Consider the following 125,674-nt stretch of genomic DNA (forward strand, 5'->3'; position numbering starts at 1 on the left):
AACACGATTTAACCCACAAATAAGGAGCGAGCGGGAATAATTTCAGCTGAAAATACAACACGGGCACGGCCAGGCGGGCTCCGACAGGTGCCTCAGGGCTGGCGCGGAGGAGCCACGCGCAGCCTGAGGCGGCCGATCGCTTCTCTTTAAGCTTAATAAGTAAATAAGTAAATAAATAAGTAAGTAAATAAATAAATAAATAAATAAAACCGATAACGTTTAGAGGTAAAAATCCTAGATAAGCGAAGCTGGGGTGCGAACGGGGCGCCCCCTTCCCTGAGGAGAAGCGCGGCGGGAGCGGGGCTGCCTCATGAGGCGAGGACGTGAGGCGGGGAGCCGTTAGCCCTGAGATGCGGGCGGGGAACGAGGCAATCCCTGATCCCGATCCCGGTCCCGGTCCGGGTCCCGGCTCCCCTCGGATCCCCTCACGTCCCCCCGGGCTCCCCTCCTGTCCCGTCCCGTCCCGTCCCCTCAGCACCGCCTCCCGCCGCCCCCGGCTGCGCGCGCACCGCGCCGGCCGCCATCTCCCTCCTCCCTCCTCCTCTCTCCCCCCCCCCCCCCCCCCCGGCTCTCGCGGTGGCTGCCGGGATCGCTGGCGGCTTTGGTTAATGTCCGCCATGTTTGCCATGGCGCAGGGAGCGGAGCGAGCGAGCCCGGCGCGGATCTAGGGCTGCGGGGCGTGCGCTGTGAGCTACGGGCGGCCCCGCGGAGAGCTGTTCCGGGGCGGCGGGACCCTCCATGGTGGTGCGGGCCGGGTGCGGGAGCGGCTGGGAGGCGGCGGCGAGGCCGCGTTGTGGGCCCCCCCCCCCCCTCCTCCTCCCCTCCCCGCCCGCCCGGCCCCGGGGTGTTATTGTGAGGGGGAGACAATGAGCAAACTCTCCTTCCGAGCCCGGGCGCTAGACGCCGCCAAACCGCTGCCCATCTACCGCGGCAAGGACATGCCCGACCTCAACGACTGCGTCTCCATCAACCGGGCTGTGCCGCAGATGCCCACGGGGATGGAGAAGGAGGAGGAATCGGTAAGGGAGCCGCGCAGGGGGGGCACCATTGTTTATCAGCCACCCCCCCCCTCCCCTCACGGGAAATAGGCCATCGGCATTCACCAAGCGCACTACGCACGCTCCCCGCCGCGGCGCTGCACGGGTCCTACGGGGCGCTGCGCAAAGAGCGCAGCGTAAGCCGCTGTCCGGCGCCGTAAGCGGGCCCTGCTCCGCCATCTTCTTTGCGTCCCGACTCGCGAGTGTTTTGATGAGCGGGGGGGAGGCCGCTACGCTAGCGTAGGGAGGAGGAAGGCGCAAGACGCGGCTCTGAATGAGCGGGCGGGCGCACTTGGCGTAGCGTGCCGCCACCGCCGGCTCGCCTCAGGGCCGGGCTGAGGCGAGCCCAAGCGGGCCGGGGCTGCCCGCGCGGCCCCTGTCACAGCACCGGCAGCCGGTGTGAGGAGAAAAACAGCGAGAATAGAGCTTGTTTGAGCGGCACGGCCGAGAACGGGCCCGTCCCGCCGAGGAAAGGCGGTGACAGGCGGCGGGAGGCCCGGCTCTGGTGCTGTGGGGCCCCGCTGGGCAGCCCCCGGCCCTCAGAGCCCCCGGCCCGGAGCGAGTGTGCCCGCAAGGATTTCTTCAATGAAGCCGTGTCTCCGCCTCAGGCAGGGCTCTGCGCCTGTGGATTGGCTTTGCCGAGGTTGCAGCTGTCAAAGGGAGGCTTCGTGCCTCCCCGATTGGTTTTCTCAATCGCCTGCTGATGCTGGAAGGGATCCCCTGGCGGAGCATCCTGCCCGTGTTCCTGCTGTGCACCCGGTGCTGTCACAGCGTGAAACGAGCCCACGGTGCCTCCACGAGTGGCAGCTTCTGCCGGGCTCCGGGAGCGTGTCTAAAAGGAACAACACCGTGGTGATAACGAAGCAGTCTTGGAGGGTCCCTTGCTTTTCTGTCTTTAAAGTATCTCCCGCAGCCCCCTGTTTGCATTTAGTGCTTATAAAACAAGGCTTTTTTTAATAAATCATTGCATTATTTTGATAGCTCACATCTTAAATAAAACCATCTCCATTAACAAGTTAAGCGCAAGCAAGCTACTCTGTGGGCTGCCGGAATGATTGTGAAGTTTAGATTTATAGCGCAGTAAAACTGCTTTAGTGTTGTACTGAAATGTCTCTTTTCTGTAATAATGAGTTGTTTTTTTTTTTTTTTACCATAGTTAGATGTAGCTGTATTTGATACATTATGCAATAGTCTCAGAATGCGATGGTCAGTGAAGCAATATATAAGTACGGTGCTAAATACATTAGCCAAACGAGATTGTAAGTTGTGCTATTAACAGAGAGTGACAGTGTAGTGACAGCTTCAGTCTCGGGGTAGGTTTCTATCCGGTGTCACACAAATAGGTAGGGATCCCTGTTGTGTGTTCTTGTTTTTTTTTTTTTAAGGTAGATTTACGTGTTAGTGGTCCATAAAGCGCTTCTTGGAAAGGCTGTTGTAGATGGCAGTAGGTAAACTATGGAGAAATTCACTTTAGCAATATTTGCTACGAAAAAGGCTGTCTGCGATTCGCTTGATGTGTCCTGAAAGGGACTTTGAGGAGAGGGAGATGTTCACGCATCCGTTTGTGTCATCTCAGTGCCGTAGCTGTCTGAAGGTGTTCTTGCTCTGACTTCTGCCGGGGATGTTTGTTGTGGAAGGTGTTTGAAGCCGTTAGGGCAGCTGCTGACTTAGATTTGCTGCAGAAAGATGCGAAGCTCCCAGCGCGCTGCTGTCCGTGTGTGCCTCCCTGCCAAGCGGTCCTGAAACCAGAAAGCTCGTGTGGTGCGTAGGGCTTGACTGTGATACAGGGCAACTTCCAGGGCTGATGGTAACTGAGAACAAGTAGGGATTTACAAATTCTTCAGGACTTAAAATGGGTTGAGCTTTCTGTCTGACTCGTATTTTTTTCGCAACCCGGTTTCGCTAGTAGAGGTGTAGGGTTTGCTTTGTTGATGTTTTGCAAACCAAAAATACAGCCTCTGATTTGTTTGTTTTTTAAGGCTTTTTTTTTTTTTTTTTTTTTTAATGTACTGCTACTGTCATCTGGAACGTAGACAGGTTTAAAGCTTGGGAGGGATTAATCATTATCACTTGTTTCTAATACTGCTACTGAAGTTGTTTGGACTCTGTAGTCCGAGACAGCGCAACGATATGCACCACTGGTCATGCTGCAAGAAGTGATACTGCCCAGTGCGTGGTGTGAGCATCTTTGTTTGACTTCTCTCTTGATTTGATCAAGACGAATACCCTGGAATTATTTCCATCTACATATCTTAGAGATTTATGTCCACTTCCAGCGTTTACAAATCAGCAGCTCATTTTGCTCACGTGGAGACTCCAGCTGTGAAAGAATTACGCTTCTGGTATGTAGTGTGTTTATGTTAGCAAGCGTTTGTAATTTATCCTAAATTAAACCCGAGTAAGAGAGCGTGTTTTGGTTTATCTCCTGTTAGAGGGAGATTGCAGCTAAGCAATGTGTCCTTCTGTGAGTTTCAGAAACTGAGCTGAGTGTTTCCTAGCGGTTTCCTTCTGCTGAATAGAAATCGTGTGTCGTGGTGCTAATGAACTGTTTTTACTAGAAGGGGGAGAGGTTGCAGAATAGATAAGCCTTTGTTTTGTTTCTTATCATACAACTGTTTTCTTAATTTGAATACATATTACCGGAGAATGCTGTTACCTCTTTTGGGGGAAGAATCATGTTTAATGAGAGAAATTTCCTTCTGAAGCACTTCAGGCTGGATTTAACTTCATGGGAGTTGTTAGGAAGTGGTGGTAATTGCCGATGCTGATACTGGTGGCAGTCACTTAGGATACCTAGATTGCTGGTCAGATAAATCTGAACGCTCACCTCAAAGTTCTTGCCTGAGCACTTGTGTCAGTCGTGGCCGTGCATGAACTGGGTGACAGGGTTGAGGCTGGGGGAAGGCGCGTGGATGGCAAGTTAAGGGCATGGTTTAAGGTTATTAAAACACTGACAGAGTAGGAACAAGATGTGAATTTAATTCTCAGTCCTTGAGTGATCACCTCGGGATGATCTTCACTGGTTGTTAGGTCTTAATGTTCAATTTTGAGTACTTTGAAAGGCTGGAAATAGTTAACTCGAAGAAATTTTGTTTTGCTTTCTGTTCATACTTCTGCCGTCCCTCGGTCAGTTCAGTTTCCATTGTAGCACTGGAAGCTTGAGTTCATCGTCTGGCTTTCAAGGCATTTGGGAGGTAGTGGTGGTTTTGAGCAGCATATTTGTTTCCTTTTTAAGGCAGGAATCATTCATTTTCCCCAAGTCACACTTTCTTGTTTGGCTATTTTTGTTGACACAGAGTAACACGGTGAATATTTTTGCTGATACAATGAACTGAAAGAGTTCCATCAGGAGGATTTGGAAACACCTGTGTGTACACAGAGAAGGTATCACGAACTTTAGGCAGGGCTTACCTGCTTCTTAAATAGGAAGGAAAGCCAAGTTGTGCTCCTGTCTGGGAGATTCACATCTCCTTGTGCATTGAGTTATGCCTAAAGAGTCCGGACTTGTTTCATAGATTATAGGCACTCAGTAATCTTTCCTTGGTGGGCTTTCATGCTGCGTGTGTTCATGTTGTAGAAATCTTACATATTTTATGGATTATGCTTTTTTTTCCTTGGATGTTGTGTCGATAAGAAGGAGTTGTCCACATGCTGCAGCTCATTGTGTGCCTGGAAGTGAGTGCTCTTGTCTGATACCCGTTCTGCTCCTAGGAATCGTGTTAATTGCTTCCATGCTGCCGCTTGCTTTCTGCAGTGAAATCGGAGAGTTTGGAGGTCCTTGTAGCGGTTCTGCTCCTGCTTATGTTTTCCCTTCCACTTCAGGCCCGCTTTCACACCCGCCCTGGGAAACTTGCCTTTTTTATAGCCCATTTGTGTATGCAAGTGTTGCAGGTGCTTGCTTTTATAGCATGAATAAACGGCTTTAACTATAACTTCGTGTAAGTATTTATTTTTTTCTAAATCGTGTGTGTTAAGCGGTAGGTGCCTTAAAACACCCTTAAAAAGCTTCAGTTTCATGATGCTGAAGGTGTTTTTCAGCGGGAGGTCAGGTTCTGTTGCTGGATTTGATGTCAACATCCCTAAGTTCTATGGCAGTGCTTAAAGAAGTGCAGCCAAGTCTTGGTTGAGATGCTGGTCAGAAGCAGGTACCACTGAGGCACTCAGGTCTGGAAAGCACTTGAAGAAATTTAGGTGAACAGTGAGCGTTCATTTTTTTTATTCCCATTTGAGTCAAAATCCTAGCTGTTAGGTTCTCAAGCTGCAGCTGCTGTTCCTTCTATCACATGAATTTATGGGCTGCTTTTTTGTTCATTTCTTAGCTAGCGTACGTGTGCTGGGAAGCAGGCACCGTATGCAGTAGCGTTACATAGCTAAAGGTCGCAGTTGTCTGGCAGCAAGTGTGCATCTCCCCTGATGATGGATCTGGATGAACAAAAATCGGACCTTTGGCCTTCCCAGGCAGGTTTGCAGCTTCAAGACGGAGAACATTATGAGATCTGTCAGCATCTTAACAGAGAAGTTGGCATGGCTCTTCAGAAACAACAGTCAGCACCTCTTGATTTCATTAGCTTATGCAGAAGTTAAAGGATGAATTACACTTTTTGATAATGCTGAATTCCAAACAGTTATGGCTAAGTGGACAGAACCTGTCCTAACTTGAGATTTGGATGCTGGGCGTGCGTTCACAACCTGCGGTTGAACTCTGGAAGTTGCTTACAAGTGAGGGGCTGTGTAAAACAAAGACAACACCAGGACACCGCTGGTTGAAGTAGAAGGTAAATAGAGGAGAGCTGAAGTTCAAACCCAACAAATACTCTGTAAAACAAAAATCCCTCAAGATTTCATGGAAGTTGAAGTACGGGGAACTCAAAGGATTGTGTTTCTGTACAAAGCAAAGGCAGCAGGCTTGAGTTGGGGAAGAAATGGGGTTTGACTTGAATTGAGGGCCTTGTGTGTGGGGGTAGTGTTATTCCAGTGGAAGTTTACTCTCAGGGTGAGCTCAGCACCTTGGTGTATTTATTTACTTTGTTTTTTGTGTGTGTGTGGAGGCTGCTGGGATTACTGAAGTGTGTTTGGTAGTAGGTATCATAAAGCTGTGTTGCAATCTTATTTATGGACTTTCTTTTTTTAAATTCAGTTCTTTGTAAGACTTCTTCCACTGTCTTCAGGTCTTAGGTTTCCCCCCTCCCTGTGATGCCCCTGGCATCACGCAGTGACATTCCTCGTAAGTCCCTATCCCAGCTCCATTCCCCAGCCATTATTTCCATTTTCAGCTGTCATCTTCCATCCCTCCTATGCTTTTTCCTGCAAAACACTCTTGTGGCTAACAGAAACTTCTTTCAGTCCACTGCTTGTACTCCTCAGTGTCCCATCTGGTGATGGTGCATCAGCGTTAACACTAAGTAGGTTGGATTTTGTTAACTTTGGTTGACTGCAGTGGTAATTAAAGTACCTGCTGACGAGTTTTGTCCCCCACCTGAGCTGCGGTGCAGCTGGGTGTAGGTAACTGGTGAGCTGCTAAACTGAGGAGCTTTTCTTTTAATTTACTCAGGGTGTAAACATGTGGCTGAATGTAAAAAATACAAAGATTTTCTCTTAAAACTCAAACTCTGGATCAGTTTATTAGGGTTTATCGCGTTAACACCTGTCAGCTAACCTGTGACAGCTGCTGCTTAGTACAAGCTTAACCTGTGACAAATGTCAAGTAATTTATCTCGGAGGGAGGCTTCAAGATAGGGCTGAGCCGGCCTGCTTGTAGTCCAGAGCGAGTAGGGACAGTCTGCACCTCCCTCCTGTCCTGCTCCCTTGTGTCTGTGTACCGAGCCCCTTCTGGCCGTGGAAGGGCTGTAATTTTCTGGCTGGGGAAGAGGGGAGCGTTGTGTGCTTCTGTGGGAAATGGGATGGGAGGCTTGGGGATGGAGAGCAGGAGTCTCCCGCTCTCGGTGTCATCCAGAGGTTAAATGGGCTCAGCCATATCTTAAAACCACGCTTAATTTAGATAAAGCTGCATTTTGGCTGCAGGCTAGAGTCGGATGCACGGGGTCAGCTAATGCCAGGCCACGAAATCTGCCTTAACTCGTTGGGGCGCCTGATGCTGGTGGAGAACAATGGCACCTGCCCGAAGGAGGAGCGCTCACACCTCCGCTCATTATGCAGGAACTTTCCCTTACAGCAGGGCTCCTCAGGGTGAAGTGCAGCTCCCTTCTGTGTCTCTGTGCTCTGCAACTCCTCCCATGCAGGTAGCAATTTCCCCCTTTCCTTCAGTTTAAGAAAACCTTGGAAAAGAAACACCTCGGGCAACCTCAGTGGTGTTTTTGAACTGCCTGGTGCCAGGTTTCATCTTGCTCCTGCTTGGCAAAACTGAGCAGTAGTTAGCTTTGTACACCTTGTGTCGATTCAGCTTGGTTGAAATGTTCCATTTGAATAATTTAAAGGAGCAAACAATAAATCTGCTTGTATTAATCTTGGTTTTAGTTATTTGTCAGAAGAAAAATCACCTTGGTGGCAACTTAGCATTCAAAAAGTTCTCTAACTCATTTTTCCAACAAAGCTAGTAATTATGCCTTGTTTTTACTTATTTGAAGTTATGTGCCCTTAGCATATTTATCAGATTCTAACTATTCAACTTTTGTAGAGCTAAATACCGCGTTTAGTATTTACATAAACAAAATTTACAGTTAAGCTTCAGGTGTCATGACAGCCATAGCTGGGGAAAAGTAATTATAGAACCCAAATTTCTGTAACAAGTAGAGAAAAAGTGAATCAGAACTAAATTCTCGCACGTAAAAAGGCAGTAAGAAGTGGGGAGGGGAATTTACAAAACTAAAGGTACTATCAGTAAATGTGAAATGATGGCAATCTCACTTGGCACAATTCAGCATTACAACGAAGTATTTTGGAATGTACTATATTGAAGTTCTCTTTCAAATTGATTTTGCAAATTCCTGTTTGTTAATATGCGGTGATTACCTTGTGGTGTTACTGAAAGTGGTAGTTTAATACTGCTCTTATCCTTAGCAGAACTGCCCTAAATGTAAGGGAGAAGGGACAAGTCTGCAGGGAAAACAAAACAAAACACCCTGAGTTTGTATTTTTCCTAATTTCCACCGCTGCAGTTCTAATTGTGATTAATACATTCAAGTCACTAAAATGCCCTTGGTCTTCCAGTACTTGAAATGCTCACTTCAAGAGCAGAAAGAGCAGGCGAGGTGATGCCAGGGACTCGTCTGAAACGAGGTACTTGGCAAGGAAAAATGCCGTTCCCACCGGCAGATGTCTGAGGACAGAACTGGGTTGCTTGCAGCTCGTCGACTCGCTTCTCTGGCGTGCTCCACACCTTGCAGTACGGCTGCTTCAGTAGAATCTTTCTCTGTAAGGTATTTTCTGGTCTGCGTGTCATCTTAAATTGTGAGAAGTTAGGGCTTACACAGCCTGCCTTGTGAGGCTGCTCTCCAGTTTGTTACATGTCAGCTTCCTGACGCTTTTCCACATCAGTAAACTTGTGCTCTCCTCCTTTTATCTGATGTCCCCTGTGGCACAAAGTAATTCAGTTATTTATCTATTTGTAGCCAGCATATTTATAAACCTTTCCCACCCCCTTTTCCCTGGTTGTTTTGTTGTTTACATCTCAATTTATAATTTGGTTATCTTAACCTTCTGCCATTTGTCTTGCTGCGACTCGTGCTTTTTGCCTGACCAGTCTGAGCTGCATAACAAAAGCTGTTTGTACTTTGAAGCATCCTGGTAACCTCCAATTCCCCTGTGCTAAACTTAGATGCAAACAAAATACTGCATGTCTTGTGGTGGTATCCAGTAACTAGGTAAGCAAGGTAAAAGGAGAGGCGCTGCTACTACAAAAAGTTGAGAAATATTAATATATATTTAGAGAAGGTTGAGTTGAAATGGAATCTTATAGTTAATAATTTTAATTCCTACCAATTAATGGGTGTGCAGTTGTGTTTTTAATTTTTTAAACTTTTTTTTTCCTCAGTTGATGTAACTTTAGAACCAATCTCTGGTATCTTTTCTGTTTCCTTGTGTGATGGATTTTGACCATGTTCATCAGCTCTTCAGTGCTTTGGTGAAGAGGTTTGTTTGTAAAACTCTGAAATACAAACTCCCAGGTATCGGTGTTTATCCTTCATTTAAATAAAATTTGTGTTTGTTTATATATAATAGAAATGGATTCCTGGGAATAAAATGTTGCACGCAGATCAGGAGATTAATTACACAGCTTGGCAAGGAGAGAGGTACAGTAAGCAACTTGTTAGATCTGAAAATTCCTAGAAAAGTGCATCCCTAAAGAAGGTGGAATCAGTAGGGTCACTTGGTACCCAAACCCTGCAGGGACACGGCCCCCCAGGAGCTGCTGTCACCTGGGGGAACTTCCCCAGGCTTCCCTCTTGCTGCCACTGCTGCAGCTCTGGGGTGTGGAGCTGGGGGTCTGTGTGTGACCTTGTGGGAAGTAAAGGGGAGAACTTGGTGTGAAATCTGCCTTTGAAATTATTGCAGGTTAACGGCATAAAAACATCGGAGAGAATTTATAGCCAGGTGTTCACCTCTCCGTCTCAGTCTGTCTGACTCGGCACGATGGAGCTACGCTAATAGAAGCAGGCTTTCAAGAAAATAAATTCCTCGGAAGCGATTTGTTAGCAGCCTTTTCTGTTTAAAATTGTACCTGTTACCTGCTGAGTGATGCACATGTGCCTTGCAAGGAGCTGAAGGGAAACTGTGTTGGTTTTTGACTGAATGTTGCACTGTCTGTAACAGTTTTATCCTAAGTGATAACAAAGGCATCTTGGAACAAAATACTGTTTTTTTCAGGAAAAAGATACACTTTTGAAATGCTGTTTATAGTCTCTCTAAAAGGGATTTTAAATTCAGAATTCTTTGAAGTTTCATGCTGACAATTGTATTTTTAATGATTGGAGTTCTGGCGAAGTGGAAATTAATGTAGTTGTAAAATACAGTTCTTGAGGAAGATTTGGTTTGGGTGTTTCCTGACTGGTGACAGTTTTATGGCAGTGGGATATTCACAAATAGGGAACAATCGTTTATATGAATGAGAGACTGTATGTGCTCACGTACCACTGCTGTCCCCCTCAGTCGGGTAATAGCTGGGATGTTTTGGTCATTCCAGGTCCATCATTATATAGAATGATGTAAATTGCATTGTTTGTTTCCTTGTTTTTATTTTTTTCATGTTAAACTTCTATAAAAGTTGAGCTTTTAAATATACTGCCAGGTTAACTAAAGGAACATGAGTGGTTGTGATTTTCTCTGTCCATCTCCCCTCTGTACCTGTCAGTGTTTTGTGAGCCAGGTTTTGTCTGTCTTCTTTGAAGCCATTTTATAGCGCTTAAATTGGCTTCAGTCAGGCTGCCAGAGAGGAAATAAAGCTCTTTTTGGGGGCATTTAATCTCATTTGGGTTTCCTTAATTGAAGTCCCCAGCTCCTGTGTAGACCTGTGAGACCAGGCGTCATCCAAGGAAGTTGGGCGCACTTAGAGCAGGTGGGCCACGAAAAATCTTATCACCTCTCTTAGCAGCCTACATCAGCGTTTTTGAGGTAATAGTCAGGTGATTTGTCTGTAACCAGATGATTTGTCTGTAAAGCATTCGTACCAGAAGGGCTTGTGCTTGGTTTTGGGTGGCACTCGCATTGCTTGTGATGTTACAGTTGCTTGAGAGCTGGAGAAGGGAAGTCAGTGGCAGAAAAGTGTCTTGGTCTCACTTTGGGGAAACAACCGAGTGACTTTGAGTAGCTAAATAATAGAAACTTTACTAGTTTTGGACTTCTGTGAATTTTTGGGGTGGAGTAGTGCAGTTCAACTCGCACTGCTGCCTCCTTCATGGAGGTGTCAGGAGCAGCAGCCTACTGGTAGTACTGCCTTTATTCCCATAGTCATAATTTGGCAGTAAGGAAGACAAATTGGCGTGGGGAAAAGTAGTTCTTGTGATGATTTAAAAAATAAAAGGGGGGTAGGGCCAAAAGAGAGCTCAAGAAGTGGCTCTGTGGGCCCTATCCACATGCAAGTCGGGCAGCCGGGGAGGAGTTCCTGGCCCCCAAGGCAGCTTTGCATTGGGGCATTGGCTCCAGAGCAGCGTGGAATTTTTGTTTGACCACCTCTTGGTACTGCTCTGTAAGAAATAATCTCTTAAGAGGAGGAAACTCCTGACTAGGTTGATTCTGCGTTGTATTTTTTTGGTACTGATCCACTTCTGACTTGTATGCTAATTCACTGAACTTCTTGCTCTTCAGAATAAACGAGAAATGAAGCAATGAGTTTCTGCCGGGGTGAAAACTGCAGTGGGCACAGACAGGGCTCCTGCTGTCCGTGCGGCTCTGTTTCAGCTACCTGCTTTCCCTCCCAGGGCAGAGGGAGGAGAAGGAAAGGAAAGCAGGTCTGCAGGTGTCCTGGCTCTTGGGGGTGTTCCAGCTGCCCCCAGCACCCTCTTTAAGCCTTTCACTGCTCAGATCCACTTCCAGTTATGATGTTAGGGCAGGATGTCAGTTGTACTTCAGGTAATCGGTTGTAATTTTTGTTGCGCTAAATTGACATGCACAGAAATCTCTTTCAAAATAAATAAATAAATAAAAATCCAAACCCAGAAGCTCTTGCTGGTGAGGTAACTCCTCAGCTTCACGACACTCCTGTGTTTTTCCCTGAAGTGCTGCTGACAGATGTCACTTAAACGTCTTGTGGTGGCTGCGACGTCGCGAGATGAGTCTGCACATTTCATACCAGAACTCTTCTGCTCCTGGATCTGTACGTGAACTATAAAAATGCCAGCTGATCTATTTCCTGATTTGAGTATAATGTTGGGCAAACAGCCTGTCTAGGCTTTAGGAAGGTCTTCTCATGCTTTCTTTTCTGCTTTAATTCTGGTTTTGATTGCAGGTGGGAAGGAAGGGGGCTTTGGGCTAGCTTAGAAGTAGCTTATTTGGAGGAGGTACCTGCAGGGAGCTTAAAGGCTAAGGGAAAGAGCAAACAGCTGTTTGGGATCCAAGTGCTTTGGTTTTGCAGCAGCAGAGTAAAAGGGAGGGGTTGTGTTGGTGAATACGGTTCTTGAGGGTGCAAACAATGTCTGGTACTGGTCGCTGTTTCCCTTCCCAGGTGGACCAGTGTTGTGCTTGGAGAGCAGCTGTGTTCTGGCTGTGTGCTGGGCACGGGGATGTTTCTGTTACGTTGACAGCCAGAGAAACAGGCTGAAGTTGTGTGTGATGTTCTCGGTCCTCCTAGAAAGGTTGGGATTTGCTTTTTAAGAAATCAGTGGTTAATGACTCCTTGACAGATGCTGCCACGGGAATTAAAAGGAGCACGTTCTGCTTGCTATCATCACGGTTCTCTCTACTGTTCAGTTACGAGATCCTTTTATCTTGCCTGCTGCACACTGAAGTACAAGTTAAAATATGTTGTGTCTTTCAAAACAATAAGCAAAACAGATGAAAGGATGTCTGGGTGCACCGGTTGCTAAATCCATCATTAAACCTTTAAAAGGCTGTTTGCAGGTTGAACCAAGCCATTTAAGCAGACTGTACAAAAATCTTCCAAGTATGTTACACAGAACTGTTTCGGGAGTTGAAATTTGTTTTCATTAAGTTAATGTTTAATAGATTTATTTTTTTGCTAACTGTGGAAATGACGTACTTGATCTGCTGCCTCTGCAGCCCTGCTGAGTGACAGTGCTGCGTGTCAGGCTCGTTGCGTGAAGGCTGCGTTCTGCTTGGAGATGTTTTGTAGTAGAGTGAGTACTAACACCTATTGTCAGCCCTGCCTTGGGAGCTCTCCCTACACCTACAAGCAGCGTTACGAGAACTGAGAATGATCTGAATTACTCAGCTGTGCTGCTCAGTGGGCTGTGGAGCCACAGCGTGATTTGTTTTGGTTGCTGCCTGCCCTTCTTCACTGCTTTTTAGAAGTGTCTGAGTGTTTGGTGCTGGAGAGGAGTGGGGGCAGCTACACGTCGGTCAGCATTGCTGTGCAGTGCCTGCCCCCATGGAGGAGCAGCTGGTGCTGTGGGTGCTGACAGACTTTAGGGCTGGTCCAGCTGAAACCTGACAAACCTGAGGGCTGGTCCAGCTAAAACTTGATGAGGCTGAGCCAGGCGGGTTCCTGGGGCTGAATCCTGCTGGGCTGAGAAGAAGCCCTGGCAGAAGAGCCAAGAGATGGGCAAGGGACGTGTCCTGAGCTGGGAGCATGGCCACCACAGCAGGAAGTTTGATACTCCTCAGTTTTTCAGGGGTGAGGCTGCTTTTGGAATGATCTTTCACAGGGATGATCTTTCCCGTTACTCTGCTTTCCCCAAGTGTCTCAGAGACGTTGAGAAACTGGAAGAGAGTCTGTCAGCGGGCTGCTGGAGTGACAGTGGCTTGGACTGCTGTCTGGGGAGATGGGGAGGGTGCTCAGGAAAAGTCCTTCTCCTGAGCAGCTGCCTGTGAAGAGGCAGCCCCGGGGACACCCGTGGAAAACAGCGCGGTAATGAAACAAATTCTGGTGTAGCTGAATTACCTGCTCAGTGCTGCGGAGCTTTCCAAGGCGTACTTTAATGGTAGAATGACAGATTGATTCAGTACGTATTAACGCAGGCAAATCACACCAGATATTTGATTGCACTCTTGTCTTAATTCTAATAGCGTTCACTGGGGAGCCCGATAGTTTGATTTAATGTGGCTTCATCTGCTACGGGGAGATTCCCAAAGCTGCTCTTCCAGCCGCTGATTTGTTATGTTCTAATTTTGCAGGAATTGCGTTATTTTCCTTTCTGCAGGATCTCAATATTTAAGAGTGTAATTTATTAAACGCCATTTACATATTTTTAAAGATTTTGCTTTCATTCGGGATGCTTTTTGTAAATAATTTCTGTAGAATTAGAGAGGAAGAACTCCTGTTCTTGAGAGCCCTCGCTGAATGCAAGCCATCGAAGCGCTGGTTCTGCTGCTGGGGGTGCTGGTGCCGTGCTGCTGAGGCAGGCTGGCTGTGGGGAGGGCACCCCAGGAAACCAAAGGAGGAGGAGCAGCGATGTTTGCCTTCTGCTCTGGGATGTTTTCCAGTAGTTCGATGTGTGGGAATGGCTGGAGGATAGCCCGATGCCCCCGGAGTAGGCACAGTAGGGTTGTAAAGGTCAGCGAGAGTCGAGCTTTAGGGCAGATCTCAAGTTGATATCATGCTGTCAGCCATCCCGCCTTCAAATTTGGGAGCTGGAGGTGAGAGTGCTGCTCTATGGGAGGAGAAGGAAACGTCTCCTGGCTCCACGAGAGATTAGGATTAAGATTAGGAACCTGCAGCTTGTTTTGGGTTTGGCTTGCGTGGATGGAGGAGATTTAAGATCTTGTCCTGGTGAAGACTGCCACTCCTCCTCTTCATTGGGCTCACAGAAAGTTACGTGTGCCAGCTGAGCCATTCGGAGCCTTGATATGAGATGTTTTTGTGATGTTTAAATGAGAAAACTGCACCAGAGGGTCTGAAACGTGCACACACTGCTCTGTGCTGCTGCCAACTGCTGGCTCGGGGGGCAGGTAGCTGATGGTGTACTGGGGCTCCTCTTGCTGCCCTGGTCATCTTGGGTTTCTTCAGATGGCACCAAAATGGTACGTGGAGAGCAGCACAAATGGTAACACTGGAGTTGTACTGGTTTTCTTCCAACAAAGATCCTCAAGTATCGATAAAAAAAAAACCTTTGAGAGTCCTAAAAAGTCCTTAAATTCATGCGTTTACTGTGGGCTGCGCCTAACCTGAAAGGATTCTGCAGCAATTCTGGCGTCTGTCCCTTAGCAGTCAAATGAAGTGATGCTTGTTTAGGGAGTCCGTGCTTTGTAAGTGTTACGCTGTGAGGACTCCGTGTCACTCCTAACTGGCTGAACTTCTAAAGGCAGCAGGCAGGTAAGAACTGCTGGGGAAACAGGAATGATTAAATTAGCTATCCTTTTGACTTGAATCTCTTGTTTATAATAACACTTTAAAGAACTTTGTGTGTGTTAACTGATTTTTGCATAAAATCTCTCTATGCCAGTTTTTAATGGGTTTGGTTTATACCAGCCCTAATTCCCTACGAAAGCTGTTGTGTAGTTTGAATGACCTTTTCCTGGTCTGGGAAGAGGAATGTGCTGTTGTCTGAACAAAGGGTTCTTTTCATCCGCTCTGAGTCCTGCCTTATGTTCACGGGAGCTCTGAGGCTCCTGGCTGTTGGGAACCCCCCAGCGATGCGAAGTGATGGAGAACGCGTCTTCTGTCACTGACCTGGCAGCAAGCAGCCTGCTGTCCTCTAAAACGCAGGGGAGACTGAACTCTTCTATCTGGGTTTTGTGCAGACATCAGGAAAGCAGTAGGAGAGTAGGCTGTCTTTGTACGTGCTGCTGTATGCTGAATTTTTTCACAATAAACTATTTTTATCTTGCAGGAACATCATTTGCAACGGGCTATCTCAGCACAACAAGTCTTCAGAGAAAAGAAAGAGAGCATGGTTATCCCAGTTCCTGAAGCAGAGAGCAATGTCAACTATTACAATCGTTTGTATAAAGGAGAGTTTAAGCAACCAAAGCAGTTCATTCACATTCAACGTAAGTTAAAGAATGTTGGTTTTTCCCTTTAATTACAATTAAGTAATCTTTAAACAATCTTGAGGACAACATTGCTACCGTATTCAAAAACTCAGAAGTCCAAGGGGGGTTTAAATATGTAAATTTCCATTTTCTTCTGTAAATTTCTGGAGGAATTTAAGGGTAAAGATGTTTTTTGTCTTCCCTGAAGGTATTATGGGCTCTGTGCTGTTACTGTATATTGCAGTAGCTGGCAAGCTTTGTCTTCAGTCAACTCAAAAGTTACTTCAAAGCCCATTAATTCAGAAGTTCAGTATAAATGGGGATGAACCAAATAGAGGTTTTGTAATGAAATAAACCTGGATTCTACTGATTATAACAAACTTTTTGAAGGTTTGGTTTCAGCTGTGCTAACTGAAATTCAAACTAATCACTACAGCATGCGTGACTTTACTGGATGTGTTATGGGTAGCAGTGTTTTTTTCTCAGTGTTCTGCTAAAACAGTGACTTTCCTTCCTGTAGGGAACTCTGAGCTTGCTTTGTAGGTAAGAGGAAGCATTTTTTTTGGAAATGTGTGGCTCCCTGGGTTTTAGATGATCTGAAGGCCTAGTTAAGTATCCCCAGTGGTCTCTGGAGGTTTAGCTGACAAGTGACAGTGTTTGTATTTCAGTAGCTCAGTTGTTGCTTGGCATGCAAATCATGTTTGTCCTCTGCGGCATGTCATTCTAGGGGCTTGTTTGGGGACGTGGACTTCCCCTAGAGTTCATCTCTGCAGCAAAACCTTCGGTGCAGTTATTGTTGTGGTTTGTTGGTCTTCACACTGAAGCACAAATTCAGTACCGAGTTTTTGTGGAGACTTTCTTAGCACTGATTCATGGTTTTGTTTCGTAGTCATATTGGAAAGACTGCTGACAGGGGTGTGGAAAGCATCATGAACGGGAAGTGTACTCACTGCTGTTGGGTTTTGTGCAAGCAGTAGTGATGTTATCCAGCTTCATCTTCCCAGACAGCAGTGAGCATCCGTTCGGCCCTTTTTTAGGGATCAAAAACAGGAGGCTGTTGATCTCCATGTAGATCTGAGCAGATAAAACACTTCATGTTTGCATGCTTTCTTCCTTTTGGAGATGCAATCTGAACTTGGAGTTAGGCAAAGATACTTAAACCCAAACCCTGCTGTGTATTGAAGATCCTTGCATCATTTCTCAGTAGCATGGTGAAGTCTCCTGTTTTCCCCATGTGTTCACAAAATAAGGAGGCTTTTGGAAATAACATGCTCGAGGTTCTCCCTGGTATACTAGAGATCGTACCGGTAATGTGAGAAGCGAGCTAAAGGAAATGAAGTATTTCTCTTTTTAATAATAGAAGAAAAACCTGCGAAGCGAGGCAGGTTGTCTACACTGACAGAAAGCTGCTAAATAAGGGAAGTGTTTTATTGTTTGGGCGGTGCCAGAAACGCTGTAAATGCTGTTAACAAATCTGTTCAAAAGCGTTATTGTGTCAAACTGTACTTCGTATTGTTAAGATTCACAGCCTTTCTGGACAGAATTACAGGAGGTATTTGAGCTGAAAATAAACATCAGCTAGTGCTTCAGGATAATTTTTCCCACATAGTCTGCTTGCGGTAGGTGTGATACAAAGCTGCTTTATGCTGCAGGAGCTGCTGCGAAATTCTGTTCTAATGCTAAAAACACAAAGAGCAACAACACTTGCTGTTGTGGTGTGACTTATGTAAACTGCCAGACGCCGGCAGGCCACATACCATACACCATACTCGTGGCTATTACGAACAAATAACAAGTAAATCATCTTGCAGCCCATTCGATAGCAGAGGATTTTAGTCTTTACTAGTGTAATGCTTTTATTTGTACCGCTAGCTCAAAGTGGACAAAAGTGAGGCATGAAATTCCTCAACTGGCCTGGATCCTAAGCGTTAGTGGAGCTGGGTGGCACTAGGGCGGGTGGCTTTGAACTGAACATGAAACACAACTCTTGAGCTATTCTAATTATGCCAGTGCGATTGATAATCTTCCCTGGATGTTTGTAGTTTTAGTAGCATGGAGATAGATCTTAAATTGCTGATAAGCAACAGAGAGTAAGTTACTACGCTTGTATCTATCCTAGAATTAAAGCTGAGTGTGTTTTAGAAAACTGGTGCTGCTAATGGCGATAGGAAGAGCAAAAACTATTTTGTTAACGTATGTGAATGTACTTGGGGTGTATGTACATGTGACTAGAAATGCTGTACGGAAAACACATCTGTCATAGTCCAGCGGATCTGACTGGATATGGGTGTGCGAGTTCACATCTTCATGAGCTGCAGGGCTCGTCAGTTGTCTAAATGAAATCCAATAGTGGGCAGGCTTCTGTGTGGGGAAACTTGTGTCACGTTTAGGGTTGGGTTGGATCGGACCCCAGTGTGACAGGAAGGCCCACATGATGATTTGAAGTGGTGTTAAATAGAAGAGAAGACATGCTGACCCTTTTTAAGCTGGCATGCAGTAATTTAACAGATGCATTTGTGGTGACTGTGGTCAGCTCAGGGTTTGAAGTTGGGGCTTGACCTCTACATGGTCATGAAAGCGATCCAGAAAATCCTGGGATACAATCTGTTTGGGCTTACTTTCTGGTAGGCCAGGCTACTCAATCCGCATGTCCTTTCCCCAGATCTTCTCTGTAAGCATAAAACTAAAACCTGGTTGTAAGGGGGATGTGAGAAAACAGAACGGAGGGGGACGCACAGGTGGATGTTTGCGTGTAAATAATATTTTAATAATCTTAAAAAAAAAAAAAAAAAAAAGAGAGAGAGAGAAAGGGGGAGTAATACTACTTATGATAAAGAATTTTTCTACATTTTTAGAGGCTGCTGTAACAGGAGCTGTTCAGCCTGTGGCCATGTCAAGTGGGCATTTGCATGATAGCTGCCTGGCGGAGGTGTTCTGGTGCAGGTGGGCAGCGTTAAAGCCCTGGTGCGGTCAGGTGCCGCAGCCTTGCCGTTGAGAAGGCGTTTTGCTGCTTTGTGAACTACTTTGGATATAATTACCATGACCTGTGCTAACCGACAGCAAACGGTTTGATGCCATCAGAATAAACACAGCCTGCTCTGTTCTGACTGCCAGCACCCTCCTGGTGGAAGCTGTGCTCTCAGCTGGGTCAGCTGGGGGAAGTGAGCTGGCAGAAGGCCTATCTGGTTTTTGGTGGCCGTCTGGATCTATCAGCTCGCTGTCTTGGCTCATCATGGGACTCCTGGTGCCAGCATGAGGAAGGTGGAGCAATGTGTAGCTCGCCGGGGAGGGGAGGCTCGTGGAGGTGCTTGTTTGAGTGGTAACTCACCTAGGTCAGCTTAAAATGACTGTAGAACCACAGCCTTAATTAGTTAAGTAAATTCAATTAGATAATTTTGTGATGTTAAACCCTATTTCACGTAACTTAACTTTAAAGCAAATTCCATTTCCATAGGTTAGTATAAACTCAGTACGTAAGGGAGCTCGTGTAAACAAAAGCAAATCCCTCTGTGAAAGGCACAGCCAGCAGGAGTGGTTACAGTGGCAGAGGGTGTAAGGTGGGGTGGTAGTTTTGCAACAGCAATTAGCAAGCCAGCAAGTTTTGAACATTTATACGAGGTGAGGTTTAGCGATAGGATCACCTTCTGCAGCGCCCCACAGAAACGTGCAGCGTGGAAGAACACAGAAGTGTTGGAGCAGGAAAACTCGATCCATCTAGCCAGCCCCATGAACTACCAGCAGGAAAGGCAGGGAGGTAGAGTGCATGAACCAGGAGGAAGGCTGCATTTCGTGAGACTTGCAGGCTTCCAGCCGGTAGCTGAGGTTTTGTGGCCTGCAGTGAACCAGGAGGTGGAATGCGAGTGTTGTTGCCATTGCTCCAGCACCGTTAACCTGCCCTTCTTCTGCTTGCGGTGCTTCTCATGCTACTCACAAGCCAGAGAGTGTTGCTAGGAGGTATAAAAAGCAGGGCTACTACTGCTCTGACAGCACCTGTGTGCTTTTGTAGAGAAGAATGAGATGGGTTTTATTCAGCCTAACTTGCTTCTGACAAGTGCATACTGGATACCTTTTATCTTCTGAGTCTTGTCACTTTATGTCAAAATATTCTCATGGAGTTGGAATTCAGGGCGTAGAGTTTTTGATTTTTAAGGATTACAGTTTTTTTTCCTGTTTTTTTTTTTTTTCAGCACTTTTTTGAGATGTTATAGATTAAAAAAATAACAACTGCTAATATAGCTGAGGTTTTATCAGCAAATGTCTTATTTAGGAAGTTCAGTTGATTTGATGTGTTATTTAGGAACAGGGTTCAGAGGTTTCTTAACGCAGCTTTACAGAGCTCTGCTTTTAAAGAATGAATAGTCTGGGTCACTTTCTATTTCAAAACTGTGATTTTCTCCCATGGAAGCTACAGGACCCAAATGCTGTAAGCTGTAGCACAAGTCTGATACATGTTCAGAGGGAGAACCGGGTGTCACGTACCCAGGGACAGTGGGACGTGTCCGAACAGAATCTGCACGGCAACTTTATCGAGTTGTAGTATTAATGATTCCCTGTAATACACAACCATACCGCAGTAGTAGTATTAATTTCTTCTTGAAATCTATTTTTAGACCGTGTTTACAGTGTGCGTTGAGCTGGTGAAGCCTTCTGAGTAAGTGTCGTTCTCAGAATTAGTTCAGCGAAGCACCGCCTCTTCTGGGAGGTAGCAGGGCACAGCTGAAAATGGGAAGGGATCGCATCCTAACACTTCTCAGATATATCTGGGAGTGCCTCTCCTCAGTCTCCATGCGAAGCCGAACAGATTGTTTTACACCCTGTCAGTGATAAAAGCTAATACATTGCGTTGGAATACAGACAGAGTGGTCTTGGGCTGGCCTGAGGAAGGAACATCTTGCTTATTTCATTGTAGTTGACTGCCCAGGCCAGGTGCTTTAAATGATTTTTTGCATCATTCTTCTGATTCTGGTGTTTCCTGGGTCCCCTCAGAGTGCACCAGGAAGCTTGGTAGCAGAGTTGTTCTCCGCATTGACACTCGGATACAGCCATCACTTAGGAAGGTAGAGATAAGATAGTGCTTTGATTTGTGGTCCAGTACAAATAGAATATATTTCAACAAGCCTTCACTGCTGTTGGTGCAATAATTATTTGAAGCGTTGAAGTTAGTGTTTCGCCCTTTGTAGTTTTATATGAAACATCAGTTGCACCTAATAAGAGTTGTTGCTGTATAGGATTTTCTCATACTTCACGTAAACAAAATTGCTGCTATGTTATCTGAATGATGATTTCCTTCTGCTTTTCGTAGGACCAGAAACTTTGCCTAAGTATGGAGAATGACTAGGGCAATGTGTAATAAAGCTATGAGCTTTGCTGTAAAGTCAGGAGCGTACTGTTTGAAGAGCGTGGAGAAAGATTCAGGTTCTACGTCTAGAGTTGAGTTGCTTTTGGAGAAAAAGTAACGTGCCTTCCCACAGGATTGGTCTAGCCTTGTTACAGTTGGTTACACAAGCTATTTTTTTTAATTTAGCCTATTAAATATTTTAATAATTTAATTTAGTTGAATTACTTAAAAATGGGCAACTGAAATTGTATTGGAACTTCCATTTAAGTACTTTTCTCTGAGTATGGGATTTGACTGAAAATCATCTTAATTGTTAAGAATCTTACTGTGATATTATGGAGGAGCTGTATTATAACAGCACAAAAAAGCACTTTTGCTTTTGTTGTGCAGGGAGATATTAAAATTTGTATGCCCCTATGGTAATTTTTAGAAGTAAAGCTTTTTTTCCCATCACCCCTTCAAGCTGCATTAAAAGAAAATGAGCTTTCTCTGATTACCCATTGTATAGGAAGCCAAAGACAAGAAGCTTCTGAACACTGTCTTAATTCTTCTATATGGGGACACGTTTTAGTGTAAAGAGAAGTGTCATGGCAGAGGTCTGCTGATTTTATGGATGGCTTTTGATTTCTGGTTGTCAGATGCGTGCTCTTGTATTCACTTATTTTGTGTGTGTGTGTTTTTGTTTCAGCCTTTAATCTGGACAATGAACAGCCAGATTACGATATGGACTCTGAGGATGAAACCTTACTGAACAGACTAAATCGGAAGATGGAAATCAAGCCACTGCAGTTTGAAATAATGATCGACAGACTTGAAAAAGCCAGTTCTAGTCAGGTATCTTGCTGCGCTAAGAAATGGCTCAGCTATTTCTCATGTCTGGTGGGGTGGTTCTGTTTGTTTTTTTTGGTTGGTTGGTTTAGTTTGGTTTTTGTTTTTCAGTTCATTGTATTTCCTGGTAAGTGGGTAAGAATGTTTGTGCAAGTCTGCAGAACTACAGAAATTTCACTGCTGTCTTTATTGGTAACTTAGGAAAATAAGTGGAGAGCAGGAGTATAGGTGAGTGGGTGCATGTGTGGTGGTGGGGCTTGGTATTAAACTTTTTAATTCCTAATTGTAATAAGTTACAAGAAGACAACTTAAAAACCATCTACTTTTACCTGCTTTGGCATGAAAGGAGCTGATAGTGGTTGGTGGGTGTACAGATTTGTCTATAAATGTGTATGAGAATCCAGATTGTTTTCCTTTCACTTGGTACAGTGGGCATTGACTTCAGTTGAAGGTAAGAGACTTAGATGCACAGACAGCGAAGCAAAGGGTTTAAGACTGAGCCCTTGTGGTATAAACTGCAGTGATACAAGAAAGAAAGTTATTCTCCAGGTCAGACTCAAAGGCTGGTTTCCTTGCTGTAGGAACAAGCACGTGGTGCCAGTTATTTTATCAGAAGGGTGCCAGTATTTTAGGCCTAAGTTCCTGAGCTGTTACAGGAGACCATTGTCTGGAGAAGGATCTTGAATTCAGAAAATTGCTCAGAAACTGTACCTGACGGATCAGTTTCTGACATGTAACTTTGAAGTATGTGGAGTTATTTCTCAGGGAGCCAAAGAGTTCTTACACCAGAAAATGTATGTTTAGGGAAACAAATAACAGAAAAGCCCATATGTGCACAGGAAGCATTATAATTGCTCCTTACAATATAGCCTCTCTTTTGAAGGTGTGTAAAGAGAAATCCCTCTCTATATAAGAAATTTTCATGGGACTCCTGTAATTTTTTCTGCTTAACTTGAGAGATTGCAGTGTGTATGTTTAAGCTGCTTCTGCTGTTGGGCTGCAGAAATTTTCAGCTGACTTTGACTAGGTCTTACCTGAGCTCTGTGATACGAATGGTAAGACAAAAACAACTCCTCCAGGTTATTGGAGCTTAAGAAACAAATCAGTTTTTGTCAGTATGCCCAACGTTCCTTCTAGACCTGTATGAAAGGTTCTGAGGGCTGATGATGCTGATCCAGAAAAGCTGGGAACTATGTTAGGAAGACGAGCTGGTGGCTTGGATTTAGATCAGTGTTCTTTTCTCATTTCCTCTCTTTTGCTGGAAATGGATCAAGTTTATTTAGAAAGTGTAGAAGACACGTGAGTGACTTTCTTCTTGCCCCACCCCATCTCAATTGCACTTTCTGAATATTCTCTTTTAGCTTGTAACACTTCAGGAAGCTAAATTGCTGCTAAATGAGGATGACTACCTTATTAAGGCTGTATATGACTACTGGGTAAGAAAGCGTAAGAATTGCAGAGGACCATCTCTCATCCCTCAAATCAAACAAGAAAAGAGGGATGGCTCCACCAACAACGACCCTTATGTTGCCTTTCGGAGGAGAACTGAGAAGATGCAGACAAGAAAGGTAATGTCATTTTAAATTCTGCACTGGTAGGAACCATTTAATTCCTTGCCAGTGTATGGCAGGATCAGTCCTTTGCTATCCACAGTTACTGATTTGATTGTTTGTCTGTATTAATAGTTGCAATGTTGCACCTAAACTTCAAACCTGTTTAAATGATGTAGTCAGTTTCAGTCCATTTCTAATCTGTTTTCTATGTCAATTTACAATTTGTCCATTTTCTAGAAAGCTGAAAGTCAAAGGCTGATTTATAGGTTTGCAGACTACAGTGGAAGAGAGGAAAACTCTTCCATTTACCACCTAGTAAACAATTCAGGTTTTGTATTTGTGGCACTTTGCCATTCATATCAATTCATGCTAAGACTGATGGAAAAGGCTGAGTAATTAAAAATCTGTACATAAGTGCACGCAACCTCACAGTGTATAGAATCAAAGTGGAAAAAGCTTTAGGCACCAAGACCCGAGTTCCTTGTTCTGACAAACTAGCACTGGTTTGGTAGGTAATCTGAGTGGAGAGAGCATGGGGAAAATGAGTGAAGAGTTCCTCTTCAATTTAATCTTGAGAGCTGGTTTTCCTTTGCTTTTCATGGCATCTACCAATGAGGTTATGTGCTATGAAAAGTTTCTTCTGAATGTACTATTGCTTCTCACTTGCAGCAACAGTATGGTGGTGTTTTTTTCAAAAATGTTGCTAGTTATGCCTCACAGGCTTTTCTTTTGATGTGAAATTTTCTTAATCTTTCAATAGAATCGAAAGAATGATGAAGCATCTTACGAGAAGATGTTGAAATTGAGAAGAGAGTTTAGCAGAGCCATAACAATTTTGGAGATGATTAAGAGAAGAGAGAAAACAAAACGCGAGCTATTGCATTTAACATTGGAAGTTGTAGAGAAAAGGTAAACTCTGAAATTGTCTGTATAAAGTCATCTATAATGCTAAGGCCTTAATTTTCATTAATTAAGTTTGAAGATAGCTCTTGTAATTTCTTTCTATATGGATGTTAGCCTTCAGCAAACGTGTGGCTGAAGGCTTATGTTACTCTGTAGAGTTTAGAAGCTAAAACAGAAGGGTTTTATGCAGCCTGTTACTTGTTCTTCAGGCATTTCCCAGTGGAAAAGCACTGTTATATTTTTAATCACGTTTTTTCTTTTTTTTTTTTCTTAATTGAAGGTACCATCTAGGTGATTATGGAGGTGAAATCCTCAATGAAGTGAAACTTAACAGACCTGAAAAAGAGATGAGCACAACTCCATCCACTCTTCATAATGGAAATCATCACAAAGTTCAAGAATGTAAAATTAAGGTAACCTTTCTTCTGCTGCAAGTCCGTTGTTGCCTGTTATTCTGGACATACCCTGCAGATGTATGCATTGGAAGACTGTCTAGCAATCTGTTATGCTTGTTCAATGTTTGTCCTCTTTCTCACCTAAGTTTTAAATGGCCTGCATCACCAAAACAGCAGCTTTGTAGTAGCCACTTTCTCACAGTTCTGTCCATTTCATGCTAAGATGATGTAAGTATGAATGCTTTATGTGGGAATCAGGACTTCAAGACTGCAAAATAGGGGGAATTATTGTTCCTTTTCCCTTTGACAGGAGACTAGAGCACTGAATTTTTCTGGTAGTGTTGTCTCTGAATACTGATTAGCCTTCAGTGCAAAGAGTCTGATGGCTTAACAGCTAGAATGGTCAAGGATTTTAGGAGCTGTTCTGAACTGTGGTAATGCTTGCAGACAGAAGAATATAACTGCTTTATCTTGTTGCAAGCAACAAAAATGTTGCGAGCAACATTGGTTTTAAAACAACTTAATGGAATTTGTAATAGCAGTTGCATTACTACAGGGCCACGTACACTTCTCATTAGGAAGGTATTTATGCTGTGTGGTTTGCAGGTGTAGCAACACAGGAGCTATTCTTCAGTATTTTGTTTGTTTTTTTAAAATTCTCTTGTGGGCAGTGAAACAATTACTTAGCAGTCACCTTTTCCTGCTACAGCGTCATCTTACATTTTAAATATGTAAGAATGTAGTAGATTATATGGGGGTTACAAATTGTTTAATTGTGGTAGGACTTTTTTAGCTTTCTTAGTGCACAGTAAGTAGAGAGCTTTATGTTTAGTATGTATAGAATACATGAGCACACTGGGAATGAAATGAAATACAGGAAGAACCTGCACGGAGACATGCTATATGACATCTGTAGCAAACTACTGGATTCTTAGTGTTACTACTCACTTTTACGAGGTTGTATTAGTTGTAAGCTTGTTTTCACTTGTGTTTGTGTGACTTGATGGCTTTTACTGTATAATCATACTCAAATCAAGATATGTTTTTTGAGAGAGAATCTGAAATGCAAGTTGTTAGGAGTTGAACACCTTTTTGAAGTTTGTATTTAGCACCTGCGACACCCAGTGGTCACTAAATGCGATACAAATCCCTCTCCTTGCTTCTCTTTTGTTCAGCCTTCTGTTTCTCGTCTCCGGTTGTGCAGCTGAGTTCTGTCACTGGAGTTAGTTTTAGTCAGCTATTGAAAAGTGGTAATTTGGGGGAAATTTAAATGCTTTAAAAACTTCAATGGCTTTTACTCTTTAAATGAAAATTTTGGAAGGAAAAGTAATCTATCTTATTTAACAGCTTTGAAGTTTAAAAGCGTTTTTGTTCAAGTGAGCAGTTTAATATTACTCGAGTTGCTTACTTCAGAGGACTTATGTCAGCAGAACCTTAAAAAATAAACAATGTAAAAACTAATAGCATTCCATCTCAGAAAAGATGGAAACAATGCAAGAAACAGGAAACTTAACGTTTCTTGTGAACAGTTTTGAGCAGTTGAGAAAATTCTAAGTGATTGGTGTAGAAAACTGAGGCTTAAGAAAATAATTGGAATACGATTTCCAATTACAATATACTGAGTGTACTTAAAAGAAAAAAAGGAATTTTAACTTAGTCATTTAGCTTGAAAGCTTTCAGTTTATTAATAAACCTTTCTAAAGATAACTTGAGGCAAATTTGGGGGTTTTTCAGACCTTTTCAATAAATTTTGCGATGTGTCTGAAGTGGTCCGCAAAAGCTGCACGTTGAGAGGCTCTGCAAGATGAGCAGTAATGTTTTTCTGAGGCACAAGATGAAGAAACGAGATTAATCACGTCATTTGCTGAACTGTTGTGTGTTCTTCACAAACAGCATCCTCATCATTCATCTCTAAAGGAGGAGGTATCAGATGTTGTCCGTCAAAAGAAGAAGTATCTAAAGAAACCTAAAATAGAGTGTGTGGTAACTCCTCAACAGCCCTCTGCCGAGCCCTTGCCTGTTATCAACAAGAGTGATATTAAACAGTATGACTTCCACAGTTCAGACGAAGATGAGTTCCCGCAGGTAATAATCTGTTAGAAAATTTTAGCCTACAGAAAATGAAAAACTCAGCTACCTGTAATTTGGACAGCATAGTTTGAAATAGCAAATAACTGTTGGATGGTTGATTTATACGTAAGACAGTTGCATTTTTATTTTTTTCCTTTGTGTTCTAAGCTATGTTTCAGAGAAGATTGTATTTATTATATAAATGTCAGTTCATATTATATATACTTGTGGAGTATAAAATATATTTTTACTATATGAGCTAATTAGTTGTATTAAATATTTTATTACATGCCTGTTATATACATATGGCAGTTGGAAGAATGACTTTATTTTCTGGTTTAGGTACCCTCACCAATATCGGAAGCAGAAGAGGAAAATGATCCTGATGGACCTTGTGCTTTCAGGAGAAGAGCAGGATGCCAGTATTATGCTGTAAGCTATCTGCTGTTGGATGTAATGTTGTTTTTTAGCTTTGTACTTTTAATTTCAGTGCTAATATAACAATTCTTCTGTTTCCCACTTTCACTACCAAAGCCTTGACAATTTGGTGAAACTCTGGAAAAAATAGAGTTTTTCACAGAATATTTCTCCTTGTCTATTCCAATTACCTAAAGGTAATACAATGCACTGCCAGCAGCCCAATTAAGCCATTGCCAAAAAGGAACAATTCCTCCCAGCTCCCTCACTTTTCCTCACGCATCTTTTTTTTCTAGCTTCTAAAGCTTGTTAGCTGCTAGTTGTCTCAGTTCTCAGACCTGCTGAGAGATTCTGCTGGGGCACTGAGGAAATCTTGCTGTGGAAGTGGAGAGATCTAACCTGTTAAGGGTTTTCTGTGGAGTTAGGTCAAAACTTCTGTTTTGAAATCATTGCAGGCTTCTCTCTTGTGTAGAATTAATGCTTTCTTCTCCTTACCTTCTGAGTTAACTTTGCCAACAGAAGTCAAGATGACTGAAATCTGATTTTGATTATTTTCTGTTACTTTCCTATTGCTCTTTAGAAACAGGTTAATTAAGTGGCTTAATATTAGGCTGCATTTTTAACTCCTGGAGCCATTTGTTTTGTTTATCTCTTTATGTAAATTGAACCTCTAGCACTTCAGTTGCTGTAAGTTTCATTTGATCATGAAAACTGATTATTTTAAAGAACATTTATTACTGTCGCATAAGGCATTTCAGACAGCAGTTTTTGTTAGTAAAGGTTATGCAGCTTTGAGTTTATTATAAAGAAGATTTTCATGGAGTAATAAAACTACCCTAAGGTAAGTTAATTCAGGATGTACACTGTCAGGATGTCAGGGTCTGGTAATTGAATGCTGTGTATTGAACAAAGACAGTGCAGATCAGCATCTGTTACCCTTGGCAGTGTGGGTTTCACAAGTAAGGCTAAACTGCGAATTTAGGATCCCCTTTTGAAAAATATCTATGCACTTAAGTCCCACGTTGTGTGACTTGGGAATTGTTGTCACTGCTTTGTACAGCTGATGCAGTGGGATCCAGGCGGATGAACAGGGTGCCTGGGTATTTCTTTGGTCACAATAAGTACTAAAAGTATCCTTCTATAGGGTGATACCTAACACTGGACTTGTGTGTCTACTTTTAAGAGGTTTCTGTTGATAATTTTTTCATTATATATGTGTGTATATATATATATTTATAGACAAAAGCTTTTATCCTACTGATCCCTTACTAAAAGACCTAGACAAATTTGTGAAGGGTAGGCCATCAGCTGATTATAAAACATAGTCAAGACGCAGCCTTTTACTCAGGTAATCCGTGGGCTACTTAGAGCCTGAAACTCAAAGGCTGTAACAATGAAAAAAATCGCTTCCTGTCTTTTATACATGACAACAAAATGTCAGATGAGCTGTTAGCAGGTGGAGGTAGTGGGCCAGATGAACCTGTCGGAGTAGGACAGAATCCAGTGGTAACTCCGTGGATGTCTTCAGGGTTTTTAATACCGTGTTGCACCTTCTAAAATAGTTCAGTAACCTAACCACTGAGTGCAAAATTGCTTTTTCTTTATTCTTTACAGCCTCGTTTGGACCAAATTAATTCTCCATATGAAAATTCAGAATTGGCAGAATTGGACAAACTGAGGTTCAGGCATTGCCTTACAACCCTTACAATTCCAAGAAGATGTATAGGATTTGCGAGAAGACGAGTTGGCAGGGGTGGAAGGTACAATTGCATTATTTTTACTTTGTTACCCTTCGAAGGATAAAAGTATTTAGAGAGGATTAAACTAACATCTTTTTTTCCATCTTTTTTTAACCAGGGTTATAATGGACCGAATATCTACAGAACATGATCCTGTCTTGAGGCAGATTGACCCGGAAATGCTGAACAGTTTTTCAAGCTCTTCCCAGACTTTAGACTTTTCTTCTAATTTTTCACGGACCAATGCTTCCAATAAACGTTGTGAAAACAGACTGTCCCTTTCTGAAATACTAAGCAATATCAGATCATGTCGACTGCAGTGTTTTCAGCCAAGGCTACTAAATCTCCAGGACAGTGATAGTGAAGAATGTACCTCAAGGAAACCAGGGCAGACTGTGAATAACAAAAGAGTTTCTGCAGCATCTGTAGCTTTATTGAACACCAGCAAGAATGGCATATCAGGTAGGCAAGGATTTTAATTCTTAAGGGACTGAAATTATTAAATTCAGTGGGTTTTTTGTTTTTGTATTTGGGACTGGAGTGATAACATCTTCACTAGTGATATGTAACTAAAGCCAAGATGCAAGGTAACTATTTTATAGTTCTTAGATTTTTTCTCTTCAAACAGTTCTGTTCCTCCTGCTTTAATTTGAGTTTTAACAGAATCTCGATGAAGTGCTAAACTCCAACATGCAAAGGAGGGATTCTGCTTGTATGTCAGGATTGTTTACATGTGATTGAGACATTTATTGGCCTAAAATTCTTTAGGGACAGAATTATGCTCTTTATGAATGCAAATGAGAAGCAGTGAGGCTTTTTTTTGGGGGGTAGGGCGGGAATACAGCAGCAACAGGGTCATGTTGCTTTTTTTTTTTTTTTAAAAAAAAAAAAAAAAAAAAAAAAAAAACAAAACAAAAAAACAACTTGCTAAACATCTCAAGAAACCAGCAGTGAGTTAGTAAACTTAATAAGCAGGCATGAAAAAGTTGCAAAACTGTGTTTTCTGTTATGTCATAGTAAAAATTTTGACAGTAGAAGCCTCCAGTGATGTAGACAGTCAGAGCATCCAGCATTCTCCACATTCTCCACTATCAGAAAATCAACAAGTGTAGATTAAGAGCGATAGGGGATTTCCTTTTCCCTTAAAGGTGATCTCTTGCTCTCATTGCCAGTCTTTTGCTATTCAGCTTTATGACCTTTTTAACTCTAAATAAGCAAGACAGCAGTTCACATACAAACAGTTTTACATTTAAAGTAAATAAAATCTCTAGTAATATCTTCACAAGAATACAAAATATATGCAATGTTACTCTGATCTTTGTATCCCTTGTTAGTTACCTGGATGTAGAAGCACTTACGTTGGAATTAAAACTACCAGAAGCAAGAAAAAAATGCTTTAAATCTACATTTTTGGTCTTTTTTGCTTCATATACTAGGAATTGTAATTACTTAAAATTGAACATTGTAACTTTTATACTTGTAAAAGTGTGTATGATTCTTTAAAATGCCAAACAATTGGAGATATGCCAAAAGATCTATTACCAAGCATCAGTAAGCATCTGAGTATGTTCCTATCTATTGTGTACTTACAGAACTTGGTGTTGTAAAACAGGGTAATTAGAGGATACAATAGGCTGATTCCGGATCCTGTAATTAACTTCACGTGGACGTAGAATGCTCCATCTCTTTTAAAATCAGTTGGAGGATTTGGGACTTAATCTGTAATAACATACCTTTAGAAACTCATGCGTAGAAATTAAATTTCCTGAAGACAAAAGCAATTTTCTTTACGTGATGGTTTTAAAAGATTGAATGTTAGCTTATTAAATAACATCAGGATAGTACTGACATAAGCACAGAATGCTTATTCCAGCCTAATACTTCTATACTTCATTTATTTTTCAATATAGTCATTGCAACCTTTATGTTGTGTTCTCTCTCATGGAGAGATTTGCACAAGAATAATTTTCTGCTGTATGAAGAGAACGGATATAACGTGCTATGATCATATTTTGTATAATTTCTTTTTGTAAGGAACTTGAAGGGCTGGAGAGTTGCACCTGTAGCAGGAAGGGGCAGTTTTGTGTGATGGGATTATTGATAAGAATCAAGAGATGTGGTGTTAAAGCAAATGCAGAAAATAGAAGGGAATACTATTTGTCAGAGTTAAGGACGTGAAGCGTGGACCATAAGCTGTAAGGAACAACGAAGAATTTGCTGATAGTTCTTTATGTAAGAGGAGCAAGTAATGCTGCAAGATTTCTGTTTGAATGAAAAAAGTATGGTGACATCAAGGTAAGGAAAGTTGCTTAAAAAGATATAGGATAAGTTAATTTTTTCTATAGAATTTTTGATGAAAGTATAATAAGTATCAATAGATGACCAAAGGATTAGCTAGATGTAAACTTAAAAGTTTACATACTTTTCTTTAAGGTTTTGAATGCTGCTGCGGAGACCTCTCTTCCCTGAGGATGGAGTACGCCTAAAAAATGTAGGGTAGTATTTTGAGGTGGAAGCTGATGTATCTGAGTGAAAGAAAAAGGTTGAAGAGATTTGTTAAATATCCATACCTGGCTTTAGTATGTAACAGCTAGAGGATGGATAGCACATAATAAAACAAAAATGAGAACAGCATTTTAGCAGTGTGTTCAGCGCAGGCGGGGGGTGGGAGGGAAGGGCTCTGTTTTGGTAGGGAACTGCGTATACATGGGGGGAAAAAAGCTCTTAATCAGGTAACAGTCTCATCAAGACGAAAGAAGAAAATCGTTGGTGCTACATGGTAAATTAATGACAGAGCTCGTATAATTACTATGATTACTAGCACTCCCATACTATAGGGTTGGAACTGTTAGGGGAAGAACTAAAATGAAAGAATAGAGTAATATGTATTTTAATGATAGAGATAACAGCAAAATATGTTAATGTATAAAACAAAATCTGATGGTTCCAAGCTACTTCATAGAGAAATAACTTGTTTACGTTGTATAATCCTGACAATCTGTCTACAAGACTACATTTGGGTGAGAATAGTGATACCTCAGTAGCTGAAATGCGTTATGCAATTTATGGTTTTGGAAGACCTTTTCCAGATTGAAATTACAAAACAGATCTGGCAATTCTATTAAAAGATCAGATGCCATAAGGTAACAAAACTCTCTAGCAAGGAACTGAGCCACCAAGAGGAGCTACTGTTCTAGATTTGCTCCTTAGTAAATGGCAAATAAATTTTAGAAGGGCTCATCAAAGTGTGGTTGTGCATTAAGTCAGCACAGGTAACCCTGGTGGGTTTATTAAAATAATTCTTTGAGGGATAATTGTTGAAATCAGTTAATTCTATAGGAGATTTACCTGCAAGCGTAAAGCAATGTGTGGAGAAAACAATGGCAGTACTAAAACTGTTTATTTTTAGTTTAGAGAAGACTTGGAGTTGCTTGCTTTGGTTTTCGTTGCACAGGAATATTTAAAGTTAATTGTGCATCATATTTTCACTTAATATTAAATAAAACAACTATTAAAATGGAATTTCCCAAATGCTAGGCACTGTGCAAGCAGCAAAAAAAGACTTGGTATCAGTAGTCTTTTCTTGCAAGTGCCTAATCAGTGCGTGACTAAAGAGCCCCTGTTCCCACACTAATTTTTTTTCTCTTGCTTGTGTTGTAACAACCCCAACTGGGAGAACTGAATTTGAGGAACTCTGAGACAAGGTCACTGAAATCATCTTATCCCTCTGATCAGTTGTGTAAACTTTCTGAAGTCTTGCACGTTATATCTGAAAAGCTAAGCTGGTCTCTTTGCCAAAGCCAATTTTGGAAGAATTCTGTTTAACCTAAAGGGAGAGAAACTGCTGATGGGATGCAGCTGGCTCTTAGGATAGGTGGTGGAGGAAGGAAGCTAGGAGGAACTTGTAGGAACTTACAGATGGCACTACTGACACCGGCAAGCTAAGATTTAACTGGCTGTGTGAATTCTGAGAGTGCAGCTCATCTCATTTATGGAACTGAAGTAAGATAAAGACTTCAGGCAAAGTTTCCAGCAGTTTGCAGGACACCGTGTTGCGTTTGGCTTCCAGGCTGCTTCAGCTGCCCGTTGCAGTGACCCACTCAAATGGTATCTGTTTAGTTACCATGGCCGTACAGAATAAACCAGCATTCTCAGCTGAAGAATTTGGCTTACGGAACAAGCTTTTACCTTTTAGAGGTATTTTTCCCAGAATTAAATACCACGGAGCAGTAATTAGATTACTGAAATACCGCCTTTTCGGGCAGCCTGATGGATGATCTTTGATTAAAGCCTTCAAATCCTAAGAGAATTGATATACTAATCTAAGCTGAAGATGTGAAGGAGGAGGAGAGGAAACTAAAAGACTTAATTTCACATTGACTTTTTATGCTTTTCTGTTGTAGTACTTCGCTACAGCCAGACTGATAAAATAACTATAAAGAAAAATCCTGTTGGCAGTGGAATTGAAGTTCTGGTAAATAGAAGCTTTTAGAAGAAGCGCAGAACCCTTGTGCTTACCTGTGATCTTAAAGGCTACCTTGGGGTACTGTAGGAGTTGGATTTGTTAAAGACCCTTCATTTGTTTGGTTTTTGCAGAAGGAAATGATAGTAAACGTGCTAATGAGCAGCTGCTGTTTTATAACAGCAGAGCTCAGTGTGACCGAATAAACATCTGGTGACAGGTACCGAACCGAGTGGAGTTTAAACATGTCACTGCAGAGGAAGCAATCATTGCATCACTGGGGTCATCTTCCCTGTAACATGGCTTCGTGTCAAACTGAGGAGGCTGAAAACATACGCCTGACCCACAGGCTAGCCTTAAATTGGATGCTGGTTTGCAGTTTGAGGCTGTTTCCTACATTGTCTTTACAATTCATAGCAGAATGGGACTTTGAGTCTCAATAAATGCCCCTTAACCGCAGACGAATAATAGCAAATTGTGGCTAAATGTATTGTAGAGGTCTCTTTGCATGACATATAAGCTGGTTCTGAAATATTTTTAACAAAACAAAAGGCATGTTCTGGAATTTGTTACCTCAGAGCTTAAAAATAGAACTGCCTACATACGTCATGTTCCATAACGCTCTTCTTGGCTCTGTTGCCTTTAGTAACGAAACACATTTTGGGAGCCTGTTGAGAGGGAACCTAGCAGGTTTAGCTGACTGAACTGGGAGTGAAATGCTTGTAATTGGTAAAAATCCTCCTGGGGAACACGCAGCACGATTAACGGGGGGAGGGAATCTTAGAATATGTTGGAATGGATAGTAAAATCCCAATAATCTAATAGGATTAACTGTATGAATCATGGGATTAAGTGCCCTCCTTACATAGTTGAAGCTTGTTTTAATGATGTAGTGGTAGGGAAGAGGTTTCCCTAGTAATTTCTAAATAGCCAGCCTGCACTTTGGCACCTCTTCAGAAGAGAATTTCAGGACAGCCGTACTACAGGAGTGCTGCAGCCAGTAAATGAAAAACCCAGACCCTGTAAGATAGCTCACTTTGGATTTTGTTAGCTCATTGTTTCTTGGTGACATAAACACCTGCATTCTGCAGGAATATCATTTGAGATGAATGGCAGCTTCACTCTTAGGAAAATACAGTTCAAAATGTTGAAGTATAGTTAACAGCAATCTTTGAAAAATTAATTTTTTACTTTTTCCTAGGAAAACTTAGTTCTCAGGTTAGTGCTGGCTGCACAAAACTCAGGTTTAACCATTAAACACTAGGCAGTATTTTGAATTTATCGTATTTGCAATTCTTGGGTGAGTGGATAGGATATTGAAAACCACTGTTCCTGACTGCACCATTCCCTTCCTTACTTGTTGGGAGTCTGGTACCACTGGGGCAGTGCTAACTTGCTTCTTGCAAATAAATTCAGTATGTCACTCAAACTTTTTCAGTGGAGCAAGCTTAATAGGAAAGATAATCCTGTTCAGGTGAAACTTCAGCAAAAAAAATAAGGTGAAATTGGAAGGTCAGACTGGATTTGTTAAGTAAACATTGCTCTGTGCTATTTGCAAACATAGTTTTAGACACGGAGATTAGCTTTGTTGTTGTGTATTGGTTTCCCATCCTTTCAAGTGAGGATCGAAGTGCACTGAACTAGCTGGTACCCAGCCATACAAGTGACCCATGTAAGCTAGCACCTACAGATCATGTTGCTCTTGAAGTACGTGTTGTCGAGTGTTAAGGCTGTGCTTCCTTCATGTAGCACCTCCTGGTATCAGAGGAGAGGGTAAGTTAAGGACTGTAGGAAGGGAGGTTGTACTGGAATAAACTAAAAGTGTTTACTGTGAGAGCTGAGCTTAGTGTACTTCTTCCTCAGCGTGATTTTTAGGGTGTTCTTGTCCTCTGCAAACCAGGACAAGAATTTCTCAAAGCTTTTGCTTCAAGCTGCTGGAGAGACAACTACCAAAGATCAAGGCTGCTTAAAAGCAGAGAAAGCTGTGAATCCTTTTGTTATAAATCGAATCGATGTTAAAAGAACACTATCAACAAGCTTAGTGTGGCCTCCCTTTTACATAGGAAAACATGAAAATCTTTGCAAGCATCTAACATGGTATAAGTTGTTCTCAGCCAGTTGTTACCCAGCACTGGCCCATTCTTACATCTTAGCTGTACTTGTTTTGTGCAGGCATATTTCACACCGGCTTCCCTTTCTTTTCCGCAGTAACAGGGGGTATCACAGAAGAACAATTTCAGACACATCAACAGCAGTTAGTTCAAATGCAGAGGCAACAACTTGCTCAGCTTCAACAGAAACAGCAATCTCAGCATTCCTCGCAACAGACACATCCGAAAGCACAGGTAATGCACCCGAAAAGTTGTCACATGTCACATGCTTCCATCTTCCTTTTGCTTACTGTGGTTTTAATCTCTCTTAAGATAGATATAATTTTATTATAACAAAAACGTAATAAGTTTTGTTATAACTAGATATAACTTCAGTAAATAGGTTAGATTTCAGAAGGAATATAGAACTAGTTTTGGTCAAGATGCTTTTCCAGTTTACTTAATAGTGTCTGGAAGATATTTGTGCCAGCTACAGCACAGACCACCTTTGTTTTCTCTATTTTGAATGAGAGCTTTTTAAACTTCAACCCCAAAACCTGTTGGGGGGGTGTTTTCTTTATCTTTATAGTACAACTGAGCTTTAAAAGTTGAGCAGCAAAGTTTATTTGCTGGTAATTTTGTGTTACAGCAATCCAGATGTAGTATTTTCCTTTGTACTTGCATAGTTTTAAAGAAATAAAAACACCTATTTTCTCATTCCTGCAGGGCTCCAGCACCTCTGACTGTATGTCAAAAACACTTGATTCAGCCAGTGCCCACTTTGCTGCATCTGCAGTGGTTAGTGCACCTGCTCCGAGTCGCAGTGAGGTAACGAAGGAACAAAACACCAGCCACAACAATATTAATGGTGTTGTCCAGCCTTCAGGTGATGATTTCTTAAAACTTATTATCTCATGCAGGGTTGAGAATAGGTCAAACTGGCTTATTTTGTATTTTCAGAATAATGTATTTGAGTTTGTTATAGCAGTAGTAGTAGCAGCTACAGTCTTAAATATTACTTTTAAATAATTTTGTGCAATGGCCTGCAGGTTAGTATGGTAATAACTGTTTGTTTACAATACCAAGGGTAAAATTGTTTTCTTTTGTAGGCTCTATCTCTTAATAATCTGTTACAATAAATACATTACTGCTAGCACTTTAATTACACATTGATAGTTAAAAAAAAAAAAAAGCTTTAAAATAGTTAAATGCTTTTAAAAGAAAGAAGTTGCTATGTTGTCTGGCCATTATTTCACTTCCATATTTAGATGAAATTCTACTAATCAGCTACTTCTAGCAGCTCTTTTGACGTTACCATAAGTTTCAGATGTCATTGTACTTAATACAATTTGGAATTCCTTCCAAATTTAAGCAAAAGTGTATACAGTGGCATTCACTACCTGACTTCAATGCCCCATTTCTGGTCCTCTGTTACCAAAGGAGCAGTGCTGGTCAGGCTGGTGCAGTTGCCATGTTACCAGGAGAGAAATGTTATTTGGAATTTGCCATAACAAATAAAAGGCTTTCGTAATAATTTGTAGTTTTAACAGTTAACGATGTGATCAGTTTTATAGACCTTCTGCCAGGCTGGGTTAATGATGAAATGAAATGAATAGGAGAAAAAAACACAGCTGAATAAAATCAATATACTGGAACAGTTCCAGGAAAGAAAAAAAAGACAACTATGTATAACTTGCTGTAATATATCTCTGAGAGGACAGTGTTTCGAGGGGTATAAGATCAGGCACGTGTACCATGCTGATATCATCTTTATGGCTGATGAAAAACATTGCAAATATGCACATAAAATTAGATTTGTGTTACTGTTCCATAGCTGTAAATGACAGTGATAGAAAATAGCAATTCTAGTTTCATACAGGAAGGTTTAAATTAGGAAACATTAGTTGAAGACAGCGTTTTGCAGGAATAGGGAAAAAACATGCCTTGTTCTACAGCTATCAAAACTGGATCAGTGGATACCAAGAGGAAACTTGAGAACCTTTGGGTTGAATATAAGCTGTGCCTGATTTTTAGCTGGAATTTGAACCCCAAATGTCCTACTGTTCAGTAGTGCAGACAGCATTACTGCATAGTCTGGAAGGGGGCTTCTGTGTTGCCTGGTCCTGTACCCCAAGTTTTGCTTCCTTGAGGGATGTTGGTCCCCAGAACCTCTCTATGTTGCCAGTCAAACAAGGTGGGAAGTGAGGAGGCACTTCAAAGCATCAAAACTTGGTTTCTCTGTTGTTCTCTGTGTTGCCTAGCTGAAGTGTGAGCTGTTTTGATTTACTTTTCTGGGGAATGTTGGTCCTTATGTAAGACACCTAAAATGAGGTACAGAAAGTTCAGCAATACAAAACTTGTGATATTGTCACCTCTTCTACTTTCTGATGTTTTTGTAAATTTTTAGGATTGTTAGTGTAATCTGGGAGTGTCTCTAAAATTTGTATTTTTTTTTTTGAAATCTTGAAAACAACCTACATGCAGAATTCCAGTGACATGTATGCTTAAAACATAACCACTGGGGTTTAATCTTTGACTTTGAATCTATGCAATGGCATATTTTTAATTAATAATGTTTGCTTTGTAACAGGAACCTCTAGAACGTTGTACTCCACCAACATGGCTTTATCATCCAGCCCAGGGATTTCAACCGTACAGCTTGTAAGGACAGTTGGCCACACCACCACAAACCACTTAATTCCAGCATTGTGCACAAGCAGCCCTCAAACTCTTCCCATGAACAATTCTTGCCTGACTAACGCAGTGCACCTCAACAATGTCAGTGTTGTTTCTCCAGTCAATGTGCATATCAATACAAGGACTTCAGCACCATCGCCAACAGCCTTAAAACTTGCCACAGTTGCTGCCAGTATGGACAGAGTGCCAAAGGTAACTCCTAGCAGTGCCATCAGCAGTATAGCAAGGTAAGTGTGTAGCATGCTGGTGAACAATTCTGTCTTACACTTGTGCTACCTGAATAACTCCTGAATAACTCCTCAGATGTGCCCAGCTCCCCACAAGAGCACTAAATAGAATCATTTCCCCCTCTGAGATTCCTCGGGGTAGCTTCAGCCTCACAAAAACATCCAGCTGCTGGCATCTTCAGCACAACTATGACAAACGATAAGAGACAACGCAATGCTGTCTTTTTGCAGATTAATGCCCAGATAGCTTCTGCTGATTTTTGGCACTCTGGTTTTGGTAAACTTCAGTGTGTTTAAATGGCTTCATTTTAACCTTTTTCATTTGTCCCTTCTCATTGCAGCCCCTTCTAGAAGACTCTCAAACTCTGCACATTCTCTCTACAGCTTTATGTAGCTGTATTGTAAGATGCAAACTGGCATATCTATTTTATACGTATATATGTGTGTACACATTTTTATACACAAAATAGAAAATAGATATGAGTCAGCCTGCATCTTGTATTCTTATATATAAAATTCTTTATATAAGAATATATAAAATTCACATTGACTAGCAGCATTATCATTTTGGGATACTTAACTAGGTATTTGACAAGAGTGGCAGGAACTCGCAGTTGGTTAAATTTACTAAAAAGGGCAGTATTTGGACTTTGAATGTCTCTGCTGGATTGTGTGGTCTCAAAGTCAGAACTGTTAATGGATTGATAAATCAGAAAAAGGGCATTAGCAAATGTGGCTTATGGATTATTTCTCGATGCTTCTGGAGACCTTAGAAAGAGCTTCTGACATGCAAAATCACATGTATAATGCACTCACTGAATAGAGTGAGGAAAAGCTATTCTTAAATTAGTAATTGTGCTTTAAAGCATGCCTCTATAGCATTAGTCTGTTTAGCTCTTATTTCCATAAAGTCAGAGGGATATTTCAAGTAGTGTCAGCAAGTGCCTGAAAAAGAACCACCTTGGCTGAATAGGCCTTAGGCTTCTCTACAGGGAACGGTAATAAATTCAGAAAGAAATTAAGATTTCTTGTGCTAGTGCTGAAATGAAACAGGAAAAAAAAAAAGGTTAGAACAATGCCTTGCTCACTAATAGAATAATTGGTAGTTGATACAGAGTCGTATTGGCCTATCTTGACTTTGTTCCTTCAGGAGACATTTTATTACTCTTATCCATAATTTAGGATGGTAATTTACAGTAAAATGCAATGAAGTTGGGTTGTCTTTGTTAATCTCATAGAAGGGACTGCAGTGTTAATGGAAGCTCTTAAATGCCAGCACTTAGTTGTGTGATCTGTTTCTAGTGTACACGTTGGGGTTTGTCCCTGATCCAAGTAATAGCTGTGTAAAAACGCACAAAGCCTGTAAGAAATCATTGAAATTGCCTAAGGAAATATGTTCGTTCTACCTGTAATTATTGAATATTTCTTCTGTTGCAGAGAGAACCATGAACCAGAACGACTGGGTTTAAACGGCATAGCAGAGACAACAGTAGCAATGGAAGTGACATAACCTCAAACCAGTGTCTCAACCTGTGCTAATGGTGTAGTCATTTATATTCCAACTGAATGCAAAATACAGCACTCTGTGGATCACAGAGAACTAAAATGGACCTAAATGGACTATCATTATATCGTGTATTAAGTCGATATATAATGTAAATTTTGTAAAATTGGGAAAATCACTACCTTGTAAAATAGTTTATTTGTATCATCAATATTATTTCTGTTACTTGAATAGTAGATATTCATCATCATGCTTTTGCACTTGAATTTGCAACTGAATGGATTAAAAAAATAATTCTTTAATGGGATCATGAGCATGAAATGGGATCCTGCATCACTTGTTTTAACTATTTATTTTGCCATGTTTACATTTTGTATCTTGTACAAATAAATCCAACTTTGTGTCTAAAAAAAAAAGTTAAAGATTCATAGCTAGGAGACAAAATTCTTGTAATTTTTTTCTAAAGGAAATGTAAAGTTTTCACTTGGTTCATTTTGTTTCACAATTTGACTAGATGGACTTTTTGGTAAATACTTTAGTGGCATTTCACTGTCAAATATGAAGTTCAAGGCAAAATAGTATTTTCTATTACTGTGCAGGGGAAAGGGATGGATCGATACATGCAAATTTAATGTAGTAACTCACTTTTCCATATATTTTGAATGTATATTTCTATTTATAATACCAGTTTATAAAAAATAATTACACAGGAAAAAAAAACTGACTAGGAAAATTATGCATCTAGCACACATGAAATTGTGCAGATATGAGAAAATTTTCAACTGATTACATTTTATCTGAAGACTGCATATTTTAACCGGCTTTAAAACTGTAACACACCACATAAAGGATATTTTACCAGGTATGTATTGCATTATATATCATTGCAATAATTATTGGATGTCTAGATATCGAGCCATCCCAGGTGGTGGGGGGGAGGGAGGGTTGTGGCAAGATTGTCTTTTCAATTTTGGAGAGTTTTCCTGTGGCTACAAGGCAAGTAACGGGTTGGAAAAAGTCTGACTGTAAGCGTTGGACACCTTCGTAGTGTAGTGTTTTAGTGACTTTTTTTATACGGTTCTTGTAAATTAGATACGTGTAGTGGTGTTTCAGAATGTTTGTTTATGCACTAGTTCAGACAACTTTCCCTGTTACTTGTTCTTGATAAGTGAAAACTGCAGGGAAATAAAAATACATATCAAAACATGGACATGTTGCATACGTGTTTATTTCACAAAGTGCAAGCAGTGTAAGCTTTAGGTGATGTGAGAGGTCTCTTGGTGGCTTTGACTGGAGCACGTGCACTTGACTCTCCAAAAGGTTTTGGTTTGTGATTTCTTTCCTGGCTCTTAAAGTATACAGTAGGGGAGGGATGGTCCAGTAGACTTGGAAATGATCAGGACAAGGGACGATTTCTTGTTCTGCCAGATATTATAACCTCAGATATTTTCTTGGTCAAATCATTTGAATTTTCTGCTGTTTGGTTCTCCACCTGTAATTTGAGTCATGTTCCACATTTCTTATAAATCACAGAATCTTGGAGGGAGCCTCAGGACATTGTCTGAGCAGCCCCAAGGTTGGATTACCTTCACAGGGCTTCATCACCAGATAATGGTTGCCAGGGGTCAGATTATTACATTAAGTACTTTTGCTTCTGAAGGAAATGACTTGTAACCACCAGGAGCTGGAAGATTTGTTTCCTGTAAGAAGTACTTTGGCAGAAACAAGCATGCTACGGATCAGTTGCGAGGGACAATGCAAAGTAAAGCTCACAGGTTAATTTTCTGCTAGTTTTTGTAATTTATATTCCTGAAATTCGGAATGAATTGTTACCCCTGTGAAGAGATGACGTAGGCATAGATCTGTGCTCTTTTCTGAGAGCCAACCCTCGTTGGACCGCAGTTAGCGTGGCAGTTTGGTGTTTTGAGTTTTCTTTAAAGTATCTAAAAGAATAACTTGTGCATCTTTATTTTAAAAAAGGAAAACTATGATTTTTACCCTGTGTGTCATGAAGTCAGTATATTTTTCCTTTTAAATGTCATATAGAGAGCTTCTTTTGATTTAAGTTGTTTAAATGTGTTTTGTCTTAGGTTCTGTGAGTTAAAAATGGGCAGTTAAACACTGAGAGCTTGTTGGAAATTCAGATACCTAAAATCAAATATTTTTTTGCATAACTGGTGCTTTTTCTCTTCAACTATCAAGTCCACAAGGAGAGAGGATATTGGATTGTATCTTTGGAGAATACTCGGAGAGACGCATGGTACTTCAGTGGTACTGCCTTGATCAGGCAAAACATAGCAGCAGGACTGGGGTTTTCAGCATGAGGGAGAGGCCTCTGTGCAAGTGTGTGCTTATTCATCGCTTTCTGCATCGTACCGTGATTGGAACTGCCACTGTCTGATCAGGTGCTCACTGTGCACGATCTTCTCATGTCTGTCTCAAATTTTCTGTAGAAGGAGATTCACTTCTGGGCACAACGATTATGCAGTCTGAAGCAGGAATTAAATTTTTGGAAGCAGAACTGTTGCAAGTGTGAGTCAGGAAAGAGTTATTCTCCTTGATACCTTTAAAAAAAACAAACAAACAAAAAAAACTTATTTTGTAACTTAGCCCCAAAACCTTTAATAAAAACGTAAAATCACTTTCTTCTGCAGATTGAAAGCTGTATGCTTAGCAGATCAGAGCTCCTGAGACCTGTAGTAGATGTTCTTTTACAAATGTAGATCATTTTCAACGTAAATTGGACTGATTGCTATGTATCTGTGACTTGATATAGTCTAATCCTCATCTAATTACTTGAAAAACCTTTAGCTGCTGCTTCTAGCTTTTAATAGATTCTGGAAAAGTACGAGGTGGAGAAAAGGATTTCATAAATTCCAAAGGTAAGTGTGCCATATGTTGAATGAGTTTCATTTAAAGTGTTAGGATTGATGTAGCTTTACAGTGAAATAGAACTAAAATAGTCTTAAGAATTCCTAGTAATTAATTGTGGGCCTGAAGTGCTGGAAAAGGAGAGTGATGAACAATATTGGAGTCTGTAGAAATATTTCTTTAGAGGAAAAAAGTCTTCTACATTCTCCTGACATTGGAATACAGAGGGGAATACCAGTAACTGAGTTGTTTGTGTGCACTGTATTAAAAGTGTGTGTTGAAATTATGCCATTCTTTCTGAATCCCCTTACTTGAACATAACACAACTGCAATCTGATTGGAATAGTGGTTTCTGTTTTGTTACGTATTCAGGAACATTGTTCAGGTAAGATTTCTTGAATTGAGTTTATCTGCAGCAATTTATATCGGACTTCAAGTGTAATGTGTGGAGCCGTACTTTAAATTCCAGATTCTATATAAAACCGTTCTTTTTCCTAGTTGTGTTTATCTAATGTGTTTAATCTATAGGTGATCAATTGAGTTCTGACGTGTGCTTAACTGCAGGAATTGTGACTTCTGAATGTGAACTTTCCCTGTATGAAGCCAAGTACTGATTGTTCTAATGGGGGGAGGAAGATGAGCTCAGGTGGGGCTGAACCAGACTTTAATCCATTAATATTTGGCCTCGCTGCTTAGCATTTAAATGCTTAAAGCTGAGAACTTCCAGAAGTCCTGTTTTGTCTCCTGAGCTGTGCTTGTGAGAGCTTTGCAGTTGCTGGATGCACCTCCTGAAGCAAGAAAACTATTCCAAAGCGGCTCCAGGAAAATGGAAGAGTTTTCTGCTGTTCTTCTTCCTTCCCATTGTACCATGGAAGATCTTAGAGCATGATAGTGTTAAAAGTCTGAAAAACTATTACCCCATTTCGTTTCTAATTCTGCTGTAGTACTTCCCCTTTAGTGTATTGTTTAGGTCATATTTCTATTCTATTTTCAGAGCCATCTCTTTTCTTTAATCCTCTACAGTAGGAGATCGTGGGTTATTTGTTTTTGTTTTTTCCCCTGACAAACAGGGTGCTTATTGCAGCCCTCTCCTGTTGTCCTGAGGCTCTGACTTTGAGACTTCTCTTCCTTCCCTGATAGTCCATTTTCCTCTGCTTCCAGCTCGTTTGCAGGGAATAACAGCTTTCCTGTTTCCTTCTTACAGTAATTCTGATTTTTTAAAGCAGAATCCTCAGGGGGTGACTGATTTGTCCTGAAGTGGGCTCAGCATCATGCTCACGGCTAGTCAGCACCGTCTCCATTTCCAGCACCTTTCAGAATTGCTGCTCAGACCTCTCGAAGTGTCCTGGCAGGGATTCCCACCTTCCGAGGTGCTCCTAAAGCAGGTCAGTCATCCAGTGGACTTCCTGGATTTGATTTCATAGAAACAGTTTCAAGTCTCAAAAATCTCAATTCCCTACATCTATTTTTAGGTTTTGCAGTATTCAGACTTCAGATTAGAAAGCTGGAGAACAACCTTCAGAAGTTAAAGCACACCTTCACAGTAAACCCCTGCTCAGAAGAGAAGGAAGGAAGGAAAGACATCTCTAACAGGCAGAGATGTTTCCTGTGGAGCAGCAGACCAGGCAATATAGGTGGGGTTAGCTATTAAGATCAGAGTGTTTGCATTTGAACTGAAGCAAGTGGAGGATAAATGTTTTTCTTCAAATGCAACCAACTCATTATGTTGAAGACCTTAGATACAAACAACAGCAGTCTGCCTCCGAGCCTACTGATCTTTACAAACCTAACAGCTATTTGTAGAGTCCTTAAATGCATTTAGTGGCAGCATTTCTCCTTTTGGTAAGTCACTGACAGTGTGAGAGTAGCATATGTAAGAAATGGGAATACATCTGGGTAAATATTTTGTAAAGCTTTACTTAAATGGCAGGAAGGTGAATGCAAAGTTGCATAGTTGAGAGAATAAATATTGATTTTATCTGTTTGGTAAGAAAGTCCATTGGCTAAGAATATGGTGAGTTTGAAAGGGGCTGCAATACTTACGTTGCTCTGTCCTTTTAAGCAGCGAGCTTACCAAGTACTTAACCTGTGTGTTTATCCTCCTGCTAGTGAACACAGCCGTCTTAAAGCAGTGGCTGTGCACGGTTGAAAAGACATCACTGCCCAAAAGATCCTGTGCAGAAAATGAGATGTTTTGAGCCTTCTGTGGCAGAATTGCTTTTTTCCCCACACCCTTGTTACACTGTTTGTTTTCCAAAGATAGGACAGTTGCTGTGAGTAAGAATGGGAAAATCTGTGAAGTCCCATCTTGTTTCAATCCACTGTGCTCTGATTCAACTGTAATACAACTGTAATTAACACAGGGAGGATAAAATAGATAAATTAGAGAGCAAGGGGTAAATGAAGGAGGGAGACAATTCATACTAAACTATAGCAGATAACGATATGAAACAACATGTAACAGAACAGATGCAGCTTTGCAACTCTGATCAGGCTAGCAAAAAGCAAATGGGGCAGGAGACAGCTGACCAAACTGGCACAAAGACCAGTTCCAGTTGCACGTTCAGACCCTGTGCAGCATCCCACTGCCTTTTGGTGCTTCCCCTGGCAGCACAGCCCTGCTTCAGCAGCCCCAGCTGCCCTGCCCCGGCCCTGGGGACAGGCTGGTGGCAGCAAGCCGAGAATCAGTCGGTGCCAGCCTAGCTCTTGCTTTCCCATCCTCACTGTTAATGCTTTGCTGGCTGCTCCTGAATTAATGTTATTTCATCGAACCTTGCCCTGGGGATGAAGTGATGCTTAAACTCCCAGCAGCCCCCATCTTCCTGATGATAATCTGACTAGACTAGTCGCAGTGGCTTTAAATCAACAGCTTCGGAAATGACACCAGAAGATGGCATCATCTGCCTGTAATGCTGTTTAACTCTTTCTGGACCTCAATGGATAAGTGTGTTTCTTTTTTTTTTTTTCTTCAACTTGTTCTCCCTCGAAATAAAATTAAAGAGTGTGAAGGTTTTGCGTTTTTTGATTGAATTGCCTTTTTTTGGGTGCGCATTGCTTCTTGTAATCAAGGAAAGCAAATCCAATTTTTTCAAGTTCCTGTTCTTTTATTTTGCATGTTTGAGTAACACACAAAAAGTAACTTGGAAGAAATATTATGAGTATTGAATAAACGTGTTGCCATTTTATGCAAAGTGGTAAAAATCAATTTTTTAAGCAAAACCATTTTTACAGATGGGTAAGCACTCTATATAACTGCATAATGTGAATAATTCATTTGAAGATTGAGATTTATGTGTGTACTGAACATACTTAGATATGCACTTTAAGCATATCTTGAGGTGTTTTCCAAACTGGAGACAATGGCTGCTCTTACACTCCCTGCTAGTGTAGCTCAAAGACTTCCAGGTGGAATATCTGTCGACTGGCAGTACTCTTCCAAAATGTGACCTTTCTGTGAAGGTGTGTGAGCTTCAATTATTTACTTGTTTGTTTTTTTTTTTCTTTAACTGATCTAGATATTGCTGTAAGGACTGTGTATTCTGTTCACTTTGCTGCAGGTGTTGTTGGAATGAGAAGTAAGGAAGCAGAAGTTTTAGTTAAGTGAAGGAAAGTCTTGCAGGTAGGGGGCTAAAAGGAACCCCTGTGGCCCCCGATCACCGAAGACATCATTACCTGCCTGACCAAAGGAAATGTCGCTTAAGGGATAATCATCACGGGTGACCAAGTGTTAGTTATGCACATCCCATATATCTTGTTATTAAACTTGTAGCTTGCTTGGACAAATGGTCTGTAGCCCAAAATCTCCTGAGCTATTACCAGGCCTCCTTGCCTTTGGTGATGCACGGGGAAGCAGATTGTTTCTGTACCTCAGTTCCTCCTAGCTGCCTTCTCAGCACTTCTTGGCTCACTCCGTTGCCTGCTCTTCAATCCTTGGCTTATTTATTTATTCGTTCCCTGTAAAACACATGTTCTGGGTTTGTAAGCATTTTTCCTGATGCATATCTAACAGTGTCTTGTGTCTGTGGGACAGTAACCACCCTCAACACTTAAATTTCCTTTTGTTCTGGGGATCCCAGCCCTCTTGGTACCTCCTGCAAGAAATCCTTTGCCACCTCTTTTCCCACAGATGCTTCTCAGCACTGATGAACATCACATTTCATCTTGATGGCTGTTGCTGAGGCACAAGGATCAATGGAATCTACATTAAAACTGCTCTCCCTGCTGATAAGTTACTCCACTGGCCAATACTGATGTCTGTTTGTTGCACTGAGATGTTAAAGACAGCAGAAATTCAACCTTGTTATTCTTTTTCTCCTGAAGCTCTTTCATCTCCCAGCTCCACAGCTCATTCCTGGAGCCCAGAAGCAGTGAAAGTAAGCAATATTCTGTTGGCTCTGCGGATAGGAAATTGTTTTTCCACTTCTGAAATGCCCAGGTGTCTATTCCCTTACTCCCGTGGGACCATCTCCCTGGCAGAATCCACGTTTTGCTGCTGTTCAGTATCTCTGTCACAGGGCTGCCTTCTTTTGGGTTTTCTTACCACCTTGGTCATATTGGTGGGTTATCTACAGAAAAATGAAATTCTGTTTTCTTGTGGTTTTGCCCCCATCCTAGGGGAGGTGATTTGTTACTCCTTCTGGAGATCTCTGCCATCCTGGGACATTTAGTGAACCCTCCCAGCTGAGGTTGGCTTAAGAAATTCTTCAGGAACAGTCAGAACTTGCTGTCAAACAATTTCTAACTCTGCCAAGGTGATTTTAGCCATGGGCTTAATACCTAGCTGAAGAACCTGCCCCACAGTCATAGGAAGGGTTTGTATTCTTTTACTTTTGTGGTGCAGGCAGCAAGAAAATAATCTTGTATCCTGATGCATTGTGGCTCAATAAAGCCAAGCAGAGCACAGCTCCAGTGGTGTTTGTTCTAAGTATACAATCTGAAAAAAGGGCAGAGCTTCAGAAAGGAGGGAAATAAATAGTGATACTGCTTAAGATTGAATGAGTGGAGCATGAATGCTTTTTCACGTCATCCTAGGTCATGTTTTTCGTGATGTAATTTCCCAGTAAACTGTAGATCATACCTCCTATCACTGAAGGCTCTGAGGTAGGAGGGTGTCCAGAACAAACTGGAAGCTCTCAAGCTGCAGGCAGTTCTGGTCATTCCTGAATCGAATTGAAAACCCCTGTGCCTGCTAGGCTGTTCAACTCACAGTAATCTGGTCAAGTAGTAAAAAGAGCAGGTTTGGGACAATACGGTCTTATCTGCAATACAGGCAACGTGATATTATTTCTGACAATATTGCTAAGAAAAGATGGCTCTTCAGTGTCTTCAGTGCATTCTTACTGATGGCAGATTATACCTACTCCAACAGGAAAATAGAGATTTGCCTATCTTGCTTCACAATGAGCTCCTGATAACAGAGGAAAATACGGCTTAATTCATTAATTCTTTTATGACTAAGCTCCTACTTGTTATGACTTACCAATTTGCTATTCAGGGTAAGAGCTTGGAACATAAGGGAAAGAAAAGGACTAAATAATTGGTAATCCATCGGAATAAATCACATATTATAATAATGCCTTATCATGTGCTGCACATGGCTAACTCTCCTTCATGTAATTACTTTTAAGAAGGGCAGGAGAGCCACATACCTCACCTGCTCTTCTATCCACACCAGGTAATGAGGACAACCACCGTGGCTGGAAAAAATGGGGAATCTGTAGCAATACTAAAGAACTGATCCCTGTCAATGTGTTTGAGGGAGGCTAATTCAATGAAAGGGGTCCTCTTTATTCACTGAAATTTTTTGGAGGAATCCAGCTCCACCAGTCACTTGGAGCTGTTAAAGCTGGGGGTATGGCCCCTGCTTTCCCTAAACTAATCTCTTTAAGCAGTTATGCTACCTGTGGGGAGAGAAGGATGGAGGAGGAGACTAAAGGTGGTAGATTAAACTATTTTGGGCAACTTTAGTGCAGTGAAGTGAACTAATCTTGGCCGCCAGCTGAAGGCTGGTACAGAAAGGATGGGAACCGAGGGCAGGCAGCACCAACCCTGAGGGGAAGGAGCAGGCTCCAGGCTTTGCCTTTCCCCGATGCTGATTCACAGGCTGCAGCGTGACAAACTTCTTGGTAATTTACCAAGGTCGGGGCTTTGCTTTCCTTCTGCTTTGTGTCATAGCAAATGAAGGTAACGGGAAGCAGGGCTGGGTGAGCATCCTTTGCCACAAGCCAGAACCCTTCCTGGCTGGAAAAAGAGCAGCCTTATGGTGCTATTTCTTTGTTCCTCTCTCTTAGGGCAGGGAACAACGTTGATTCAGAAAGGAGGACACACATTTAAAAAGGGGACCCTGACAGAAACAAAGCACCCCAAAGCAAAGCAGCTTTAGAGTTAGGAGGACAACGGTTGGGGGGGCAGATTACCGCCCTACCCTTATCGAGGACAAAAGGCTAAACCTCCCCCAAAAGAGGGGGCGGTTGTGGGGGTCGATGGGGGCACTTTTGGGGTCGATTGGGGCCGTTTTGGGGCTCCTGACAGACTACACGTCCCGGCGTGCCCAGCGCTGGGCGGGGCCGCGGGACTGCGGCGCGGCCACAAAGCCCGGGGGGCGCTGAGGGGGCGGCGGCTCCGCGCCCGCCGCTCGCCCGCTGCCCTCAGCCCTCGGCAGCCGCAGCCGAGCCGGGGGGCGAGCGGGGTCCGCGGCCCCCTCATCGGGCTCCTCTCGGTCCCTCTCGGCCCCTTCACGGCCCTTTTGAGGCCGTCGGTAGCGGGGAGGCTGCGGCAGCGGCACCTGCCCGCCGGGGCGCTGCCCCGCCATGGCGGACCCGGCGGAGTGCAGCATCAAGGTGATGTGCCGCTTTCGGCCCCTCAACGAGGCCGAGGTGCTGCGGGGCGACAGGTTCATCCCCAAGTTCAAGGGCGAGGACACGGTGCTCGTCGGGGTGAGTGCGGCACGGCTCGGGGGGGGGTCCCGGGGAGGGGTCTGAGGGGTCCTGAGGGGATCCTGAGGGGTCTTGGTTGCATCCTGAGGGGTCCTGGGGGGGTTCCTGGGGGCTTCTGAGGGATCCTCTGGGGTCCTGGGAGGCTCTCAAGGGGTCCTGGGGGGGTTTTGGGGGGTCTTGGGGGGCTCCTGGGGGTCTCAGTGGGGTTGCAGTGGAGCCTGGCAAGGGGCGACACAAAGCCGGGGGCCGAGGCTTGCCTCGCGCATCGCTGCCTCACGAAGCATTTGGGCACGAAGGCGCTTATCAAAGCAGCCAGTTTGGTGCAAAATTCAAAAAAAAAAAAGCACCGTCTGAAGTAATTATGGGGAAATGAGGGCAAAACGGAGCCGCTTGCGGAATGGCTCCCCGGTCCCTCGCCTCGCGCTGGTGCCTCAGCTCTGGGATCGCCTCCTCCATCCATCCCTACCGCCAGCATCACCCACAGGCTGCCTCCTGGGCTGCTTCAGGAGCCAGCTCATCCTTTTTTTTTCCCCTAAAGCAAGCCCTCATGTGCATCAAAACTAGATTAAAACGCACCCTGGGATCATTAAGGTTGGAAAAGACCCCGATCACTGGGTCCCAGCATGCCGGTGTTCAGCCATCAGCCCCATATCCCTCTGACAACGTCATTTTTTCAGGCAGGAGAACCCGCGATCCCTTTTTTTTTCCCTGCCTGTGCGAAGGCGCAGGTACAAAATGCATCTTTGTGGATATCGTGCTGCTGCCTGGGAGGACGGCAACCGCGATGCTTTGTGATTGTCTTGCGGGCAGGAGGTAGCGCCTTTAGTAAAGGTAAAAAGGAAAAAAAAAAAAAAGCAGCAGCCGGCAATTTCCTGCTGTGGGAGTGTAGAAAAATCCCTAATGAGAAGCCAGAAAGCATGTTTGTTTGTTTGTCTGTGTAAGCACACGTACAGCTTTATTTTTATGGGGGTTCAGGTTGGCAGGAGCAGTCCTGAGGTTGCTTGCCATCTTGAAAATCTGTCCTGGAGCTCGGGGTGCGCCTTTCCCCGCAGCCACAGAGCGAAAGACGGGTCTGGTGGAGGTGTGCATCGCAGTCCTAAAACACGTCCTCAAAGCCCTGCTCCTTTTTCAGCAGGGATCCACCCGGCTGGGGATGTGGGGACGTTTGTAGCTCCCTGCAGTTCTGCCCGTGTCAGCGAAGGTAGAAATTGTTTCGTGTTCTTTGTCATCTTCCTTCGCAGCGCTTGGCTGCCGGGGCTGTGCTGTAACTTGAGCTAGGCTGCAAGCACTGCAGTGTGGCAGCGGCAGGCAGCGCGGGTGGCGTTATCTGCTGCTGATCTGCTGCTGATCTGCTGCCTCGCCGTGACTGCCTCGCGCCGGCAAGAGTGGCGGAGGGAGGGGGAAGGAGTCTTGGGGCCGTGCAGGATCCTACCAGAGCAGACTTCCTTCCAGAAAAGCAGTGTTTGAGTCTCCAGAAGCATCACAGAAAGCAAAAATAACCCGGAACCGAGCGGGTTTGGTTTGTTTGTTTGTTTTCCTATAGCATTGGGAAAACACTGCAATGCAGCTTCTGTTTTTGTTGCGTAAACTATTGGAGAGAAAGGGGTGCTGTTAGAATTAAAACAGGCAAACATAAAACCTCACAGGAGGTCTGTCATCGCATCAGAAAAAAATAAAATCCGAATTACTGAAAGGAAACGTCTATTCTTTTCTGGCATGTGAGCGTGAATACATTTACTTCTTCTTCCTAAAAGATGATCACGGGGAAATGCTTGGTTTCTGAACCTCCCACCATCCTTTCCCATTAGCCTATTTTATGCTTTGAGCAATTTTTTGCAACGAGAATTGAAGATCAGAACTTGAAAACGAGCAGCAATGAAGGAAGTTTAACAGCAGCCCTGAGTTTCTCTTTAACGTCACGGATGAAGCTGCATCTCTGCAAGGCCCGTGGTCGTGGCTTTCAGAGCTCCTCAGCAGGAAAGTCCCGGGGCAGCATCCTAACTGCGTCCAAACCAGTTAAACACGTCGGAGTTGGGATGTGACCCGCTGCTTTACATCCTCACCTCTTTTATCTGCTTCACACGTGCAACAGAGGGAAGCAGGGGCGATCTGAGTAGAGCAGGAAGATGAAAATGCCTTACCTAAGTTGGTCTGTGGCTCAGAAGATAAACAGAAAAAAAAACACCGGTGTGTTTTGATTCTACTTCAAGGTTTTTGATGCAGAAGCCTATGATCTGTATCTGATCTTCTTTATCATGGCAGAGAAAGGCGGCAGTGGCAAATCCATCGCTTGCTGTTGCGGTTAGCTCCACCAGCCTCCCCAGCCTGCCGCTTCGTTTTATGTTCCTGCCGCTCCGCAGCCTCAAGGTGACTTTCTGATCGATCCTGCTGGCTGCCGTACCCAGGAGCGCGTTTTTCCTGCTGCCTTCCTTCTCACAGCCTTGTTGGGCTGTACCCAACGCCGCTTGCAGCCGTCCCTAACCTGCTGCATTTTCTTCTCCCGTGGATAGCTGCACCCGGGACTCTGGGCTCTGTTGCTTCCAGGTCAGGCTATTTCCAGAGAAACAGCACAGGACTTGCAGATCTGGCACCTGGAGTTATTTTTTGGGTGATTTCTCGCAGCACCTTGAGCCTCTCGGTGTCTCAGGAAGAAGAGGAAGCCGATAGATCAGACGAGGTAGCTGGTGGAGGAGTTCTCTGCTGCTTTTTTTTACAGTGTGTTGGCTGGAGAATGAAAACTGCATCTAATTATCAACAAACAAAGTAGGTTTATGTCTTGACACAGCGATGCTTCCACGAAGCACTGAAGCAAGCTCTGTTTGCGTGTTTCTCCTGAAATTTCCTCTGCCTCACCTCTCGAGGGAAGGATGTTTGTTGAATCTTGCCCCCAGGTGCTGGGTTTGGGGAAGATTATTCAACGCAGATAATTGTGGACTTCTTGGATGAAGTTGTAGGCGCTTTTCTGTTTTCTAAATGGTGAGAAATCGGGTGTGAAAATGCCGGGAAGCCTCGTGTCGCTGTCTCCATGCCGTGTTTTTTCCACTGCTGTTGGGATTCGTCTCGGGGAGTGCCCTCCTGGTCTGATACAGGTGGATTTAGCGGTGTTTGGGGCAGACTGGGAGCTTTGTGTCCTGCCTCGTTGGAGATGCTTTCACCTCCAAGCATCCTAAATGGACTCCTTCAGAGCCCCAGAGGCGTGGAGGCGCGGGTGTGGTGTTGCTGATGGGTTCCTGTCCTTCTCTGTCCATGGGAAAGAGCCAGGCCGTCTGTATATATATATTTATATATTTATGGCCTCTTTGGATCTTGACTTCTTATGGGAAGTTCTGGAAATGCATGTGACTGTTGCCAAATTCCCGTTACAATACCGATAATTGCTCCCCTGACAGTCTCGGAAAATGCGCGTTTTCAAACCATGCGTTGGAGCCGAAGTGAAAACAGGAGCGCTGGATCTTCCCCTCCTGAGAAAGGAGTGTTAAGAGATGAGGGCTTAAATATTTAATAGTGGTCCTCTTGGATGTCTGTGCAAAAAAAAAGGGATTCGTTCTTTCAGTGCTTCGCTCCCTGCTGGCTGAAACCTCACGCCACTGCCTCGTGCTCACGGGGCCAGAAGGGTCTCCCGGACACCGTGATCCCAAATCCATCTCCCACTTGCACTCACAACTGAATTGCCCTTGTGGCAGCCCGTGAGGTAAGAACACCTCTCATTTTGGGGGCTGAGAGTTGGTTTTTAAGGTCAGCCTCCAGAGAAACCAAGTCCCTGGTGCCCAGGCGTGGCTGTGGCTGCCAGGTCGTGCTTCCAGCCGGTGCGGGACGTGCGGGGCCCGGGGTCTGAATCGGGGTAACTGGGTTAGGGAATATTTATAGCAGTGCTGCTGGCAGAACTCTGCTTTTTTCAGCAGTTGTAATCTCTTGTCTCAGCTGCACGGCTCTGAATTGCTCGAATCTCTGCATTTAGGCCAGCAGAGAGCTGTGGTAACGCTTAAAGGGCTCTGAGGTTTTGTTACCGCCTCGTTTTTGGGAACAGATCATTGCTGCTAAGGAGAGTTGGGGGTTGAGTTGTGGATAGGTTGCTCTGGAATAGGTGCTTGGTTATTTCCCACTTTATGGTACCTTAAACGATGTAACTTCAAAGGAAAGCAGTTTGGTGACGCAAGCAAACCTAAAAGCCAAGTGCATCTTGCTGTACTGAAGCACAATTTCTTTCTGCTTGAGCAAGATGCCTGCTCCTCCTGGTCACAGGGGATTCCTTCTGTCCCTTGCTTTCTCTGTGTGCAGCCCAGATTTTCCAAGTACTATAAAATAACCATAGCCACGAGCCTCAAACAAAGCCCTTGCCAGCGTCAACAATTTATTTTACCCGTGCCATCTGCGACTGCTGGCTCCCAGGGAGGGAGCAAGGTAGGGCATGGTCTTAAACCTTTGTTTGGTCTGCTGCTCTTCATGTGCTGTGTGGGTTTAGGAGGTTTGGGGACCTCGGGGTTATCAGCTGGATACCCACTGGAGCTGGGGAGGCGGGCACCTCTGTGGCTTCAGTAATAGGGATGTGGTTTTTGGGGAAATGGTGCCAAATGGTGAGCGTAAGGGACTGCAGAGGAGGAGCAACAGCCGCTGTGGGTGCAAAGAAGAGGCTGTATGGGTTGTGGTCCCTGTCCTGACTTGCTGCCACTTGACAGTCCTACATCTTACAGGTTTTGTGTCTTTCTGCTGGAGAATAGGAGCAAGAATCGTGATTTGCATGAGAGGTGTGGGTGCTGGATTTACAGGGCGTGCTTTGGAGGCTGTGGCACCTCCATCTCCGGTGCCACGCTGGGTCCAGAAGCAGCTAAGGAACAAAGTGCCAACGCTGGGGCTGCTCTGATCTCCTTCTGTGCTGTAGGAAGGGGTGTGTGGTTCAGGTGTGCTGTCAGGACGTTTTTAGCCACAGGAAGGGTGACGTGCCAGGAGATGTGTCCCGTGCTTAAAGAGCAATAATTGCAGAAGGTCCAAGCAGCACATTTCAGGATGAAATTAAAATCTTTGTTCCCGTGTGTTAGCCAGCTCGGTGATGTCCTTTTCCTCCACGTTCCCTGGAGCTGATGGAGCTGTTTCGTCTCCACGTAATGAGATGAGATCTATGAGGAAATTAGTGTAATAAGCAACAAGAGCACCAGGGCCTGGCGCTCGGCAGGGGCTGGCTGGCTTTGTTCCTCCCAGAGGGCTGCTGCCTCCTCTGGCCTCCACCTGTGGCAGGAAACGGGGCAAAATGGGGTAAGAAAGGATGAAAGAATTGAACAGAAGCGCTACCGGCGCGACAGGAGGCTGGAGGCTTGGAAATGGGAATGGAAGGCCAAAGGAAAGGCTGCTGCTGGTGCAGGTTCCCTGCTGGCAGACACAGATCTCCCTCCCCCTTCCCAGCTAACCAGCTTTTAGACGTGCCTTTCGTTTGCCAAGTGAGGACCTTACACAGCAGCGTGCCACGCCAGGAGCCATTCCCTGCCCCAGGTGCGGTGACAGCGGCGGGGGAGAGACAGCGAGGGGCAGGAGCTCCTCCAAACGGCTGTGCTCAGGCGCAGGATCACACCTCGGCGAGGCTGTGCTGCTCTCCGTCCCCATCTGAAGAGGTTTGTTGCCAGGAGCAACTCGTCTGCATGATTGGTGACAGGGTAATTGCTCTGCCTGCCTCGCGCTCGGAGCTCCTGCGAAGGCTGCTCCTAGGTGCCGAGCTGCAGGCCCGAGCGTTTCCAACACGCGACACAAATGGAGCTGCAGCCAGCCTGTCTGTGAAGCAGGAGGTGATGCCAGCCCTGCTGCACAACGCATTGCTCTGTAGCTCTAACTCGTAACACTCTGCGCTCTGTGCTGCCCCTTCCCTTCCTCTTCCAGCACCGCTTTGCACTGCAAAAGGTGGAGGGAAGCACGAGGTAGTCGGGCTGGGATTCTCCATGAATTCGCTGGTTTGGGTTGTGCCTTTTTAATGGCATTCCCTGAAGGGAGGCCGGGGCAGCGAGGGGTAATGTCTCCGTCATATTGCATGCTTACTGTCCTCAAACGTCAGCGCTGTAAACCTCCAGCCTCCCAGCACTGCTGCAATTTGGTGTCTGCATTTGGGATGAGGAAGCAAGTTGAATCCATGACTGACCACACTCAGTATCCCATTACTGATCTCCTGAGCCCTGCAGCTCCCCACAGATCTGCCAGTGATCTGTTTAATGGGGGAAGATGAACACCACGCTGCACGGCGGGGTGAAGGTGGAGCTGTGTCTTCAGCTGGGGCTGTTCCACGTCGCACCTCTCTTCTCTGGCTGGAACCGAGCATCCTACAGCATCCTACCCGGGCTTTCTGCACCAAAACCGCTTTGTTTCACATTTTGAGACATCTGCTGACCTGTTTTGTGCTTTGAGTGGTGTTAGAAATGCCCACGGTAAGCAGAGGTGCTGGCCTGCTGGTGGTTTGCTCCTGTAACCCCTCGCCCAGGAGATGTCACTGCCTGAGTCCTCTTCCAGCGCTGCTCTAGGAGCTGCCTCGGGATATCTTTGATTGCATTAGTTTTTTGTTGCATTTTTACTTTTTAAAGAAAATCAGTGCGTTGTTTAAATAACGCAAAATCTGTGCTTCTAAACAACTTTGGAGTGGATGAAATCTTGCGTTGCATTTTCACAAAACACCCCATGCGTCGCTCTCTGGGTTCCCAGCTGCTACTGAAACAACCAGGCTTTGCTTTAGAGGGGGCTGTCTTCTAGAATCACCATGCCCTTCTTTCTGTTTTCTTCTACAAAAGGAGTATTTGTTGGCCTTTTCTTTCTAAACTGTCCCTTTCCATAGTTTTATATACGAAAAATAAAATTATATACTCGAGTTCCCTTACCCTGTTGGTGTAAGGGGATGCTGTGGATTAGCAGACGTGCTGCAGCCTGATAAAACGAGAGAGATTTGGGGTAACTTTGCATCCAGCTTGCCTCCAAACCCGAGTGCCTTTCTCCTAGGAGGTGGCTGTGGAGGTGATGCTGGTGATGAGGAAGGGCTCGTTAGGCCCTGTCGTGCTGCAGTGGCTTGGCCATCGTGTGCCAGAGATCTCTAGCTGCGACGTGGATGGCAGCGTATGAAAGTTAATTTAATTAAGCTTGTCAGTGCTTTGCTGAAGGAAAATGAGTGGATTATGAAGGTAGCTCTGAACGAGCTTGGAAAGGTCCAGTAAAATAGTTAGAGAGGGCTGGCAGCAGGAAGCTGAAACAGCTGTGAATTGTTTTACCTAAAGCTGAGGTTTGGGGGAAAGGTGGGGAGCCCCGTGCTGGTCACCCCCAGCTCCTGGAGCAGCGATGGAGAGCCGTGCCTTAGGGCAGTGCTGGCCTCAGGAGAATGGGATAGCCCCGAGTATTTCTTGTGCTTTATCCCTGGGCTCCCAAATTCCAGGGGAAATTACAGGGCCAGCTGTTTCTCCTGCTTGGGAACAGGGCAGGTTTGATGGGGCACTTGTAGGTTTGGCCAGCCCCTACCCTTGCAGAGGGATGGAGGCTCGGCGTCCTGCTCCTGGAGGCCAAGCTGGTTTCTGCCTCTTGTAGGGGAGAGGCTCGGGGCTGTGCGAGGGCTGAAAGCCTGAATTGCTTCTGGGAACACTTTGCTTTCTGATCTGATCAATCCTGCCTTCCAGGCCTGCAATTACGTATTATTTATTTATACAACCTCTTCCAGGTCTTGGGTCCTGCACAGAGGAGCCCTGTCCCAGCTTCTCGCGTAGGACCCTTTGACGTGATTTTTAGCTCCTGTTACTTTCCTGAGTAAGCTGTGACATAGCTGGAATCTTCCTCCTGGTTTTGATCCTCAATTCAAGTTGAATTATGTTTGGGAAAAATGCTCGTGGACAGGAAAGACGCCACGTGTTGGTTTAGTGCAGGTTGGACTGAAGGAATCGGGTTTTCATTTAAGTAGGGTCTGCATGGCTGTGTTCAGCGTTCCTCCTCTCACGTCTCTGTTCTGCTTGCAGCAAGGGAAGCCCTACATCTTTGACAGAGTGTTACCTCCGAACACAACCCAGGAGCAAGTTTATAACGCCTGTGCCAAGCCGATTGTCAAAGGTAGGTGTTGCCTGCGTTCCTTGCCACTTTGGGAAGGACAAATGTGTCTGCCTGTCCCTCAAAATGTTTAAGGATAGGGTAATAAATGTTTGGCTGTCTGTACTGGAGCTTTGTCATTACTAATTCCAGGTTTTTCTTATTTTTTTTTTTCAATGTATTTGTCTGTGTAGAAAAACTAATGCAAAAGGGCTGAAGGAATTGCAGTGGGTGTTCCTCCCTTCCTGTGTGTGTGACTCTCATTCCACCCTAATACTTGCTTTTTGTGGTGTATGGTAAAACCCAAAAAGCATGTGCTTCCTGCAGCTTTTCAGTACTCAAAGGGGCTTTAAAAAACATGGAGAGCAACTTTTTGCTCAGTTGGATGGTGACAGCACAAGGGGGAATGGTGTTAAATGAACAGAGGGGGGATTTAGGTTAGAAGCTGGGAGGAAATCCTTCGCTCAGAGGGTGGCAAGGCTCTGGAGGAGGTTGCCCAGAGAAGCTGCCCCATCCCTGGAGGCTTTTCTTTGTAAATCCAAACAGTGAGAATGGTGTCAGGGCTGGTCAGGGCCGTGCTTTTAGAGCAACACGAGCCTGTGCTGAACACCAACGTGCCTCTTGCAGGTAAGGGGGATGAGGCCCAGGAGCTGAATTATTTGATGCTGGGGAGAGGAAATGAGTCATGAGATTGGAGTCGGAGGGGAGCTGAATGGCAGCGATTCTGGCTTCGGCTGGGTGAGCCTTCAGTAACAACTGGTGGGGCTCAGGGAGTGTTCCCGTTGCTGGGACACAGCTCAGCTCGGAGAGGTTTGGCAAACCTTGTTACAGAGGCGTGGAAGCCAGGCAGGGCTGTGGTGGCTTCTGCTGTGCTCACAAGCAACACCCAGCTCTCTGGGGGCTTGCAAGGAGGGTGTGTGCATCACCTCTGCGGGCTGGTTTCCTCTGAAAACGGTCAGAGAAATAAAAACCTGTTTGAGAGCAATTTGGAAGGCCGAAATCAGTGCCCTAAGATTTTTCCATTACCCAGATAGAAAGCCTGACCTCCTAAAGCTGGGTACCTAAGGCTGGTGTAGGTAAACTTTCCAAAATCCTGTTGGAAATGCAGTTCAAACATAGCTCTGTGTGTGCGTGTCTGTTAACTTGGACCTTGCAGATACCTTGGAGGGCAAATTTGGTACGGAGGGAGGAAGAAGAAGGGGATAGGAAAAGAAAGAAGTGGAAAGAAAGAAAACAGGGGAGAGATTGGAAGGGTGAAGGATAAGTAGAGGGACTGAGGGAGAGCAGAAGTTCCTGGATTGATGTTCTCAAGCTCTGGGCTTGCATTTCCTTACCCTGCATTTTCAGCTCAAAGCCTAATAAAGGGAAGGATGTCGAACAGGCTGCGCTGCTTCTGTGGACCACTCCAATGTCATTTACTACGTGGGGATATCAGCTGAGTGCCTGGCCACTTGAAGCCGTATTTAAAGCTTTTTCAGCCTGCATTTCAAGGTTACCATTTGTTAGCAGCTTTCATTGTCCTCCCAAGGAATGCCTGATGGCTTCATTGTGATTAATGTTACTGCAGGAAGCGCCAGCTGGCCTGGCAGTTCCTAAAACACTGGTTATAATAGCGACGGTGACAACAAGAACCATCTAAATGCGTTTTTTAGCTGCAGAAGACATGGACGCAGGTTTAAATAAACAGCTCGACAGCCGATCTGCCACGGCAGGTCCACAGTGGCCCAAGGTGGTGCTGAGCACGGGAGCTGTGAGGACGGTAGGACACGTGTGAGGAGCTGTGTGTGCGTCCTGGGAGGAGAAAATTACATGGAGATCCCGAGTGATCTTCGTGGGATCGCTTTTGTTCATCTGCTGCTTTTTCCCTGCTTGTTCTGAGCAGGCTGTCGGTACCAGGGGCTGTCTCCTCTCCTTGTCAGCTGGCAGATGGTGAGCTAGCTGTTACGTGGCAAGCCTTGCCGCAAAAATACTCTCTTCCCTGCCGACCACCGACCTTTTTAGTGAAGGACTGTGGGGTCAGAGGGGACGTCTCGACATGACCTGCACCTTGTGGGGTGCCGCTGTTGTGTGCTCTCACCTGGGCTGAATGCAGCTTTGCCTTGGCATTTCAAAACGCTTGCTTTACTTTCTTGATAGGCCTCATGGAAAAAAGTTGCATATGTCATTTTAATTGACTTAAAATGGACTGATGACTCTAGTTTGTATGACTGCAGACAGCAGAGTCTGTCTGTCCCGATGCAGGTCCCTCCTTTACTGCTCTCTCGGGCCCCGAGGAGCTTTGCCCAAGCACTGCTGTGTCGTGCAGGAGGTCCAACCTCTGCCTTCATGCAGTCCCTCCCTCCCCTTCTCCATGTAATGAGCTCCAAAATCCTTATTCAGTCTTGCTGTAGTGGAAATGTGGGTTGATGTTGTGGTTCCCTTTGAAAAATAACTCTAATCCTTTCCTTTGTATTCATTCACTGTCTTTGCAATCATCTTTCTTTGTTTTTTCTCTCATTGTTTTTTCACATTTGTTTCTTCTTCATTCTTTTGTTTGTTTTTTTTTCTAGTGTGCCTTATTCAATTCTTCTTATCTGGACTGTCTACATAAGTGCACAGGGAGATGCAAATAAGGAGATGATATATATGCGTGTCATACATATGACATTGTATATAATAATACATAATTTAGATGTGTATGTACAGGCCATGGGGTGGTCTTTCTGAGAAGGTTGGTGAGAGCAGCACGGATTTAGTACCACTGGTTTTTAGACTGAAGGTTTCTTCTCATTCTTTACTAGCGCCTATAATAAGTATTACGCTGTAATACAATAAAAAATATTCATTCTGCCTTGATGGAGGTAGATATTCAGCAAAGTTAATTCCTGTTTCTGTCTTGTCCAAGTTGTTGGCTGAACTGTTGGGTGTTAGTGGTAGAAAAATTGTGAGTTTGTATAACTTTCTCAGTGATATGTGATGATTTAAAATGCAGGTAATTAAATTTTCTCTTTTCCATGTTACACAGCTATATTGGATAATACGTACTGTCCTTTTTTAAATTATTGTTATTTGTTCAAGGAACTGAGAGGGACATCAGTAGTTCTGCAATTCTGTAGTTTAAATTTTGTTATTTTTTTGCCTTAAGGTAGCTAGTTGCAGTGTATTTTTTCCATTCTTTATTGCACAAACTATTTTCTGATTGAGCTTCGGCATTTTAGAAGACTCACGAAGCGCTGAGAGTCCAGCTTGAAGATGTCATTCTGAGTTTTAATTGTTTTCCTCGTTCTTGCAGATGTTCTTGAAGGCTACAATGGTACAATCTTCGCTTATGGCCAGACATCATCGGGAAAAACGCATACTATGGAGGTATGTTGGCAAAATTAAATCACTTTGGTAGCAGAGGTAGAATTGTACGTAGCGTGTACTCAAACAAAGCTGCTAGCTGGAACACTGAGCTGTGAGTGGCATATAAAAGGAGGCACAGGTATGTGGAGCTTCTGCTGCTTTTTAAGCTGTGGTATTTCTTTCAATACGGAGCTTTTTCCAGAGCCCTCTACAGGTATTTAGCTAAATGAACAAGTGGTGAGTGAAAAGCATTAAGTATAGCTTGTCCATATTTGACGTAACAGTTTAGATATGTTGGTTTTTAAATGATTTGAGTGAGATTTGTTAACCCTCAAATGAAGGCAGTACTAAGGGTAGAGTTCCCTTGCATGCAGGACTGTGAAAACACACGGCTTGGTTATCGGTCTTCTCATTTGTGTGCCTCTCCTGGGAATACCACTCGCATGCTGCGGCACAGATGGATGAATTGATGAATTTGGAAATTGTTGCTCTGGGGGAGGAGGGTACCAGCTCCTGGTGGCTGAAGTCCTAACTCTGTTCCTATTTCTGCTACATGAAGTGTAAGAGGGTAGTTTTTTTTTTTCATGTGTGTGGTTTCTTTTTTTTTTTTTCTCCCCACTGTTCTGCTAGAGACATGTAGATATTCTGGTCTCTTCCTGTACCAGGAGGATTATTCAGACATTTAATCCTAGCATGGGATTGTTCCATCACTGCACTTTGCAAGCTGTGTGTGTTTCTTACAGCGTCTCAGTCAATCTATGAACTTGAAACTGAAAATCTACAACGAATTACTGCTAAATGAAATGAAAGGAGGGGGGAAAAAAAAAAAAGAAAAGCTTTCATTTGTTTAACAGCATCAGATCGTTTTGCTACGTGATTAACACGGCTGACCTAGCTAACCCGAAGGTTGAAGGAGATGGAAAGCAATATTCTCCGGAGGCAATAGGCCCTGATGAAATTGCTGTTCAATTGCCATGGTTGCTCCTTTGCTGGAGGATGCAATAACTGATGCCTCGTGTCTAATTAAGTCTGTCCTTGCCTCCGTTGGAGAGTGGGGCTGGGGAAATCACTAGCTCAGCCCTCACAGATGGCGCAGCGACTGAGTAATCCACCCGCTCCGTGTACTTAAAGCAAAATGTCTGCGGGGCTCGAGCTGGTGCTTCCACTCAGCACGGGGAAAGATCTCCTAAAGCCAATTTATACCCAGAATTACAAGCTGTGATACAGAAAATTACTGTAGAAAAATGTCTGTTTTATTGTTTTGATAAAGAAGAAGCTGTCATTTTTAAAGTGGAATAAAGTCTGTATTTGGTTTTAATCCCTCTTTTAACCTAACATCCTCTTGTAACGTTGCTGTGGCGTGTTGTGGAGGAAAAAATAGTCTAAAGTTGAAGAAATATTAAATCCTGTAGGTAAAGCTGTTGTGGAGGGTTTTCTGTGAAATGGGGAATGCTTCACAGTGTCAGTGTGGAGCTTACCCAGGACCTGGTTGTGTAATATAACCAAGAAAGGCTTTCTGACATACACGGGCCTTTCTCCTCTGCTAGACAAAATGTTTGCCAAGCTGCATAGCAGGATAGATAGCTTGTTAAAAATATATATATGCATTTCCAAGAGGTTACATTAATGGGCTTTAACCTTCTAGCAGAGTTTTCTAAAGTAAGGCCCTGTAGATGGTAGTTATGTCAGTGTCTTGAACTGAAACAGCCCTGAACCAATTGTTACACAGCAGGAGCTACAGCCTGTCTTCTGTATTTAAATGTGGAAGTTGCTGTTATTCAGATGAGAGGCTTTAATGAGCAGAGAACTCTGTCCTGGTGCTTTGGGGGAGCTTACTGACTGCACTGTCAGCCTGACAGCAGCAGCACGTTTCTCCAAATGCTTTCTGAGGTCACAGATAAATCCATGAGAGTTTTCCTCTCCAATTTTCCCAGTGAATAGCTTACTGTTACCTTTCCCTTCCAATTTATGGTCTCTGTACAATTACTGATTTATTAAATCAGTAATTTGTTCATCATGAAGTAAAACCAATTGTTTTTTCAATGTATCCTGGAGTTGCAGGTTTTTAAAGCAGTGGATGTGTCTTTGATTCACTGATGTTGCTACTGACTTAAATAGTGAGAAAGCCCATGAAGTTGCAGGGATGGAGTTACATGCACACCTAATCACTCCTTACAAATCACCTTACTTTTTCACTTCAGTGGAAAGTGCATGTAGTACAGAGCTTCCCGAGGTTAGGAGGACATGTAGCTGAATACTTTGAGTTGCCACCTCCTCGGAGCCCAGGCAGTGACTGGGGATACGTTTACCCAGCGCAGCGGTGCCCAGCTTGCCTCACCTCTCTGCAGGAAAAAAATGACAAATCTTTGAATTCTCACAGCTCTGGGGTTCAGCCAGCAACCCAAGGCACGCTCCAAGAGACCCTTTTCCATTACACAGCAGGAGGCACCGTGTGGCTCCTGTGCCTCTGGTTCTGTAGCTGCCTTTGCTAGCTTGGGGTTCTTGCATTAGTGGGGCCACGCCTTTGGTTGCATACATGAGCAGTGGAGAAATACCACCAAATCTCTGCTTATCCTAGTTTAGGAAAAGCTCCTTTATCCTTTTGGGGAAAGCTGTCTCTGTGCAGTAACACAGGGTGGGGAGTCAATAGGTTTTGGTAGGACATCAGGGACTTCTCCAGCGAGGAGGAGTGAATGGTGTCGAAGCTGTGCTGTGGTGTCTGCTCAATACCAGTGTTGCATAAAGGATCTGAGCTTTGTGCAATGAAGTCTTTGCTGGCAAGGCAAAACAAAGAGCTGGGTTTTGTTTTGAGTGTGCTCATAGGATATTTCCCCCCCTCCATCAGGGATTTAGTCATCATCCTCTTTTCCAGTTTTCTTGGTCTGCAATTTGGACACCATATATTGTACAGCAAGGACTTTGTAGGTTTAGCAGAGCTGTATATGGTGTAGCATTTAACTGCTTCCACTGCAGAAGTTAATGTTACTTGTGCAATATGAATAAAATATTGCTGGTTTAGGTACAGCTGAGTGCTGCTTCATAGGGAAGGCAGTCAGCAAAGTAAACGGTTGCTCTCTTTCAGCTCCTTCCCCCCAAGATGTGTAGTTCAAAGGGAGAAGCCTAGTAATTGCTTTAAATTCAAGCTTGGAGATAGAGGGAAAGAGAGTGTCAGTTCTTCGTGGTTAATTTCCTTCAACTTCAGTTCAATGCTTAGAAGCAGACTTTCATTTCAGCAGCTTTAGCATAAAGGAAGGGATGCCCGGGAAGACCACGTTGTGGTACACCAGGAAAGGCCGAGTGTGACCCCCCTCAGTCACAGGCAAGCACAACTGGGAGACGTCTGCATGCGTGGCTTTCTTCCCGTGGTGCTAAACATTTCCTGTTCTTTAATCATTTTTAGCAATTCCCAATCAAATCCAAGTTCCCGTGGTTTAGAATTGTATGGTCACCCATTAGATTTTTAATAATCCCCTACCAGGGTTTGGAGTAAGATGCTTGATGGTGCTGATGCTGTCGGTAATACTTGGAGCGTTAAGGTCTTGAAGATCAGAAGGTAAAGGATGATTTTGAGACCCAATGCTCTGATGGAGCATTTACTAGAATGCTTCTTCTTGCGTATTTATGCAGTTTCAGTAAATTAGTAGAAATAACAGTCCAGTGTATGCTGTAGTCAGAAAGGGTTTTTATTTCAGGTTGGTATTTTTATTCAGTTTTCAGCAGGTGTTAGCTTTCCTGTTGTACCAGAGTTTTCTTCAAATCGAGCAACGCAACTAAAAGGAGCCCTGCAGCCAGGGCACTTGTTGTTTTTATTTCATATTTAGTTCCTCAAAGACCAGAGGAAGGTAGTTGTGCAAATTAGCATGGGGAACAGTGCTGTGTGTAAGGCACAGTTGTCTGGCAGCAGGCCGAGCGAGCTAAAATCAGAATATATTACTCTAATCCCCAAGTCCCCACAATGCAGCTTTCCCGTTAGCTTTTATTGGCAAAAGAAAAGTGCGATGCTTTAAGGCTTCTTGTTTCTGACGTGTTTCCAAATAGCTGATTTGTAGCAGGGAGCACCAGTAACCGTCAGGGTGGGTTGTTTGTGTTTGTTCCTCTCCCTTAAGCCAGAGCGTGGCAATGTACGTAGCAGCAGGACAGCGTGCTTTGCACGAGAGGTAGTGGCTGACAAAGCAAACAGGTGCTCTGCTGGGTGAGGAGCGCCAACTTTGAATCATTCTGCCACCTTTTATGTGCACTTACATGAAGCAAATCCCCACGGAGCAGCAGGCGTGTTTGCAGAGCCCCACCGAAGGAAGGTGTGTTTGAACAAGGCTTTACAGTTTTTCCACGTTACAGTTTGCTTTCTGCCTCCGCAGGGGAAGCTGCATGACCCCCAGCTCATGGGAATCATTCCAAGAATTGCACACGACATCTTTGATCACATCTATTCCATGGATGAAAACCTGGAGTTTCACATAAAGGTAACTCGGGATGGCACGTTACGTAATGGGCCAGGTGCAGGAAAGCTGCGCTGGACGTGCGGTCTGCATTATGGTACAGCGTTTGCTGCAGGATTTGTCCTTTCTCCTCTTTATGATTCAAACAACCGGTACTTTACCGTGGACATTTATAGGAAATAACCCAATGCAATTAGTAGCCTTCAGAATTTTTTTGAGTGTATTTTTTGCTAGGCCACTGATTGCCGTGTCTCTCACCACGGTTTGTAGGCTAGGCAGCAGGGTAGGAAAGCATCATGAGGACAAGATTATTTCACTGCAGCTTCTTCAGAGACTGTGCTACAGCTCCTCCAGTTATAACCACAAATACCACTCATCTGCATGGCATTTGAGAGAGTACTGGAGTGTTGTTCCTACCTCAAGCACACAGTGTCCTCTGTAGTGTGTGGGTTTGAAATGGAGGAGAGCTGGCTTTAGGCATTTTTACCAAAAGATGTTCCGAAGTCATTTTTACGGATGGGCTTCTTAAGATGATGGACTTGGTTTCAGTTTGAACAGCTAATAGGATTTTCCCTGTCCCTGTTGTGATCCCAAACACACGATCTCTCAAATCCTCTGAGTGACCTTTTCGTTCTTGCTGTTCATCCAGCTCCTGGGGAGTTCTCCTCTGTCCCAAAGGTTAGAGGATGAATATTTCTGGGCATGAATTTGTTGATAATCTGGCAGAGTACCTCTGCACCAGATAATGATCTCCTGGAAGGGTGAGGTCACTTTGTACCGAGAGCATTCACAGCAGCGCCTGTTCACATGCGTGCTCATGAAGTACAGACGGAAGAAGCAACCTTATGAAGTATGAATAAACCACTTAAATATTTGAACAGACCTTAGTTTGTAAAATATTGAGCTCCTCAAGAAGAGACACGTATGAATTTTCATGAAAATGGTTTCCAAAGGAGTGACACTGATTTCTTTTCATCATCTGTAAAACGCTCCTGTACCTACTGCCATTCTACATGATAGCGTTTTGATACCGACAGCCGGGGACCCCCTTGTACATGACACCAGGCACAGTCAATTCCTGTCCCAGCAGCAGATTATCATTTTATAAATCACATTCTGCCAGCACCGAACTGTTTCAGCGGTTTCCCATCACGGTTGACATCTATGAATATTAGAACAGAAAAGCTGCCTAAGTAGCAGTGAATGAGTGAGAGCTTATACAAGGAGCTGTCACGTAGAGGGAAGCATGTTCTGTCACTGGCAGCAAGAATGGAGCCAGACTGACACGCTCTCTTAATAACTAAGCCAACTTTGAAAATTAATATCATTTTTTTTTCTCCCTCTTTAATACAGACTCATTTAGAACAGGGAAGGGAACTTAGCATCTCCTGAGTATGCTGCTCGTCAGCAGTGTGTTAATAGGATAATAAGAAGGCACGTGAGATGAATCTGGGTGAACCACGTTGGTGAAATGAGTGGTCCAGGAGAGGGCTTTAAATGGGACACAGATGAAGCAAATGCCCAAAATTGAAACATGTCTTTATTTAATAGCGATTGTCACACAGGAAGATCAACTCGTCAATTTTAAATCTATCTATATATAAATTTATTTTTATAAGTTTATTTATATAAATATATATAGATAGGTAGATTTATTTTTCACATGAGATAAAACTAAACTTTACTAGGTAGCTAGAATTTACTGATACCTGGACTTTAGCCATTTAGTATTTAGTTAGCTAAATAATCCCTGGATAAATCTCAGTTCTGGTGCAGTTCGGCACCACCCCATAGCACATTTCTGTTTGCCTCTGTCGGAGTTGAATGCCCTTTTATGTAGATAGTCATTCATTCATTCTTTCTCTCCTTAAACATTTTTTTTTTTGAGGACAATTGTCTCTTTTTGCTACAGAAAAGCTCGTTTTTCATTTGCTTTTTGAGACTTGATTCAGGGAAGAACTTTTACAATATGCTTCAGTGAAAAGTTTAATTTATTGTATGTTACTTGGGCTTGTGCTGCTGGTTTGTTAAACCAGTGAACGTGCTGCGTGCTTCTGTGCTGGTGAACATCACCGTGCCTCTTGCACTTGTCAAACTGTACCCTCCTAGTGGTGTAGCTGTAGCAATACGATATTAGATGGGTTGCGTGGATTCTGTTCAATATTTATGTCAATTTTGCCTGCGTCAAAAAATAATGAGGAAGTTTAGATTTTTCTGAAGCTTTTGTACGTCCTTTGGTGATGAATCATTGATAAATAAAGGTCGATCCCATGTCAATCATTTAAGAATACAAGTGCATTCATGAGCACGACGTAATTCAAAGTAGGTGGGAGATGGGTTTTATTTTTAGGCTGGCGCTTTTTATTTCGACATGTATTTAAACATAGGTAGAAACATTTTTTTAATTGGAATGTTTATGATTATTTAATTAGGTTTCCTACTTCGAGATTTATTTGGACAAAATAAGGGACCTCCTTGATGGTAAGTTCTACATTTCTTATGCACTAAATGGTGTTTGGTTTGCTCTAGTGTTTTCTTTCCCCTTTGGTGTTGACTCAGTTTAGCTGAATGATTTAAATTTAAGCTGTGTGACTGGGTTTCTGAAAGAGAATTCTGTAGTTTAAGTCATCTGACTGTTGTGAACCTACTCTGGCAGTGCTAGTTTGGTTGTAAATCAGTGAGTATAGAGACTTACAGAAGGGGCTATATCTGAGCCTTGCTCCAGTGGATTTTAGCATACCCTGCATTGGGAATGCATATTCTGATAGTGAAAATGTAATTAAAATAATTTTTAATAGTTTTTTTTTTTTCCTTTTTTTTAACTTAGGATACTTTCGGTTCAAGTTATCCCCCCCCTCCCTTTTTTTTTTGGTGCTTTGCTTCCTTTAGGTAGAGATTTTTGGGAGATACCTCTGTGTCTTTTACAATTTGTGTGTTTGTATATGTGTGCCTTATGTTAATGAAAGTAATTTATGCTTTTCAAAATCAGGCTGAAGCCAGAGAAATACATGCTAATAGTAACACAAAAAGAACATCTATTCAAATATATATATATTTTTAATTTCAGTGAGATTTTCTCTTTCTTCTGAAATTTTTGTTGCTTTGAAGAAAACCAAATTATCCTGTATTGATTTCATTAATACAAGCCATAAACCAAAGGTCTATTCCATAAGGTTACCTTCAAAGTATAAGATCTCCAGAAAAAGAAACGAGATTTCCATACAGAAATTGTGATAGTTGGTAAGGATTAGGAAATGCCTGCGCTCTTCATTTACAAATGTAATATATTCAAAATGTTCGTGTTTGCCTGTCACGCGTATAGCTGACACACATTACCCGTGGAATATTCCTCACGATCTCCCTGTTTCTTTCTAGTGTCAAAGACAAACCTCGCTGTACATGAAGATAAAAACAGAGTTCCGTACGTTAAGGTACAGGGAGGATTTGATGCTCGGTTTTTCATTCTTTCTCAGATAACCACTGCATGCATTTATTTATGTATTTCCATTTGTATCCCGGTGTGTTTGCTGAGATGATTCAACTGACGTTCAGTTTTGAATGCTCAAGGAGTGTTAGACCCTGAATTCAAACAGTTTCCTGAAATATTAATGGGCTTGAATCATTTGTTTGCTTTATTTTACCGACTTCAAGCATTTACAAGTTGTTACAGTGGTGTTAAATTTTAAGCATTCCTATTCCCGTTCCGTGTTGGGTAGCAAAGAGAACATCTTGAAGAATTTTTTGTTTAATAGTTTGTTGCATAAGTGCTGTATTTTGGAACAGATTCTCGCAGTATTTTAGAACAGATTTGTTGGGCTAGGAATTCACATAAATTGCTTTATGACTTCCTGTGACCTCACTTCAATGTCATACACTTGTTGTGGACATACGTGAGCCCTAATGAAATACATATAATACTGTTCTGGTTATTCTGACCCCGGAGAGAAAAAAAAAAAAAAAAAAAGTAAAATGATTCCCTTACTAATATGTTGCAGTAATGCAGAGAAAGAGGCCTCTTTGTAGAGTGAGAGAGAAGAACCCTTTTGGGTATGTGGTCTAACCCAGATTAGTAATAGGAATATGTGCTGTATAATTCCACGTGTGCTAAGCATAGGGGGTCTCTTCTGGTGCATGTTAGGATTTGACTGGGTATTGAATTTTGTGAAAAAATATTCTCTCAAGCTATCCTGTCAACTCCTCCTGAGAGTCATACAAGGGCAGATTTTGGTCCATCACCTTGCTAATAACCGTAAGGGATGCTGATGATTCTTTTGCTTATCCATCCGTGCTAAATGTTCTTCTTGACAGCATTTGAGTACCAGTATGCCTCTAAACTCTTCTGTGTTTGATTTGCATATTTCCAGGGTTGTACAGAAAGATTTGTATCTAGTCCTGAAGAGGTTTTGGATGTGATAGACGAAGGGAAAGCTAACCGCCACGTAGCTGTAACAAGTAGGTATTCTGTGGGCACTTCCCTGCCTGAAAGGTCTGGGTCATTGTTGCTTCCTAGTGGTACACTGATTCCTAATGGTCACAAAGTGTGTTGAGTTAATTATGTGAATGATCTGATGGTGCACAGATTTTAACATTTTAAAATTAATAGAATTGTTCTTTTTTACAGTTTTACTGATTACAGTAACATTTGCTACGAGAACGCCTGAATTTAGCATACAGCATTTGTATACGGTATACAAAAAAGCCAAAATACCCCTTTTTTCTTGCAGTGTTGATACTTCAAAACTACAAATAAATGAGCATGTGTTCATATGATCTTCGTGCTACAAGTCAAATCTCAGAGCAATTCATTGATCAAAACAGAAGGCAAAGACTGCAGAGCGATTATTTTTGTTCCAGAATAAGCTCCTGTGCTCTGCGTTTTATCAGTGCTTGTCTGTTTAACTCTGGTGACTTGCCCCAGTGAGGCAGCAACTTGGACAGAGTTCTCATGATGGGAAAACTAACAAATCTTCCTAAATGGAAAAATAATCACTTCAACCTGTCCCAAGTTTGTGGATATTCTGTGCTACATGCAAGCTGGTAGCATTGCAGTGATGCAAAAGGCAGGCATCTTTTGGCTTGTTTCCCAATTAATGCTTGAAGATGTCTTTGATCAAATCAGGGAGATTGGCAGAACCTCAGCACGTAACTCAAATATTGCTGATTTCTCCCATTTGCATCACTGGGAAAGTGAATGGGAAAAAGATTGTAGTGGAGTTTATGGTAACAGAAATAGAAAATACAGAGGAGACAGTGATTGATTCTTAATGTGTTGGTTTTGCTACTGTATGAAAACTGCCCAGCTTCTTTTTAGAGCTTTGTAATTCTCTTTATATTTTTTTTTGCTCAGATTAAAATTCTTTCTCTGTTCAGAATGCTGAATACACATTCTTATCACAGCTCTGTGTCTAAATAGCATCTATTATATCGCATGGGGGTTTTGTGTGTGCGCACTGTATACTCATGAAGAAACACAAAGGAGAGAACCTTTATTTTCTTCTGTATCTATGAAATGCTATTCTATTGTACTTACTATTTTATTTCTTAATACTATTTCTGGTCAAGTTTTGCTGCTTAGGGGAAAAAAATAAATTATGTTTTAAGAAAAGGAAGGGGAGGGGAAAACAAAAAAGCTCATTTTCCAAGGTTGTTATTTATCACAAATCTGGTTAATTTAGGACATGACAGAAGTAAGAGCTCATTCCATGGTCCATGGGTGATAGCTGCAGCTCTTGGTGCAGCTCCAGGTCTGGACTTTCCAGGGAATGGGCTCTTATTTTGGAGTTTGTTAGCCACAGGCTAGCACTGAAATAGAATTGCCTGTCAGATTTTAATGTCACTTACACAATTCTTTTAAAATGTGATTCCTGTGCAGATATGAACGAACACAGCTCTAGAAGTCACAGTATCTTCCTTATTAACATTAAACAAGAGAATGTGGAAACTGAGAAGAAACTCAGTGGAAAGCTTTACCTGGTAGACTTGGCTGGAAGCGAGAAGGTAATCTGTCTTCGTGAAGTGGGATCACTAAACTCACCGTGTGAATCTGGATCAGTCCAGAACTGTCTTATCTAACACGTTAGCATTAGTATGCCAATCCTATTTTTCTTTAATATGGGATGCATAAAAGGAACAAATCAGAATTGTTTATTGGTAAGAAATGGAAAGAAAAGCACCAAAATCAACAAAAAGGCAAAAATCTGCAATATATCTTCATTTATAGGCGGGGGGAGGAGAGAGAGAGGGGAAATATGACCGTGGTGCAGGCTAAAGAAGTGCTCTTCCCACAATACGAGGCTTCTCAGCTGAGCCACCCTGGGGCTGCAGTTTGTGGACCAGCAAACCTTGCGTATGAGCAAGAGGATGCTTCTTCTACTCTGACGTTCTTGGTTCATGCAAGCAAAATAAAAAGCCAAAATGCTTTTTTTTGTGTGTGGTGTATGCAGTGCTACCAGGAGTGCCCTGAGAACGTAGCTGTGGTGTCATTTGCAGCCCCCCCTGTATGGACAGGCTGGTCTAGAAAGTGGTCCCCAAGTGCCCTCAGCAGCTTTTCCCTCACCAAAGTAAGGGCGAACTTGACCTAACACTGGAAGAAAGGCAGATGTATTGCAGGCTTCTGATACCAAAGTGCATGTAAAATCTCCTCCTTCATGCTGAGGATAAGCTCGCTGTGTTGTTCTTCCAGGAGCATCTTTAATTGTTGCACTACCTCCACCTGCGTTGTAGCTGTGTTTGTCCAGCCTTGTGGTAGCTAAGCCTGACTGTTGCTCGCTCTCTTTGGTAGGTCAGCAAAACTGGAGCGGAGGGCGCTGTTCTCGATGAAGCTAAAAATATCAATAAGTCTTTGTCTGCTCTGGGCAATGTGATATCTGCCTTGGCAGAAGGAACTGTAAGTAATCCTGTTTTGTGCTGTTTCGGAATAACTTTCTATTTATCTTTATCGTGCACATAAAAAATAAGCTAATGTTTCAGTTCAGAAGGAGGAAAATCTTAGCTTTCCAACCGTAAACCAAAAATGCTTTTAGTATTCTACTAAAGATAAGAGACTAATTGTCAGTGATACCACTTGAGTGGTTATCCAGTGCAATACATCTTAGCACAACCAAACCTATTGCGCTTCAGATCTGTGTGCTTCAAAGCCCACAAAGCCTGTCCTTGTTGACTCACGTTCTCTGTTATTTGTGTATCACTATTTTAAAAACTGTTCATCTATCTTATTTGTATTTTGATTAGAAAACTCACGTTCCGTACCGAGACAGCAAAATGACCCGAATACTTCAGGATTCCCTAGGTGGCAACTGCAGAACCACCATTGTGATATGCTGTTCTCCTTCTATTTTCAATGAAGCAGAAACGAAGTCGACCTTAATGTTTGGACAACGGTGAGTCCTGCTTGGCATCAAGCTAGATAACATTGACCTGTGCTCTTCCATATATTCTGAAGTAGATGTGCTGAGGGGATTTAGATGAGAAGGCATTTCTAAGTATGGAGGTTGTGGTTTCTGGAGTTGGTCAAAAAATAGTAGTGGAGAGCTTGAGGAAACTGTCTCTTTATTCTCTATGGTACCAGAAAAATAAATGTTAATGTTGGCCAACAACTGCGCTACTTAGAAGCTCTGCTAATTTCTCATGCAGAAAGTACAAAGTGTTTTAGGAGTTCTTTGAAGTTTTATGGGGAAGATAATGGTATTGGGCAGTGTTCTGGGGGCTGACTTTATCTGCTAGTGCTCTTGATGCTTTTAAGATGTGTCTTCTCTTTGAATGGCATCTCAACGATTCTTGTTATGGTTCCAAAAACCAGTAATTTTAACTATTAATTAAGAGAAAATGAAAAATGTGGACTCAGAGTACTGTTGACAATTTTGATAGATTGCTGTCACAGCTGGCTGACATTTTTATATGTTTGGGGTTTCTTAACAATTTACTAACAAGTCATCAGGAACAAGCAAGGATAAAATAAATGTGGAAGTGGTCAGAGAACATTTCTCTTGTGTATGTATTCATTGGCAATAGTCACATGAAACAAATCTGGCAAGGTTGCTAAAATAGGTCAGGCTCGTTTCGTAATTATTGCTTTTGTTGTGACGGATGAGAACTCTGATACTTTGGAAAATCACTCCCTTTGTTTTGTATGTGTTTATTTGTATAAGAGCCGACAGAAAAAAATACTAGCAATTTGTGATTGTTTGAGATAATTTGTTTAACAGCTTGCACTTTGTCTTTGACAGTAGGTTCCGTTTTCCACTTGGCATAATTTTTACATTAAAATCAACGCTGTTAGGGAGCATTTTATATTGGAAAGTAAAATCGTGGATAAAAGATTAATCTGACAATCTTCTATTAGTTCACCGCCCCACTTTTAGCCTTTAATGTGAGCTTTTCCTGAGATTTTAGTGAAGGAAGATGATTCATTTAGTGCATTCACTAAGAGCACGTAAAAATACAGGATGGGCCGTGAAGGGCAAACAGATTCAGCTGGGTGTAGCCCCTCTTAATGAACAGGTCTGAGGATTAGGGCTGAGGCTGCAGGTTAAGGCTGGAGGACAGTTCTGCAGTGCTGTCCCAATCTGGCATTGCCAGAAGTGCTGTTAACTTGTCAGCTGCTGCTGGGATTTGTGGAAGGCCGGGTAGGACCCGTGTGCTGCAAGCCAGGTAGCTGTAAAAGGCATGAATTCCTCTGAGCTCTGCTTCCTATGGCATGTAATGAAATATGAAGTGGTAACAGCTCTGAAATATAACGAGTTGCAGTTCCTGGTGGTGGTGAAAGTTTAAATATTTTGATGGTTCGCAGTTTAAACCTCCACATGTACAGCTTTCTGACTTGAGATGATTTCAGACAAGTGTGAATCTCGCACCTCGGTAAAACTAAAGAGCAATCCCAAAGTTCCTGCTAATTCCTTCTGGATAAGTGCAATTAAGCAGCTGAAGTGGCATTTCATTTTCAACCAACCCACAGGTACTGGGTCAGGGTTCAGCCTGCTGCCTGTTTCGTTGAACTCTGCTGGTAAAGTTTGGAAGTAAAAAGAAAGGTGAGCTGTAAAATGTCACCGTTCAGAGGAAGGGGATTAAAGGGCTGCATAGTGTGTTTTAGTGTGTTTATTTTAAATCTCTACGTTCATGAAGGGGCTTGCTTTTGGTCTGTAATGGATAACCACACTCCAGGATCTCTGGGAACTTGTTCGCGTGTGTATGTAAGGGAGTGTGAGTAGGGGAAGTCCAGCTTCCATCTTCTTTCAGCTTACATTTCTCTTGGTTTCATTTCTCTTTTCAGTAATCAGTAAAACTTGCCTTTCTGTTCAGAAGGCAGAATGATTTTCAGACTCACTCTCTACACCTTGAATATCAGAGCTTTGACTGAGCTGACTGCTGAAAGCAGCATGGGGAATTTACCTGCTAAATGAGCTGTCCATCAAACTAGAAGCAACCAACTAGAATATAGCCACGTACTAGATATAGTTAATGCTCTGCTAGGAAGAGGAAGGGGTTTGTCTTGTTAATCCATAAAATATTCCTTATTGTGGACTAGGACGTCAGCTGAAGGAACTGGGAAAACAGTTAAATGCTTTGTGAGAGTGGTTGGCTGGGCTTTAATGCGGTGGCCTTTGTTTTTTTTCCTGCTTAAAAGCTATGGAGTTGTGCTGAAACACGAGGTCCTGGGGAGCATTTAACTGTAAGGAAGGCACACGCTATACAAACACAGTGGTGTCTGTCAGCAGCTGAATAGGAATATTGCTGTCTGCGGGAAACGGTTTCATTTACGGTCTCTTTGGCTGTGGTGTTTTGTTTTCCTGGTGTGACACCGTTAAGGGCTGAATAACGTTAAAAGAAAGGAATATGACTCACGGCTGATTGCTGGCTCCTCCATTTTTCCTAGCAGCGAAGAAATATCACCACTGAAATAGGCGTCGGGAGTAAAATTCATCTTCGCGGGCCCAGCTGTGCTAATCAATAAGTGCTCCTCTATTAGCAACGACTTCTTTTTGCTCCATCTTTTTTGTGTTTTTATGTTGTTTTTAATTGTAGTTACTAGTAGATGCTTCATCCATCGTTAGTGTAATGCAGGTGATAAATTCCATGGTGTGGCATTTTTTCCCCACTGCAGTTAAAGGAGTGGAAACCTGAGCCAGGCTTTTAGCAGAATAATATGAAACAATTATGTAAAAGCTACCCATTAGGCGTCTGCATCCTCTAAAATCCAGGGTGATTTTAAAATTCTTCTAAGGTAATAAAACTTGTGCACAGCACATAGTGCAAGTCACTGGAGTATGAGGCACACGTATGGAAGCGCTTCCCTGCTGCCACAGGAAAGCTTCAGGATTTTAAGTAATTGGCCATATTTAGAAGATGTTTTGGGACCATTAAGTGGAGCTGCAAAGAAAAGAAAGACCAGGGGCCCTCCCCAAGGGAGAGGCAGTCAGTGTATCTCTAGCTGACACTTAGAGCTTGTCCTGTGTATTGGCATTTCAGCCTCTACTTTACAACCTGGTGCTGGGTTTCTCTGTTACTCCATTAATTAAAGAGAGACTCAATCTCTGATGTGTTTGATAACACTGATTCATTCTGGAAACACTCAGGGGCTGAGCAGTGAGGAGCAAAGATCTGAAGTTTTCTTTCATGCCCATTTGTTAGGTTTTTTTCCCCCCTTTTGAAAGCAGTTTTGCTAGAGGAGATGCTCTGCATTTTTTCTGCTTGTCCTGCATTCGCTAGTGCCATTGTCTGTGTTCAGCTGCAGCTAAGCAGTTTCACAGCAGTGAGTGGTGGTGATTGTTCGAAGGGTTTAGGTTTGGGGATTTGTGCCTAGGGTTGCAGTAACCAGTGTTACTGCTCACGGCAGCAGAGGTCGAGCTCCAGCTTCCCACTGCCAGCCTTCCAGCCAAACAATACCCCAGTTCCCCAGTGGTGACCAGTGGCTCTCCTCTCCTTCCCTCCTTCCAGCCCCAAAAATGCACTTAAAAATGCTGGTAGGCTTTCAAGAAGGATAAATTTCCATATCCCTACCTCACTGCGTTGACATCGTTCATGCCATAATGCCTAAAATCCAGCTCAGTTGTGGTGACAGAGTTTAAGGCATAGTCAGGACAAGCCTGTGGTCAGATGCTCAGTGGGATACTGAGCAATTCATCCCAGAAGGAGCTGAAAATAATGAGGTGACACCTTACTTAGCAGAGCAGTAATGTCCTTATTCTAAGAACAGTTTTCAGAGCTTTTCCTCTTACAAGAAATCTAAAGAGGCAGATCCATGCCTTACTGGAGGCTGCTGGATTTCAAGGCAGGAAGATTACTCCTGAGGCTTCAAGATAGTAATACTGCTGAGGTTCTGAGAGAAGATTGAATTGTGACATTGCATTTCAGAAAAGAAATTGCAAATGCTTAGTGGTTTCCCTTTGTGTAATAGAACATTTTCTGAATCTCTACCATTACGTTGAGATACAAATTGCAAAGCCACTGACACCTATTTCTGTTACCCAGAGCCAAGACGATCAAGAACACAGTCTCTGTGAATCTGGAGCTGACTGCAGAGGAGTGGAAGAAAAAGTACGAGAAGGAAAAAGACAAAAACAAGAGCCTAAAGAACGTTATCCAGCATCTGGAGCTGGAACTGAACAGGTGGAGGAATGGTAAGTACGGAAAATAGGGACGGGTGTTTGTCTTCATATTTTTAAGTTGCATGTGGTTAAGTCTTGCCTTAAATCACTAATTCTAAACTCCCTGTTCAGAGTTGTAGTTCACTTTTGTGTTTGCGAGGTGTATTGAGGAAGCAGAACACGTTCCCCTACTTGTGGTGGAGAAGCCAGACCAATCCTGTGTTATTTCAGGACTGCCCAGCGACCACGTGGCTGCTCAGTTTGTGCTGGGGCTCCCTGGGGCTGTGTGGAGCAGAAGAGGCCACATGATTTAACACTAATCCAGCAGCTCGTACCAAAGCCTTCCTAAACTTACAGCAGGGAAATTTTTACTAGAAAAATCTAAATTCCAAGACTAATACTCATCATTGCCTATATTTATGTAATGTGTGAGAATTATCTAACCGACAGCATTTTCACAGCATCCAAAACCTTTGATCCAAAACCCTATCACCTTTGGCCACGAAGTTGGTGCTGGCCACGGACTTGTCTCTCCCAGTTATTGCCCTCAGCATCTGCTTATGGGCTTCTCCTTTTTTTTTCCTCCACCCAGTGAATAATAATAGTAACTGAAGGGCAAAGAAAGCCAAAAACAGGGAAGGCAGCAACAGACATTTTCAGAATTTACCTTTTTATATGCACCAGGCTGACATGCTGTCAGATGCGGAGTACACAGACAGGCATTGATAATTCTAACAATGATAGTAGTATTAAATTAATAAGGAAAAGGTAAAATTTCATTTTTTTTACAAAGCACTGTGCTGCTCAGGCAAGAGAATAAGTTCTATTGTGCTTCAAGGTAAGTAGAATTTATGTTTCCTTATATAATTGAATATAATACTAGAATAAGTAGTCCTCTGGTACAGTGTTTAGGAGTGTTGTTGTGTAGAAGAAGCATCAGTTGTCTCTTTCTGTGGCTTCTAAGTGCAATTTATGTAAGAACAGCTGGTTTTTTGCTTAGCAACTGCTGTTCAGGTTAAGTTATGAGATTAAGTTCCAGTTGCTAAGGAGAAAGCATGTTTTCATGCGTAACATATTACATTATTTTTTTTTATATAAAATCTGGAACTCGTACAAATAATTTTATTTCCGTCCTTCCTTTTATTTTTAAAACTGGGAAAAGGAAGAGAAACTAAACCAAACCAAAACCTAATCCCCAATAAGCAACAAACAAACAAATATCCCCCTCTAAAGCCCAAGCAAACCAGCCCTGCACCCCTCTCGCACCCTGAAATTCCAACAAACCCACAACAGCAAAGTGCTGCTTCTCTGGAGTTATTTTTATTTTCTAATTTGTTTGTCAACCCTGTGTGTTGATGCTTCTCAGTAACTCTGGCAAACACGAGGCACGTGAAGTGAGAACAAACCTGTGGTTTAATTAGTAGGCACAAATTGTCTTGCAACAGTCAAGCCTGGTTTTGAGCATCATGGGTGAGATCCCTCCGTATGTGGAAGATAATACCCGACCTTTAAGGGTGCAGAAATTGTTTCCTTCTTTCAGCTCCCGGTGCTGTTTGCTCGCCTCTCGTATCAGCTCCTTACCTAATGGCTGCTTTCTGCATCTTCCTCTGGAGGCTCGGACCGCTTTAGCACAGGGAATACTTCCCTTATCTGCATAGTAAAATTGCTATGGAGACGGTGGGTCTGCTGGTGGTGCAGGGGAGCTCTGGGAATTTATGGCACTTTCATGTTCCGCGTTTCAGGCTGTGTTTGCTAAATGCGGCTTCTGTAATTTCCTTCCCATCCTAGAAACATTTTGGGAGAAAAAACTTGTACAGAGCTGTCTTATATGCTGTTTAAACAACCCTTAATAAAAGGTTGTCTCTATTGTTTTGTCTAAATATGCACTCGCCACCTCTGCCCCTGCATCTGCCCTGCTTTTCTCGGTGGCGTTACCAAGCGATACATTAAATGCATTCAAAACACTATTGATCTCGTCTGACCTTCCGCAATAGCATTGTTTGGAAGGAGATTCTGTCAAAGGAGGCTCTTTCCAAAGGAAATTATAGCAAAAACGACATCAAATACAAGACAGATGCATAAATATTCCACTGGTGTAGCTTGGTCTAGAAACACAGCAAATAAAAGGATATAAATGCGGCAAATAAAAGGGCAGGTCCCCTGCCCTGCTCTGTTCAGGTGAGATGCGACAATGAACAATCAATTCCCATTTTTCTCATTAATAAGGTAATAAAATATCATTGAGTCATTAGCAACAGAGAAAAAATATTTTGGGTGTGGTTCTTTTAGAGAGTTCACGGTGCTTGATTCCAAGTTTATTTTTTTTCAGGCTTTAACTTAAAAAAAAAAAAAAAAAAAAAAGCCTTCTGAGTTTGTTGGTCCTGCTCCTTCACAGCGTTTTGTTTTACTTTCAGGCCTGGATTAGCCTGTCCCTTTGCTTTTTGAGATATTTGTCCTGCTTGCTTGTTGCCCTGCCAGTGAGATAAATTGTGCCCGCACTGCCTTGGCGAGGATGGTTGGTGAAGCTTTATGGGATTAAATATTACAGCTTCTTATAGAAATGGGAAAAAGTCAGTGCAGAAGGGTGGAACGTCACCTTCCCACACCTCGAACAATGCATTCAGCAGCTAGCAGTCCCTCAGCAGGTTAATGAATGCCGATTCAATTTCTGGCCCGAGCAGCTTGCTGTCCCTCTCCACTCAGCTGCGGCAGCCTTGTAATTGGAGCGCACGGATGTTGTCGGAGAGAATATTCCTTGGAGAAAAGTAGTTTGCAAGAAAACATGGAGGGATAGCATCCTGTCTGCTGTGCATAAGCAACAGCGGAAAATTGGCCTGTGCTGGTTAATTCTAGCTGGGACAAGGCAGAAGGTGAATGTTGTTTTAAATGCAGCTGGCTTGCTTGTCCTCCTGGTGCTTTAGAGCTTCATTATGGGGGGGAGTTGATAAGGTGGTTGGAAATCTGGTCGGAAGGGACGTTTGATTGCCTGTAGGCTGGAAATCCGATTTTTCATCCTCCTTATTTACACTTGTGTTAATCCATGGAGCTGATCCTGTCTGCAGAGGGCTTGAGTGCAAGTGGAGTCAGGAGGTCAGCCTGGCTGCATTTTGTGTGTCCAGCTGGGGGGCCACCCGATTTATGCCTCTCACCTTTATCCATGGCCACTGCCTGCCCTGTGCCAGCTCTTGGGGCTGTCTTGGGGCCCCCTTGGCTTTGCTGGGAGCCCCTGAGCAGCTGCACGGGACCAGCCTGGGATGTCCATGGCTTTGGGCTCCCTGCTCCTTCGCCCTGACCCTGGTTTGTGTGCCCGCAGGAGAAGCCGTGCCCGAGGATGAGCAGATCAGCGCGAAGGACCAGAAGAACCTGGAGCCCTGTGATAACACCCCGATCATTGACAACATCACGCCGGTCGTGGCCAGCATCTCGACAGAGGAGAAACAGAAATACGACGAGGAGATTGCCAGCCTCTACAGGCAGCTGGATGATAAGGTGCGAAGGCTTGTTCTGACTCCCTTCCCTGGGGGTAAATGGAAACCAAACCAAACTGGATGGGTGTGCCTGGGTTTTGGTTTTGGTACTGATTTTGTGTCCCAATTGGTTGGAGCTATTCTTCTTCCTCCTGCCAGCCTGCATGCTCTCGTGGAGATGCAAGAGGGATTGCATCCGTGAGGGCTTTAGGATGCCTGGAACCCTTGTGGTATAGCTGTGGCTGTCTCTGACAAGTGGTCTCATCCCTGTACCTAAACTTCTGAATTTCCTACACACTAGCTTGAAAGAGTGTTGTGAAAATGTATTGCTAGAAGAACTTCCCAGTCTCAAAGTGCTTGTATATGATTTTTCTGTGATACCTTTGTCACCTCGTGTAGTGTAGGGCACAATGTTCACGAGATTTGTATGGTAGTCAAAGACTTGTGGCACTGTATTTCCTGAACACCATGAACTGGAAAATGTCTCAAAATTCAAAACGCTGTGACTGCATAAAAATGGATCTTGCCCTGTCATGTCAGGTATCTGCTGTTCCCTCTGCAGTTTGTGAGCGTTCTCTAGGAATCTGGAGGCAAGCTTGCCCTTATTTTAAGGGCCCAATACAGGTTTTTTAGCTCTCCTTTTGTTCAGTGATTTTTGTAAATACTGTACGTCCTTGGCAAACTGTAGCATCATTTCAGAGCCACAGGAGAAAGAAAAGGGAAAAAAAAAAGACGATCTTAATATGTATTGTGTATTAGAATGTTAAAGAAAAAAATACAGCCATCTTTTGGGCCTCTTTTGTTCATCTTGTTCCAGCTGTGAGCACTCTCTGGAGTACAGGTGGCTTTTTTTCGATTTGCACAGCTTGAAGTACATTATTGGCACTTAGAGCTATCAGCTACCGAGCACTTGCCGTTAATAGCTTTGGCTTGTGTGAAGATAAGAAGGGAAAAAAAAAAAAGGCATACTGAAAACATTGAGCATGATGAATGAGAACAGCTTAAACTCTACCAAGCAAAAGTTTTCAGCCTCGCCCTAACGTTGAATCAAAACTTAATTTTAATTTTCAAGCGCAATTAGTGGGACAATGCCAGAAAAAGCCCCCCGTTTCCTTGCGTGTTAATGGTTAATGCTGGGCTGTTCCTGAGTACCCAGGGGATAACGGAGAGCTGTGCTAAGCCTTAGCTCTGCTGTGCCATGGCATGAGGTCCCGGCACAGTCTGGTTGCAAATGCCCAAAGCAGTGTGTTGGTAGCTTGTAAGTACCCGTTAAGGTCTTTAAGAAATGATGGCTTTTCTGGGATGGAGAATGCATTCCCTGTAGCGCTCCTTAGGTTTTATATATTGATTAGAAAAAGCAAAAGAAGTTGGTCATTCTTTCACTTTCCCTCATCAAACATAGCAAAGCCTCTATTAGCCTCAAAGGAGCAGGTTTGTGTTTTACTTTAGGAAATGTGGGAGACACAATTTGGTGAATTACTGCAGCGCTGTAGAAAACAAGAAGGTATCCCCCAGACAAAACCAAACCATCCCCGTTTATTTTTGACATCGTAGGCCACTCTTATGGCAGATCTGGGTCCATCTGAATGTTAGCAAGCGGTTTGATGTGTTCTGCTTGTTGGCCATATTTGCTAGCAGGAATCAGGCCATTAGCCTGCTTGTCAGTGAAACACACTGAGTTCTCTCAATCAAAAAAAAATAAAAATCAAGGGTTTATTTACCTCAGCAAGTTCCTTCACAAGAACAGAGATGGATCTGGTCAGGTGCTGTGCTTGGTGTGCCTCCTGAGCCTTTTTGGAGGAAGGGTTTGTACAGCAGTGCCCATCACGATTTCTCATCTGGATTTAAGCTCAGCTCTTAACCACGAGGATGCTGCCTTAACAAAGAAGTGGAAGTGCCAGTAAAATTGGGTGCCTGGATGTGCATTACCTGCCAGCGTTTCCTTTAAGGCCTTGGATGGAGCAGGATGCCAGTTCTGCTGCATTCTAGGATGAGACGATGCAAATTCTACAGATGAGGAGTCCGAGTTCTGTGTTTTGGTTTGAGGCTCCTCTTTCGTTTAAGTTGCAGTTAGTTAATAAATCTGTCTCTAATGATCTTCCTTCAGCTGAATTTTGGACAGGGTGGCAGTGTGTGGGTGTGTATGTATCTGTAGATTTATAAATGCACGACATGGATGTTGTAAAAGGCTCTTGGTCATTTGCAAGCCTTAAGATGCAGCTATTGCCACATCAGTGTCTTTTATTTATAATGAGGGCCAACTGCTTAGGTCTGTACTAGAGTCAGCTGCGTGCTTGCATTGATTTTACAATGTAGCTCTGTGTGTGTGTATTTTTCTCTCCTGCCACTCAAACCTGCGCAAGGTTTGCTGTGGCGTTACTCTTCCTCCCTCTCCAGAGAGGGGAAATAAAAGCAATCAAAAGAGAATCGTGAAAAGAAGCTAAAAATCTCCAATTCTGTTTCATTGCAGGATGACGAAATCAACCAGCAAAGCCAGTTGGCTGAGAAACTAAAACAACAAATGCTGGATCAAGAGGAGGTAAGGAAGAAAACAACAAAACAACAAAAAACAAAACCACATTTTGCTTATGGGACACTTGTTTAGCGATTTTATCACCATTGTTGGCTAACTATGTACATATTAACTGGCTAAAATTCAGTAAGAGGCACTCAGGTTAGAGCTAGGTTTCCTAATATCCTCAGAAGAGCATTGAGCCTTGATAGCTCCTTGTAACACTGTACCATCCTGCTGGGAAGTGATGCTGGAGGTACCAAGGTAGGGGTGTGGCCAGTATTTTTCACTTTGGAAGCATTTTTTCTGTATGCCCGTATCCTTTCAGGTACACTATGGACAGTAGGTAATTAACAGATTTCCTTGTCTGACAGTATAAAAATTACTGCTGTTAATAGATTATGGATATTCATTATTTTGGCATGGGCAGTTAGAGAAAGTAACGAGAGAAATCTGTGACACTGAAAAATCTCTTGCTGGTGCTGCCCCAGATTTGCTCTGAAATCTTGGATTGCTCATTTTGCACATTTTGTTTGATTGTTTCTATCCACAGTAGGAATGTTCGTGCTTTTTTAGGTGGGGAAGAGGGCAGCCAAGTCATTTCCTTATCTGTTGCCTGTATATGAAGGTTTGAAGATGTGAAATCTGGCACTAACACCAGATTACACCCTTGTAATTGAAAAATGATTCTGTCCATGTCTCAGTCTTTATCCTCAGAGAGGGTTTCCAAGGTTAGGTACCTTAACAGGGAGAGAACAACATATAAAAATGTTTATTAATTGTCATTTTTGGCTGATGTGCTACTTTTGGGGTCTTATCCTCACTGCCTCACTGAAGGGATGACCAGATTTATTTTGCTCTATGATTAAGTTCTTTGTTCGCTTGCCACAACTTTCTTTTGATGAATCTGTTTTACATGCTGCCCGTGTCCGTGGCTATTCAGATGTAGCAGCATTTTATGCGTTCTCAGCAACATTATTTTTGGATGTGTATTATTTAGGCCATCTCGCTTCTCCCATCCATCTTACACCACTGTTCTCATCTAAACCTTATTTTTCTCCTCGTGGTTTTTCTTGTGCCTTATTTTTTAAGGTGATCTGCATTCCTTTCTTTGTTTCACATATTCAGGAGCATGGTGTGTGCTGGTTTATTCCCCGTCCCCTTTTGTGTTCCATACTCAGTTGTGGAAGATGAAAAGTTTTCAGTGACCTCTAATTTACTGACCACTTTTTTCCCCTTTTATTTATTTATTTATTTTTTTACACATTACAGTCTAGCTTTTCTGACATACTGAATTCCTTGGAGCTGGTGTCGTACCCCTTGTTTGGAAGGTTACACTGGCTCAGCTGATGAACCTGTCCACCTCCTACCTTTGAAAGCTAACGCAGTGTTTTTGTTTTCCCCTTTAGGGGAACTGAACTGAATTTGTCAAGGTTTTGTCTTCCACACACAAGGTTCACCTGCACTGCAGGGGTGCTGTACCTGCTCTCCCTTTCAGCTTGTGATTAGCTCCTTGATCTATGTGCTGCAGAGCAGCTGCCTCACTGTGCTTCTTCCTAATTAACCAGAGTACTTTTTTCTGCTTGATTAAGCTAGCAGGTTAATTATCAACGTAAGGCCTGCCACAGATGGCACTGTGCTGGTAGTGCTATCTCCTGGTACCTTTTTGCCACTGGCTGCTTCTCATTGCCAGTGTCTCTGGGGTGGGTGGGCTCCAAGCATTCACCTTCCAGTGCCTCCGCTTCAGGGTGCTGACCTTCAAGTGGTTGGTTTCTAATAAAATCAGGCTCTTTGGTTCTTGCAAGGACATACTGATAACATTCAAGTCTCCAAAGTGGGGAGCAGGGAGTCTGCGACGTGGTAGTAAAGCTCAGAAACAGAAAGCTCAGCACTGAGGATGGGAGGGGATCTTCCTCCCCCCCACACCAGCCGTCCCCGTTAGGTGGAATTCCTTTAGTTCTGACCCATCACCGCGATGTTATGAGCAGCCTTTTTAAATCAGGGTGTGTTTTTCCATGTTACATCAACAAGAATCTTCTGGGGAGATGTGTTTATGCTCTAGGTGATATATAACACTTCCCTTTACTTGAAGTCGCAGTAATATTCACGCAGAAATTTTCTTAAGTAAATGTAAATAATAGTTCCATCTGTGTTTAGCAGAAAGATTATTTTAAGCTATTTTGTTGTTTAAATATTTACATGCCATCTGGCTTTGGCAATTCAGTGGGTTTTTTTTGTAACTTGAGTGCACTTCTGAGGCTGCAGCATTACCAGCAGATAAATTTCCCTTACATCTGAATCCTCTCTTCGCCACTTTGGGCACGTGCCAGTGTCTGAAGCAAGCTCGTTGGTTTCCTATTTTCCATTAGCGCTCCGAGCCAAAAAAGCAGTGTCGTCTCTGCCTTTTGGGTGGTTGGTTTTAGAGGAATGTTTCTGTTTTGGATGAGATCCCCACTGACCTGCGTGGCCTGGGAGCGAGGAGCCAGAGGGCAGCGGTGGGGCAGGGCAGCACGAGTCCCTCCGCTGAGCTTTCCTGGCTCCTACCTGCACCAGAGCCATTTGTCAACTCACATATTTGTTGTTACGGTGCTTTGGTGAGTGGTGTCTGGCCAGGTCAGCACGTCAGTGATGCAGCCTGCTTATATATATATATAAGTCCTGATTTTTGTTGTTATCACTGAAAGAACAATACTAGCATTAACTGGTAGGTGGTACCTTTGGTTTATATTCACATTTTTCTGCACTATTTGACTACTGTGGAGTCTGTTTTTCTGTTAAGAACCTAATATCTGAATTTTCAAGACTTCAATGCCTTAATAAAGATGAAGTGGTGCAAGGGCAGGGGGCAGGACTGTGCAACTGAACTACAGTTGAGCGCTATCTTTGAATCTCTTAGTGGTGTGCAAACACTAAAATTAAATTTAATACAAGTTGGAAGCTTTCACTAGCATGTATGAAGTCAGTATTTTCTTTAGTTAATACTTTGCAAATATGTATGGCTAATCTGTCATCAGCAGCAAGCTTCAGGCGATCTCTAAAAATAATCATCATAAATTTGTTTATCGAAATATGCCTCTAATGCTGTAACAGCTCTGAGGCTGCCTCAGAGAACCCTTCTTGGGTTCACTTCAAAGCTGCAACTCTTCAACTCCAAGTCTTTTAGTTTGTGGTTGGTTGTGGTTTTTGTTTTGTTTTGTCCTAGCTGCAGGATTGGATTGAGGGCAAAAAATTATTTTGGAGCTATGATACAGCTTAATATAAGCTTCTTTGCCTCAGCCTTGTGTTGTAATAGGATTTGATTACGATTTTTCTTTTCATTGAAGTTTGAAGCCTTTTTTGCTTCCTTCATATATACATTTATGCTGAAAGCTGATGGTGTTTCTGGTAGAGGAGCAGGAATTCTTCTCTTGCATTCTCTCTTCTGTACACACGCTTGCCTGCTCGTGTTTTGTCTTTCTCTTTGTCTGGTTTTGCCCTCTTCAATGTTATCTTTTGAATGAGTTCTTGGGTGTTTATACTTCTGTGGTATCTGGTTTCCAGCTTTTGGCCTCCACCAGGAGAGATTATGAGAAGATTCAGGAGGAGCTGACCCGCCTTCAGATTGAGAATGAAGCTGCAAAAGATGAAGTGAAAGAGGTCCTTCAAGCCCTGGAAGAATTAGCTGTCAATTATGACCAGAAATCCCAAGAAGTGGAGGACAAAACAAGAGCCAACGAGCAGCTGGCCGATGAACTGGCACAGAAGAGTGTAAGAGCGAGCAGTTTGTAATGCTGGTTCCCTCCTCTCCCCCTAACTTTGCACCTCTCCTAAAGATTTCCTTAAGATTTCACAGATAATTGCTAGCCCATGCCAGTTCAGGAATTTTTCAGATACTGCCTCCAGGTATCTTGAATAGGTATGAAGGTTAAAGACGGGAGTAGCAGAGAAGCTGTTAAAAGCTCTTTTAAAAAAAAAAGTATTTGCTGATGCTACCCTCTCTCTTCTATCATAATTAAAGGATAAAATAAAGATAATTCAGGAACTGCTCAGTGAAAGCTGCTGGCAGATTGTGGCTCTGTTGCAACCTCTGTATTTTGCACACCATGTCAGCTACCGAGCTGAATGTGAGAACTGGCCAGGCTGTGTTTTGATCATTTCAAAACTGTATCGTGCCAAGAAAGATGTGGAAAGCTACTTTATGCAAACTGCATCACTCCGTGTTGCTCCGAACTGTGTGCCGTGGAGAAGGGGTATTGTACAGAGCCAGGGAACCTTGAGCATCAGAAAAAAAAGAGCTTTCTTCAACTGATGTATCGATTGTAAGGAAAAAATCTGATCTGAGAAAAATCAAGATTGGCTTAACAAGCTTAGCACATCCTTGTTCCTTAATTCCCTGCACAAACTGAGGAGGTTGTTGTTAAGATGTCTGATTTCATGCGTATCTAGCATGTAAGATTTTGTTATCCACTTTAATAAAACAGATTACTATGAAATCCATTTGAAAAAAAAAAATTAAATTTTATATCCTTCTGTACCTGTTTCTCTGTGATTAACCTCCTTTGACACGTATTATGCAAATAAGATTCTTACAGGATTTACTACATTTAATAGATCTAAAGTAGCCTTGTTAGCAAGTGAGTTGTGAAAGTGGATTATGGCAAGGTGGCATTGTGTGCCGCTGGAGTGAGTGTCAGTACGTTGAGCCAGCAGGCATGTGCAGGAAAATATGAAACAGCGCTTTGTAACCTAGATATCACGGGAGAACTGATGCCCAAAAGTGGCACTATTGAAATGCACCCAAGCGGGGAGAAATTTATAGAGCCACAGCTAACTCCTAGCTTTATCTCTGCTGTTTTATTCAAGCAAAGATATTTTGGATGGGGAATTGTTTGTGAATTTATCACGTCCAGAGGAGAAAATCCATTTTGTGTTGCTCAGTGAGGTTTCTGTATGATTAGAGAGGATCTGAGGAGGGGAGGGTAACTTTTGCTTTTACATCTTTCCAGACGGTTCTGACGACAACCCAGAGGGAGCTGGGCCAGCTGCAGGAGCTCAGCAACCACCAGAAGAAGAGAGCTACGGAAATCTTAAACTTGCTGCTTAAAGACCTGGGAGAGATCGGAGGGATCATTGGTACTAACGATGTTAAAACAGTAAGTTGGCTCTCATGATTGCTTCCCCCAACACGCATCGCCTGCCATATGAAAATAAGGAATGTGGAGGACGTGTGACACAGCAGCCCTTCTCCCTTGACACTGCTGTTTAAACCCTGGGTAGAGAGCACAGTGAAACACTGAGGAGATCTTTGTCTGTGTCAGAGATGGTCAGTGGCTGAGCGCACAATCACCACATTGATTCCCAGCCCAGTGTCTGGGGCTAAACTAATGCAGCCCATCTGGGTGCTGATGCATTTATTAAACTCTGCTGTCCAAGGCCTGGGCTGGGTTCTCCTCCCAAACAATACACACACAGACCTATTCCATAGTTATCGGGCATGATCCAACATTCCCAGAATCCAAATCATTTTCATCAGAGAGATTTTCAGAATTAGCAAAATTTGTGCTGTATACCACATAAATATCTGTGATTCTGAGACAGCAGGACAAGCTTAACTTCTGTGTGTTGGTGAATATCCTTTACAGAGGAAAAAATACAAAGGATCATTTTCCTCTAAAGCTGGAAGGTAAGAATGGGGGTGGAGGTTGTTGAAGCAGTAGAACCCTTGGTAACTGCATGTGCCTGGAGATGGTGCAAATTTTGGCCAGGGTTGCTTTGAAATTTGCTTTCTATCAGGCTCATGGGTTTGCAGATATGATAGAGAAGGTAGATGCTCCCATTGTCATACTCCTGATGTTGTAGATGAACAAAATCCTGAGCCTCAGAGGAGATTTACATGGCTGCTGCTAAATGGCACATTTGGAGTTTTTCATGGCCTGGAAAATCTTTCTGGTGATGTTCATGTCGCCTCATCTGTCTGCTGAAAACCATGTGGAAAAACAAACGTACAACAGTTGCTAAAACTGGTTAAGAAATGTATTCTCAAGATGTATGTCACTGACTTGCAGGGAGCTCCATTTTCATGCTTTTAGTTCACTCCTCAGATTTTGAGTGATGATCTTTCCTGATCCCTTTCATACTTTAAAGGTAAGAGTGAGTGTGTGCAGCTGGAGTGCTTTGGGTAGCCTCTGAGCATTGTTGATGTTCTGCTAAAGCCCCCCTAGGTCAGCAGACGATCCAGTCTGCTCTTACTGCAGAGGATGAAATCCCTGCTGCCCGATGTGTTTATGCAGATTCCAGGACCACAGGACCAAATTTTGCTAGATGTTACAGCAACCTCTGGTGGCCATTTCAGTAGGAACTGTAAGAGGAGATCTCTGCAAATGGAGGCTGGTTGATATACATTTTTATAGGAACTAAGATGTCAGCATTTTACAGGACAGCTGTCAGTGTAAATAAGGCAAGATTGAAAAGGTTTTAGATGAACAATTTCAAATTTGCTGGCAATTAGCAGCTTGCTCAAAGTGTGTCTAATTTCAGACCAGACTGAGGGTTTTGGAGGCAGTAGCATCTTTTAAGCCGCTGGGAGAAGATACAGCACATGTTACCTTCCCCTTGGTGCTAGAAAAAAGGCAAAAATCAGATGAAATTGCTATCCATATGCTCAAGAAGAAGCTTTACAGCTTTCCAGTGGGTTACATGGATTAAGTAGCTGAAGAAAAATCATGAGGAGAAAGACACAGAAATAAAAGGCACAGTGTTAAACCAAGGAAGGAAATGAGGTATAAATGGTATCATATAAATAAGTAGAGCTGAGTGGGATCGGTTTGTTCTTGCCAGGTAAAATTTTCAGACCAATGCCTGTCCTGTAGTTCCCTATTGAAGGAGCACAACCCTTCAAGAGGAGATTTCTTCAAGAAGTACCTTGAAAATGCTCTCCAGTTTCCAACTGCTTGAAGGAAGGAAAATTTCCTGTGCCAGTGACGTGAGAAAGTTTCTCCAAGCTATGCTTTTGCCACTATGGAGGGCTTGATTAGTGTAGGTGTTTATTCACTACCTTTAGCTGAAACACTGAATTGGTGAAGCACGCCGTGACAAGAAGTCTTAATTTCTCACTTTTGAAGCTATCCATCTCTAGATGCCTTTAAGATTGCAATTGTCTGTGTGTTTAGTTAGCAGATGTGAACGGGGTGATCGAAGAGGAGTTCACCATGGCCCGGCTGTACATCAGCAAGATGAAGTCTGAGGTGAAATCTCTGGTGAACCGCAGCAAGCAGCTGGAGAGTGCCCAGATGGACTCCAACAGGAAGATGAATGCCAGCGAGAGGGAGCTTGCGGCTTGCCAGCTCCTCATTTCACAAGTATGTTTGCTCCTTCCTTGTTCCTTTGAGGCAAGGTTTGATGACTTTCTCAGTCTTCTTCCTCATGAAATGTGAGTGTTAGGAGTGAGAAATGAGAACTCAGGGCGCAGAGTGGTGTTCCTCGTGCCTGTTTTGTTGTTTTTTTTTCTCTCTTCCCATTCCTCCCCCTCAATGTTTTTCAGCACATTCTGTGGTAAGATTCTGTCCTCCTGTTGCAGATCTCAAAATGTTTTCAATGGCATAACAGCGAAAATCCTCCTCAGCAGGATTTCCTCATCGTGTATTTGCATCTTGTACCTTTACTTTAAAGCAAACTGAGAAGGGAAGCAGCGATTGTTTGGGTCAAAAACAAGCAAAACACTCAGAGAGCCCCCAGTAGCTAGACGGCTAGCGTGCTAGCAGCTAGCTGGGCAGCAATCTATATGCATAAAGATAATTCATCGTGGTAAACGTTACCATGTAAGTTAGAAATCCAGATGGCAGGCAGGCTGCACAGTGGGTGGTACGTTCCAGGCGCGCTGCAGCGCCCTGCAGGGGGGAGCTAAGCGCTTCGACACGCTGCTTTGATCACCGCCCGTGTGAAGGAGACAACTGGAGTTTACTGTATGTCATTTGCTACCAGCGACTCAGAGAAAACCTGGAGTGAGGACAGCCTCTTGTCCTGCAGCAGAATGTCTTTATTGAGGGCTGCAGTCATAGCTGTAAGCATGCTTCTCGGTGTTAAGGGGAGGCTGGAGTCCTGAGGGTATTGGCTGTCCAAAAATGTTAAGTAAGGCGATGCTTTTTATTCTGTCTTAAACTTGACATGGCCACTAAAGGCTTTCTGCCAATCTGTCCTGCTCCCTTTCCTTGAGGACTTGCATCAGGAAAGCAGATTAAGGTTTGACTCCTAAAGCAGCTTATGTGCATGCTTCTGCTGGCAAAAAAGGCTCAGTAACACGGCTGGGAATGAAGGTATCAGCAGTGTGTTGGTGGGACAGTTTCACTCAGCCATGCTTTCGGATTATGCTGACCCAGTGAAGCAGTGAGTGGAAGCCAGCCTGTCTGTGCAGGGTTGGCATTTTTCTTCCTAGACTCAAGTCAGACTGAAGTCCTAAATCTTCAATGCTCAGAGCTTTTCATAAACGTGACCTAACTGCTGTCTTCAGTACCTGTTTGCAGACAGAACATGGAGGTTTAGGATTTGAGTGACTTATCTAAAGCTGAGGAAAGATGTAACATAAGAGGCAAGACTCCAAGGCAACACCTTTTTTTTTTCTTTTTTTTCTCCCCTATATTTCTATTGTATCTTGACATGGTGAAGAAACCAAGCAGAAATACTCTCAAGCAGGTGATCCCCTTGCCTTGCCGTTTTGGAAGCCCTGCAACTCAGCACATATTGAGGCCTGTGTTTTTAAGAGCAGGAAGAAGCTGAATGTCGTTACGCTTAAAGTTGTGTTAATGGGCAGATGCACCTTATCTCTAAAGCCAAAATTTATTGTTAGCATAATTTGAGTCTTGACAGCTTATTTATTATTCCAGATCTAATTATTGTAGAAAGAAAAGGAATATTTTTATACAGAAGGAGCTTCAATGGCAATAATGATACCATTAAAATTGTAACACATTTCTTTAGTTTCTATCTTTTTTCCTGATGTTACACTCAAGCTGCTTCTTCTCCTTCTCTGAGTCCTAATTTTGGCAGTTTCATTCTGATGCTGCTGATGAGGGCATTACAGCAAGCATTGTCAGCATCGGGAGCACTGTGCTGAGACGAATGTGACATTTACGTTGCTGATTTCTTCTTCCTTGCTCTAGGGTTCAGTTGGAGTATTTTTTATGTTTGCTAATGTGCATTTACACCTTGCTCTTCCTTTAGCAGACACAGGGCCACGCAGCTACTGGGTTAAGCTGATCCAGGAGGTGGTGCATGACTGCTGGGTGCTGTACCCAGAGCCTGTGCTCTGGAGCCTCAACATTTGCAACCAAACTGGGACTTGACCAAGTCTCCTGTCAGGTTTAGAAGTCTATTAGAGTACTTGCTGCTGAAGCAAACAGTTCTGTGTGTGCCCTTTTCTTCCTGGAGACCTCACTGCCTGCAGGCACTGGACTGCTTTAGTTTCTGCTAAGGCCTGCGCCTCTCTAAATCTGATCTCTGGGGCACAAGAGTAACACCAGCTCAGAGGCCTCAGCCCCTCTCAGCCAAGGTGAACCTTGAGAACAATGAACTACAAATCCTTCAGTGACCTTAATAATAGGATGTAATAATTCCATGACACTCAGTTTTACCCCCAAGTTAGAATATTATCATTCATTTTTTGATGTTTTCAGCGTGCCCTTCACTAATTTCTGTTTTGAATGTAAGCCCTTTTAATTCTAAAGGTCATTAGCAAGAAACAAACTTATTAAGTTTGTTATAAGTTACTAAACTTATAAGCTTATGCAGGCAGGTTCAAGCATCCAGAAAGCAAGCTCAGGATTTATCCCAGCCCAGTGTTCAGCTGGTTTCAGAAAGCTGCTGCTGTTTGTGTAATGCCAAGTCATGAGCTTCCAGCGATATTTTGGAATTACCAGCAGTATTGTTCAGTATGTATCTTGGGCTATTAGGAATGGCCTTTAAAAATGCAGTCTGTTTTGATCTGTTACCTCCTTCTCAGATCTCTTGCTCTATTTTCTCCTAGTCATCAGTGCCAGACATGGAGAACTTTCTATTTTTCTCCTTTACCTAGAATAGTACCTGAATTCTTAGGCAATACAATGTGGTACTCACATCTCATTACTATTCCCTTTGTCTTTGAAGCATGAAGCAAAGATCAAGTCCCTCACAGACTACATGCAAAATATGGAGCAGAAGAGAAGGCAGCTGGAGGAGTCGCAGGATTCTCTCAATGAAGAACTTGCCAAGTTGCGTGCTCAAGGTACAGAGCTGGGTCTTACGGTCATAATTTCTTTTACCAACTGTATCTCACAAAATTCAGTTTTGGACAACAGTATGATAAATACAGCTCACCTGGCACCGTTGCAGCATTTGATTTTCTGCCCTGTTCTAGTTTTGTCATACGTGCATCCCTATTGTCACAGAAATATGATGGAACAGATGGGATTTGAGTTCATTTATTAGCCCTATGCTTTGCAGCACACAGATTGAAGTCATGGAAGACCCAATTACACAGGGCATGCTTTGACATTGAACTATTGCCTTTGTAGTCCTTTTGTCTGCTTATATTTTGCAGTGAACTCACAAAATTGTGATTTAGAATATTTAACACATTGCACTTGTACGTTACACTTCAGATAAAACCATAATTAACCCATTCGTCCTAGCCCCATCACAGATTTTTTTTTTAAAGGCTTGATGTAGGAAAGTTCTAGAACTGTTTCGTTAATTCTTAACTGTCTCAAACTTTAAACAGAAAAAATGCACGAAGTCAGTTTCAAAGATAAGGAGAAGGAGCATCTGACCCGGCTTCAGGATGCAGAGGAAATGAAGGTAGTGTTGCCTGCTGCAATTTTAAAGCAGATTTCTCAGTGAGATCATTCATTAGCTGATAATTAGGGTGTAATTTTGTCTTCCTTGCATGTTGCGTGCTTTCAAAAAAAACCTTTCAGCCTCTGTCAGAATTGCTGACTTCTCTTTGAAAATGTGACCTCTTACGATTGAGTGACCTTGGCAATCTGAAATTGGTGAAGTTGCTAGCATTGAGGCTGGTGACCAGATGAAGGAAAAAAATAAGTTAGAGCCTGAGTATCTGATGTGAGTGTGCCTTCTGAGACTAGTTTGTATGCTGAGCCAACTTCAGGGAGTAGAGAGGTCTGGTGGACTGTGTTTGCTTAATCAGAGATGTCTTGGTTCCTCAAATCACATGAACAGAGAACTGAAAAATAAGACCCTGTATGTTGCATCCCGAGTTGAGAACAGTTTTATGTATGATTGAAAACTTACATTCATTCACCTCTATGTTACTCTAATTTTATGTCAGTGGAGCTCTCAAAGGCAATTTGCTAAGCAGTGGATCCAGGCTACTGGGGTTAATATGATTTCAGAACTAAAATTGAATGAAAAAGAGGCCAGACCACTTTCCCAAATTGTTTGGGAAGAATTTTGACCATGTCCTAGAAATAATAATGAAATCTAAACCCGTTTTCTGATATTTTCTTCTTCCTGTAGGATGCAAAGAGGAAACATTAGCAAATAATGTGCAAGTCATGTTTCTGATGGGATCACAAGTTATGCAAAAGAAAAAATAGAGTTGTACAAGGGTAGTGATAGAGACCTGTCAGCTTGAGAACTTTTACCTCCATTATAAAAACTTAAAGTTATTAAAATAGCTGTACAGTTATTTCTTACAGTTAGAAGAAAAAAAAATGTATTAGCAATCTAAAGGAGATGAATGCATTTTTTTTCTTACCACTTGAAGTATATGTAATCCTACAATTTAAATAACAGGGCTGAGGATAAATAATTCAGAGAGGGGCAGAACATTTTGGGTTTGAATTCTGTCACAGGTATGTCTGTACTCATTTTCCGGTGAATAAACAGAGGAGGCTGATAAAAAGTGTCATTCTTGGCACTTGATATTCAAAGCCCCTTTAGCTTACCCTGTTTTCCATATGCACTATTTTTGCAAGAAAAGGAGCAGTAAGTGGTGTGATTCTGCTGCTGAGAACTGCCTGAATGAAACGTGTAGTGGAGTAGCTGCAATTTTGTAATCGTTGTAATTTTATAAGTTTCACTCAAATCCAGAAAGATGGGTTGATTTAGCTGATGCGTAAAAAGAAACCGTAGGTGAGCTACACGATTTCTGTTTCATGTATGGGTTTGTGTTTTGTAATCTGCAGAAGGCACTGGAGCAGCAGATGGAGAGTCACAGGGAAGCCCATCAGAAGCAGCTGTCCAGATTGAGAGATGAAATTGAAGAGAAACAGAAAATAATTGATGAAATCAGAGAGTATGTTCACTCACTATCACTTTCTTTGTTCCTGCACTGCTCTGTGACACTGTAGAACTGTTTTATGGTTGGTTTTGTTAGTCTTAATTCATATCTCTGTTTTAGAGACTCACAGAAAGTAGTATCCTTATGTGCAACAGCCAACACTTGAACTATTTTGCATTGTGGCTTAAAGGGTTGAGTTCTGTACTGAGGAGCTATTACAAATCTTTAAAGGTGGGGAGAAGAAAAGAAAAGAATACTGTCGTGGTTAATGGAAGCTTGGAGGAGAACAGATTTGGCAAATACAGGTTTTGAGGGCCTCTTACAGCTACTCATCCTGTCACAGACTCAAATGTGTCCCATTTTCACATCCTTAATATGTCTTCCTGATGTAGGTATGTAACTTCATTGGATACACCAGCACTTGGAAAAATAAGTTTTTTTTTTTTTTTTTTATTGTTCTCTTAAAAAATAAGAGTTCATAAAATCTAGGCAATCCTGACATGGTGTTCCTGCTTTCCACATTTATAGTGTGGCTAAATGATAATAGGGAAATAAGGAAGCAGGACAGAAAGACTGCAAGATCAGCACATGTCCTTTAAGATAAAGGAAACAAAAAAGGAGAGTTTATGGCTCACTGTTTAATTCTCCAAGGTTTTTAAAATAAAATCTGTTGTTTTTCAGATTCCTTAGTCTTAATGTTTTCCAGCATTTTGCAGTAGAGCTACTCAGTTTTATTTATGGAGACTTACCTCCATGTTTATGATCCTCAGGACCGAGCTGTACAGACTTTTTCTTTTGTGTTCTAGTATGAATCAGAAGCTGCAACTGGAGCAAGAAAAGCTGAGTGCTGACTATGATAAATTAAAAGTTGAGGACCAGGAAAGAGAAATGAAACTGGAAAAGCTCATGTAAGTGAACAATCTTCTCACCTGGTGTCTGTGAATATATAGTGTCTTAATGTGTCCACAGGAAATGCCCTACCGAGAAACCCTTGTGATGAATTATTCATACTGAAAGTACCATTTCAGTATCAAAGCCAACATGCAGTACTAATGAACGATTACTCTTTACTCTTTTTCTTTACATCATAGGCTTTTTAATAATAGATTTGCTAGTTGCTAAAAAGGTGTTTTAGAGCTCCAGTTTTATGAAATATCATGGTGTGTGTTAAAACCCCCATTACCTAATACACAGAAAAAAAATGAAAAGCAAAGAAACAAAAAAAAAAACAGTAACTGGGAAAAGATTTTAAAAACAGCTTAAAAAAAAAAAACAAAAAAAAAAAAAACAAAAAAAACACTTTCCTGGAAATGAGAAATACAACTTTCATATATGGACACACAAAATGCCAGCTAAAATGGACGTGGTGTCTCAGCCATTCCATGTGAGAAAGCTGCTTATTTGGGACAATCAAAGAACTACAAATAAAAAATTTGCTTATATCTGCAGATAATCCACTCAAACTGAATGTTGATTGATTCTCTTCTGTCTCATATGACTTTCACATTTTTGATTTGTGTTTAATGTTGTGATCTTTCTAGACTGCTTAATGATAAAAGGGAACAAGCAAGAGAAGATCTTAAGGGGCTGGAGGAAACTGTGGTATGTCCTATTGAAACGCTTTTTTTCCCTACTTCTGTCCTTGATGTATTACCAAAACGCTTATACCTGTGCTCATGAAAAAGACTAATTTATATCAGAATAGGCTAAATTTTCCTCAAATAGTGAAATTAATTTTCAAAATTTAAGATAAAATGCTACTGTTTCTGTCTCTTGTGGGAAATCTGTCTGTCTATTGGTACTCTGCTTTGTTGTTCCTTTAAATCCCCTAAATATCTTCGAGCTATCTTACATTAAAATTTTGTTCACATTTTTAGAGTTTAATAATTACTGCAATGGGAAGTAAAAATTAAGCATAGCAAATTACAGGAGGGCATGTGCCATTAAAGGCATGTGGTGTCTCATCCCTGCACAACCACATAAGAAGGCATCAGGCTCTGTAGGCACCGGGTGTCATCTGGATGACTATTTTGTGAAGGAAGGGGTCAGGAAGTTTCTGTGAGGCTAAGGTTGCTCTTACCAGCTTTGGAAAGATGGTTCTCTTCAGAATGGCTTTGGTGAAATATGGGATTGGTCGGAACTTGCTTATCTAGATGGATTCCTTCCCTGCAAATGATTTAGCATTTTTGTCCTTCTGGGAGTAGGAGCAGAGTTGTCCCATCTCGTGTCATACATCCAGTCTGGAGCAAGGTCAAAACTTTGCTGAGCCCCAGAAGCTGATGTATAGAAAAAGCTAAGCCTGGATTTTTGCCAAAGCTTAAAGAGCACTTTCACATCTTAAGTACCTACAAATAAGCACTCAGCCCCATTCAGTGAATTTGCTACGCTGTGAGCCCAGAGCTTTTTCACATAGCTGGCTGTGTGTAACCATGGCCAGTTCTGAGACTTCAGCTTTCATCCAGAGCAGAGGTGATGTATTTTCACAGGTGGCTTTGGAGTTGCAGACAGCACACAGCGATGCACTGGCAGGAGGAAGAGTGTGTGCTCTGGCTCTCTGTGAGTGCCTGAACTGGGCTGCTCGAACAGCCAATGCCTGCACGTCCAGGCAGGAACATCTCTATAGGCAAATCACATTAAAGTCCTATGAAGTCCTATTATCTACCTCAGAGGTGGTTTGTTCTGGTTTGTAACCCCAAACTATCTACGATGTCTTACTGGCCTGTTGTTTTTCCTGTCATTTGTTTCCAGGCAAGAGAACTTCAGACTCTTCACAACCTGCGCAAACTGTTTGTTCAAGATCTCACCACCCGTGTTAAAAAAGTAAGAATACACTCTTTTGAACCACAGGCTTGAGTCTTTTGAATCTTGAGTCTTAGTCTTTTTTTTTTTTTGGCACATTCTTTTGATTTGCTGGAATCCACTAGTACGTATGGGTACGAACTGGGATTTTTTTTTCAGTAACAGTGAGTAATCAAATTAAGAGTGTTCTGATATTTATCTAGGTTTTGGGTCTAATTTGTTAAGGAAAAGTCTTGGTAGTTAAGTGACATCCAGTTCAGTTACTGCATTCTGAAAGTTGGAATAATGGATACCAGAAATTACTCAATATAACTTGTGCTAACACATGCTACACACTGAATGAAGTTGTGTAAATATTAAAAGGCTTTACATTGCTTTTCAGTTCTTTCAAGTGGTTTAGGGGAAGAGTTTATTATTATTATTATTTATTTCTTGAGATTGAAACCCCTTATTTGCTAAAAATGTCTCCCAGAACTGGAAAAAGGGAAGTGCTTTTTTCCCCTAACGTCTGTGATTTTCCTGTTCAGGATCCCTACATAATTTTTAAGCAAGAATGGTTTATTTTCTTTATAGAAGGCAATACAGCCCCTAAATATCAAAGAAACAGATAAATTCTCTACAATTTGAGGCTCTGGAAGACTTTTCTGTCTTTGGCAAGCTTAAATTCAGAAATGCCTGAGCTTCCTCTTGAGTTTCTGCATGGTTTTGCTGAATCCTGGAACTCTCCTTGCAGAGCGTTGAGCTTGACAGCGATGATGGAGGTGGAAGTGCTGCGCAGAAGCAGAAAATTTCCTTTCTTGAGAACAACCTGGAACAGCTTACAAAGGTTCACAAACAGGTAGGGACTCTGCTTCCTTCCAGTGCCTAGTTACTATTTAATCAAAAGCTACTGTGTCTTTTTTGCTCATTAATAGTAAATGCTTCTGAAAATTCAGCCATGGAGAAATCTTGGCATATAACACTGTTCTGTAGTATTACAAATTACTTTTTTTTTTTTTTTTTAAACTTACATTTTTGTATGTTTAAGGAAATGGTACCTATAGTTCTCAACTAAATTTCTTGATGTTAGGAGCTGGTGTTAGAGCTGCTCTTCCCACTACCCTTACTTCTTGGCGTGTTGTTGTGGTTTAGCCCCGGCAGGCAGCTCAGCACCTCGCAGCCACTCGCTCACTCAGCGGGATGGGGGAGAGCAGCAGAAAGGTAAAAGTGCAAGAACTCGTGGGTTGAGATAAGGACAGCTTAATAGGTGAAGCAAAAGCTGCACGTGCAAGCAAAGCTAAGCAAGGAATTCATTCACTTCTCTTCCCTTTGGCAGGCAGGTGTTCAACCACATCCAGGAAAGCTGGGCTCATCACCTGTAACAGTTTCTTGGCAGGACACACGCCATCACCCTGAACATCTCCCCCTCCTCCTCCTTTACCCCAGCTTTTATTGCTGGAAATTGAGGTTTTCTGTGCAGCTGAAGGGCTGATGCCTTCCCAGGATGCTGAGGCTGGCCATCTCTGGGCACGTTAATCTGCTCCCTCTTTCTTAAGAGTTCCCCTTGCTGTGGGTGCCAGCCTGACCACTAGGAGGTGGAGGGGATGTGTGGGAGGCAAGCATGTAGGGAATAGGTTGAGAAAAGAGCCTTACCCTCTGCTTACCTGCAAGTCTGTATACATCAATGGTGTGTGTGTGTGTATATATATGGGCATATATATCTTGTTAGATAAAATTGGCTCATTTCTGCCAATGAGTAAACTTCCACCCTCTTAAAAGATGTCAGATGTCAGCATCATTGAGCTGTATCTCACTTCTCAGCTGCAGAGTACAAACTAGTAAAAGAGGCTTCTGGTTTCATGTCTGAATCGTAACATGACATTCTCCATTGCAGCTTTCTGAACCTGTGAGAGGCAGAGCGATCTCCAAGATTTGCTTTTTTTATTCCTGTAGAAATGCCAAAAAATGCAGGCACTGCTGCACTCTGACAAGTGTCCATTAAGGTTCAGTATTTTAAGGTTCCTGGTTAGCAGATGGTTTAAAGACCTAGTTTCTAAATGTGGAAACCAGGACGTGTTAATAATGTTTTTAATTTTACTGTTTTGCCTTTTTTGCACTCTGTTCATGCGTCTGCTGGTTTTTCAGATACAGATTTTTATAGCTCTCATTAGTGCATATTTACTCAAAAACAACCAAGGAGCCCGTGTCTCATAAGAAACTTAACTAAAAAATGACATTGGACTTGACCTGAATATGATCTCATTCTGCTCTTATTTCAAATTCTGTCGGGTAGAACATGTGCTCAACACTTTCAGAAAAAGCACATTGTGACAACTTTTTTTTTAAGCTTTGTTTCTGTTTTTCTTCTGGCACTCGGCCTGGACTAGCAGGTGTAAAACATTTTCATTTTCAAACAATGTGTGAATGTTACTGCATGCTGTCGCTTTGCTGTATTATTTATATGGTAGTTAAATCGTTTTCTTCCCTTCACTCCAAAAGGGGAGAATCGCTCCTTTGGAACAGTAATCTGTTGACTTTTAGCAGTGCTATAATTGTTCAGTAGAAATTGTACCATTTTTTCTAACTGAAATTCTGTTTGCATCAGGCTTTATTTGTCTAAAAGTGAATCCCCCTTCTGTTGCTTATAATGTTAGAAATTATTCGGAAAAGTGGAAACTTTATACTCCTCAAACACTGCTAAGAAATCACTTTGCAGTTTTTAAGTATTGAGAGGATCAAGTATTTGTGAAATGCCAGACACGTCCGTGTTCTGAAAAAAATGCAGTTTCTGTCACAGCTGCTCTGAGGGTCTGGAAAATTGGTTATCGCCCTGCAATGGATGGGTTTGTCCTGGAGCTTCACCCTTCAGGATCATCTGTGAAATCCTGTTGAGTGGAATAAACTCTCTTCTTCTTTGATCTTCCCGTGGAGCTTCAGCTGGACAAATGAGCAGCATGATTAAAAGAAAATAAATCACACCTGTTTCTTTCATTCAGGGCATACAAGGTGTGAAGAGGAATAGCGATGTTCTCTGCCTCCTTGTAAGAGGACCTCTCCTGCAGTTTCTCACAGGCAATTTTTGAAACTTCTCTTCTTGCAGTTGGTACGTGATAATGCAGATCTTCGTTGTGAGCTTCCTAAGCTGGAAAAACGACTTAGAGCTACGGCAGAGAGAGTTAAGGCCCTGGAGAGCGCACTGAAGGAGGCCAAGGAAAACGCCATGCGTGACCGCAAGCGCTACCAGCAGGAGGTAGATCGCATTAAGGAGGCTGTAAGAGCCAAAAACATGGCACGGAGAGCACACTCTGCTCAAATTGGTAAGGACACCCTGCTAAAGGGCTAGTGGTTGCTCACGTATTTCACAGTTGGTTTGTTTGCTCACGTTTAAATAAAGAGAGCTTTGAAAGCAGGAGTCCAGGGCAAACCACTGGGTCTGCTTCTCCCCTGTTGCACAAGAATCTTCAGAGAGTTCGCTTTTTAATAGAATATGCCCCACCTAAAGTTTAAAGTGCCTCAGCTATTTAGCTCAGTAAATAAATGGCATAATGGGTCTTGTGCACCGTTCCAACAACCTGAAACTTGTCTCTTTAAATTAGTCTCTCGCTTTCTTCCTGCTCCCCCACATACATTTGCTCTGCTTTCCAGCCCCTTCCTCTCTTTTTGTCTGATTACTACTCATGCTTTAATTTGGGCTGGGTAGAGCCAAATATTCCTATAAATTCAGTTGTATGGATTCAGATTGCACCACAGATATATCACACAAGACGAGAGGAACGATAGGACAGGTAAATGGCTCTGCAACCAGCAGAAAAGTGACTGTGTGGTTGGCCAAGGTACGGGAATGCAATGTGCATGATTACAGACTTAATTTCCAAGCACAGTTTCTTTTTGGTAAACAAGGAGGTTTGTACTAGAGGATAAAGTGAGATATAAAATCTTGTACAAACACCTAAATGTCCTTTTTCCATTTTCTTCTTTTACTCTGCAGCCAAGCCCATCCGCCCTGGTCATTACCCAGCGTCTTCTCCGACAGCTGTTCACGCCATCCGAGGGGGAGGGATGTCAAACTCCAGCTACTATCACAGCACCAAATAGACAAGAAGTAAGACCAAAGAAACTTACCCAACCGTTCTTTCTCTGATCACCCAGTTTTCTTGTATTTCAGTCCTGCTTTTAGCAGTATTTTTTCTCCTGGTTTCAGTGGGAGCCTTTAGCCTATGGTTTAACCGTGAAAATTAGTGATTTAAGTGAGGATTGCCTTGTTTAGAGCACTTTGCAAGCTGCTGCCCGGAGTTTTTATTTTAATGACTTATCACTTAAAACTTTTTTTTAATAAACTGAAATGCTGTTGCAAATCTGTACTGAAATTAGCACAGAGAGGTGTGAAACTCATGCAGTAAAAATAGAGTTCTAGGGGCTGCTTCGCTTTCTACTTTCTCTGACATGATGACGTTATCCTTGTTTTGATATTCCTTAAGGATAAAGACTTCTAGTAACTCACCCAGGAACTAGTTCCATGTAGCTGAAAAGTTACCAGCCACCCCTGTGCCTGTGCAGGAGCTGCCTGTGAACGAATAAGGATTTTTTTTCCTGGGCATAGCCCAAAATGGAAAGCATTAGAAGCTGAAAACATCGTGCTTTAGGGTGAGATACTACTTGAACGATGGATCCACATGGTAAACGTGCTTCTTCACAAGCATTTAACTTTTTCCTTCTGCCCATCGAGCACAGGGGCAGCCCCCAGCCCCAGCTCTCTCCCTCCATGCCCGTGAGCAGCCGTAATCAGCCGCCTGGGGGGCACGGAGCCCTGCAGCCCAGAGCAGGGGAAAAGCAGCCTTAAGTGGCAGCAGCACTGAACTCTCCAAACTTGAGTGTCAGAATTTGGCAAACTTTACTTTTACTTCTTTTGCTTGTACTCTTACTCAGCTCTCTTAGCTAAAAATATAAATATTTTGCTTTAGTGCAAGGGCTTGAGGGTTTCTGGGTCTTCTCCTAAGCAAAAATCTTGTCCCGGGAAGCAGATCTGCATATTCCCATGTGACTGCTTCATGTACTCAGCCTCCCATTAGATGCTCATCAGTTCTGAGATATTTTACATCTGTAATTATTTTAGTTGATAACTTTGTTACAGGCATATTAAGAGGTGGATGGCAGTGAGTGGCTGTGAGAAGCAGCCAACGGACTGCTAGAAAGTCTTTCCAAGTCTGGCTTTTTTCTACTCCAGAGGATTAATTCTGTCTTACGACTCTTTTCTGATAATACGTGGTTTCCTTTAGGCATCTGGCATTCTTGGGTGTGTTTTTCTTTTTTTTTTTCTTTGAGAATGCTTCGTGTCATGCATGCATGCAAACCATCCATCACATCAGTCAAGCTTTTATTGTGTTGTGTGGATTGTTTCTGTTCATTGTGTTTTCTGTGAGCCCTGTAGCTGCAAGCAACATATTTTTGCTGTGGATGAATTAGGGCAAGTCTTTGCTGAGTGCTTCAGTGCATTAGTTGATTTTGAGCTGAAATTTGCTTTTCCGTCTCACAGGAATGTTAGCCCTTATCTACTTCTCTGCATTCCCATGAATGAGCAAAGGGAAAAGAGTGTGATAAAGGGGTCTATAAACTATTTCCAGCCATACATAATAACTGCTCTGCGGGGGAAAAAAGCTGCTACCTGCCTAAGCTGGGCAGGGCTTTAATATACCGGCTGCTGCGGAATGAAAACTGGCAGGCTGGAGTAGGCCACACACTAGGGGTAGGCACACGTCAAGCGAATAGCTGTAGATTAATAAAAGTCATTAACAAAGCAAATACACGTAAAACTAGTTGGGCATATAGTAAGATAGGACTTTAGATGGTAATAAAACCAGTCAGAGTCTCTCTTTCAAACGTTTTAGATGCTGAGCCTTATATTTGAGGTTGGCGGAGGAGATTCAGGCTGCGCTTGGAGCACGTCACTGAGTAGCTCGTGGACAATGGGGGTGGAGAAAAAGAATAGGGAAGGTCTTAGAAGAAGCTGGCTAAACTTAGGGATTTATGGTTTCTGAAAAAAATAGGGGGAAGAAGATCTGAAAACCAAATGGAAGTCCTGCAGATTGGAATGAAGCCAGTTAAAAAGTGTGTGTTTCTTAGCTGATAGTAATGCTCCTTTCTGGCTTTTATCAGACTGAAACTCCTTGCTGCTCAAGATTCAGTCTAACACTTAGCTGTACAATGTCATATAGACTGTAAATAAGACAACAATTGGACATGTCATGCTGCCATTGCTTCTTCAGAGAACTGTATTTCTTAGGCTTTATTTTTACTTTTTTTTTTAACCCAGTTAAGGTCTAGATTTTTTTTTTTTTTTTTTTTTTTTTTTTTTTGCACAAATGTAGAAGGATCTCTTGAAGATACAGTGAATTAAGGCTGATTAAAAAAGGTCAGTTCTCATTGGCTTTGGTCCTTTGATTAAAAACATTGTTGGCAAATTGCAAGTATTTGTCTGCCAAATGATTTGAGGAGTATTATAGTAAGCTGGGTTCTCTAAGCCTGTCGGATGAAAGCCCGGGGACCTAAGTTAAGAGTATTAGTAAAGGTGTTACTTCTGCAGGGAACATTTTATAAGAGTTATTTTCATAACATTGTTGGCAGTCCCACCATATGACCCGTGCTCTTGAAGAGCACAGTTCTACCCAGGTAGGTGTAGCACAGAGCTTTCTTTTCTATTCCTTTAGCAGCAGTGAAATAAAAATGACTTTTCTAGATAAATGTTTGCTGTCAAGTCACGTGGCCTATCTCTGGAATGAAAATTTCATATCAGGACGAGGGGAAATTTGTCTTAGGCTCATTCATCATTCGCAGTAAAGATAATAACCACTTATTGCTGCTGGAGTGGTCAGTGATTAGGAGTTATTAACCAGAGCAGACGACCCCATCAATGACAGCCAGCAGTGCTTTGGCTGTTTGTACAAAGTTTGCTGGTAAAGTTTGTTCTGCAGAGCTGGGCAAGCCTCTGAGGCTGGTCAGGGCCAAGTTCAGCCTGGTTTGGGCCACATTGCCTGGTGCTGATGAGCGTTGTGTAAGGAGGTGATTTCTACCCCCAGAAGTTTAGCGTTTGGATAACAGCAGATGGGAGAGAAAGAAACGTGGGTGTTAATAAAATGTCAGAAATTGCAAATTGCTGGTAGCTGGCTTAAACAGAAGACTCGGTGGGCCAAGGAACGGCTCTCTGAGGCAATTCCTTACGCTGTCTGAATCGCAGACATTTTCAGAAATATGGCTGCAATGAACTTGTTACCTGGGGCACACCTCAAAGCTAGATCTGATGGAATTAGGAGAAAGGGAGTTTGCGTTGGCGTGGCGAGAAGGTAATTGCTGCAGTAGGAGCCCTGACGGGGTGCAGTGCATTTCTGACCCCTGCCAGGCAGTGGTCATCAGCTGCCTCCACAGGATGCCTGTGCCAGTGTTTGACCACCCTCAAATAAAGAAATTCTTCCCCATGTCCAGTCTGAGCCTCCCCTGGCACAGCTCTTTGCTGTTCCTGCCATCAGTCCCCAGGGAGCAGAGCCTGGTGCCTGCTGCTGTAATTCCCTCCTCCAGGGTGTCAACAGCACCTCCCAGCTCGGTGTCACTGGCAAACTTTATTCTGTTTTAATAAAAAATAGCTGAAATACATTCTCCAGTTTCTGAATTCTGTGGGGAGAAGTATACTGAAAAACCCTGAGAGCACAATACTCCCCATTTGGGAAGAGCTGCAAGTCTGATCGTGTGGAAAGCTGCTTTGGTTTCTCTGCTGGTCAACTACAGAGCTTAGTTCTATACTGTTATATTTAAAACTATATTTAGGAGTAGTTTCTAAGTGCAACTAAATACAGTGCAGGCTTCGAAAAGGTTAATATATATTTTTTCAAAGAGCATGCATTCTTACGTACATACATGTACATGGTGATGTTTTCCATGTGGCAAAGGGAGAGGCGAGCCATGGTGCTGCTGCACTTCTGCAGCCTGTGACTTGTTCAGGATTTTCTCCAGGTGGAGCAGAGATCATCTTTAGGTCTGCTTTGATTACATCATGGACCTAACGTGGCCCAGGCCAGGTAGGGCCAAGGTGCATGGGAAGGATATGCAGTAAATGGCTGAGCAGCAGGCCAAAGGGTAATGCTGATACCGATGATACTGACCTGCAGATCTTCATCCACCCCCGAGCACACTGGTGGGTGAGCACTGGGGGTGCTCAGGTGCCCCGTGCCGCCTGTCCTGCCCTTCTCATATTTGCTCAAACTCAACCAATGCCTCATTTTGAAAGCGAAGAGACAAAGTGAAATGAAGATATGCCAACAATTGCAGTAATGCTCAGTCATCGCTCGCTGGAATTATTAAAGTGACTTGTAGGGGATTGGAATTTGTGAAACACGCTGTGCAAACAGGCTCTTGACTAAATGGCTTCCCTTATCCTGAAGTCTCTGGTATGTTCCCAGCACCTCCCCGTCCTTGAGCAAGATGAATAACTATATTTAATCTAGCCAGACCACAGATTAATCTAGGCAATAAGAGGCATGAATTAATAACCAGCCTGGTTTCCTTGAAGATGTTAACAAGGATGACAACTAGGAGGAACTACAATTGCCACTGCTAAATCGGGGTAAATTTAAAAAAAACAGCGAGGAGATGATTCTTTATAATACTTTGATCTTTAATACCAAAAGGTTTTGTTCTAAATTATCATACAAGAAAACGTTTAATTAAGTAAAACATTGCTTTTGTAAGACTGATTTTATACTAGCTATTTTAAAAAAAGAAGTGACAGGCACATTCAGTTACTCATCTGTTGCTTTCCATATGGCTAATGGGAACTGCATAGCAATTTGAAATGCAACAGTTTTTAAAAGTCTGTGTTTCAAATTACTTATTTAATATTATTATTCATTCAAATGCCTACCAGGATATATGCAAATAATATAGATATCAGGAAAGTACTTTTCTGCCAGGAGACCTGTGCAGCTGAAGGATTTTTCTGGATTTGTCATTTCTTTTTGTTCCTTTCATTTTATAATATGTTTGCAAGTTCGATTGCAGTTACATTCGTTACTTGTTAATTGAGATATGCACACATCTGTTCTTCAGCACGTCCAGGTGACTAGCAGTAGAGAGGAAAATCCCATTAAAAGAACAAAGAGATAAAGGGGAGGGGGGAGAAGTCAGACCTTTAGCTCGTGTTTGAGGATGTATTTAGACAAGCCATGAATGCCGTGTTACTGGTGGCAAAAGAATGAATTTCATCAAGATAATGGTTTCATTATGACTCTGCCAATTTGTGGGCTGGAAACTTTAAAATTAGACCTGACAAAAATTCCCCTCCGAGGCTGAGTGAGCTCATGTCATGAATTATTAAAACTGTGCTTCCCCTTGCTGTTGTCGTGGCTGTTTGTGTGCCGCGCGTCGGGTTTCCGTGCAGCATAGGTATCAATTATTTGCCGCGTTGCGTATCTGCCTTCTCATCTAAAACCTCCACTAATTATCGTTACCTTTCTTGCTCTCTTTTGACAGGTCAGTTCCACTTAGCATGTTAAGGACTGTCATTAAGTCACTAGTTTCTTTTTTCCCTCCTCTTCAACCCGATCCACGTCCCGTTCATCCTGCGCTTCCTACAGCCATCTGCGATGCACCGGTCCTAGGTATTTTTGAGCTTCGTAGGATCTCCACGTGTACAGAAGTGTTCGGCTCAACTCTTCTACAGATACTTGTACAATGTATTTAACATAACCATCTAAGTAAGGATAGGAAGTCTGCCACTCAGAATCGCTCACTGACTGCGTTTGACCCCTTGGCGCTGGTTAGGTTGGGGCCTCTCCACTCAGATCGATGCTTCTCGAAGTCCTCTCTTGCATCAGTAAATCCCAACTCCTGGCATCAAAGAATTAATTATTCAGTGACCAAGTGCCATCAAAGGCAGGTGATTGTGCTCAGTCATGACTGATTTACTGTATAATATACATATTATTTTATATTTTTAGGGGATGAAAATGTGCTGCTATATGGTTTAATTTTACTGCTTACATTTTTGGAAGTAAATTTCCCCAAAGAACCATTTGTAATATCCTGATAAAAAAAAATCTTTGGACTGTACAAAATAACCTTTATTGCAGTACCTGGTAAAGATCAAACGGGATGCAGAGAAATCTGTTAGTATAGGTCTAGGTTTTTGAAGTGTGGTAGTGACATGAATATATCTGTGTGACCTATCTTAAATTTGAGATCTGATCTGCTTGTAGTTCTCCCTACGGTGGTGGGTTTTCCTGGAGTGTGATGGCTAGCCATGTGTTCGTAAGCGTTGTTCTCTCTGAGATTTTGAAAGCTTTCAGAATGCTGCAGAAGCCTTGTCTTGGGAAAGCCGACAAGCATCCCCCGCTCCCCTTCCCACATGCCTTCGGCAAGCCCCGATCTGCTCACACCGGAATTCAGAGGCGGCAGCGAGCAGCCCCCTGCCGGAACAGACGCTACCTTAAAGAAACAAAAAATCCCCTCAAAGCCCCAGGCCCTGCCTTAGAAAAGAATATTATACAGAGAGGGTCCAAAAGGAGGTGAGGGTTACGTACTCAAGCTGTCCTTTGCAGACCAAATTTGGGAGTTGGATGTGTTAGGAGATGAAGAGCGTATTGCAAGGGGAAGAGAATGTATTTCCTGCTCGTGTATTGCCTCGTTGCAACGTGCAAGCCATCCTACAGATAGGACACCAGTGCTCACCGAGCTAAGGATGAGACCACCTGCCTTCCCTGGACCTCTCCGGTGCCAGACGGAAAGTTTCCACCTTTTCAGCAAGGGGGCACTGGAATCCTTCTGGGAAAGCTCAGCCAGCAGGTAGAAGCTATTGCTTCTCCTCCGTGCCTACTGCTTCTGCCACACACATATCCTCATCCTTCAAATGCACGGTAGCCAACCCGAGCTCTTAAGGAAGCGTGGCTTTTAGGAAGGTTACAGCCGAGCATAGCCCTCTAGTCTTCTTTTGCAGACGTTTGCTCTTACTTAATTTGAGACTTATATATATTTTTTTTAATTTCTGAATGTGTTCACGTTATTAGACATAAAACTATTTAGGTAATGTAGAGCCTTTTTGAAAGATTGTGAATTGACTTTAGTTTTTTTTTTTTTCTACTGAAGTTATTTAGGTTCTTGCAAAGTAAGTTGGACTTAATTTAACTTTTTTTTTTTTAATGTTGCACTATGTCGGGGAGCATTTTGCTAAAATATTTAATGAAGTTGCAAATTTGCATGTATTTAATTTATTTTGTATTTTTCAAAGTTTTATATTTTCTTTATGTGCATGTGCACTGCCAGGAAAATGAACTGTGAACTTGCCATATGCAATCTTTAATAAAATGACTAATTCAGAGCTACTCTGTGCTATCTTATCAGCTCTTCAGAGCTGAAATTTCTACTATGAACTCATTATCCTCTTGTTTTGGTTCTAAAGCAGTTGTCTTAAGAAAAAAAAAAAAAAAGAATACCAAATTCTTAATTTCTGTCAAAGATTTTGTATTGTAGTATAGCTTCTGCTCTGTCTTGACTTCAGAGTTTATGAAGGAATTGCATTTAAATGCAGCATTAGCTTAAAAAATTTCATAAGTTCCTCGCACCATCATCATTAGTTACATGTGACAGTTTAGACAGCTTTCTTCAGCTTGAGGAATAAGTTAGCTTTGACGTCTCTTAATTGCGCTAGTGCTGATCAGCCAGTCAGTTCACCTAGCTAAAATAAAGCGAGTTTCTCCAAGTTAACTTCTGCATCAAGGCTGTAAGAGGACTTTCTAAAACTGAAATGACAACAAGATGCATTAGGTTAAATCCTCAAAAAGAAATACCTAAGATACTTACTCAATTGGAAAATATTACATCGGTCAATTGAACTTATTTTGCTTCTGGATTCTTGTTTTGTACGCCTATTTTAATTAGGCAATTTAAGTTTGTATTGCTTACTGTATATTCAACTTTTGTACCATTTTTAAGTCTTACACATTTTATACATAGAAATGAAAACCACACATCTGCTCTGCAGAGATCAAACCCTGTCTTTTGCTATATCCACTACCTGATGCTATCTTTCTTTGCTCTTTGAATGTTGTGTTATATTTATTCTTAGGCTAATTTTAAAGTTGTGATTTATATAGCGCAAATTAAATTTGTTGTGCATGGGACAAATTTTGGTGGAGACACTGTTCACAAATGGAAAACGTACTTCAGAAGAAAATAAAATGCATATTGTTCTTTTTGCTAGTAATAAAAAAACATTTCCTGCTCACCTGAGCTTCTCTTAATGATATGTTCAGATATCTTGTGTTTGTCCTTGAATTCATGTTTCATTGACTTGTTTTCTCAAAAGCAAGGAAAGTTAAACCTGGGAAGATCTTGGCTGACACATTTTAAGTTTGTATTTTACTCAGCAAGGGTGAAATTGGATTATCCTGAAAATATTGAAAGTGTTGTTTTTTGTTTTTTTTTAATAAGTCAAAAAAATGGTGATTTCTGCCAACAGACTTTATGAGTAACTTTTAAATATAATTTTAGAAAGCCATATGGATTAAAGTACACATTTGCCTGAAATTTTGATAAATAAGGATTGGAGGTGAAATAAATAATTTTAACATTGTTTCATTTGGGTAAAAGGATATTTAAACCTCATGGAGGTCCTAAAGGAAGAGGCCTAATCAACTTTCCATTACTAGAGGAGGAAGTCCCTGTGTAAACACGATGGCAATGTATCAGCTGGATATTAAAGGAATTAAAAACTAAATGGGCAGGATAATCTGATTCTACCCTTGCTTTGATTTTCGTCTTTGCTGTGCCTGTATGAACTGAAGTGCACTGGACGAGGTCTGCTGTCCTGGACGAACACCGCTGCACGCCTTCGTCTCTCGCTCTCACAATCTTGTCCATTCGAACCACGTTTCGTGGTGGGAGAACCGCAGGGGTTGAGGCATTCTGTAGAATTATACATGTCTAGTTTGTAAAGTGTGTAACGTGTACTGCAGATGTGTATTCTCTGGGCTCTATGTATCTTTACAGTAGTGTTCATTTTAGGAAAAAATAAAGTGTGGACACGTTTTGCTGGTAACAAGGGGAAATTTTTTTGCCATTGCATCGAGCAATGCTGAAATGTATTAAACTCTTGGTAGCAGATCTGAACCCTTCTTCCCCCATCCCATGGAGATAAGTATTTTATCTTCGTTCTAAAATTCTATCAGAAATGGATGGATACACTGGCAGACTGCATGATGTATCATTTGAAAACCGTTACAGTGGAAAAATAAAACTGAACTAAACTTTGCAGTGTGCGTGTCGTGTGACAGTACCTACAGCAGCTCTCCCCGCCTGGCAGCTCAACGGGGCCACACGTTGAGGATGCTGGCAGGATTTTAGCCTTTCCTCTAAGTGAAATGGGAGGGAAATGAACACAGGATATTATTTTTATTTTTTTATAATTGTGTCTTTTCTACGACGTCTCTGTGGAAGTCTTCTTCCTATTCTTTTTCAGTAGCCTGCAGGGTGACAGGGCGACTCTTCCACTTACCCTTTGCATACATTTCCATTTTTATAGAAACATTACGCACACTTTATATACAGTGTAAGGGAGTTAAAAGTTCCTGCCTGCTTGTCACCTCCCTGAAGTTATGCTTGGGAGCTTCATAAACTGCTTATTTTCTCAATTACCTCCTTTTCCACTCAGCAATGCAAATGTGCGGCAATCCAGAATGTCTGCTGAAAGGGATTGTGCTGCGTTTGTTGGTGAATAGGTTTCTAATGAGGATGATGTGGATTTGTACCATTATTTACGTCTGCTCATGCTGCTTCTGCTCAGGGTCTGTGAGGAGTACAAGGAGGCCGTGTCGGCCAAATGCTGATCACCAAGAGCAAGGCAAATACCACCGAGCAGCGATGTGTTTATAAAAGCAGTAATTAAATAGATTAGTATGTAATTGTGCTGATCAACCCAGGGTGCTGAATAGGGACAGAGCAGCGTCATAGCTGATGTAGAAATCAGCCTGCTACAATTTGGAGCGCCACAGTCAATTATTTATGGGTCAAAATGACTTTATGGACATAAAACTTTTATTGTGAAGGCCGAATGCTGCCTCCTCATGCTGGCTGAGGTACTGGACATGGGCTGAGGAGTGATGGCTCTGTCGGGGAGGAAGATGAGGAGGAGGAGGAAGAGGCTGTCCAGGTCAGACAAAATTTGTGCTGCGGTGAGCAGGAAGACGAAAGCAAACACCGCAGAACCCGTGAGTCAAAGTGATCTTTGTGAGATCTGTAGAGATAAAGCCTGTGCCTGGGGGGTGAATTCAACCACAGGGCAGCGTGCGAGCAGATCCCTGCACTTTCCTCATCAGAATGCTGTATGGCCCCGGTTAATTAACCCTCAACCAAAACAACGTGAACTGCCGTGTCCATTTCCAACAGTCAGCCTGCGCAGGAGTACAGGGAAAAGTAAAAGGGGGTTGAAACCCTAGAAAAAGCGAGTGGAAACCCATAAAAGTCCATTTTTGCCCAACTGCGCACGCTGTCTCGGAGCACCACAGCTCCGTGAGGGCCGCCCCGGGGCGGGCGCGGGGGTGTCCGAGGCGCTGCCTCCCCGCCCCGGCCCCACCTCCGTGAGGGCAGCCCGCCTCCTGCCCGGCCTCCACCGGCACCAGCACCGGCACGGAGGTGGCTGGGGAGCGGGTGAGTGCTCCGGGACGGCTGCTGGTGGCGGTGGTGGCGGGGGAGAAGGGGAAGGAGCCCGGCAGAGAGCGGCGCGGACCGGGCGCGGAGCCCCCTGAGGGCGGCGGGCTGAGGGCTGAGGGCTGAGGCGCGGCCGGGGGGCAGCCGGCTTTGGCTCCCCGTGAGGGCAAGAAATGCTTCGGGCTGCCCCCTAGGAGTTCAAAGCAGGGTGAAATGAGCCCGCTCCGTGTGGACAGGTGGCTGTGGAGGCTGTCATGGGGCGTGCTTGGTGCTTACAGAGGGGTGTTGGTGAGTTTCTGTGCGGGCACCACCAGCTCGGGGTGGCACCACACGCGCCAGACCTGTGGGTGCTTTGGGCAGCTCGGTGCCCAGAGCCAGGTGAACACGGTTTGTGGAGATAGAGCGGGTGTGCGAGGCTCGTCTGGTTCATTCCTGAGGGAATGAACCGTCAGGAAAATCTGCCCCTACGGCTCCCCAGCCGTCAGGGGTAACGCGGGCAGAGCCCGGCACCGTGCAGGGATCGGGGAGATTGTGCACTGCAGCCTCCTTCCTAATGCGGTACTGGTGATCCCAGGTGCTCAGGGAGTGAGTCAAGTCTCCCTCCCTCCATAAACATGTTTTTGTTTAAAATAAGCAAATGTTAAGTGTTGAGATTGCTGTTTCGCAGGCTGGGTTCGAGCCGCTAAGGTTAGAGTTTCCAACCTCCCTGCTTAACTAAGAAATGAGCTTCCCGTCTGAGCGCTGCCTCTCCTCAGCGAGATTTTAGGAAAAGCCCAAAAAAAACACACCATAAAGTTTACGATGACGGAGAACAAAGTCCTCCCTCGCCTCCGAGAGCGGGCGCAGCAGGCAGGCGAAGGAGAGCGGGGAAAGCCGCATCCTCCCCTCAGCACGGACCTGCAGGTGGATGCCAGAAGTCATTGCTGATGGCCACGCCGTGGGGTGGACGAAGGCAGTTGTCCTGTTTGTTACAAATGATTCATGGATCTCTGCTCTTTTGCTCTTCCAGGCGATCCACAATTACCGCAGCTAGCCGTGCTGCTGGTGAGACTTTCCCCCTTCCTGTCACGCATTGCTTGCTGTAAGTCAATTAGCGTTCCCCAGCGTGGTAATTGCAGCATTCTCTTCGCAGCCGGTCGCGTCCTGTAAACCACATCCCTTGCAGAGGGGTAATCGTGGGCCTTTTGCCTGAACCAGATTTTGTCAGGGCTGGATCTCCAGCACTTGACATTCGGCGTTCTGGCTGTGTGCTATCGACTGTCAGGAGTCCAGTAAATCCCGTAAGCAGCTTACGTAGGCTGGATCCCGGGTGTTGATCCTCGAAGCAGAGGTGCTGCATCCCACCCCCGGCTGGCAGCGGATGCTGGACGCGTTATCTGGCAGCAGGGAGCTGCGGTCTGGCTGCTGGGGCGGCGCGGGGTTGGCAAGAGCACGGTGCTGCAGGGGAAAGAAGCTGCCTTACAAGAACGGGCGCCTTTTCCTGCACCCCTGGGAACTCCAGAGCAGAGACAGCCACATCTTGCTAGCTGGTGGCCTGATACACACCAGCCGGGCTGTTTATGAAGAGCTTTTCCTGCCTTGTTCGCCGTTTGCCCAGGCTTCAGCTGGGGGAGAAGAGGTGGGGAATGTCTCCTCCTCCTGCCCTGTCGATGCTGATGATGAAAGTTGTGTCGGTTCTGTAGGAGAGCCCTGTGGGAGACCAAGAGCTGCTTAAGTTGCAGTGTAGAAGCCACCAAGGCTGGTGTGTGAGTAGTGCGATGCATCCTGCAATAAAGAACTTGGAAACAGAGGTGAGAGAGAGAATGACAGCACCTGGCGTGTCAAGGAAGGAAAGCTTCATAGCTCTCAAGGAGAGTGAGGAATTTGAAGAGTGAAAAGTTTTCTGGAGTTGTCTTTTCTCAGAGAAATAATCCCACCTCCCCTCTGCTTTACCAGATTGAGGCGTTCTTTAGAACAAAATTCTTAAAACAAATTTTGCTCATAAATTCTGATAGTTTAGAAATTTTCCTGCTTTTTTATTTTGAAGTCTAAATTCCCCAGTGTTTTCTTCGCTTCCTTCACATCCATAACCTGAGCTCCGTGGATTCAAAGGGAAGCCGTGCGTCGTGTGTGTGACTTAGAGGACCCCTGGGCATTGCTGGCAATTAGCTTCCTGTGAGATTCGTTAGGATGTGAGACTTCATGGCCCAGACAGCAGCCATCTGATGGCAGGGCTGGATATTCTGGACGAGGATCCTGAAGCAGAGGCTCGGTGTCCCTGCTGGCAGGCGCTGCTTTTTTGGCAGAGCACGAGGGCTGCAGCCCCCGTTGGCTTTGCAGTGGCGCCGCGCCAACAAAGCTGGAGCTGGAGTTCTTGCCCGGAGCTTGGGGCTTTTTGATGTTTGAGCTGCAGGCTTTGGAGGGGAACCAAAGCAGGGGAAAATGACATTCATTCGGTGGGGGTTTTTGTCTAGATTTGGCTTTGATATTTAAATAAATCTAGACTGCGCTGTGCAGCCTGTGAAATAATTGAACAAATCCCGTTGTTAATATCACCTCACAGACCTGGAAGTGGGACAGCAGAGGATTAGTGTACGGGTGCTTTTGTTAAAAGAACCAGGTTTTAGCTATGTACTAACTTGCTGAACGGTTCTAGATCAGTCATTTATCTTCTTCTGCCTATTTCTTGTCTCATTAGTATGAATAACGACAGCTTTTCCGTCTCCCTGACTTGCTGCGAAGATCAGTCAGTTATTTCTGAAGAGCTGTCAATGCTAACAGCGGGGCAGCGTGCACCAAGCGACAGCATTTCAGCCAAGAACTCAACCACGCTGAGCCTGCCCACGTTTCTGTAACACGTAGCAGTGCTGCCACTCCCTCGGTGTGTGCTGGGACCTCGGCAGCAGGGATGCTCCATCCTGCAGCAGGCGTCTGCTGGCAAGGAGTCTTCCTCCTTCGTTTGGTGAAGCAGGGCTGCTGTGTTCCAGTAAGCAAAGTTGGAGGAGATGCTTGAGTTATCAGGTGTATGAACAGATTGAATTTATTGCTCAGAATTTGACAGTCCAGTTGTTTTCTCTCTTTTTTTTTTGGTTTTGTTCCTAAACCAGCGTCTGTGTTTTCTTGGCTGTGTCAGTCAGAGTGGCCTCATGCCTCTGTCACTGAGTTGCCTAAAAACGTTGTGCTGCTGGTCCCAAAAGATAGAGGAGCTGAGCCTGAAATCCTTGGACCTGTTTTGGGTTATAGAGACTGAAAATGAACAGCAGCTGTAGGAGCACTGCTCGGTTTGCGTCTGTGCATTTGCCCCAGGCGGAACCACGAGATATTGTGATTTCTGTCTGTTACTCAAAGGCAAACAAACAAACAAAAAATCCCTAAAAACTCGCTGATTTCAGTGGTCTGTAGGTCACTGGTATAATAATAATAATAATAATAATTTCTGATACTGCTGCTGTGGTGCACCCATGGGCTGTGCCTTACCTTTAAGGGCTTGTGGACCTTAAAGGGGGGAAGAGTGAGTGTGTAGCCTTCAAGCTTTGGGCTGGGGAGTGCATTTGGGAGTTTGGGCGAGCAGGTTATGGTATCAGCTCCGTAAAGCTGCCTCTGGCGGCGGTGAAAACCCGGTGCTTCAGGGAAGCAGCCGAGCCAGCTGGGCAATGCCAAAGCCGGGCGGCTGGCAGTGAGATTATCTCCCTGACCCCTGCAGCTCGTGCCCTGCAGTGCTGTGATTACCCTTCTCGCCGCCTGAACACGCAGGAGTACAGGGGGTACCAGCTGCAGTCATCTAATCCCTTTCCTGAAAAAACGCTGCCCCGGCTCTGTCTCGATGTGAACGAACCTGTTGCGGCAAATTGCCCTAATTCCGAGCTCAAGGCAGTGCTCGGCAGCGGTGCTGACAGTACAGGGAGCAGCAGGGGAAGCCCGGGGGTGAGCACATCCCCTCTGGTTGGTTTCGGGTCCTTCAAACCCCTTGTGGTGTGTGCCTCGGGTACCACAGCACCTTACAGCTCATCGTCACGGCTGTTTGTGGTTTTCCTGTTGCGTTAATGGCTGCTGAGTTTCATCCAGTCTGTCCTGGGTGTGCTGGTGGTTGGCTTGGGTTTTGCTTTGTTACGAAGAACAACCTCTGATCACAAACCGTAAAATCTACTCTGTGCCACAGTAGTTACACTTTCTGTCACGTTATTTTGGATTAAAAAGTAAATCTGAGGGATTTATGGCTTTAATATGTGTGTATTATCATCAAAGCACACATCAAGCTTAGTGTAAAGTTACACATTGAGCTACTGTGAGATTTATAGGGGCTGTTGTTAAAGAGATCTGAAAATGGATTTGAAAATTATCACTCCTTTATTAGGGCAAAAAAAAAGAAAGGGATGACAAAGCGTTCAGCTTTACAAGAGTATCAAGGGTATCGCTGTTTGGTTCAGGCAGGATTGCTTCCCTCTTTCTTTGTAATGCTCAGACCTGTTTGCCTTCATCTGTGCTAGGGGAAAAAGGCAGGAATAAAACTCTGCTACCCATGGACAACAGCTGACCAGAGAGGATGAGGATCAATAAAACATGCAAGTACACACAAAAAAGGCAGGCTTGTTTAGGGGAAATTCTGATTTTCCCTCTGAAACCATCCAGGCTGTGCCTGAATATATATATATATTCATATTATATTCATATTTATATATATAAATGGTATATTTATACATAAATGATGTTGTGATTCCCGCCTGCCTCTGCTCTGGGGGTTCGGTACCCTTCTTTTGCAGTCAGATTCTTGAAAAGATCCAAATTCAGCATGTTCAGAAACCAAATTCCGTTCTTTCCTTTCCTTACTGTAATGAATTCCACACTGGGAGAGATTACCAGATTTACACAAACACAACAAAAAAGGATTTTCACTAACACAAATTATGTCACGTGTGGAAAAACGTAGCCTAGGTGTTTGAAATACTGAGGTAGAGGAGAGCTGCAGATCTGCACAGACTTGAAAATCTTTTTCTGTGAAGTAACAGGATGAAGTTAATAATTACAGGATAATTAGACAAGAGGAAAGATGTGTCAAGTGAGGTAGGATTTCTACTTCATTAGCTGTAGGAAATGAGGGGTTCAGAGTGCAGAACGGACACCTTCCAGCAGCTCTGTACTGGGCTGAGGGTGCTGGCTGAGCCCAGGGCTGTCATACAGGCGCTATGAGAGATTTGTGGTCGTAAGGGTTTGAAGCATACAGCTGATTTCACTAAAATATGCATGGTGTGGTTTATTTTTCTCTTTACCAGTCAGAGATGAAGAGCTGCTGCTGCTTACCTCGAGTGCAGGGTGTGCTGGACCCCAGGTACCACAAAGCTGTGCAGATGAGATCTGAAGGCAGGGCACATCGTCCTCACACCCACTGCAGTTTCTCAGTTTCCCCTTCGAGGCTGTGACCAAGCAGCTTTTTGAAATATTTTTTTTTTTTTAAACAATTTGAAAGATTTTTTTGAGAGACTGGGTGCCGAGGAGCTCGGCGGGTTGCATTTCAAAATCCTGATAGCAGTCTGATATCATTTATTTATCTCCCACAGAACCGAAATACGACCAGTCTGTGGTAACACAGCAGCTGCCATCCCGGATGGTGCTGTAAGATTTGGACTGGAAGCCCCAGGAGCTGGAAACACGAGGGTGAGTAGGAGCCACCACTGGGAATTCACTTTGTGTGGCTTGTGAGCTGTCACTCGTGGGTGCCACGGGGCAGGAGTGGCAACGAGCACTGCCTGGTGGGCTGGGGCAGCAGCAAGAAGGAAAAATCACACGTTGGGCCAAATAGATTTATACTTTCCACCTGCTCGCCAGGAGCCAGAATCCCCGTTTGCTTGGAGCAATTCCTCAGCTATTGGGAGCCTCCTGTGAGAATGCAGCAGCGGGCTGCACTCCCTGTCTGACCCACCTTGACTTCAGCAACGCCCTGGTGATTTGACAAATAGCTCGCTGTCTGACGGGCAGGAATTGTTTGCTGTAGTTCAAAGCCAGGTTTCGGAGGTATAGAAAAATATTTCAGTAAGAATTGATGGAGGGAAAGAAAAGGTCTTTGCTGACATACTTCTTTTTTTTTTTTTTTCTACAGGAGTTGCTTTTCCCTGCTAGGAATTTGTGACTCTGCCAGTCTAGTAGGGTAAGATTTAACAAAAACAGACAGTTGTGGATTTTTGGTAAAGAGATGCTTCTTACCTTTCATTATTTGTGCCCAAAGATGCACAGTGTAACAGAAGTTGCATCATTTTAATGCATTGCACTTTTCCTGTGTGAATATAGGCGTGTTTAACACATGCAGCTGCCAGAGCTTGTACCTGAGCTGATCCGAGGGATGCTCCAGGCTCAGCAAAAAGCAGGACAGGCTTTTCTGAGGGACCCGTTGCTTTTTCCAGTCTCCCACCTGGGAAAAGGAAAGGCAGTGGAAGGAACCAGAGCAGTGTGAGAACTGCTGAGGGACTACTGGGGAGAAAGGGCAACTAACCTGTAGCTTTTCAGCTCCTCATTTTTGGAAAGAAGTGACTTTTGGGGCCAGTTGGCTTCTATTTTGTATTTTCAATAAGTGAAAATGCAAAAATTTTATAAAGTGACCAGAGCTTTCTGGAGCGTTAGACTTATCATAATAATAATGGGTAATGTGAACCTTCTGTATGTTTTATATTCTAGCTGCTCTTGGATTTCCAAACCATTTTTTTGCAAATAAGACCTTTTAAGCCTCTAATAATTGCAGTTGTAGGGTGGAATATTGTCCCCCCAAAAGCTGAATGACCAAACTACCCTCATTGTGAAAGATGCTATGTTCTCACTTCATTTTAAAACTGCAGAGAGCAGGCAGCAACCCTTCTGAGGCGTTCATTCAACATAAAATGCTCGAGCTACGCTATGGGATCTTAAACTGAGGGCAGCTGTTAGAGCCAGATCTGAAAAATCATTACAGAAGTACAACAACGGTAGGTGCAGGGAATCAAGAAGTAACAGGACGACTTTTTGTTGTTTTTAAGGGTAGTTCTGTCTCGGAAAAAATGTCCTGATAATGTCACTGGGCACATGGGCGTATTTTTGAACATTGTTTGTACCCCACTGTCATCCTGGGCTTTTGAAGGCTGATAATTTGAGGCAGTGCAGAAGAAGGAGGAAGTGTTTGCTCTCCTCTCTCTGCTCTGGGCAGCCTTGTGGTATTTCTGAGGACAGCTCTGACTGAAGTGATCAGAGATGAGGAAGCAGAGATGGTTTTTCTGTTCACCTCAAGGCTTGGGTGTCGTAGGAACGATGCACTCAGGGTCCCTTTCAGTCCTTTTGGGGACTGAAATTTTCCCAATCGGAGGAATTGTGCTGTAGCTGTTATAAACCCAGCAAATGGGTGATTAGTGCCTCTGGTTGTTGCTCCCATGGCTGGCCATCAGCTCGGTGTTTCCAAACCAGGTTTGGTCGGGGCGTTACAAAGACTTGCTCCAGGTGAGAGTCCAGGATATGGCAGGCTGTCTCTGGATGTCTGCTCAGGAATGTGGTGCTGATAGACCTCTTATTCTGGCACGATAGTCTTTCCAAATGACTTTTTTTTCTGATTTTATCAGTTGTGTTAATAGCCTACCTGAGTACGTTTAATTGTGGAATTCTGCGTACGCCTGAGGACTTTTGATCTTGTAAAGCAGAGATCGGTTAACCCGCTACTTATTTTTAGGGTTTGTGGGTTTTTGAAATGCATTTCCATCTCCTCTAATATTGCTGTGAATAGAGCGTTGCTTCTGTGATGTTCAGAAAGCCCCATTTGCATCAGGCTTTTTGCAGGGGGTTTCGTTTACTCTGTGTGGATATAACACATTTTTCCTCTGTAATACCTGGATAGGTGGAAGGGATAAATTTATTGAAACTATACTTGCATACGTGGCTTTTAGAGTTGTCAGTGCAGTTTGACCACCATGGCAACATAATTACGTGGTAAACAGTTTTAAGAAGTGTGTGTAATTGCAAACGAAATCTTTGCTTATACACTGAGTTGCCAAAATAAAGGGAATTGAGATGTGCTCTGAATTGTCAGAATACACTCTTAACTGGTTAAATCCACGTTTACAACCTCGTCTGTGGTTAACCACCACGAGATAAGATCGCGGGCTGCCTCGTTGTGAGTGCTAACATGTAGAGGAGCGATGATACGATTCACATTTAAATTACTTTTCTTTGTGCTTTATTTTTCTATTGTCTTTGGCTTTGAGAGGAGCTTCCTGTGTTGTGAAGAACGTTATCAGTTTATTAAGTGGCTGCTGCTTACAATAATCCGTTGTAGCTGGAAAGGTAAAAATTGGCCTTCAGAAACCTTACACCATGCTGGTTTCTTGCGGTGCTTGCATAGGAGAGGCTGCAGTGGTTGAGGCTGTTCTGATAATGTGCAAAATCACGTCTGGACACATGCAAGGTATGACTTGAAACTTGGCAGTGTAAACACTTCCAAGTTAACATAGCTTAAAAGCAGCCACAGTGCATCTATTTAAATACTATTTCAAACAGAATGTATTTCAAGTACTGGGTCTTGTCCCAGCTATTAGCAAAACTTCTTCAACTTTCACTGCAGCTTATCAGGAAAAAGTGAGGTTTGAGCTGGAGCATTCGAGGGATGTCACCTGGGCCATCGTGCTTTAATACTGGTTATCTCACCAGAGAAATCCCAGTGTTTGTACGTATGTATGCACACAAAACTAGTAAGAAATGCATCACTGGTGTTCAGTCAAATCAGCTGGGCAGCTGAGTGAGTTGTCCTCCCCCACACCCCATAGCCTGCTGCGCAGGTGTTCTGCAGAACAAGTCTGAAAAAATGATCTTCGAGCTGGGTTTCCAGGCAGTCCTTTGTAGAGCAGTTGTTATGTATCTCCATTTGAGAAAGCACTTGTAAATAACGGATTTTGTTACCTCGAGCACTTGGTTATTTCCCAAAACAACAGCAGGAACAGGAATTGTACGGACTGTGGTACGTGACCTGTTCCAGCCCAGGTGTCCCAAACCCCATCCAGCCTGGCCTTGGGCACCACCAGGAATGGGGCAGCCTGGGCCAGGGCCTCACCTCTGAGTAAAGACTTACATCTCCTCCTTGTATCTAATCTAAACCTGCCCTCTGTTACCTTAAAGCTGTTACCTCTGGTCCTATCCCTGCACCTCCTGACAGAGTCCCTCCCCAGCCTCGCTGTATAGGATTTACGTTTCTTTTGTAGTTGCTGCACTGCTTCTCCTTTGCCTGCAGTAAACAATCCATATATATCTATATATACATCTATATTGTTAGGAGGAGGATATTGAGCTCTTCTGGCACTTGGATATAGCCTGGCTTAAGCTTTATTTATTTATTGACACGAGATAAAGCAATCCCTTCTGTATTTTATGGCCATCGGCAGTCCTGGATTTCCTAGAATTCCCTTGGAATTCCACCGCTTCCTTGGTGCCTTCTGTCTCTGCTCCTTCTTCACGTTACATTTTGCTGTCTCCTGAGCTCAGTGCACTAAAGCAGATGCTGAAGAAAGTCTCTGTGCTGCTACAAGGGATTCGGTGCCCCACTGGAAGGATTCCTGTTGGGAGATCCTGCTCTAACTCCCGGTGCGCGGTGTTCCCACAGCCAGGCTGGAAGTGGGTGCGGTTGCCACGAGCAGTAGCAACAAAGGCACGAAGCTGAGATTGCCTTCTGTCAATGGCAGCTCATCAAAGGGCTAGGAAAATCCATAAAAACGAGCAATAAAATTACTTTGAAAGTCTCGGGTTTACTCATTTTACTATTGCAGGAAAATGCTCGTAATGTATACACACATAAAACACGTTGGTTTGTATTGTGAATGTGATGCCTGTTCTTTGAAGAAGTAGATAAGGGGAAATCCCTCAGAGCTCGTATAATAACTCTGCTCCCATAAACGGGTCATTTTCTTCTGGGAGAATATTACAGCCCTGCTCATTCAGGTTTCTTTAGCCGACTTGTTTCCTTTCTGTGTAAGGGATGCTGTAGATAATCAACTTCTAAGCCTGCTTGGAAGAGGGTTTAATTGTTAATCACTATCCACAATACGCAGAAGTGTCTGAATTAATGTGGTGAAATGCCTTTTTCCAGGAGTGCTGCATGATTTTAACAGTCTGCTATAATAAACACAGATCATAAAGCTCTGAATTGTAGCTAAATCCATGAAAACTCCGATATGCATTTTAAAAATAGCCCCTGAAATGATAGAGAGATCACAGCAATGCTGCTTGGAGCCATAACATCGGTACAGCAGTGGTTGTGTTCTCCGTGCCTCATAAATGCCCTAGCACATGGGAATCTGCAGCAGCTGTTACGGGACTGTGCTCTACCTGTGGGAAGATGCCTGAAGGCACGCAGCAGAGGGAGGCTAGGGAAATACAGGTTTTTAACCCATCCCTCTCTTGGAAGTGTGGCACTTTATGCTGGTTTACCAGAGGCGTTTCTCCTCGCTACAGATTCAGATTTTTATATGCCAGAGTCGTCGGATAAAAGAGCTGATAAGTGAGACAGAGACCGGCATGCAGATCTTCCTCCTCTCGGCGAATGCCTGCTCTGCGTGTGTGTGTGCAGACTTTGTGTCTGCAGGACGCACTTTTGATGTTCCCTGCAAGGCGTATCGGTTTCAGCAGCAGAGATCAAGAGCTTCCCGCTGCAAACGACCCCATCGGCTGCTGATCAGAAGGTTTATTGGAGAAAACTGCCTCCAGTTCTGTCACCTCCACCAGCTTCCTCCCCAGTTTGTCAGGAATCTGCTCTGAGTGCCATCTGGAGCGAACCCCTCGGATGAAGCCCTCGAGAAGGGCTTGTGACTACAAGTGAGACTAAGCTGGAGATAGGGTGGTAAGATGCTGGGGCCTGCCAGAGCTGGGCGTGCCTGAAAGCCCAATTTCACGTGATTAGGGAATGGAAAACTCCAGGATCCTGCTAGGAGCTGAGAGGTGAATGTGGAGATTACTGTTTTTCAGTCTATTGTGATTCTTCTAGTGTTTTTTGGAAGCGTAAATGGCTTTTGTGGATTTAAAGGTAGGTGCTTGGAAAGGCTGCTGCCTGAGCTCGACGTCAGCCCATCGCATCAAAACCAGCTCAGCTCCCTAAAATCCTGTCACGGAGATAACTGGTGGTGGTGGATCTGCACATAGGGAAGCCACACGCTTCATGGCCAGTACCAGTTCCACCACGGGAATGGCTCAGCGGGAGTTTGGTTCTGATTTTTTCCCCAGTCCGTGTGTCAGCGAAGAAAGACTTCAAATTGAAGGACTAGCAGATGGTGCCTCAATGCATTTCCACAGCCTGAGAACTGACAAAGATCACCCGAATGCCTCTCTCTGCTGGACGGGTTGACCCATCAGTGCAGCGACCAGTGGTTTAGGAAGCTGCAATATTTATATTCAATATCTTAATAGCAAAGCCTGAGGCTGCGTGTGTGTGTCCTGCAATGCAATACCCACCTGTATACCAGCCACAGGGGAAGTTCATTGTGCCTGGAGCTGTAATAGTGTGTTAAATACCGGGGTTATTAATCTTTCCTCACCTCAGAAACGTGCACCCCGTGTATTAATGCATTTCTCTGTGAGGTTTAATTGCTCAGACTTGTAACAACTCAGAACTTAAGATCCTGTTTCCCACTGCGACTTGAGTCTTGGGAAATGGATTCTATCTAAAAGCAGCAAATTCTTGTCTTTTTTACATTAAATTTTCAGTGGCACACGGAGGTTCATCTGCATTTGTTCAGAGGGACAGTAGTAAGGTACAGTTTTTGGAAGGTGCATGACAATCATCGCTCTGCAGTAGTGCCACTAGGTCCAGAGTTGCAGTGAGAACTAAATCTGGCTTGTCCTTGTATCGGTCTGATCATGCCATAAATGCAATGAATCTATTACACTCGGTGGGACGATCTGTTAAATCCAACGGGCAGGCCTGTGGCAGCGAGCTTTGGTGGTCTGGGACCTGAGTGAGGATGACTAAGGGAATGTGCACGTTAGATGAAATTATGTTTTTGGTAATCACCGTTCGCTTGTATGACATACGTCAGCACCAGCCCCGGAGGTAAGGAGATGTTTTATAGATGAGTGGAGCCTGAGCCTCAGACGAGGGCAGCGCTTTTCCAAAAGCAGGTAGAGCCAGGAGTGACGCCGAGACGGGAACTCCAGGATCCTGCCTTCCTGCGCTCGGCTCGATCGTGTCAGCACCACAGTCACTATCTTAAACAAATTACTGCAATAAAACACCTCGGTGTTTATCTTCACATAGTAAAGAGAGGCATTTCTTACAATAAAATACGACTCAACCTGTAGAGGAAATAATAGTCCCTAAATTAGCTTCAGATGAAGGCAAAATATCTCTCCTATTACACGCTGTTGGCTTTCGCGTTGCATAAACTAAAAGTAACAATGAATATTTTTATTTATTTTTTATTTTTTTTTAAGATTAGAAGAATTTTAAGAAGGTTATGAGAATCAATCTGTCATCGTTTGTCTTCTGAGGAATGTGTGCAATGTTTTTTTTAAAAAAAAGGAAAAAAGAAAGAAAAGTAAAAGGAGAGGGTTTTGTTGAATGACGTTGATCTGCTTTGGAGTTCTTGTTTGTTTTTCTGCTTATTAAGCTCCTGACATTGAAACGGACTTGAAAAGGCTGAGAACTCTGACATTAAATGTAGATTTCAGGTATGTCATCAGCTCCAGTAATATAATATATACTGAAGTTGATTTTTTTTTTTTTTTTACAGTAAGAGCTAATATTTGGAAGTATTGCTTTTCTTCCGTGCTTCTCTTCACTTTGAAGTGCAACGCTCAGTGTAATGTCAGCAGGCTTACAAAACAAATTACATGCATAGTTTCACTTAATTTTTGAAAATTACTTTAAATTCCTTTAGCCTATAGCAACAATACTCTTGTGGCTCACCGCATATTGTTAAAAATTGGACAGGGCAGGAATGTGTGGAAAACTGGAACCCATTCGTGAGGAGTTCAGGGTCAGGCTGCTGATGCACCCCATACCTTCTGGAAATGGAGGTGCATGGGACTTAA

At 43.2% G+C, this 125,674-nt stretch overlaps 2 protein-coding genes across 3 annotated transcripts; both read left to right on the forward strand.

Moving 5' to 3' along the window:
• Nucleotides 1-848: 848 nt before the first annotated feature.
• Nucleotides 849-41,009, forward strand: EPC2 (enhancer of polycomb homolog 2). Of its 2 annotated transcripts, none has more exons than XM_032190510.1 (14): nucleotides 849-1,019; nucleotides 15,437-15,596; nucleotides 21,605-21,750; nucleotides 23,106-23,312; nucleotides 24,058-24,206; nucleotides 24,481-24,613; nucleotides 26,489-26,680; nucleotides 27,008-27,097; nucleotides 28,697-28,842; nucleotides 28,940-29,283; nucleotides 35,492-35,628; nucleotides 36,100-36,259; nucleotides 37,964-38,297; nucleotides 39,735-41,009. In XM_032190510.1, exons 1-14 carry the CDS (start codon nucleotides 867-869, stop codon nucleotides 39,805-39,807), a joined length of 2,424 nt encoding a protein of 807 aa, XP_032046401.1. In that variant the 5' UTR covers nucleotides 849-866; the 3' UTR covers nucleotides 39,808-41,009. The 2 variants fall into 2 exon arrangements, with proteins under 2 accessions (XP_032046401.1, XP_032046402.1); XM_032190511.1 differs by lacking the exon at nucleotides 849-1,019 and adding an exon at nucleotides 14,859-14,919.
• Nucleotides 41,010-49,320: 8,311 nt separating this feature from the next.
• KIF5C (kinesin family member 5C) lies at nucleotides 49,321-108,130 on the forward strand. The gene is made up of 26 exons (XM_032190417.1): nucleotides 49,321-49,607; nucleotides 57,572-57,662; nucleotides 60,910-60,983; nucleotides 65,321-65,425; nucleotides 67,834-67,882; nucleotides 68,777-68,832; nucleotides 69,766-69,853; nucleotides 71,274-71,398; nucleotides 72,183-72,287; nucleotides 72,632-72,780; nucleotides 76,868-77,016; nucleotides 80,297-80,472; nucleotides 82,921-82,989; nucleotides 86,503-86,709; nucleotides 87,948-88,094; nucleotides 90,111-90,299; nucleotides 93,079-93,196; nucleotides 93,692-93,768; nucleotides 95,118-95,227; nucleotides 96,019-96,120; nucleotides 96,754-96,814; nucleotides 97,961-98,032; nucleotides 98,745-98,849; nucleotides 101,091-101,307; nucleotides 101,979-102,092; nucleotides 107,507-108,130. Exons 1-25 carry the CDS (start codon nucleotides 49,482-49,484, stop codon nucleotides 102,083-102,085), a joined length of 2,874 nt encoding a protein of 957 aa, XP_032046308.1. The 5' UTR covers nucleotides 49,321-49,481; the 3' UTR covers nucleotides 102,086-102,092; nucleotides 107,507-108,130.
• Nucleotides 108,131-125,674: the final 17,544 nt, after the last annotated feature.

This window comes from Aythya fuligula, chromosome 6 (assembly GCF_009819795.1).
Source record: "Aythya fuligula isolate bAytFul2 chromosome 6, bAytFul2.pri, whole genome shotgun sequence".
Taxonomy (NCBI): domain Eukaryota; kingdom Metazoa; phylum Chordata; class Aves; order Anseriformes; family Anatidae; genus Aythya; species Aythya fuligula.

Bases quoted from the DNA above. Each gene is read 5' to 3' on its own strand.
- EPC2 (XM_032190510.1), top strand. From the start codon at position 867: ATGAGCAAACTCTCCTTCCGAGCCCGGGCGCTAGACGCCGCCAAACCG. The intron at 24,614-26,488 runs GTAACCTTTCTT...CTTCACAAACAG, and splicing joins TTCAAGAATGTAAAATTAAG to CATCCTCATCATTCATCTCT. The intron at 26,681-27,007 runs GTAATAATCTGT...TTTCTGGTTTAG, and splicing joins ACGAAGATGAGTTCCCGCAG to GTACCCTCACCAATATCGGA.
- KIF5C (XM_032190417.1), top strand. From the start codon at position 49,482: ATGGCGGACCCGGCGGAGTGCAGCATCAAGGTGATGTGCCGCTTTCGG. The intron at 90,300-93,078 runs GTATGTTTGCTC...TTGTCTTTGAAG, and splicing joins GCCAGCTCCTCATTTCACAA to CATGAAGCAAAGATCAAGTC. The intron at 98,850-101,090 runs GTAGGGACTCTG...CTCTTCTTGCAG, and splicing joins TTACAAAGGTTCACAAACAG to TTGGTACGTGATAATGCAGA.